This window comes from Hippopotamus amphibius, chromosome 4, assembly GCF_030028045.1.
Source record: "Hippopotamus amphibius kiboko isolate mHipAmp2 chromosome 4, mHipAmp2.hap2, whole genome shotgun sequence".
Taxonomy (NCBI): Eukaryota; Metazoa; Chordata; class Mammalia; order Artiodactyla; family Hippopotamidae; genus Hippopotamus; species Hippopotamus amphibius.
The window spans coordinates 151,338,825-151,479,750 of NC_080189.1; the positions used below are offsets into that span (position 1 = coordinate 151,338,825).

Here is a 140,926-nt window from a genome sequence, read left to right on the forward strand (position 1 = left end):
AAAAGGTATGAAGTGATATTTCATGGGGTTTTTTTTGATTTGCATTTCCATGATGGCTAATGACGTTGAGTATCTTTTCACGTGCTTATTGGTCATTTGTATATCTTCTTAGGAGAAATGTCTATTTAGATCCTTTGCCCATTTTACAGTGGGGGTTATTTGCCTTTTCATTACAGTTGTAGGAGTTCTTTACATATTGTAGATACAGTCTCTTATCAGATATGACGGCAAAATCATTCTCCCATCCTTTGCATTTTTTCACTTTCTTAATGTCCTTTGAGGCATAACAGTTTTATACTTTGATGATGTCCAACGTATCTGTTTTGTTGCTGTTATGGCTTGTGACTCACACTTTGAGAAATGTTGCTAAAATATAGCTTGAAACTCTGGAAGCTTTGAGACCTGGAAGTTTGGCGGTGCTTTATAGGTTGCCTTTGACAGGGATTTCCTCCAAATTTGGGATTTCATTCCCCACCCAGCCAGCCAGGCCTTGCTCCTTCCCTGGGCTGGAAGCGGAGCCCCAGGGGACCTTCATTGTCTTTGCCTCCCCTCCCTCTCCTGAGGTCTACCACAATAGAGCAGCTGAGATGACAGTTTGGAAATGTCCTTTATTGTGAAAACTCAATGGCCTTTGTCTCTGGGATTTGAAATTTTGATGCAAACGTTGGCAGCCAAGCATTAGGAAGGAGGAGGGGAAGGGCTGGGAGAAGAAACCCTGCCATTGATTTCCACAGTGAGTCGCTTCAGCTCTGTGCTGTCTTGGTTTTCTCACCCATAACATGGGGGAAAATACATCCATCTCCCCATCTCAGCGGGGGTACTTTGAAGATGAGTTAGAATACGTTGAGATCTTGGATTAAAGGCATTACTGAGGCACAAGGTGTTACTATAATAATCAATGACTTAATAGCAGAGAGGGTGAGGGCACTAAAGCAAAGGGTGGAAGGAAGAGTGTCTCTGTGCTGTGGAGTGGCTTCAGTCTAGAGCTCCTGAGCCCAGACGCAGAGTTTTATGCTTAAAGCAAGATTGTGTAATTTTTCACGAACTGTTTGGGTTATTTCATCTGAGTTCAGCATTGCTCTACTGAGTACGTCCTATATGACTTCTGCCACAAGGAAAGAGTACACTCTTTCTAGGAAATATGATACACATTAAAACAATTAGAAACAGAGCAAGACAGCTTGGTTAGCTGTGAACTCAATAACAAGTGTCCAAAAGCAAGCAGAAATGGTGAAGAGCAGCGTTCCCCTATTATGAATCTGAGGTCTACCACACAGTAGCTGTGTGACTTTGCCTCAGTTTCTTCTTCTGTGACTGCAGTTGTTTGTATAAAGGACTTGGAATAATGGCCAGCACACAGTAAGCCCTCTAATGTTGGACCTGTCTGGGATCTTGTCAGGCCTGGCTTTTGCTGGTTATGTAATCTTGGCCAAGTGGCTAGATCCCTCTGATCCTCAGTTATCCCATCTGTAAAATGGAGATAAGGATACTTACTAGTGAAACAAAGCAAGACACTGTGGGGCCCTCCCAGGTACAAATCCTTTCTGTGTTCCTCATTTCTTGTTTGCAGGAAATAGGCTTCATTCAGCCTCCTGGTTCTTCCTTGAGTTATAAAGGGCAGATTCAAACAGCTGCTAATCCAGGCAGGGAAGGAGTGCAGAAACACGGGAGGAACAGTCAAGAAATAATAGTGCAGCGATGGGGCAGGGTCCGGGGTCCAACTCAAGGAACACACATAACAATATCTTTGAGTTCTTCTGCAGGAACTAAGGCCTACATCCAGGTGGAGGATGGTAACTCCAGGCTAAGCACAAGATTCCTAGAGCACTGAGCTGTTACCTCCTTACCAACCAATCAGAAGAAAGTCTGCTCACGGTGGAAGGTAAGTACTCTGACCCCCTCCCAAAATGATTCTCCCTTTAAAAACTTTCCTGGGTGAGCAGAATGTCCAGAGTTGGCTTTTGGCCAGGAGTCTGCGATCTCCCCAGGTTGCTGGCCTCCTGAATAAAGCAACATTGCCTTTCCAACCAACACTTGTCTCTGCAGTATTGGGGCTCCAGCGGCAAGCAGATGAACCTGATTTCCATAACAGTAGCTCACAAGGTGGCCTGTGAGGATGGAGGGAGACAATGTAAACAGCATAGCAGGAGCCCTGCAAATGGCAAGCATTCACTAAATGAATTATTACCGTCAGTAACTCATAACCTGCGCTGGCTGAGGAGTGAGGGGTGCTGCTCACCCATGGCTTCAAGTCAGAGGCCTTCTTTGGAAGCTGTAATTTGAGATGGGCAGGAAGGGGCTGATATGATTCAGGTGATCAGAGGAGAAAGCTGGATCAAAGAAAGGCAGAAGCCTGAGGCTGAATTGCGCTCTGGATGGCAGGAGGGGACTGGGGCTTCTCACTTTTTCCCTCCAGCCCTGAGCCTGGCAGACTGTATCTGCAAGAGCCGCGGACCCCTCCCCTCCCCCGCCCGCGCCCTTCCGCAATCTCTTTCACCTTCCCAGGCGGCGCGGGCTGGGCTCTGCCCAACTGGAGCAGGCTCTCCCTCCCCGAGGAATGTGCGACCCTCCCTCTCTGAGGAATGTGCGTCTGGCTTCCCGGGCCCATGAGGCCCGGCGCCTACCTCTTTGCCCCCGCCCTGGGTAGCCAGGGGCCCCGCTGTCTTCACTCCACCTTCGGCTGGGATCCAGTTTCAAAGTCACCTGAAAGTCATTTCCTTCCGCGCACTCCCCTTCCCTCCCTGTAAATCACCTGGGGCTTGCATTTGCCTGGAGTAGCTTATTTTTCTTTTCTTTTTGGCTTGTTTTGTTTTTTAACGTGAATATTAGTCGTTTACGAGACACACTTATCTCTACTGGATGTCAAAGATACCCAGTGTTTCTGATGTCAGTGTCCCATTCCTCCTCCCGTCCTGGGCTTCTCTTCTCCTGTCTTGTGCTGGGACAGCATCTTTTTTTCCCCGGCACCTTTACTGATGAACTATTTCGGGTTTTAAAGTGTTCACACCTAACAGTATCTTGGTGGACTCCTTCCAAGTTATCCGCTTCTTGACCTCTTTCTTGTCAGTTTCTCGGAGGTTTGGATTTACATCTGTAAAGGGTCCCGGGAACCGAGTTTCGGTGAGGAATTCAAGACGTGCCTTTCTGACTCGGAAAAGCCGAGGTGACCTGCTCTGGTTGGACCAGGACTCCCAAGTCCGATCCCAACTAAGGACTCACTTGGGAGTCCCCTTTCCTGTCCGTACAGTGGGGGCTGTTTTGGCCGTCCGGTGACCTCTTAGGAGGCGGTGATATCAGGTCTGTGACACCGGGGTGACCCGCCTCGCCCTCCCCCCCACGTGCGTCTTTGTGTCTTAGCGCATTCGGGTTGCTCACGGGCGGCTGGCCTTCGGCCGGGAGGACACCGCCGGGGCCGCGCGCTCGCCCCCACTTGCGGTGTTAATCATTAGCGGCGCGCGAGCTCCGCCGCCACCGCCGGAGCCTTTACCCCGGGTTCCCGCTTGCAGCGCCGCGAAGCTTCCTGCGTCCCCAGCCGAGCCGCCAATCGCGGGATTCCAGCCGCGGGCGCGAGTCTCCACCCCCTGGAAAAATTCCTGGCCCGCCCTCCCTGCCTCCCCCGCCCCCTCCCGCGGTTGCTCCCGCTCGGCTCGGCCCCGACTTCCTGCCGGGCGCTGGGAAGGCGCGCGCGGGCCGGGGTCCCCGGGGGCCGTGCTCGCAGCTGGCCGCGCCCCGGCCGCCAAGGGGCTGGCGGTGGGCGGGAGCGGCCGGCAGCCTCGGCCCCTTCCCGCAGCGACTTTCAAACTCGCGCCCGCGTTGCGGCGGCACCTGGGTGGCTTCGCGCGCCTTGCGTCCCGGACCCGGCGGGGCGGCCACTGCTCGGTGAGTGTCCCTCGGTTCTCCCCGCGCCCTCTGCCAGCGCAGCGGGCCGTGCGGCAGTGCCCTGAGTGGTTTTGAAGTCGGGCACCCGCTCCACCCCCCCCGCCCCGTGGAGTGAGGACTCCGGGCGGCAGAGGGGGACCCGGGGCCGCGTGGGCTCCTCCAGGGCGACCCTCTAGGCCGAGGGCTGGAGCGCGGGAGGTTCTGGCAAGGAGACATATTCTGTCCTTTAGCCCCACCCTGGAAACGTAAGGAGCGAATGCGCCCGGTGACTCCAAGGGGCTCAGTTTGAAACCCGGGAAGCCCGCGAGGCTGCGCCCACCGGCGCCCACTGCGCGCTCGGTTGCCCGAGGGCTGGTCCTTGCCTCGGACTGTGGGTCCGGGCGGGGTGGACTCTTCTGGGGGAGGAATCGAGCCTCGGGTCCCGGGAGCCTAGAGGCGCCAGCAGCCTGTTCCGGGTTGGTGTCACACGGTACTCGCTCTGGGAATCTCAGTTCGTGTCCTGGAGGGATTAGAGTGGGTGCCAGAAATGGGGTGTCGGGAGCCAAAAGCACAGAAGCCACTGCCTGCCTCTGTCCACCTCGCCCTCGCCCACTCCCGAAATCGGTTTGGTTGATGTTCTTCTCCCTATTGGCAGCCCTTTAGTTTGGAAAGTTAGGAGAAGGCGTGCAAACTTGAACATTTCAGTACGTTTTTAGGTAGCTACTTTTACTCTTTGGAGCTGCTTTTGAAAACAAAAGGAAGAACGGAGTGGGAAATGTAATGGTGAGAGGCTGGAGGGGTGTGGCCTGGGGTGGGGCGGTGTTATAGTGGCCACTGTAAGAGTTTCACCCTCGAAGTCACTGGCCTGTCTTCTGTTCTCGGGCTCCCAGGAGGCGATCCGGACTGCATCACCCCACGGGGAACCCTGGACTGGGGGTTCCCAGAGTCTCCTCAGCCCTGCCTCTGCACGCAGCCTGGTCACACCGACCTTGCTCAAGAAATAATAAGCAGGGACAGTAATGACAGCCCCGAGGGCTCCCCACTGGGCACACTGCCGGCCTCCCTTAAGGAAAGTGCCTTTCTAGCCTCTTCTTTGCTGGACTGGGAATGGAATCCTGAGTGATGTAGCGGGGAGTGACTTCCCCCTAACCGTTTCCAGCAGAAAACCTAGGGAGGGAGAACTCATACATGGTGTACCCCTTCCCTCTGTTACTCACTCTCTTCCCTGTCGTCCTGGGATGCCTCATCTCATCTCCTGCTGTTAATACTCCTCTGCCTCTGCTGCCCCCCACTCCCTTCCCAGAAGGCTGGGCAACCCCTTAGATCCCTGAATATCTCGCTCTGGGGATGGGACAGGGAGTGGCTGTGGGGTAAACCAAGTCCTAGAAGCAGAGGAAGTGGTTTTGCTTAAGAGCTGCCTTGGGCTTTTCTACTGCCTTTTATTAGAAGTGGCACATCAGAGAGTGGGAAGGGCACGGGCGTGGGAGCCCAGCACAGGATTTTGCCTGAGTTTTAGTCCTGGCTCTACTGTATGGCATCAAAGGTTGCTGGAGTCATTTGGGCTGGAAGGCACCTCAGATGTGCCTGTGCCACTTACACATGAAGGCAGCAGAGCCTAGAGTTGTGAGGGGATTGGAGCCCGGCTCCTGGTGGCCAAACTGGGACCAAAACGCAGATTTCCTCATGGTCGGATCCATGCTTTTCCCAACATGACCTGAGCAAGTCACATATGTTTTTCTGACTCAGTTTCCACATGAGTAGAGTGGGGGACTTGCCTGCTTTTCCTCACAGAGGCTGTGGTAGGATCAAAGGGAGCCAGGTACATGGAAAGTGCTACATAAACTCCTACGCAAAATAAAGGGCTCACTGTGGCTAGGAGGGGCCCTCCAGAGCTTTACAGTCTACTGGGTACGTCCCATGTGTGCCACAAGGAGACGGTAGATACCAGGAGCCAACGGTGGACATTTATACCCCTGGCCTGTAATATCTCAGCTCCAGGGTAAACATATGCCTTACCCAATCCGCAGCTATCCCAGGGTCACGGTGTTTACCCTGGAGGTGGCCAAAGGCCATGGCCTGAGGGATGACTGGGGCAGGAGGGAAAAAGGAACCGTGTTCCAGATGTATGGCTTGCCCCTTCACCTCCACTCTCCTCTCAGAACCTTGTGAGGGCTCTGGTTCCAAGCCTGGGGGTTGCTGCAAGCCCAGGCTGAGCACTGACTCTGGAGGGTTAATCGGGAAGCCATGTAGCTGTTCCCTGTTGTGTTGATGGTTGAGGGGACCCTGGGCATTGGGAGAGTGCTGCCTTTGCAGCTGCACTGAGGGCTGTCTTCAGCGCCGCATATACCCCCCTCCCCATCCCAGGCTGCCCCTCTGGCCCAGGCTGCTGCTCAGCCCTGCCTTTCTGGCCAGCTGCATGTGCATAGGCCTTTGTTTTCGGGTTGCAAGCCCGCCCTCCCCAGCAGAAATCCTCAGGACGGGGCCCTGGCAGCTGGAAATCACTACTGCCAGCAGGAAGGCTTTACTGGAGTCTACAGGGGATCCAGCAAACCTTCATTTCCTCTCGTAGGTCCCATCTGGAGCCCCCGGCTTGCCCCTGGCCAGATTCTCTCAGCATCTTTTCTTGTCTTTCTTTCCTTGAGTGGATCATCCTCTTTTTCTTCCTACACTCCCACTTCTATTTTAAAGGATTTATTCATTCATTCAATGGTTTTTTGGCATCTACTGTATATGAATGCTGGACGCAGGGGACACAGCAGTGAACAAAATATATGACAGTCTTTGACCTCATGGAGGTGACATCTAGTCGGGAAAGCTGTCAATAAGCAAGATAGATAGTGGAAAGCAAGTTAATGATAAGCAGAGCAATGTGATAGGGAAGGCGGATGTGAATTGTCATGGAGGGGGTGAGATGGTGTTTTAGATGGGGTGGCCTGGAGGCATCCTGAGGAAGGGCTATTTGATAATGCCTGAAGGAGGAGTTTCCCTTCCTCTCTGGTTTCCTTTTCTTGAAACCCAGTTCAAGCAACTCACTGCGGGGCTTGACAGCTTACTAGCCCTGAGGTGCTAAACTCCTTTGAGCCTGTGTTTCTCACCTGTAAGGTGGAGTTAGTCATCATACCTACCACATATGGTTTTGTGAGACTGAACAATGAGCTAAGGTGTGTTAAAGGCTTAGCAGAGCCTGCAGAGGTCATCAATAAGTGATAGTCTTTTACTTTGTTATTTCTCCAACCAAATTTTGCAGGGGTAGCCCAAGATATTTAATGCCATTGCTACATGAAAAGCTTTCCGTTTCAAGTATTAGGCAAGTGGGGAATTAGAGGCAGCTGAAAATAGAAATCCTAGTTAGTGCAAACTTGTAGTTGGTGAGACTTTTCTATTCTGTCCTAGATTCCACGGGGTTGAGGATGTGGGCCTCCCAGGTGTATATGCTGCTTCCCCTGCTGACAGGGTGAACTGGGGGCAGCCCTGACCCTCCCTTGCTCTGGAATTCCCCTTGCTTCCAACAAGCCCTGATGAATCACACCTTCATCCCTGGCCTCTCTACTCTGCCTCACAGCTGGCAAGGCTATCTGCCCAGCCCCCAGCGTCCTGTAGATATAGCTTTTTTTTTGGCACACGGGCTTAGTTGCTCCGCGGCATGTGGGATCTTCCTGGAGCTGGGATCGAACCTGTGACCTCTGCATTGGCAGGCGGATTCTTAACCACTGCGCCACCTAGGAAGCCCCAACGTCCTGTAGATAAATTACGCTCAGAGAGGGGATGGTGAAAATGAGGGAGGGGCAGGGGAAAGCCGGGGGGATGGTGGGGGGAGCTGTTTTGGGAGAGCCTGCAGAGGTGCAAGGGGATTCTGATGGAGGCTCAGAGGCAGCCCCAGAAAAAGTTTCGAAAAGTGTCCACCATGGACCAGAATTTTGAATAACAGAATGAAAACACTGAGCGCTCAGAGTCTAGCTGGACTCTGCTGAGCTCTGCACTGCTTCCACCCAGCCAATCTGAGGCATCTCTTCCCCTCTCAGCTGGAACCAGGACCTCAAAGGGAGGGGCCTGATCTCAAAGCCTGCTGTCAAAAGCTGCGGTAAGTGGTTTCCTGGGGGCCGGCCCTGGCTCAGGAAGCAGGGATGGGCGGTGGAGGGCGGGGCCCGGGGAGGTGGTCATCTGCCTGACCGCTCCCTCTGAGAGCCGTGTTGCACGCGCGGGACAGCCCAGCAGGCCCTGTGGTGAGGAGCTTTCCGGGCGCGTCAGTTGGTGCCTGGAGGCCGGGTAAAGCTAGATACAGTATGGCTTCAGAGGAAGTGGTTGGGAGGGCCCTAAACTGCCACATGCATTTTTATGATGTTGGGTGACCTCAAGTCAGAGCAGAATGAAAACTGGGCAGGGTCAACTAACTTGTGATCAGAAGGAAGTACATCCAGAGACGCTGGCAGCTCCTCTGGGTATTGGCTGTCTGGGATAAAGGCTGGCCTTGTTAACAGGGTCTCTGCTCTGTTTTTTTTTTTTTTTTTTATTAATTTATTTATTTTGGTTGTACCGGGTCTTAGTTGCAGCAGGCAGACTCCTTGGTTGCGGCTCGCCAGCTCCTTAGCTGTGTCATGCGAACTCTTAGTTGCAAAATGCATGTGGGATCTAGTTCCCTGACCAGGGATGGAACCTGGACCCCCTGCATTGGGAGCACAGAGTCTTATCCACTGATCCACCAGGGAAGTCCCACTGCTCTATTGTTATTTTGATTAGCAGCTCTCTGAAGGCAGGGACTCAGCTTGAGCCACCTTTGTTCCCACATAGCATGGAGAACAGTGTAAAGTGGAATCAATAGGGTGTGATGAGCTTGTGCTGGGGTCCCATCCTGAGGGCAGTCTGGGCTCACTGATCTCATCTGCTCCAGTTTTTGTTCCGTGGAGTTAGAGGAAGAAGGCAGTGGTGGGGGTCAAGTCTAGCCCTGGGGGGGCTGTTGCCATCTGGGAATGCCAGCCAAGGGAGAATGAGGCTTTTTACAGTTCTCTTTAGGGAGAGAGCCTTTAGGGAGAGAGACTTTAGGGAGGGAGCCCTCCTGGCTTAAGCTCAAGGAATGAATTTTTAAGGACTCTCAAACTCTTTCATGCTGAGCGGACTCTGGGGCCGACCACAGGACCTGAGTGCGGTTCTAATGGGCACAGTGGTAACTGCGCAGGTAGCCTTTTGGGAAATAGAGTTTGAGGGGACTTGGAGATGCTCTGAGTGTTGCTGGAGTTTGCCTGAGAATGGAGGGAGGGATGCTACAGGAGTGAAGTCTATTTTCACTATGGTAACGGGATCTCAGGAGGAAAGGTGGGTTCTACAGGTCCTGGAAGCTCTTAAAAAGTCATATCCTTTACTTCCCAGGCCACAAGACTGTGTGTGCATGTGTTTGCATGTGTACCCATGTGTGCATATAAATCAGAGGTTCTTGACCAATAGGTGGCAAGTGTTTAGTGAAAGGAAAAGAGAACCAGTATTCCTGTGGCCTCTATCCTGTGTATCGCTCCATCCTCAGGGCTTGCTGCATAGTAGGATTCCAATAAATATTTGTTGAATAAGTAAAACCCTACTGTGTGATGAAACTTTAGGAATTAGGGAAATTTTCATGCTCTTCACAAATGTTCTAATCGTGTCTGAAACTGTCTAGGACAGAGTATAAGGCTGTGAGAAGTTGAACCTGTGGGCAGCTGCTCTGGCACAGGTGCAGGCAGCTCTGTTCCTCCAGCCTGGACAAGTGAAAGGGTGCCTGGGGTCACTGGGACCCATCCTCCTGGGCCTGCTGAGAGTTTGCCCCCATGCATGTTGGGTCCATGGGATGTGCTTATAGTCTTGAATATAGTTCATCCCATAATATGTCCTGTAATATCCTATAATATCCCATAACACCTCTCTATTCAGGACATATTATGCAGCAAGCATGTTTTCCCACACCAGCTCCCTCAGACCCTGTTTGACTTTTATATAGGAGTTGTGTCATCCTATTTCCAAGCCCACAACTGAAAGGAAGCCGCAAAGGAAAGAATGTAAAGAGATCGGTGTAGGGAGGAAAAATGACCACAGTGCAGCGGAGAATTGACAGTAAGAGTGGACAGAGATGAAGACTATGGAAAGCAAGCATGAGCATAAGAGCTGGGGGTCATTTATTTAGGGGGAATGGCTCGGCACACCTTGGGCCTTGGGGGGATCATCATTTTGATAATTGATGCTTTGCTGGTAATTGTGACCCTGAGTCATCAAGAAAAGGTTGAATAATGTTCCCTTGTCTGTTTAGGAAGGCAGGGAAGGAAGTGTGTAACGTGTTTTTAGATGTCCCAGTCAGATTGACTAAACTTTTTAAAAGTGTTGACTCTTAGGTAATATCACTAGTCCTCTCAACATTAGGTGGTGGTACCCTCAACTACAGACAAGGAAACTGAGTCCACCCACACAAGGTAGGTAACTTTTCTGGGATCTCTCAGCTAAGGCTTAGCAGGGATGAAGTTTAAACTTCGAAATGACTGTGGAGCACTTGCTCTGAGCTCTACCCCAGACTGTTTGGAAACGGCATGCTCTTGAAAACGTGGCTTTTGGACAGCTCTCTCTGCAGGGGCTCCGGCTAGTGGAGCTTTTACTGTGTTACTGTGGAGCCAGGATGGGCCCAGAGCAGACTGCCAGTTATCCCAAAGGGCGCCCGCCTCAGTGGAAACAGGAATGCCCTTACTACATTTACATTCTAAGCACCTACCTGGGTGCCACACAACACTTTCTGAGGCCAGAAAATGATAGGGAGGAGCTGCGATTTCAAAAACCCCAGGCCTCTTTCCATCAGGAGCTTTTGTTCCTTTGTTTTGGTTCTGGATGCTGCTGAAAGATGCTGTGCTGTGCAGTCTCCAGGCTGGTTGTTCCAGTCCGTCTCCAAGGTGGCGGGCCCGCCCCTGCGTAGGAACCCCTGCCCCCCTGTTCCCTCCATCCAGATCTGGCCAATGGTAATTTTATTCTATTTACTTCTCTCATTTATTGTAGAGAGGGAATGCAACTGAAACTTTCTCTTCCCTCCCTCCCCAGAAGTAACATTCTCCTGAATATGGTGTTTATCAGTTCTGTGAATGTTTTCATACTTTTTACTATTGTCTGTAAGTAATTTATAGTGGTGTGTTGTTTTAATTTCAACACGTGTAACGTCATGTTGAATGAACGTCATTGTCTAGATTTATCCATGTTGAAATATTTAAATCTAGTTTATGTGTTGAACTGTTTTTGTTTCTATTGTATATTACAGTTCCCTTATGGACAGACATTTAGGTTGATTCCATTTTCTCACCACTATAAGTAATACTGTGTTTATCATCCATGTGCCATTCTTCTCTGCCATGTATGTCAGGGGTGGGATTACTGGGTTATACGTCGTGCTTTTCAACATATGACCAAATAATGTCCCCGAGTGATTTGTAACCAGTATATATTCTTACCAGAAACATGAGAGCCCCTATTTCAGTAACACTGGGATTGTCTCTTGTGATCTAGTAGATGTAAAATGGTATCTCAAAATTATTTTATAAATTGGTTTTTTAAATTAGTGCTTTTGATTAAAGACAGGGACGAGCGCTTTTCATGTTTATTGGCTAGCCATGTTTACTATTCTGTGAGGCTTTGCCCTTTATGTTAAAAAAATAATTTTTAACCAGGTAATGCATCCACATGATTCAAACCATGAAAGGTAATATGGTGACAAGTCTCAACCTCTGTCCCCTTGCTCCCAGCTCCCCACTCTGTGACAAGTTAGACGTCCTTGGCACTTTTTCAGAGTTTTCATTGCCATTGTCTCTGTTGTTGATTTTTAGGAGTTTTAAAAAAAATACATATACACACACACACATATTTACATATGTTAAATGATAAATAATCTTTTGTAGGTTGTATTCATTGCACGTAGCTCTGGATTGTCTTAACCTTATCACTGTCATTTTTCATAGGGAAGTTTTAATTTTAATGTTGTCGGATTTGCCAGTCTTTTGTTCATACTTTCTGTGTCTTGTTCAAGAAATCTTTTCCCACTCTGATTTTACAGAAACACATTAGGTCTATTTTCTTTTTAAGTTTTGCTTCCACACTTACACTGTAGATTCACCTGGAATGTGTTTTCTTCATATGACAATAGTTCTCAACTCTGGCTACTTATTAAAGCCTCATGGGGAGCTTGTAAGAAAAGTACTATTGTCTGCGCCTCATTTCAGATCAGACCAATAAAATTAAAATATCTCAGGGTGGGGCCCAGGTATGGTGTTGAAATGGCCCAGGTGAGTTTTATGTCCAGCCAAGTTTGAGAACCACCCAACCTTGTAAGATGGAACTGATTTTATTTTTTCCAGAGGAATAGCCTATTTTTCCAGTACTAATTATTGGACAGTCTATACTTTTCCTGCTGACTTGTTACTTTTAAGATTTGATTGATTGATAATTTTGAGATATATTTCACATATCTTAAAATTCACTCACGTACAGTGGTTTTTTAGTATATATTCACAGTGTGCAACCATCCCCACTATCTAATTTTGTTTTTTTGTTTGGTTTGGTTTTTGTTTGTTTGTTTTGGGCCCCACTGCTTGGCTTGTGGGATCCTAGTTCCCTGGCCAGGGATCGAACCTGGGCCCTTGGCAGTGAGAACTTGGAGTTCTAACCACTCAGGGAATTCCCTTCACTATTTAATCTTTTTTTTTTTTTTTTTCTTTTTTCCTTCAGATCTTTATTGGAGTATAATTGCTTTACACTGTTGTGCCAGTTTCTGCTGTACAACAAAGTGAATCAATTTATTTACACATATATCCCCATATCCCCTCCCTCTTGAGCCTCCCTCCCACCCTCCCTATCCCACCCCTCTAAGTCATCACAAAGCACCACAGTTGATCTCCCTGTTATGAGCAAATTCCCACTAGCTATCTATTTTACATTTGGTAGTGTATATATGTCAATGCTGTTCTCTCACGTTGTCCCAGCCCCACCCCCTCAAGTCCGTTCTCTACATCTGCGTCTTTATTCTTGCCCTGCCACTGGGTTCATCAGTACCATCTTTTTAGATTCCATATATATTCATTAACATATGATATTTGTTTTTCTCTTTCTGGCTTACTTCACTCTGTATGACAGACTCTAGGTCCATCCACCTCACTACAAATAACTCAGTTTCATTCCTTTTTATGGCTGAGTAATATTCCATTGTATATATGTGCCACATCTTCTTTATCCATTCATCTCTTGATGGGCATTTAGGTTGCTTCCCTAAAAGAAGCCCTGTACCTTTAGCGATCATTTCCCACTTCCCCCATGCCCTGGCCCCAGGCAATCACTAATCTACTTTTATCTCTCTAGATTTGCCTATTCTAGACATTTTACATAAATGAGTTCGTACAATATATAGCTCTGTTGACTAGCCTTTTTCATTTAATGTAATGTTTTCAAGAGTCATCCTTGTTGTGGCATGTTATCTATTCTTCATTCTTTTTTATTGCCAAATAATATTCCATTGTATGGGTATAGTACCTTTTGTCTACCCATTCATCAGCTGATGGACATTTGAGCTGTTTCCACTTTTTGGTAATATAAATAAGGCTGCTGTGAACAGTTGTGTACAACTTTCTGTACTCAGCATATAGATCTCCTAGTTTCTGTATGACCTACTGTGAGATGATTGTTTACAAGTGAACTTTTTGAGGAATTGCTAAACTGTTTTCCAAATAGGCTACACTATTTTACATTCTTAACAGCAATGTACAAGGGTTCTAATTTCTCCTCATCCTCACCAATACTTGTTATTGAACATGGTTTTGATTTTAGCCATCCTAGAGTGAGTATGAAGTAGATTTAATTGTGGTCTTGATTTGCATTTCCCCAATGAATAATGACATTGAGCATTTTTTCTTGTGCTTATTGGCTATTTGCGTATCTTTTTGGGAGAAATATCTATTCAACTTTTTGCCCATTTTAAAATTGGGTTATTTGTTTTTTTTTATTGTTGAGTTGTAAGTGTTCTTTATACAATCTGGATACAAGTCTGTTATCAGATTTACAAATACTTTCTCCCATTCTGTGATTTGTCTTTTTACTTTCTCTCTTTTAAAATTTTTAATTTAAAAAATTTTTTTAAATCAAGGTGTAATTGATATGTCATCATTAGTTTCAGGTGTACAACTTAATGGTTCAGTATTTGTATACATTGTGAAATGATCTAGTCTACTTTCTTTTCATTTTCTTGGTACTGCCCTTTGAAACACAGATTTTAAATTTTGATGAAGTCCAATTTAATCTATTTTTGTTGTTGTTGCTTGTGCATTTGCTGTTGTATCTAAGAAACCATTGCTTGTCCAAGTTCACAAAAATTTATCCCTATATTTTCTTCTAAGAGTTTTATAGCTTTAGCTCTTACATTTAGGTCTATGACCCATTTTGACTTAATTTTTATATATGGTATGAACTAGATGTCCAAATTCATTCTTTTGCATGTGAATATATATGTAGTCCTAGCACCATTTGTTGAAAAGACTATTCTTTTCCTATTGAATGGTTTTGATACTCTTAATGAAAATCAGGTGACTATAAATGTGAGGTTTTATTTTTGTACTCTCAATTCTATTGCATTAATCTATTTGTCTGTCTTTATGCCAGTACAGTATAGTCTGGGTAACTATAGCTCTGTAGTCAGTTTTAAAATTGGGAACTGTGAGTCTTCCAACTTTGTTCTTTTTCAAGATCATTTTAGCTGTTCTGGCTGCCTTGCTTTTCCATACAAATTGTAGAATTAGCTTGTCAGTTTCTACAAAAATGCCAGCTAGAATTTTAAAAGAGATCAGATTGAGTCTGTAGATCAGTTTAGTGAGTACTGCTAACTTAAAGAATGTTAAAGTGTTCTGATTCATGAATATGGTATGTCCTTCCATTTATTCCGGTCTTTAGTTTCTTTCAGTAGTGTTTTGTAGTTTCCAGAATACAAGTCTTATACTACTTTTGTTAAATATATTCCAAAGTTTTTAATGCCTTTTGCTACTATTATAAATGCAATTGTTTTGTTTCTTAATTGCATTTTTCTGGGGGGAAGGGGGCTGCGCTATGCAGTTTGCAGGATCCTAGTCCCAAACCAGGGATTGAACCTGCTCCCTGGTTGGGGAACTAGGGTCAGTGAAAGCGAGGGGTCCCAACCACTGGACTGCCAGGGAATTCCCCTTAATTGCATCTTTGGATTGTGTGCTACTAGTATATAGGAGTAGAATTGATTTTTGTGCATTGATCTTGTATTCTGCTATCTTACTGGACTATTTCATTAGTTCTAATCTTTTTGTTAGTGGATGCCTAGGATTTTTCTATATATACAATCATGTCGCTTATGAATAGAGATAGTTTTACTTCTTTTTCAATCTGAATGTCTTTTATTTCTTTTTCTTGCCTAATTTTCCTGGCTACAGTGTTGAATACAGTACAGTCAGTACAGTGTTCATGAGGAGACATTCTTGTCTTATTCCTAGTGTTAGGGGGAAAGCATTCCTTCTTTCTCCATTAAGATGAAGTACCTGTGGGTTCTTTTGTAGGTATTCTTTATAAGACTGGGGGTGTTCCCTTCTATTCCTAGTTTGTGTGGTGTTTTTATTATGGAAGGGTGTCAGATTTTGTCAAAGGTTTTTTCTGGGCCCATTGAGGTGATCAGATGATAAATTCACATGGTCACTCCTTTTTATATGTTGCTGTTAGTATTTTGTTGAGGATTTTTATAGCCATATTTATAAGGGATGTTGGACTGTAGCTTATTTTTCTTGTGTTATCGTGTTTGGTCTTGATATCAGGCCTCATAGAATGAGTTGGGAAGTGTCCCTTCCTCCTCTGCTTTTTGGAGGAGTTTGGGAAGAATTGCTATTAATTCTTTAAATGTTTGGTAAATTTGCCAGTGAAACCATTTAGTCCTGGGCTTTTCTTTATTGGAAGTTTAAAAATTATTAATTCAATCTCTTTACTTGTTAACAGGTCTCTTCAGATTTTGTTTCTTCCTGAGTCAGTCACTGGTTTATGTCATTCTAAGAATTTGTCTAGGACTTTCATCTAAGTTATCTCGTTCATTGGCATATAGTTGTTCATGGTATTTCCTTATAATCCTTTAAGATGTTCCTTTTTGTCTTTGATGTTCTGCATTTATACTTTGTATGATGTGTCTAAATGTGGACTTCTTTTAAATTTAACTTAGCTGTGCTTTCAATATGAGGACAAATGTGTATGTTCAGTTCTGGAAAATTCATATACATTCTATCTTTGAAAACTGCTTCTCTCCTATTCTTTCCTTTTTCTTCCTGTGGAACTCTATGGACCTCTGTCTCTCTCTCTCTTTTTTTTTTTTTTATAAATTTATTTATTTATTTATTTTATTGGCTGTGTTGGGTCTTTTTTGCTGTGCGCGAGCTTTCCCTAGTTGCGGTGAGCTGGGGCGACCCTTCGTTGTGGTGCGCGGACTCCTCATTGCCGTGGCTTCTCCTGTTGTGGAGCACGGACTCTAGGCACATGGGCCTCAGCATCTGCAGCACATGGGCTCAATAGTTGTGGCTCACGGGCTCTAGAGCACAGGCTCAATAGTTGTGGCACACAGGCCCGGTTGCTCTGCGGCACGTGGGATCCTCCTGGAGCAGGGATCGAACCCGTGTCCCCTGCATTGGCAGGTGGACTCCCGACCACTGTGCCACCTAGGAAGCCCTGGACCTCTGTCTCTTAATGTTTAAATTTTCTATCTTACTGTTTGCATCTACTTCAGAATAATTTCCTCAGTTTTTTTTTCCCATTCCACTAATTCTTTCTTTAGCTGTATTTAATTTTCTGTTTAACACATCTATTGGATTTGAAATGTCAATATTGTATACAATTCACCCTTGAAAAATCTGGGTTTGAACTGTGTGGGTCCACTTATATGTGGATTTTTTTCCAGTAAATATGTACTACAGTACTACACAATCTGCAGCTTGTTCAATCTGCCGATGAGGAACCGTGGATACAGAGGGCTGATGGTAAAGTTATATGTGGATTTTCTACTGCATGGGGGTCAGTGCCCCTAAGCCCCATGTTGGTCAAAGGTCAACTGTATTTTGTTTACATTCAGTAATTTTTCAGTCTTTTTTCAGATTTTTCTTTTATTTCTAGCTTTTGCAGTACCAATTTTTTCCATCTTCTGACTCTTGTCATGGTTTGTTTTATTGTGTGGTTTGTAATTTTTATACTGAGCTCCTCTTCATTGGTTGCAGAATGGGATGCTTAAAAGTAAGGTATTTTGGAAGTCTGCACTTACTGTGATGATGAGGTTTTAGGACATATCAAATGTGTGGGTGGGTGGGTGGCTGAGGTGGGGTAGAGGAAAAGATTGGCAGAGGAACTTTGCATGTCTGGCTGCTTCCTGTCATATAGGTCTCTGCCTAAGTGTCACCTTTTCAGAGCCTTCCGAGGCCTCCCTAACTAACAGCCTCCACGCCCCAGTCATACTGTCTTTTTTTTTTTTGCATATATTTAAAGTGTACAATTTGATTTTTTTCTTTTTTTAAGAGCTTTTATTGAAATACAATTGACATACAATAAATGCATATATTTAAAATGTACAATTAGATTTTTTTTCTTATTCATACTCTCTTTTCTCTGTTTTATCTTTTTCATAACACATCACTATTCAGAAACATTAGTTATTTGTCTACCTCTTGTGACCTTCCATATTGGAATGTAAGCTCCATGATGGTAAGAATTTGTCTTTTATTTTTGGCTGCGCCACGTGGCAGGTGGGATCCTAGTTCCCTGACCAGCGATCGAACTGTGTCCCCTGCATTGGACTCTTAACTACTGGACTGCCAGGGAAGTCCCCAGTAAGCATTTGTCTTATTCACTGCTATGTCCCTAGCACCTGGCATGTGGTTTATACTGTAAATAAATATGAGTGAGTTCGAGTAGTCCTGATTTTAGATGGAAGTCATCTGAGCCCTGATGCTGCAACTTTCAGCTGGGCTGAGTCTGACCAGGCAGCAGAGAAGAGGTGAACAGTGTGCCTCTCCATCCCCAAATCTTTTTCTGGGCCTCCACTGAAGATGTCTTTTCCCCCCATTATAAGAACCTAGAAAATACCATCCATCCTGTGTGCTTCAGCCTTCTGGCATGAGTCCCACAGCTGCCAAAATCAGTAGTAGGGATCTGAGTGTCAGAAGCCCTGGGGGAAGAAAATGCACAAAACCCTGGGAAGATCTGGTCCTTACCTTTAGGAGCCTGTGATTGAGTTAAGAAGACAGCACACACAGAAAATAGGTTAGGACACTTGCCCACTCACTGAGTCAGCTGTGCAGATGAGCGCTCCTGCTATGAGCTTGTGGTAGAGGAGGCAACCAGTGTGCTGGCCCCTGGATCACATGCTGTCACATAAGTGGTTTCTGGAGGCACCTATGGGCAAGTTATGAATTCCCAGGTGACTCCATTTTGGCCTCCTCCTGAGGTCGTCCCACACTGTAGGAACGTGTACTGAGCATAGCGTTACTTGTAAAAGGGCACAAAGTGCCTGCGGGCATTCCCACGAGGTGGGCTAGGGATGGCACCTTTCCATCCGTCTTTGGCTGTATCTCTTGGCCCCACTGATGTTGGGGTTGGGGAATGGTGACGAACATTGCCAGCATTTGCCAGAATTCTGGCAAACCCTGGCTTTCCCACTTACCTCGCTGCCGGGCTTTTGGTGAGTGAGTAAACAGCTCTGCCTCATATGGTTATGGTAAGGAGACTTCATAGAGAATGTGTTTATTAGCACAATGCCTGCTACACCCTCATAAAACGCTAGTTGATGTTATTCCATTCCGGCATCTTGGGAGCCATTTGTGCCTCAGTTTCCTGATTTGTAAAACAGGGAAATAATCCCCAATCCCTGCCTGCCACCCCTCCCCGCTGGCTGTCGTAAGGGTTAAATCCTCAGCCTTTGAGGGCCTGGGTGGGGGAGGAGCCACATAAATGGGTTATTGTTGTGCGGCTGAATGATCTGGCTTTGTTCAAGTGTCTTCAGTATTTGACTTCCTGCAGTTAGTGTCCCCTGACTTTAATTCTGGAGATCTTTGCATGTCCTCAGCGGCCGGTGGCACTCACCTGCCGGCCGTGACCTGAGTCTTCACCCAGCGGGGGACCTGCTGAGTTGGGGTGGGAAGCTCCATTTCCTCTGTTAGGGGCCCCCCAGGAATCAGGAATGAAAGAAATGCAGAAAATATGACCCACACGCGCTACTGATTCTGAATAGGACGTTTATGGAAGAGGTTTTGCAGGAGGCGGCGGGCGCTTTAATTCCCCAGGCTGTTGGTGGCAGCTCTCTGCTCGCCCCGAGCCTGTTAACTGCTCGGCTGCCGGGCCTTAGGGAGAATGCGGCTCCCTGGCCCCACGCGGCCCTCTTGGTGCTCGGATGGGAGCCCTTTTGAGGAAAGCGGTAGGTACCCAGCTGGGCCAGGCCAGGGGGTGCGAGTGGGGCACGACCAGGAAAGTCTCCCGTGAAACCTGGCCGGCCACAGGCTTTGAGGCGAAAGATAAACTTCTCCCTTGGAGCTTCAGACACGGAAGACAGGTGTAGGACAGTTGGTCCTTTTTAAATCCTGCCCTAGCTTCTTCCATCGTGGCCAGATGAGAACGAGATAGTCCTGTGTTCCTCTTAGTGGTGACTGCAAGTAGTTCTGTGAGGGGCTTTGGAGGGTCTTCTGATCTCTGAACACTCAGTTGCATGATTAGAGAAGGCGGCTGTTCCTAGAGGGACCTGGCGCACACTGGGAAAAGCAGAGTTAACCTTCCAGTTCTTCCTGAAGGTTCCTTTTCCCAGAATTCACAGCGGGTGGCTATTTTGGATAAAATCAAGGGGTGGCAGGTCTGGCAGGTGAAAGGCAGTTCTCCCCCACCTTGTCTCGTCCCTGGTGGACGCCACCAGGCCAGGGACGTGCCTACCACTTGCAGCGCTCTGGGCTGCAGGAGCAGGGAGGTCACGGGGCAGATGGGGCAACCCCGAATCAAGGCCTTCCTTTTCCAGAAGCAGGACTCTGCTGTCTGGGCCAAGCCACTCCATGCCATGTGTACCTGCTCGTCCCAGAATCTGGGGTTTGGTGACAGCACCCCCCCCCCCCCCATCCCCCCCAGTCTGAAGTCTGGTCTGTGTAACCTCTCAGCTGAGGGAGAAAGCTGCTCTCCTCCCACCTGGGAACTGGTTAGATGAGTTTCTCGGGCCTCCCTGGTTGAGGCCCCTTCGTAGGGAAGGCAGGGGGTGGGGACAGGTGCTGCGGGTGGAGAGGGGCCCTCCTGGGCTCTGTGGGGTAGGGATCCCTGGGGGACAGGGTAGTGCAGGAGCCTCTGCTCTCCAAACGGCTGGTTGCCTTTGAGAGTTGACCTTGTTGTGTGAGTCTATAAGCTCTGCCTCGGAAAACCCACTTTCCTAACTTGTCTGGGTCAGGTGCCAGGCCCATGGTCAGCGTCTGGGGCAAAGAGGGGGTGTCGGTTGGAGCTCTTCTTTTGCTGTTGTGCCCGAGGACCGGGGTGCCTGCCTGGCGGCAGCAGTTCCTAAAGGGGGCTGCGCACGTTTGCATGCTTTTCTGGGTCTGGGCGCTCTTGCTTGGAATTGGAGACCAAGGTGTGTTTGGGGGAGGCTCCCTGATTCTAATTTGCTTGGGGAGGGGAAGTGAGAGCTTGGGGAAGGGAAAAACCCTCAGGTGGTGAGATGTACACTGACTGCTCCCCCAGGCCAGCTGGGAGCTGCTTTCCTGGAATCCCAGTGGGAGAGTCCCTTCCGGCTAAGCCCTGGTATCTCAGTTTCTAGACGTGGCATTCTCCCCCTGCTTTTAGGAGCATGTCATGTATGTGTGGGTTCATATCTCCACATGTATCGAGGGCCTCGTTTCTTCCCCCTTCACAGGGGTTGGGATAGGTGTCATTCTTCTTTCTAGCATATGCTCAGGCCTCTCTCTCTCTCCTCCTTGAAGCTTTCTGTAAACAAGTCACCTTCTTAAGCCTCTGGATTCTTCATGAACACTTTGGCTGTATAGACCCCTGAGGCCATAGCCCCACCTGGCGGCTTGTACCTCTTTAGGGTACTTCCTCACACCTTGTCTCCCGGAGTCTCGAGTCTCGGTGGTGGTTCTTCTAGGCCTGGCCCTGGTGGCCCGCCCCCATGGAGCTGTCGCCGGTTCCTTCAGTCTGTCCTCGGCCTGCCTTCCAGCCTGGCCCCTTGCTGCCAGACGCCCCAGGTCCTCGTGTGGTCCGGGCACTTTTGGGACTCCATGTCCCGTGCTGACACCCTTGCACCAGATGCCCTCAGAGCTCTTCTTCACCTGGCAGAAGCTTACTCATCATTCGAGACTCAGCTAGAATGTCACCTCCCTTAAAGCTGCCCGGGTCCCCCAGGGGGCACTTGCTACTCAGTTTTCTGTCACAGAGTTCATGTGTACTTCCGTACCAGCACGTGAGGCACTGCTTTGTGGATAATCTGTTGATATGACTATTTTAAAAAATTATTATTATTACCATTATTATTACTTTTTTTTGGCGCACCGCATGGGTTGTGGGATCTGGTTCCCCAACCAGGGATCAAACCTGCACCCCCTGCAGTGAGTTGTAACCACTGGACCACCCGGGAAGTCCCTGCTTCTTTTTGTTATTGATGCGCTTGTCTCATTTCTCCTGATAGAACCTCAACTCTTTGGGAGCGGGCTCCATGGGTGATTCATCTTTGTGTCACCCACAAGGCTGCCACAGTGTCATTGTGCAAAGTGGCTGCTTGAATATACTTGTCTGGTGAATTCTGAAGCTTATGACTTGGGAAGGGCCAGTAGTGTTAATCCTGAAATGAGCGGGTAGACCCTGCGGTACAGATGGCTCACTGCCCTGCTCCCTGTCGTCCAGCGAGTTAGGAGCAGAGCTAGCACTGGTTTTGAGCTGTGCTGGCTGGAGTCCCGGGCTGTTCATACACATCCACCTCCTTTCCTCTCTGTGACTTAGGAAATGGGCAAACACCAGGGCTTTTCCCAGTACCTTGCATCTTTGTCTTACATCCCAGCTCTCCCATAGGTCCACCCTGGAGTTGGACTGTGTTTTTCTTTAAAACCCAAAGACCAGCGTCAAGGATGTTTTCTACCGATCACTTCCCTGTGCTTTTGCTACCTCACGTCACCTTCAATTCTGTTCCTGCTCAGGCCTGTTGTCCCCCATGGCTCTGTTCCTCTCCATCTCCTAGCTGAGCACACCTCTCCCTGTGGAACCCTGAGGAATGTGCCCTGCCTGCTCCAGCAGAGGACTCTGACTCATTCATACTTTGTCTTCTGGTTTGGCCTTCCATGGGGCATAGATATCAGACTGTTTTTCCTTTCCAGCCGAAGTGCTTTATATTTGCCCTTATGAGATCATGGTCCGAATCTATGATGGGATGGTAGACGATGGATGATTGGCGGGGTGAGAGTGGGGAGGGGAGGGGAGGGTTAGGTCATGCTGGTTCACCCAGTTTAAACCATATCTTTAATACTGTTTTGAGATGTGGGTCAACTTTTCTAGGCACACATCAGAAAAATCTCTTGTTGCGGTGATTGTGGAATAAATAGTAATTCATCCACCCTCCTCATTGCTACCATTTATGGGGGGTTTACTGTGTGTCAGTTGTACAAATTGCTCTACTTGTATCATCTCAATCTTGGAGACCAGTGAAGCTGGTAGTATTGCTGTGCTCATTTTACAGGTGAGGAACTTGAAAACTTGGTCAGGTCAAGTAACCTGTCCAAATCCACACACAGTCAGTAAATGGAGGAGCTGGGCTTCAAACCACATCTGCCTGACTCCAAAGCCTGTGGATCCGTTTAGTGCATTTAACCTGTGCTCTGTGGACTCCCACGTGCTCACGTACTCGCTTATTCTCTCCTTCTCTTCTGATGACTTGGATCTAGTGCACCCCTCTGTTCGCACTTGCTTCCAGCTGAGATTCTCCAGCACCTTTGAACCTGATGCAATAGTAAATGCTGCAACTCTTGAAGGTGTGGTTCAAGCCTAGAGGCCTCAAAACAAGCAGCCTCTGTGGTGGGTGTAGGGGAGCAACTAGAGGGCTAATTTTTAGGGCCGGGTCCCTGAATTTTGTTGATAAGAAAGGGTGGTCCTGTGAGCCTTTTTGACCTGGACACGAGAGGGGTGGGCTTCTGAGAACACTGGTGGTGTCTTTGGTTTCTAGCATGGTCTTTAGCTCCTTCATCTTCTGGGGACATTGTGTGTGGTTTTCCTGCTTAGTGACAAGTTGTGCTGGGAGCAAGTTGACCTGCCCTGGCTGCGAGGGATAGCAATTTCTAATCAACAGTAATGGCTCTCCTTTACCTTCAGCATGTGTTTCTGTGAAACCTCCTGGTGGACTGCTTTTCCTCGGATATTTGGAGGGCCATTTTATTGGAGTCGCTTCTCTAAACTCCAGAGTGGTCCCTTGGCCGCTTTCCCCTTCTCCCAGTTCTTGGGGCTGGTCGCTTCATATGTGGCATGGCAGGGCGGCTTCTACCCCCGCTCCAGCCCCTCGTCTGGGGCCTTGAGCACGGGGCTGCGGGGGTGAATGAGCAGTCACCGCTCCTGCCTGCCTCTTGGTGGATCGGAGACTTGCTGGCAGTGACTAACGTGGAAACTCATCAGACTAAGAGGAACTGGCTCAGGTCTTGACTTTGACCACTTTTTATCTTTCGCCTGACTGTGGGAGTGGTGACATGCTCTAGGCAAAATCCTGCAGGAATTGATTGAGCACCGAGTGTGTGCATTGCCTTCTGGGGGGTGAAAGAAGGGTATGGGAAAGAAGGCCCAGCCCACTGGGTTTGCACGTAAGAACCCCCAAGGACCAGTCCTTTATGTGATACTCAGGCTCATGAGAGTTCAAAGAAGTGCATGCGTGTCAGTGTCCCATAGCTGCTGGAGCAGACTCTGCACATGTAGTGGCTTAAAATAAGCACACATGTAGTATCTTAGAGTTCTGGAGGTCAGATGTCAGTCTGGGCCTGCAGGGCTATGTTCCTTCTGGAGGCTCCAGGGGAAAACTTGTTTTCTTGTCCCTTCCAGCTCCCTGAGGCTGCCTAGATCCTTTGACTTGTGGTCCCTTTCCTCCATCTACAAAAAGCCAGCAGCCTAGCATCTACCCATCTCTCACTCTCTGTCCCTTGGCTCTTGCTGTCACATCAACTTCTGATTCCTGCTACCTCCCTCTCAGAAGGACCCTTGGGATTCCATCAGACCTACCCATATAATCTAGGAGAATCTTTCCCATCTCCAGATCCTTAACTTGATCACATCCGCAAACTCCCATTTGCCATATGAGGTAACAGGCATCAGCTCCTTATATCCAGGGATTAGCATGTGGATATGCTTGGGGGAGAAGCACTGTTCAGTCTGCAGCAGTGCGTGTGTTGGATGGGTTGGTGATGGTTGGGAAGGCCTTTCTGAGGGAGACGATGTGACCACATGTGTGTAGGGAGACAATGTCTGGGATACCTGCCAGGCTTGAGAAGCAATACGAGCAGATGTTGAGCTTGTGGGTGGTGGGGACAGTGAGGTGTGGGCGAGTGGTCCTCCCACTGAAACGAGATGCCAGGGGCTTTCCTTCCCTTCCAAGGCCAGGCCGAGGGAGTTTTCTGGACTTCAGTCTGTATGCCCAGACGCCCTCCCAGAATTCAGGTGGGAGGGCTCCGTTGGCAACCAGAGTCTTTCCTTCCTGGCAGCTGACTCAGCCACACTTGGTGGCCCCCTGCTCTTCCTGGGTGGGGGGAAAAGGGATTTATGAGGGGAAGTGAATTTGAGCCAGCTGGCCTGGGTTCAGGTGGCCCAGAAACCCTGGTCACACTGTTCGCACAGCCTCTGTGACAGTCACGTCGCCCACAGTGAACACAGTCCCCAGGGAGCCTCCCCGTTCCTCTCTTAGGGTGCTTAGGCCCCTGAGTCTCTGGGGGGGGGGGACAGGAGGGTAAGAGGGAGAGGGGCAGAGAGCCAGACCCTCTCGGGGATCCTCGCGGTCCTCAGGAGAGCCTCGAGGGTGTAGGCAGAGGAGGGAGCTTACCTGGCTCTGCCCACCCTCTGCTGGCCCCGGGCAGCCGGAGGAACAGGCCCATGAGAGCCCTGCCTCTGTGGGGACTGCACTGGGCCGCGGTGTGGCCGGGGTGGTGCTGAGCTGGAGCGGGGGAGTTGTGCGTGCGCGCGCGCAGAACACAGCTGGGCTCAGAATCTCAGGGCGAGATCTCCGTGGACGTTCACATTGCTCCCGCCCTGTTTGTCTGGAAAAGCTGTAGCTTGTTCTCTGTTACTTCCTTCTGGGACCCTCTCTGAGCAGATTCTGACAGTGCAGTTGGGCGGTTGTTCTGGGAAGGTCAGAGGCCCGCGGCGGCCCCAGTTTGGAGAGCCTTGGGAATATCTAGCAGGTGTTGGCAGGTGGGAGATGAGCGAAGGTCGGGAAGGAGGGCCGCGCGTGTGCAGCCCCCGAGGAGGGAGGGGCTTGGCCCGCGTGCGGGTACCCGCTGCGTCCTCCCCTCCCCTCCCCGGGGCCGCTGGACTTTGGAGCAGTTGCCTTTGGGGGAGCCCCCTTGCTGGGTTCCCGCCCACCTCCAGAGCAGGTGTGGCACGTTGGCCTTCCGCCTCTCGGGTGTGGGGCGAAGGGTGGTAGGTGAAAGGATTACATCAGCCACCTCCGCGCCCAGACCCAGCCTCCCAGAACCAAAATGTTTTCTGGGGCGTCTCCAGGGCGCCGGCCCGCACAGCCTCCTCCCCATCTCCTGCCGTCTCAGTCCGCTGGCCCCTGAGGGGTGGCCGGAAGGGAATGTTGCTGAGTCCTGGGGAGTCCCCAGGACCAGAGAAGCAGAGGTCCTCCAGAAGGTTCCAGGTGAGTGCCCCCCTGGGACCGTTCTTTCTGGGTCCTACTGCCCTCGTGACAAGAGGCCTGAAGATAGAACGTGGGGGCTCTGGTGGGGTTTGGAGGGTCGTTTTTTGTTCTGTTGGAGGCAGGAGGCCAGGTCAGATCGGGGGCACCGTGCTGAGGCCTTGCGGGGAGGAGAAGGATGTGGGACTTGGCCCCGGTCAGCTGTGCTGAGAATCCAAGGGGCCTGCTGCAGCCTGCCTGCCTCCCTGCCTGGGGATGTTCACGGAAGGTCCCCCGGAGGTGGGGCCAATAACCTGGAGGAGTGTGGGTGGAGTAAGGGTGTGGATTATACTTAAATTTAGAAAAGATTAAAAAAAAGAAAAGAAAAACGGATCTCCCGTCCTCTCCTGTCTGAGCAGTGTATTGGGCCCATCAGAGAGGTCTTACGGACCCCTATCAAAGAGGGCTTCCCAGGTGTGGGAGATACAGAGTTTTCTAGAAGGCTGACTCACTGACTGATGACTGACTGGATTGATTCGTGTTGAAAGATGGAAGAGGTCACTGTGGAGGGAAACTTAGGGAACTGGAGATGAGTGTGAGAGAATGGGGTGGACGTGGGCATCTGGCTTGGGGTTTGGCTGCTATTACCTTCTCTAAGCGCCCACTTTCCCCTGCAGACAGTGTCTTCCAAGATGTGTTTGAAGACCTGAGTTCTCATCTTGACTTTGGGATGAATCTTACCGCATGGGGTGATGCTCCGTGGAGAGAAAGGAAAGACTGCCTCCGCCCAGGAGCACGTGGGCAGGTGCTTCCGCTGTCTCTGTGGGAGCCTAACCTACACACACAGTAATGGTTGGATCGGCTTTTAGGACCACTGTGCACTCACATTGGGTGTGATGGCTCTTTTCCCTCTCTATCCAATGGTGTCTGCTAACAGTCCCACTTGGACTCTGCCTTGTCTGCTCTCACTGCCCCATTCGCTCTTCATCCCTCCCTTTCTGGGTCTCTGTGTTCTTTTCCAGCGAGTCCTCCTGCCCAGGAGAGAGAGCCTTGTGATCCCAAGTCTCCTGGTCACTGCAGGGTTTCTCTTATCATCCAAGGAGTTCAGTCTGATCCTGGTGCCCTCGTGCTTCTTTCCTTCTCCATGACCTGCAATCCTTTGACCTGGAATCTGTATTTTTCTATGTTATTCCAAGAAAAGGGTAAAAGGGCAAAGGTCACATAGTAGGAGGTCTAGAAATAGCTTTAAGGAATTGTAATTCTCAATTGTTTTTACCTCCATTGGCCTTTGTGGGATAAGTGAAATGTCATGTTAAAAGCCCTGACCTTTAAGTCTTAATATGTCCCCCATGGCTTATGCTGAGGGAAAGCCTTGGCATCCAGGGCTGTGACTAATTCTTTGCTGCGGTTCTAGCTGGTGTGAAATCCATCAGGGAGGCAGCCAGCAGCGGGCAGGGGCAGGAGAGCATGCACACTGAAGCCTGAATGCCTGAGTTCAAATCCAGGCTCTAGCACATGCCAGTTCTGTGGTCTCAGTTTCTGCATCTGTAAGTTGGGGATAATAATAGTACTGACCTCATAGAGTTGTTATGAGATAAAAGGGTCTTGTTATGTCTATAGCACTTGGGACATTTTTAGCTTTTAGCCATTATGTTTTCTTTTAACCCCAGGAGAATTTGGGCATGGGCACTGCTTTGGAAACATGAGCTTGGTTTGCAGGCAGATGGTTGTGTGCAACCAGAGAAAATTTCTCCAAGTAGAAAAGATGCTTTAGTTCCTGTGCTTTTGAAGTGTGCTTACGTTGCCATGCTGTGGCAATGGGGTCCCTAAAGAGTGACCCTCGGAAGGTACCCTTTGGAGATAAATCTTCCTGAGAGTGTGTGGGGTGGGGGTGAGAGGCTGTGACTAATTCTTCAGTTTAAGGCCGTGACCTGGCCAGCTGTGAAATCCATTAGGGACTTGGGCCTTTTCCGTTTAGCACCCCCATAGGGGCTGACTGACCCCAGGTTTGATCTGGGAAAGGTCTTAGGCCGTAAGTCCCTACCCAGTTGTTCCAGCTGGGTTTGAGAGGCCTGGGGGGATTGGGGGGGGGGGCGGTGGAGAAGGGGTGGAGGGGTGAGGTGCGCCTGACAGTGCATGTGCTTTGAAGGATACCAGAGTCCCACAGGGCTGGGGTTAAGGGCTGGGGTGGAGTTTGGGTCCTTGTCTCTCTTTGTGATGAAATGACACGCCACCGGTGGGTAGAAATGACTAGCTGGTTAATCTTAAAGGCTCTTTTGAGGAGATAGGAAAAAGCAGCAGTGCTGTATTTCCCAAGGGGCTCTCCTCTGAGATGCTCAGTTTCACCAAGGTGATCCTGTTAATGAATCCTTTCATTGCACGTGGAGGGAAGGAGAACGTGGGACGGGCCCCAGCACTGCCACTGTGTCCTCATCTCGCATAGAGCACCTCAGAGGTGACCCCGTGCCCCAGCTGAGAGATGCAGTGAGAAATTGCTGCACTTGAGAGGGTCCTCGTTGGGCTAGTGTGCGTGGCAAACAGGTCTTGCCGCTCCTGACCTTAGCTCAGTAGTAGTATCGGTTTGTCCACCATCGTTATCCATTTGCAAGATCACCTTTTAAGGCCCCTGCCCTTAGGTCACTTACAGCCTAGGGCAGGGGGTCTCACACAGTGAGTGCTACAGTAGGGGTAACCCTGGGGTGCTGTAAGAGTACATAGAAGGGGACCCCAGGTTTGGTTTCTGCGGATGTATCTGGGGGGTGGGGTGGCTTCTAACTGAGACCCAAGGGTTGTTGTAAGTGACACGGGTTAGGGGGCCATATGGCATGGGGTGAATGGGGAGGAAGTAATGGCCAGGCAGAACATTTGCAAAAGCCAGAGCCCAGGGTGCTGGCACAGGTAGGGACACTGGTTCTGGGTTGGGTCAAAGGCACAGAAAACCAGGGGGCAACTTCGAGGTTGCCAGAGTGATGGCACCTTTTAGACCCTTCTCCTCATAGCTCTAGCCTGTGGTCTGGTAGCCTCTGAGCCTTAGAACTAGGGGTGGAAGGCTTTGGGGCAGGAGAGGTGAGAAGGATGCTCTAGAACACATTTCCTGTGGAAAGAGCAATCAAATGAACATTCTGGAAAGCTCTTCTCTGGGGTGGGGCTGGAGTGTCCTTGACCTTCCCAAAGGCCACAGCCACCACCCCACCTCCGCAGACTTGCTGCTGCAGGCTGGCCTACCTGTGAGCCACACCATCTGCTTAGGGAATAAAGTCCACCTGAGGCTCTGTGTGCCTCACCTGGGAGCAATTTCCTGCTTGCTGTGCTGCCCTGGGCTAACTGTGCTTAGGGAGACTCACCCGTGGCTCAGCCCTGGGGAATTTCCTGTTCCCCTGGAGCTGGGGTGAGTCAGGGGCCTGTACCTGGGGCTGGGGCTGGGGACAGGGGGTGATGTGGGCTCAGCCTTCGTATTGTCTTCTCTGCCTTCTCCGTCAGTATCCAGAAGGTTTCAGGTTCATGATGAGGCCACTGGTGCCCCAGAGATTTTGGAGTCCTGGGGAGAATCTTACCCTGTGGCATGTAGATTGTTAAGAGCCAGATCCTTGACAGGTGGACACTTGGGAAGTGCTTTCTGACGACTGCCATTATCATCTCTGTTTTGATGGTTTATGGAGCCGTTGCTCTGTGCTGGCCACCGGACTTAGAGCTGTACATCCAGCAGGTCACTGCATCCTTGGGGGCACAGCCCTGGGGTAGGTGGTGAGGAGCTGAGACTCTGGGAGGCTCAGTACTTTGCTGGAGCAGAGGGGCTGGGCTTCAGATTCCATCAGAAGGCACCCCTGACTCCTGCTCTGGCAGAGATGCGCTCTCTGCGTTTCTGGGGCCTCAGGTTTCTGAGCCCTTTATTGTTTCTGGAGGTGGTCCACCTTTCCTCCACGCTGGGAAGGATGGAGGTGGAGCTATTGGAGTCAGGCAGGAATGTCACTTGGGCATCCTTGTAGATGCTCATACAGTCTGAAGGAAGGGACCTCCTTGAGATTCAGAGTTGCTGCTTTTACAATTGTGGTAAAATACACATAACATAAAATTCACATTTTTAAGTGTTTAGTGACATTAAGTCCATTCACATTATTGTGCACCCATCGCCACCATCCAGCGGTAGAACTTTGTTATCTTGCCAAACTGAAACTCTGTATCCATTAAACAGTAACTCCCCATTCCCTCCTCCCCCAGCCCCTGGCAGCCACCCTTTTACTTTCTGTTTCTAGGAGGATTCTAGAGGTTTGACCCTTTGTCTGTCCCACCCAGAACCTCCCTGGAGCGCCCCTGCCAGGCAGCGATGCCAGGATGCCCGTCTCTGCCTCCCTCCACCAAAAGGGCAGCCAGGAGCGGCCCGTGAGCCTGACCTCCACCACCTCGTCATCGGGCTCCTCCTGTGACAGCCGCGGGGCCATGGAGGAGCCCAGCGGCTCCGAGGCTTCGGCCGAGAACGGGGCGGGCTCCCCTCGCGGCCGGCATCTCCCCAACAGCAGCAACAACTCCAGCGGCTGGCGGAGCGTGAGGGGGTCACTGTCCCCCTTCAACAGCCGGGCGTCGGGGGCGCCTGTGCACAAGCTCAGCTACTTGGGCCGTGTGGTGAGGGAAATTGTGGAGACGGAGCGCACGTACGTGCAAGACCTGCGCAGCATTGTGGAGGTGAGGTCGCCACGGGCCCCCCCGCGGGGCTTTGGAGCTGAGGGGGGGAGGGGACGCCCCTGTCCTCTGGGGCTGGGGCTGGCCTTTGGTTTGGGGGGCCCAGCTCTCCCGCATAAACCTGCTGCTACCCATGGGAGGAAAGTTCTCCCTGACGTGCTTGTCTCCAGGGTCTGCTTCCCGGGGTGTAGTGGAGAGGCCACGGGCTGCCCACGCTGCCTTGCCTCTTGGAGTCCGATCAGCAGCTTGGGCCGGCAGCACTTCCTGCAGATGCTCTGGGCGCAGGCAGCCTTGATAGGGCGCATGGACAGCTGTGCTTAGCGGAGGCTGAACCCCAGTGAAGAAACTGGCTGTGGACCCCGCCCTGCCTACAACCCAGATTCCTGCCCTGGTGTTTCCTGCCTGTGGGGTCTCGGGCAGCTGCATAAACCGGGCCCACACCCCCCAGCCTCAGGTTCCTCACCCTAAACTGAAGATGCAGGGCCTTGCAGGGCTATGTAAGTGTAAGTGTTTCACCCTGGGAGGCGCACAGGAGGAGGTGGCCGTGTGGCTGCTGTTGACGGAGCTCTCTGCCCTTTGGAGGGAGGTGTATTCCTTGCCTAAGCCTGCCTAACAGACAGCCACAAACTGGGTGGCTTAAGATGCCTAAGTTTATCCTGTCCTGCTTTGTGAGACCAGATGTCAGAAATCAAGATGCTTGGCGGGGTTGGTCCCTTTTGGAAGCTCTGAGGGAGAAGTGCGTTCCAAGGCTCTCTCCTCACTCCTGGAGGTTGCTGGCAACCCTTGGTGTTTCTTGGCCTGTAGATGTATCACCCCAATTCCGCCTCCATCTTCACATGGACTTCTCTGTGTCTTGCCGCGTCCTGCCGTCTTAAAAGGACACCAGTCACTGAATTTAGGGCCCACCCTAAATCCAGTACGGTATCATCTCGAGATCCTTAGTCGTTACATCTGCAGAGACTCTATTTCCAAATAAGGTCACATTCTGAGGTTCCGAGTGGATATTAATTTTGAGGGGGAACTATCCAGCCCGGTACAGCAGGTGATGTCTGTGAAATCGTGTTGTCACGGTAAAATGCAGGGCGGAAATGAGGTGTGGCTGAGGGAGGAGAGGGGGATGTGATGGGACAGGATCGTGCCTGAGGGACTGGGCCCTGACGCCTCTCCCCACGCAGGACTACCTCTTGAAGATCATTGACACGCAGGGGCTGCTGAACCCGGAGCAAGTCAGCGCCCTCTTTGGGAACATAGAAAGCATCTATGCACTGAACAGGTATGGAGCGGGCCTGACGCACACTGCGTTCTGGTCTCTTGGGCTGTGACACTTGGGCTAGCGTCCGATCTCTGAAGGTAGGGAAGGGTGGTCCTTCCCTGTACAGCGGTACAGTTAGCTCCCTGTAGGAGAGGAGGCCTGTGGGACTGTGTGCCCTGGGGCTGCGGTGCTTCCCGTCAGGCAGGGGAGCTCGTTTGAGGCCGTGTTCGTGTTGGGTCCAGCCTGAGCCAGCGCCCCTCAGGGGACTGCTGAGCTCTTGCACGTGGTGCTTTTCCCCCTGCCCCTCTCATCTTGGTCCCTCGCTGCAGTTCTCTTCATTTCTTCTCCACTGGCCACTGGTTCTGTGGAAGTCGGGGCTCCCTGGCGGTGATCTGACCCGTTGGGGGAACACACCAGCCAGGCGAGGCGTGATGAGGGAGGCCGAGCAAGGCCTGCCAGGGGGCTGCTTCAGGGCAAAGGGGCTCCATGAAGATCACACATGAGTGGCTGCCGGGGCCCCCAGACTCCCCAGGGAGAGGGCACTGGTTGGGAGGAGCAGGGCTTGTGGGGACAGCGTTGGTAGGGCAGGAGGAACCTTATCCCAGGCCTCTGAAGGTGGGCAGAGGGACCTCCTGCTGGGCAAGCTGGAGAGCAGATGGAAGTAAGACTTCGGCTGGCGGGTGGGGGGGTTGGGCAAAGCAGAGCACAGGAGGGGAAGGCAGGGGGAGCACTGTTTCTAGGGTTTCCTGTGGTGCCCCCATCTAAGAGCAAGCAGGGGTGGGACTCACCTCTCTCTCCCCTTTCCTGCATCCTTCTGAACTGGGAGCCTTGGTCTGTTTGCGAGTTCCCCTTCTCTCCTTCTCCCTTTAATGTCTGCTTTTGTGTGTTTGACTCCTTCTGCCTGCAGAGGAGCTGTGTCCCCTCCCAAGGTGGGTACTGGTGTTCCTTCTCCCTCTCCTGCTTGTGGAGCGCATGGCTCTTTTTTGCCCCCCACCTTTGCAGTGGTGCTGGATACTTTCTGTGGTTGCCACCCTGGGCAGGACTCGCTGACACCAAGGCTGGAGTGTGTCTGGGCACCAGGAGGTTGGGGAGGGGGATGTGTTGTTAACTGTGGAGGCTGTGAGTGGTCTGGGGTCCGATGACCACTCTCCCTTCATACAGCCAGCTGCTCAGAGACCTGGACAGCTGCAATAGTGACCCCGTGGCTGTGGCCAGCTGCTTTGTGGAAAGGGTAAGAAGGGCTGGGTCCTTGTCCCCATCCTGCCTCGCTGGGGGCCTCTCTCCGGGGGAGTGCTAGATGTCCTGCCTCGAATAGGAAGGGCATCTGGGGTGGAGCCAGGGGCTGGGAGGATGGCATGTCCGAGACAGATTGGTACAGAGACGGATCTGCAGATGCCTGGGGAAAGAGTGTGCTCTGGGGGCCGGGGCATGTCTTTGATACACCCGGGTTTACAGTCAAATGGGAGTCTCTCTGAAATCACTATTTTCGGTCTTTCTTTAGAGCCAAGAGTTTGATATCTACACCCAGTATTGCAACAACTACCCTAAGTGAGTAATTAGAGTGGAGAGGGGAGGCAGAGCCATTTGGCAAGTCCAGAGCCCCCCACCTCCCCATCCAGGCCTTCCCCTGGTGACGGCCCCTCCCCCCACTCCCAGCTCAGTGGCCGCCCTGACCGAGTGCATGCAGGACAAGCAGCAGGCCAAGTTCTTCCGGGACCGGCAGGAGCTGCTGCAGCACTCGCTGCCCTTGGGCTCCTACCTCCTGAAGCCGGTCCAGCGCATCCTCAAGTATCACCTGCTACTCCAGGTAACCCAAGGGTCCTCCCGAGCACGTGGGGGCCTGAGGGAGGGACAGGGCCCTTGAGCCTGGGCTGCCTAAGCCCGTCTCCCACACAGGAAATCGCTAAACATTTTGATGAGGAAGAGGATGGCTTTGAGGTGGTGGAGGATGCCATTGACACCATGACCTGCGTGGCCTGGTACATCAACGACATGAAGAGGAGGCATGAGCACGCAGTCCGGCTCCAGGTGCTCTGGGGCTGCTAGCTGGAGGGACGGGCAAGGGTGGCGGTAGGGCTTGGAAGAGGGAATGCGAGCTGAGGGGTGGTGTCCACGAGGATGGGCTCCTCTGGGGGGAGCCCTTGGTGCAGCATGTCTCCACAGAACCCAGGCGGTGGCTCTTGGGGCCTGTGTGGTCCCCAGCGGGATCTCGAGCAGCCTGCCCCCGGGGGTCGGGGCTTCTCTGCTGCAGGAGATTCAGTCTCTACTCATCAACTGGAAGGGGCCAGACTTGACCACCTACGGGGAGCTCGTCCTGGAGGGCACGTTCCGCGTGCACCGTGTGCGCAGCGAGAAGACCTTCTTCCTCTTTGACAAAGCACTGCTCATCACCAAGAAGCGGGGAGATCACTTTGTCTACAAGGGTCACATCCCGGTAACCAGGCCACCGCCATCTCCCCTGCCCCACTCCCGCCTTCCCAACGGGCCAGGCGCCACGCCGTGCCATCTTCACCGGGCCCCGGGTTGGTGTGGACGCAGCTCCACCCTTGAGGATGACTCTCCCTGCCTCCCTAGATGGTCTTGAGGAGCTGAAGCCCCAGGTCAGCCCCCCGCCCTGTGCCTGACTGCCCTCTCCCTCTGCCGCAGTGCTCCTCCCTCATGCTGATTGAAAGCACCAGAGAATCCCTGTGCTTCACCGTCACCCACTACAAGCACAGCAAGCAGCAGTACAACCTCCAGGTGAGGGGCGGGCTGGGGACAGAACCTGCCCCCTCGCTCAGCTGGGTGCGCCTCAGAGTCTCCCTCCAGGACGTAGAGGCCGTTGGGGGCACCTCTCAGGCTTGTGCTGGGGAGTCACGGTAACCTCACGGGGCCCCCAGCGCAGGCCGCCTTTCTGCCTCTGCCCCCTTCGGCAGAAGCGCAGTGCCTGCCGGGCGGCTGCCGGCCCGTTATGGTGACTCCCGCTCCCTCTCCCTCGGGTCCTCCCAGGCCAAAACAGTGGAGGAGAAACGGAGCTGGACTCACCACATCAAGAGGCTCATCCTGGAGAACCACCACACCACCATCCCCCAGAAGGTGCCTTCCCGGGGCTGCTGGTGGGGCACGGGGAGAGGGTGTCCCTCAGGGCCAACTCCGGGGTACCCTGGGGCCTCACCTTTTGGACGCTGGCCCCACTGCACAGCTGAGCGGATGCCGCAGTCCTCAGTGCAGCAAGCGGGGGAAGCGGCTCGCAGCGAAGTAGCAACGAGGTGGGTTTCCTTCCCTTCCAGGCCAAAGAAGCCATCTTGGAAATGGATTCCTATTGTGAGTGTACCCTCTCTGCCTGCTTTGTCCCAAAGGGCGCACGCCTCTAGGCCAGAGTGTATCCTGGGGAGCTTTGCCTGACACTCACGTTCCGGAGAGCAGGGAGGATGGGGGGGTCTGCTGCAAGACGAGGGCTCGAGGCTGCCGGTGGGTGGGACTCTCTGTGCCTCAGGGTCCTAGATGGAAGAGGATGGAAGAGGAGGGAGCTCTGGAGCCTCGTGGCCTCCGGAGCTGGGCTGGGCAGCAAAGCTGTGGTCGGGAACAGGCAGGGTCCACGCCAGGGCTGATGGTATCCCAAAGGCCTGGTTGTCTCTCTTGGGTGCAGATCCCAATCGGTACCGCCACAGCCCAGAGCGCCTGAAGAAGGCCTCCCAGGATGAAGTGTCCACCCATGTGCACCAGGGGCGCCGGCAGTCGGGTAAGGCAGGGGCCGTGTGGGCAGAGAGGCTTCTTTTCAGGACCCTTGACCAGGCGGAGAACCTTCTGCAGCAGCATTTGGGGCCGGGTCTCCCCGCTCTGGAAATCCCAGGAAGGGGCAGGAGGGAGGGTCGATGGGTGTGTCTGTAGCATCCTGCCTTCCACCAGGCGCCTCTGGGCCCTTCCTGCCCACCCAGGGCTGGACAGCCCTCCTTTTCCAAGGCCCCCTTTCTTAGCTCCTCTGCGATCAAAACCTCCCTCCTTTGCCACTCGGAATACTGGGAGTCAGCCAGGGTACCGCTCGGACGTCACGGCTGGTCCCCAGCCTGGTTCTGCACAGAGCAGAGGCAGGACGTGCGGAAAATGAGTTAGACTTCAAGTGGCACCAAATCCAGACAGGAAATATTTATTTTGGGTCTCAGGGAAAAGTTCTGCTTTCCTGGGTTTTCTTCCACAACTGGGCTTGCTGCTGTGTACTTGGAGGTATTGGAATGAATCGTCTATTGAAAAGAGAAAACCTTGCTTTTATTCTCGGCTCTTGTAGTGATGAATGTGTGTGTTTTCTACGTTGGTTTTTACCCTGCTCTTCAGTCCGAGGCCCAGGGGTGGATTTGGCTTCAGCCAGGCACTTGTCAAACTTACACATGAGGTGGGCGTTGGGGTGAGAACCATCTCAGAGACCCCTAGAGAGAAAGCTTCGGGAGTGATGGGAGCTGTGTCCTGACGGGCATCCCCACAGTGTGTTGGGTTTGATTGGTATGACTCACGAGTCTTCTGAACAGCTGTGTGGATTGACGTCTGGGCTTTGGTCTTCTGGGGGATGGAGCCGCGCAGTCTCTGGAAAGCTTTTTTGTTTTTCTTTGGTTTGGGGTTGCTCCTGATGGATCTCGAACCCCAGGCAAACTTGTCATGGCTGCAAACGTTCTGTGGTGCTGTGTGTTAAAAGCCCCTAATTGTCTTTGGGATCTTAGTTCCTGGACCAGGGATCCAACCCTGGCCCTTGGCAGTGAAAGCACGGAGTCCTAACCACTGGACCGCCAGGGAATTCCCCCCTTTCCTTTCTTCTCGTCTAAGTCTCTTGTCCCTCTAACAGTCCCTCTTAGCTTGCCATAGCTTTGAATTGGAAGCTTCTTACATGTGGAGGCAGTCCGGCAGGGACGGTGGTGATGGTGGTCACAGGAATACTACCTGTCATAACATCACCATCCAAACTGCAGCCAGCAGGGCACTCGGGAAATGAGCCGTTTCAGAGCTGAAGTTTCCACAAGGCTGAGATTTAGCCTGTAAACACTAAAAGAGTTGGGTTTTGTTTGTTTTCATGTTTTAGTTTTAACCATTATGAAACAGACATTTTTCTAAAACACACTTCATGCGCTGGAGCCTGTTAAAATAGAGGAGGCTGACACAGTTGAACTCTTCCCTTTCTGGAGTTGGTGTAGCCGCATCTCTGTGGCGGGTGAACGGCTCCATTCTCCGGGGCCGCTGGGGGAGGTGGGGCTGTGGGTTTCCATGGAGACAGCTGGCACTGAGGTGTCGTGCCCGACTTCACACCGAAGAGTTCCTTCTTGCCAGTCTTAGCATGCTTTTCCGTAGTCGCCTTCCTTCTTCCCTCTTCTGTTAGACATTAATCGATTGTGCGAGACGTGTGTGCAAAAGCAGGCCAGGAAGTCGATGAGAGGGAGGATTCAGGCCAGTGGAAGCGCTGTAGTGCCTGCTCTCAGCCATCTACTCTGGCTGCCCCCGGGCCTTTTCTGCTTCCTACTTCCAGAGAGCTGGGACAGGCAGATAAGTACACTATATGGATAAGTAAGGTGCTATTGTCATCACTTGTCACCTATTAAATATTCTTGATTAGAAGTTTTATAATGAAAGAGTAGAGCATTTTGTATCTCTCACTTTAAAAACAATTGGATGTCTACTTACCTCAATGCAGATAGAGTGTAGGTGTGTGCAGGCCCAGGGATGCACATTTAGAAAAGAGGTTCTGCAGTACGCGCTCCTGTCCAGGAACAGCTGAGAGGCCTCAGTAGACTTTCCTCCTGGCTTCAAGTTTATTTATTTTTTATTTTTTTGGCTTCAAGTTTATAGTGGGCCTCCCACTTAATGCCAGTTGGTCAAGGGCAATATGGGTTAAGGGCAAGGCTCCGTAGAGAGGTTCCTTGAGACATGTCCTCTTATCCTTGCCTTCCTGTCTCAGGTCTGTCCCCAGAAAGGCTGGGGTACAAGGTGCTGACAGCATCAGCCTAACGGATGTGTTTTGTATTCTGTCCTCAGAGCCTGGTCAGCCCCTGTACAGCCGGGCAACACTCCCGAGCAGGCAGCGAGGCTTCGTGGTGCCAGGCCTTAAGGGCCGTAGAAAGTCGGGTGCGACCTCTGCTTTCCAGCCGGGGTGCTGTGAAGGGGCTTGGCTTTGGGTGTAGCTAAGGCGCTGATGTGCTCTGTGCAGGGAGGGTGGGGCTTTAGGTGGAGCCAGGGCCCTCGAGAGACTGATCATTCCGAAGGGGGCAGCATGGCGTTATGGCCCCCGAAGCGGGGGCCCTGAGCTGGTGTGCTGATGCAGGGATGGGGGCAGTGCTGCTTCTGGGCTGTCGGTCACAGCAGAATTCCCAGGCCCGGGGCACGGGGTGGGGGTGGCCCGAGCCCTGTCTCCTTGTGGGCTGGGCGTGAGGGCAGCCTCCGCCAGGCCCTCGGGCCATGGGGCCTCGTTGGAGTGGACTTCGAGCTGGTGATGGGCCGGTGGCGCTGTGAGCATGGGACCGGGGCCAGGCAGGGCTGTTTCGGGCCCGCACTGACTCTGCCCACTCGCTTTCCTCCTCAGAGCCATCCAGACATCTGCTCAGGCAACTCAGCGACAAAGGTGAGTGAGTGAGGGGCGGACGGCCGTCCCCTTTAAGGTGAGCTCTAGGGCGAGGACCTGAGGGTGAAGCAGGCGACCGGCAGGGTGGGGGCGTCGCGGACAGCCCAGAGGGGATTCCATCTCTGCTCTTCCCTGAAAGTGGGCCTCACGCCGTGCTGTGTGGGCTGCCCTCCACACCTTGCACCCTGTCTGCCTGTCCTTGGGTGACAGCAGGAGCGAGGGACCGTGCTGTTCTGCACCCCCGGCTCCTGTGCTGTCAGCCATTCCGTGGAAAGCCTGGGAGACCTGGTGAGGGTTCTGGGAACAGGAGCCCCCGATGAGGCCTTCCCCGGAGGCTCTGGGCCTGAGGCCTCTGTAGGGGGCTCTTTCTCCTGCTTACTGATCTCCTCTCCCCCTGGCCCCTGTGCTGGGACCCGGCGGTGGCGGAGCAGCCGGAGCAGCCGGAATGCAGGTAAGACCAGGGGCGGAGGGCTGTCAGGACAGGTTGGGGGACTGCCCGGGTCTGCCCCCAGCATCTTCACGCACTCGACAAACACCTGTCGAGCACCTGCTGTGCACCAGGCTCTGTCACGAGGGTCACGGAGATGAATAAGCCGTGGCCCTTGCCCTGGGGAGCCTTCTGAACCCTTTTCCCGGAGTGGCACCCTGGTGGTGGCCGGCCCAGCCCGAAGCCTCTCACGTTGCCTGCTCCCTGGGCCAGGCAGGCCCCAGTCCCGCTTGCCACCTTGAGAGCCCCCTGCTGCACACGGGAGCCCAGCGGAGACCAGGGGTTGGGTGTCTAGATGCGGCTTTCTCTGTGGAGCCTCCGCAGCCCCAGCTGCTGCAGGAGGAGGGGCGGTGGCCCAGAGACCTGTCACGAGGGGGCCTTGTGCTGTGAACAGCATGCAGGTAGTGTTGGCACGCTCCTGGACTTTGGACAGCCCCCCTGCGCTCGGGGCCGGCAGTCGGAGGCTGAAGGGGCTGCCCAGGAGGAGCAGGAGGAGGAGGAGGAGGAGGTGGTGGAGGAGGAGGAGGAGGAGCAGGCCTTTCAGGTCTCCCTGGAGGACCTGGCAGGGCTTGAAGGCAGCGAGAAGGGGGCCAGGCCAGAGCCCCCAGGCTCGGAGGAGGAGGAGGAGGAGGAGGAGAGCCTGGCAGTGGCGGAGCAGGTAGCCGACTTTGCCAGCTCCCTGCTGGCCGCCCTCCACTGCTGGCACTATCGGGCCAACGCTTTACTTTTCTCCCGGGGCGCTATGGTGAGGTGTCTCTTTGATCTCCCCTCCTCCTTGCATGCTCCCTGGCACGTGCATGCCCATCCGAGAGTCCCCTCGCCTGCCCTTCTCACCCCTCCTTCCCTGTTCCTTCATTCCTGCCATCCGCACTTCTTAACCCCTCGCTCACTGTCACGCCCTGGTGAGCCCCTGGCACTCGTTGTTCCAGTCCCGGGTGCTAAGCAGCATGCGACTCACTGGGCATGACTAATGGGGCGGGTGGGGGGAGGGGGAGAGGCCAGCACACGGGGCCGCATGCCCGGCAGGACCTGGCAGCTCCGGCTGACTCTGGAACGGCTCAGGTCCGAGGCCGGATCTCCACGCAGCCCAGCCCCCTTGGGGCTCAAGCGGTGCTGCCAGGGTTGGGATGCAGAGGGACCAGCTTCCTGTTGTCCCGGGAGCTGACGACTGCCCTCTGCTTGCTGCAGGGGAAGGGGCACAGGGAGTCTGAAGACCCCAAGAGCTGCAGGAGGCCCAGCAGCCGATCTCCAACCGCTGCCGAGACGTGCCTGAGCTTTGAGTCCGTGTCTTCCCTGCCGGAGGTGAGCGGTCAGCAAGTGGAGGGGGCATAGTGCAGCGGCACCTGAGCCCAGGTTCCAGCTCTGCCGGCAGGGCTTTGGGGCATGGGCTCTCCTGTTGGGCCCTTGGAGACAGAGAATCCCACTCCCCAGGACTCTCATGCCCTCAGGAAGCCTGTCTGGCCTGTGGGCCCATGGCTTGGAGACAGACAGCCTCTTACTCTGAATTAGAAAAAAGTGCTGGTCAGGGGGCACAGTTATTGGAAGTGACCAGGTTTTAGGTCCCCTTGTCCAGGCCTCCTTGCACGGAGCATAAGGTCCTGCCCTGCCAGCGTGCCAGACATTTAAATCATGCCTGTCCCACCTGGCGAAGGAGTAAGGTATTGATATCTATTGGACATTTCCTATATGTTTTGTTTCTTCCTTCTATTTCCTGAACCATCTGTACCGGGGAGAATGAGACTCCAAGAGGTTAGGTGACGTGCCTGACATTGCACAGCTTCTCAGGGGCAGAGCTCGGATCAGACTCTTGGGTCTGTGACCCTGAAGCCTGCACTCTTTTCCCCTCCACCCCCATGCTCTCTGTGGGTTATGTGGAATGGAGTCCCTTGCTTTCGCAGAGTTACAAGGAAAAGTTCATGAGGCTTAGACCCCAGGGTGGGCCTCACAGCCAGGACAAGACTGAGAAGCCTGGGTGACATTGGAAAAGAGTTGAGTGGTGCTGTCCAGTGAAAATAGAATGTGAGCTTCATGTGTAATTTTAAATATTCTAATAGTCACGTTAACGAGTTATTTAACCCAGTATATCCAAACTATTGTCATTTCAACGTGCAGTCAGTATTAAAAATCTATTAATGAGGTATCTTGCACTTTTTCGGTATGAAGTTTTTGCAGTGTGGACTAGCCACCTTTCAGATGCCCAGGAGCCGTGCGTGGCTGGCGGCCGCGGTGTTGGACAGCACGGGCCTAGCTCCTGCGTCTGGCCCTGCAGATCCTTGACTAGAATGATTTGGAATCAGGTCTGATGCCTCGGACTATAGAGTGTTATCTTGTGTTCTCCCTAAAGACCGCTCTGGAAAGCCACCTGTGCTGGCCGGTTTCATGATTCAAATGACCTTCACAGTGGGCAAGAGGGAGTTGCCAACTTTGCTTCCCTCCTTGCCATCTGCTGGGCACGTGCAGAGTTGTGTCCGGTGGGGAGGCTGGCTGGTGGGAGCCACACGCCCATCTTTACCCTCTGACAAGCCCCAGGTGGGGGTCCTCTAGGGCGTGAGGGCGCTGCCTCCCGTCAGGCGGGGGAGCCCTGGTGCCGTGGCCCTGACCTCAGGTTGTGTGTTCCACCTTGTCCCTGCACCTCCCAGGCAGGCTGCCACTGAGAGGTGCCACCACTCTCCTCCATCTGCGTTTCCTAGAATCCTCCTTGGGTTTGAGGATGTGGGCCCAGCACCCCAGCTGCAGGGTGACTGAGGGACATCCTCCCCCTGAGGCCCCGCGGCCCCGCTCGAGTCGCGCTCCTCCTGATTGCCCGCAGTCCTAAACCACAGCCCCTCTCACTAGGCTTTGAGCAGGCCGTGCTGTCCCCACGTCCCCCGGATCGCAGGAAGGAGGTTTTTGGCTCATATGAGCTCTTTGTGCTGCCCCAGGTTGAGCCAGACACTGAGTCTGGGACAGAGCAGGAGGTGTTTGCTGCCATGGAAGGTCCCAGCACCGAGGAGACGCCCTCAGACACAGAGGCTCCGGAAGTCCTGGAAATGCAGCTTGACACCCACCAGCTGCTGCTGGGACCGGACCCCCCGGGTGACGTGGTGGACTTCATGGTGGTCGAGAGCACCGAGGACCCAAAGGCCCTGAGCAGTGAGGAGGAGGAGGAGGAGATGGGGGCCGCCCACGAGCCCGAGAGCCTCCTGCCTCCCTCCGTGCTGGACCAGGCCAGCGTCATCGCCGAGCGGTTCGTCAGCAGCTTCTCCCGGCGGAGCAGCCTGGCGCTGGAGGACGGCAAGTCCAGTGGCTTTGGGAGCCCGCGGCTGACCAGCCGGAGCAGCAGTGTGGTCAGCCTAGAGGACGGCGAGAAGGGCCCGGCCTCGCACGGCAGCACCACAGACTCCCTGGGCGCTCAGCTCCCTCCAGAAGTGGACATCCGTGTGACAGTGGCCGCAGAGAGTGAACCTTCTGTCAACGGGACGGAGCCCCCAAGCCCAGGCTGCCCAGCGGAGCCAGACAGGTCTTCCTGCACGAAGGAATCAAAGCTTTCTTCCCGAGACCGGCTGTTGTTGGAAAAAATCAAGAGCTACTACGAAAATGCAGAGCACCACGACGCAGGCTTTAGTGTCCGGCGCCGGGAGAGCCTCTCCTTCATCCCCAAGGGGCTGGTGAGAAACTCAGTCTCCAGAATCAACAGCCTTCCCAGGCCAGACCCGGGGCCAGCGGCTCCGCTGGGGCATAAGAGACAGGTGGGCTCGCGGGCAGCCTCGTGGGCCCTCTTGGACCACCCAAGACCAGCGGACCAGCCAAGACCAGGCCAGGCTGGAGCTGGGGACCCAGCTCCTATCACAGATGCTGAGTTCCGCCCGTCTTCGGAAATTGTGAAGCTCTGGGAGGAGATGGAGTCTCCCAAGGGGAGCCCTCAGAAGGGGCCAGGCCAAGGCCAGGCCAATGGCTTTGACCTGCATGAGCCCCTCTTCATCCTGGAGGAGCACGAGCTGGGGGCCATCACCGAGGAGTCGGCTGCTGCCTCGCCAGAGAGCGCCTCCCCCACCGAGCCGACCAGCCCGGCCCACCTGGCCCGGGAGCTGAAGGAGCTGGTGAAGGAGCTGAATAGCGGCGCTCAGGGGGAGCTGGTGACCCCCCTGCACCCCCGCATCCTGCAGCTCTCCCACGTGATGGACAGCCACATGAGCGAGCACGTCAAGAGCAAGGTCTACCATCTGGCTCGCCAGTACAGCCTCCGGATCAAGAGCAAGTCGGTGACAGCCAGGCTGCCACTGCAGTGGGAGAAGGTGGCTCCCACCGTCCCCCACCTGCAGGAGGAGACTGGCGTGCCGTCGGGTGGCAGAGGTACGGCAGGGGTGGGGAGGGGGCCCCTTCCTGCAAGCCTGGGGTGGAAGCCTCTTTTAGGAGCCAGTTGGATTCTGGGAAAGTGACCCCTAAACTCAGAACGTCTACCACGAAGAGGGCTGCGGGAAGCCCCAGAGCTGGTCTAACGCCCAAGGCCAGCCTCCTCCTGTGGAGCAGAGGGCATGTGGCCACGAGCCTCTCTTTGCCAGGAGAGTGGAAGCTCTTGTCTCTTCCTTTGATTCCTGACCCCCTGTCCCCCACCTTTTCTTCATTCTTCCCATTTCCCTTTGATAAGGGGGCTGTGGATGGTGAATGCGATTCTCTCCCATCACACCCAAAACCCCAGCAACCAGCCTTGCCTGGGAGGGGAGTGGAAGCCAGTTCAGAGCCCTCATGTCCTCTCACTCCTCCTGCGCAGGGATTCAGGCAGCTCGCTGTCTCCTCACAGGTAAGAGGAAGCCGGTGCTCTCTCTCTTCAACCATGAGCAGTCCCCGGTCCAGGAGCACAGCCCGCCCAAGCCCAACTCTGCCAGGGAGACATCGCCACGGCGTTTCTCCTTCAGCCCCTCAGCCACCAGCCCGAGGACCACCTCACCTGGGGCCTGGCATGTCCCCCGAAGCCCCCTCAGCCCCTTCGACACTGAGACCTTCAACTGGCCCGATGTCCGAGAGCTCTGCTCCAAATACGCCTCCCAGAACCAGGCGCCCCAGGCCAAGGGCAGCCGGCCCTGCAACCTGCCCGTCAACCGGAGCCGCTCTCTGCCAGAGAACATGATGGAGCCGCCGCCGCCGCCGCCGCCGTCGGGCAGGGTGGGCCGCTGCTGCAGCCTGAACGCCAGGAGGGCCCCAGCGGGCCCGGAGGCCGCCCAGCCCCAGTCTGGCGGGGGGTCGCCCCCAAGTGTGCCCGTCAGAGGGGAGGCCCTGTACATCACCGCAGACCTCACACTAGAGGACAACCGGCGGATGGTTGTCATGGAGAAGGGGCCCCTGCTGGGTCCCGACGCGGGACTGGAGGCGGCCAGCGGGCAGGGACCGAGCTCAGCGGCAGCCCAGGCAGGGCAAGGCCAGGAGTTCCAGGAGCGTGCAGAGTATCGGCCTAAGGAAGAGGGTCCCAGGGACCCGGCGGACCCAAGCCAGCAGGGCAGAGTCAGGAGCCTGAGGCAGAAATTCCAGGCCTTGAACTCTGAGTCGTGAGGGAGGGAGCAGCCGTGCTGGGGGACGGGGAGGAGCCGTGGCGTCCTCGCCCGCAGCCTGGGCTCTCCCTGCTCCCCCGAGCCCCACCCGGGGCCCTCAGAAAGGCCGCCCCTGGGAGATGGCCCTGGGGCACCTGGAAGGGTCTTCACCTGCCCTGAACGCGCCGGTGACTTGCCACAGGCCCAGACGAGCCCCCTTGCCCTCTGAGGCCGGTGCGGCCACTTGCCTTGTATGTAGTTCCTCTCTAGTACGAAGCCAGCTATTTAAGCTCCTCTCTTCCCAGGGAGAGCGAGCCCTGCTCAGGCTCCCAGCGCTGCCTGGCCACGGCCAGACCAGGCGCCCACCCAGGGGACGCACGGGAAGGTGGCCTGGGGAGGCCTTGCCCCTTAACCGTGCCTTTTCATAGGACCCCGGCAGGAACGAGCCCATAATTTATTGCTTCCCATCCTGTGGTATGTTCGTGTGCTCACGCGCGTGTGTGAGTGTGTCCTGTTGTTGATTCCCCTCCTGGGGAGAATGTCGTGGACTCTGTTCAGGTACTTTTGTAGGTTGTCTTGCTGGCCCTGTGGTTGTCGCTAATGTACACAAGTGTCATTATTTGCCAATGGTGTAATAACCACTGCTGACCCACCGACCTGTGTGTGGCCTCCTTACTGGGGTCTGGCTGGGTTGCGGGGAGTCGGGTGTGCCCAGGGCTGTCTCAGGGGAGGCGGGACGTGGGCCCGTGGCCTCTGCACGCACTCATCTGCAGCCGTGCTCACGAAGCCCACGTCCCCAGGTGCTGGCGGGGGAGGCTGGGGCAGCAGGATGTGTGGCGGCGGACTTGTTCTGCTGCTTTCGCTCCCACGGGCTTCTGTCTGCCCTCAGCCTGGCGTCCTGTCTGGGGCATAGTCAGAGGGCGCCATGCCAGCCTTTCGCTCCTCCCCCAGTGCCAGAGTCGGGCTGCAAGGGGCGGGGTAGGGGTGGAACATTTTTCTAACAGGCAGCTATTTCCACGTCTGGTGCCTTTTATTCTTTCCTCCCTTCCTAGTTCCGAGGAGACACCCTAGGGGGCAGTGATTCTCGACCTGGCGCCTAGAAGCACCTTGCGTGGCTGGCAATATTGGGTGAGGGCACAGGTGCATTTTTTTTCTGGGATGGAGCCTCATTCTTCATCTTGTTCTCAAAAGTGTCCGATTCGAAAGGGGTTGTGGGATGCTTCCCTATTTCTAACCGGCTTTTCTGCCCCTTCTTGGTGGACCAGCCTTGTTTTGCCCTGTTTCTTCTGGCTGGGGCCTGGGAGGAGTGGGTCTGCGGGGCCGGGTGGTAGAGCTGTCTTGCAGGTCTTCTGACCTAGGAGGACGGACTCAGCCTGAATCTAATGAGGTCAAGGGACTATCAGAGGCAAGTGGAGGCCTTTCCAGGGCAGAAGCCGAGCAGGGCTGGCCCATGTTCTACCAGCTGCCCGGAATGGTCTGTGGCCACTTGCATGGTGGCTGAGGAGAGAACTGGCTGCCACCAGGCAAGTGTGTGATTCTGACAAGTGGCCACACACGGGAGTGAGAGTCAGGAGACCCTGCCCTGCGTTTTAACTGGCCGGGTCACCTAAACTCTTGCTTTTCCCTCCTCTATAAGCTGAAGGAGATGGATGAGTTGTTGATTCTCAGACTCTCTGCAAGGGGTGAGGCCTGGGGAGTCGTAGCAAACACCTCCCCCAGGTGATCCTCACACAGCCCACTAGGTTATACCTGGGAACCCTGGATCAGCTCTGGTTCTTACTGGCTGCCCGCCGGACTCATCAGGGGAGGGAACTTTTTGAAAAATGCCAATGGCTGGGCTTCATCCACCCAGACCAATTGAAACTGTCCCTCTGGAGGTGAACCCCGGGCGTGTGGGTTCTGACATTTAGATCTCTGTCCTGAGCTCCAGGGGGAAAGGCCTGCAGCAGGCCCCCCACAGGGCAGAATGCATGAATAGGCGAACCTTTCTCACGGTCTCACGTGAAGCACAGAACTTGGGTGCTGGCAGAGCTGTTCCCATAAGACTCCAGGGACAAGCCAGAGCCTGGCTTGTCCTGTCGTACCTCTGTCTCCACGGTGGTCCTGTGTTCACAGATGCTGCCTTGCTCACTCAACCAGTGCTCTGTGGTCCAGTTCAAAGGGTAATAAGCCAGTCACATAAGAAAGGGAATATGGAGCGTTATTGATTTATTAGAAAAACTAGTAAATGGGTGTTCTCTGGTTGGTGGAAGCACGTTTGAGCAGGTGGAGGACAAGGCCCAGCCGGCCCCAGGGCCGGCCCCAGCTTGCATGGTCTGTGCCCGACAGGGCTGCAGGCCTCTGCAGCCGCCTCCTCCCTTGCATCCTCCCTGAGCTTGCTTGTCCAAGGGGCCGAGCCACGGGGTCCACTGGATCTCTGCCCCCTCCCACTGAAGGGAGGCGGGAGATCCAGGGCCAACCTTGGGGACTCTCTTTGCCCTCCGATAGGCAGGAAAGAGGAGTGGGGTGGAGGGGAAGCCGAGCCTCCCCCAGACCTCCTGTGTGGGTGCTGGTGGGGGAGGAAGCCCGAGGACCCTCCTTACCTCCCTCGGCCATAGTCAGTTGAGGCCAGGGGACAAAGGGGAAGGAGAGCGGGAAGGAGGACCACCTGACCATGCCCAGAAGGAGCTTCCTCTAAACTGCCCTGGGGAGGAAGCCTGGTATGCTGGTGTGGACTGGAGCTGTTTGGGGATACTGTTAAAGAAAAGACTGCAAAGTAGAAAATGTAAGGAGGGAAAAAAGAAACCTTGCCAGGGCACCAGGAGCCCCCATGGGGCACAGAGTCCCAAAGCTGGGTGTCTGCAGTTTCAGTCCCGTCAGCTGAGGGTCTTGGGGCCTGTGAGATGTGGGGGAGGGGTGCGTGGGGAGCTGGCAGTGGATGGTGGGTCACATGCAGCCGGCCGCTGCCCTTGCCCAGTCCGGGGACCCAGGGGTGGTGAAATCCTGGCTTTTCCTTGAGGCCCTTTCATTCTTGGGACTTTGAAGCTGCTTGCTGAAATTCCTCATTTCAGGTGCTGCTTTGGCACATGTGGAGGGGAGAGGGTGGCCCCTAGTCTCTTGGCTCCCTAAAGACTGGCCCATGGGGACAACTGAGGGAGATTCTTGCCACCATCTGCACTTCAGCAAGGAACACGCTGTCTGCCCTGGAGCAGGACATGACCTCAGATGCACCAGGGGCCTTCTTTATGGCCAGGTAGGTGTCATCACCTCACTGCCTCCTGCCTTGGCTTCCCTAGGTGTAGAAAGAGGCTGGTGAGTGGTATAGATTAGGTTCCCTGTGGGTGCACAGAGGACCGTAGGGTTAGGTGCACAGAGGCCAGATGAAGACCCTGGCTCCAGAAGTGGGACCATATGTCAGGCTCCATCCGAGAACTCCCTCCTGTGGTTCTTGTCTGCTGAAACTGCCTTCCCTTGACGTGGTATTGATCTTGAGCACTCAGGGCTCCTGGGAAGGCCTCATAACTCCAGAGGCCCATGCCTGTGGTTTCTCCCTGAGCCTCGCCCACTTCTGGGGGATCATCTCAGTGTGTTTAAGGCTCCTTCCCATGGGGAAGGTGATGGAAACAGCCACTGCAGGCCCCAGGGACCTTTCTGGTCTGCCCAGGGGAAACACCTGCTGCCCGCAACTTAACCCCTCTTTTGGACCTAACCCCAGTTAAGATGCTGGGCTGGAACTGTATTGCTTTCAGAGTGGCAGAGAAAATCCCTGTGGAACTAGTGGTCTCTTCCCTCCAGAAGCCTGACCGTAGCAGCTTGGGGAAGGCTATCTGTGGAGATAGAAGTTACAGGGCCCCTTTTGGCTGTGCTCAGGATTGTAGGCTGGATACCCATGTGGCCCCCTGACGCGAGGCCAGGACCTTCAGGAGGAGCTAAGCAAGGGTACCTGCCACACCTTAATGGCTGTGGCCCCAGCATTTGTGCCAGCCATTCAGGGTTGTTCCATGGGTCGTAATACCCAGGTGTGACCACATCTGCCACCCCAAGGTGACAGGTGATGAACTTTGCTGTCGGTCCAGCCAGCCCCCTTAGATGGGGCCAGCTGCAGACAGGACACATAGGGTATTTGGCTTTGGGATGCTCTGCTCCAGGCACTGGGGAGTCCATCTTGTATCTGGGTACCTGCACTGTCTCCCTCAGGGGTCCTGGGTCTGAGTGGGATAGTGCTGGTTTGGCAGCTACTGGGGGTGCGGGGGGACCCCAGAGTGGAGGGGCAGCACCTCAGGCAGTGTGGAGACCTACCTGACTCCTTCCGGCCTGAGCCCTAAACTCTTAACTGTAGTCTTAAAAGAGGGCCGGCCTGAGCGCTTCCTGGTCCTCCTTAGCGCTGCCTGGGGTGGCAGCAAGGGGTGCTGGAGGCAGTGGGAGCCCCTTTGCCCTTGGGACCCATCGACCTAGGAGGGTGCCCCCCTCTTTTTGTGGGAGGAGGAGCGAGGAGGGGACGCGGTGGCCCCTGAGGGGAGAGTCCCTGTTCTGAGGAGGCCGTCGTGTCCTCTGAGACCCCAGCAGCCCCTAGCCCAGAGCCACCAGAAGTCTCCTTCCTCATGCCCTGAGGGGCAGGCTGGGCATTTGCAGTGTCCTCGTCCCTCTCCCTTTCCCTGGCTGCCACCGAGCGGGAGGTGACCCCAAGAAAGACCTGTTTTGGGCGTGGGCAGCGTCTGAGGAACCCCATCAGCCTCCTCCAGCTTGTGGGGGAGTGGGGCGGGAGGGGATGGGGAGAGGAGGGCGTGGGCCTCGAAAACCGTTTCCTGCCCCCAGACCCGGAGGCCTCAGGGCCGCTGGAGCTGGGAGCCCCGTCCCTGGCGCTCGCGGCGCGCGGGGCGCCGGGGCTGCGGGCGGAGGGCGCGGAGGCGGGCGTGGGCCGGGCGGGCGAAGGCAGCTATTGCAGGGCAGCGGGGCCCGGGGCCCGGCCGGCGACTCGGAGCAGGCAGGCGGCAGGCAGCGGCGGCCGGGCCGTGGGCAGGACGAAGACCCAGCCGAGGCGGGAGGCGCTCGGCCCCGCATGTCCCCACGCGCTGGCTTCTTCACCCGCGGGGTGCCCGAGAGGCTACTTCTTTTTGGGGAAGAAACTGAATCTCTTCTCCTTGTCTTTCTTGCCGAGGCTGGCGTCGGGGCCGGTGATGGAGGGAAGGGGCAGGCTCTGTGCCTTGACGCGGATGCTCTGGGACTCGTTGATGGCGCTGCTCACCCCTTGCAGCCAGGACAGCATCTCCTCCTGCAGGGTGGGAGGGTCAGGGCCCCGCAAAGGATGGGGTGCCTCTAGGACAACAGCTTCTGAGGGAGCCTTGAGGTCAAGTGGCATGGGTCCCTTCCACCTGCCCCTTTGTTGGTGGGGGTCTGGGCTGGGCAGCCCTGCACTTACCTCATCCTTGCCGTGGAAGAGCCACTCACTGCCGTTGCTCAGCCTAGGAGGACAAAGGGTTTCCTGCGTGCCACCTCTGGATCTGGTCCCCCCAGCCCCCTGAGCTTTCCCATGACCAGAACCCTGTCAGGCAGCTCGGCACCTTCTGAGAGAGGTAAAAAATCAGGACCACCAGCCTCCCTGATTTGAAAAATCCCTGAGGGGCAACTCAGGCCAGAAGCTGGTCCCACACAGTGGGCCCCTGTCTAGCCACTTATACCAAATCAAGCACCAGGGACACAGTGGTTAGGAATCCGCCTGCCGATGCAGGGGACACAGGTTCGATCCCTGGGCCAGGAGGATTCCACATGCCCAGGAGCAACTAAGCCCGTGTGCCACAATTACTGACCCTGTGCCTCTAGAGCCCACGAGCCACAACTACTGTGCATGCGTGCCACAACTACTGAAGCTGGCACACCTAGAGCCCATGCTCCACAACAAGAGAAGCCACCACAATGAGAAGCCAGGGCCCCACAATGAATAGCAGCCCCCTCTCACTGCAACTAGAGAAAGCTCACGGACAGCAACGAAGTCCCCCCTTAAAAAAAATTAAATTAAAAAAAAAGAAATACCCAAAACAAAGGGTAAGTAAAAAAAAAAAAATCATAAAAAGTAAATTATTTTTTTTTAAAAAGGCACCAGGGAAGGGGCAGTGGACAGGCGGGGCCTCACCTCAGCTTGAAGACGTGCTTCTTCTTCTTGTAGTTGGCAGCGATCTCACAGATGGCGTGTCTCAGAGCCAGAGGCTCCTCCCCATGGTAGGGCACCCCCAGGGCCAGGTTCTTGGCATCCTTGTAGAAAGTCAGCTCACTGTTCCTGAGCACACAGTACAGGTTGTTCCAGGACCTGTGAAGGTACAGATCGGCAGGTCACCTGCAGTCCTGATAGAGCATCTCTATAATCACTTCCTATATAGCTTTACCATTTTTCTTAATTACACCAATTTTACCCTGATCAATAGGAACACATTTTACGGTTAAAACAATTGCAAATACAAATCATGTGCATGTAATTCCACTACCAGAAGTTAACTGTTGTTAACATTTTATGTATTTCCTTCTAGTCTTTTTACTATTTACATAATAGCTAAAATTGGATTATATTACATATTCAATTTTATGTCCTACTTTTAAGTTTAACACTATATCATGAGTATTTCCCCATCCTCAAATATTTGAATCCTCAAGTATTTCTTGAAAATAATTTTGAATAGCTATATGGTATCCTATCATATATAAATAATCCCTTTATTGGTGGACCTTTTAATACTGGAAATTTTATCCACAATTTAAATAGCAATATGATAAACATCCTTATGCTTTCATCTTTGCCTGTAACTCTGATCTTACCTTGAGATATATTTCTAGAAGTAGAATCATTGAGTCTAAGACCAACAGTGTAAACAACTTTTCAAAGCCTTTCACCACAGCCACCAGCATATTTGAGTCTCACTATAGAACTATACCGTGACCAGAGCAGGGTTTTGTTTTGGTGGTAGTGATATTTTGTTTTGTTGATGATATATGCCTGGTATACTGTACTAGCACTCTTTAAAGAAATGTATTTGTGCAAATCAAGGCTCATCTCAACTGGAATGTTTGGTGAGAACAGCAAGCTCGTGAGCTCATGTGTGGGCTCACCTGAGCTCCTTCCCTGACAAATGGGGAACATGCTGCCCTTTCACAGTAACGAGTGCTGAGAAACATTAAGCTTTTCTTCCTCCTCTTCCTCCCTTCCGCCTCCCTCTCTTTTGAGGACAGAAAGGTGGAAAACTAGCAGGGCATGCAGGGAGGAAGGACTGGAAGGTCAGAGAGAGATCCTGACCCGTACACAGCTGACTGCAGAGCCATTGCACGAAGCCCAGATCTCTGACTCCAGCTCAGGGATCTTTCCTCTGGCCCTCACCACCTTCTCTGAGCTCGTAGCCCAAGTAAGGCCATTGCTAAGGAGGAGCTGTTCTTGGAGTAAATGGACTAGTGATTGAACCTCTCTGAGACTGTTTCCCCGTCTGAAAAGGAAAAGCTCAATATCACAGGGTGGTTGTAAGGCTATTATCAGTCCTAACATAATGCCTGGCACATAGTAGGTACTTTATAAATGCTAGTTTCCCCTTTCCTGCAGACTCTCCATATAACCAATAAACGTCTTCTGGGTGGTTGGGCCCCCCAAATTCATTTTTGGAATTTGAAATAGCTTCAGCATGTCCCCCAGGCCAGGCTCTCTCTGTATGCTGCCAGTTGGCCCTGGAAATGTGGCTGGCTTCAACCTTTTTTTTTTTTTTTTTTAAAGAAATTTTATTGAGATATAATTGACATACAATAAAATGCATAAAGTGTACAATTTGAAATTTATTTTCTTATTAGTAATGTATATATGGCAATCCCAATCTCCCAGTTCATCCCACCCCACCCCCCCCTCCTTCCCCCCTTGGTGTCCACATGTTTGTTCTCTACATCTGTGTCTCTATTTCTGTCTTGCAAACCGGTTGATCTGTACTATTTTTCTATATTCCACACATATGTATGAATATACAATATTTGTTTTTCTGTTTCTCACTTACTTCACTCTGTTTGACAGTCTCTAGGTCCATCCATGTCTCTGCAAATATCCCAACTTTGTTCCTTTTTGTGGCTGAGTAATATTCCATTGTACCACATCTTTATCCATTAATCTGTTGATGGACATTTAGGTTGCTTCTATGACCTGGCTATTATAAATAGTGCTGCAATGAACATTGGGGTGCATGTGTCATTTTGAATTATGGTTTTCTCTGGGTATATGCCCAGCAGTGGGATTGCTGGGTCATATGGTAACTCTATTTTTAGTTTTTCAAGGAACCTCCATACTGTTCTCCATAGTGGCTGTATCAATTTACATTCCCAACAGTGCAAGAGGGTTCCCTTTTCTCCACACCCTCTCCAGCATTTATTGTTTGAAGATTTTCTGATGATGCCCATTCTAACCAGTGTGAGGTGATACCTCATCGTAGTTTTGATTTGCATTTCTCTAATAATTAGTGGTGTTGAGCAGCTTTTCATGTGCCTCTTGGCCATCTGTAGGTCTTCTTTGGAGAAATGCCTATTTAGGTCTTCTGCCCATTTTTGGATTGGATTGTTTGTTTTGTGGATATTGAGCTGCATGAACTGTTTACATATTTTGTCAATTAATCCTTTGTTGATTCATTTGCAAATATTTTCTCCCACTCTGAGAGTTGTCTTTTCATCTTGTTTATAGTTTCCTTTGTTGTGCAAAAGCTTTTAAGTTTCATAAGGTCCCACTTATTTTTGTTATTTCCATTACTCTAGGAGGTGGGTCAAAAAAGATCTTGCTATGATTTATGACAAAGAGTGTTCTTCTTATGTTTTCCTCTAGGAGTTTTATAGTGTCTGGCCTTACATTTAGGTCTTTAATCCATTCTGAGTATTTTTTTGTGTAGGGTGTTATGGAGTGTTCTAATTTCATTCTTTTCCATGTAGCTGTCCAGTTTTCCCAGCACCACTTATTGAAGAGGCTGTCTTTTCTCCATTGTATAACCTTGCCTCCTTTGTCATAGATTAGCTGACCATAGTCTCTGGGCTTTCTATCCTGTTCCATTGATCTATATTTCTGTTTTTGTGCCAGTACCATATTGTCTTGAGTACTGTAGCTTTGTAGTATAGTCTGAAGTCAGGGAGTCTAATTCCTCCAGCTCCATTTTTTTCCCTCAAGATTGCTTTGGCTATTCAGGGTCTTTTGTGTCACCATACAAATTTTAGGGTTTTTTGTTCTAGTTCTGTAAAAAATGCCATTGGTAATTTGATAGGGATTTCACTGAATCTGTAGATTGCTTTGAGCAGTATAGTCATTTCCACAATGTTGATTCTTCCAATCCAAGAACATGGTATATCTCTCCATATGTTTGTGTCGTCTTTGATTTCTTTCATCAGTATCTTATAGTTTTCTGAGTACAGGTCTTTTACCTCCTTGGTTAGGTTTATTCCTATGCATTTTATTCTTTGGTTGCAGTGGTGAATGGGATTGTTTCCTAAATTTCTCTTTCTGATCTTTCATTGTTAGTGTATAGAAATGCAAGAGATTTCTGTGTGTTAATTTTGTATTCTGCAACTTTACCAAATTCATTGATTAGCTCAGGTAGTGGCTTCAACCTCTTGATGCTACCCTGTTTCTCTAGGACCCTGGACTGCTACCTGAAGGCAGAGGCCTCCAGAGCCTTTGAGTTGAGGCATCCCTGGGTAGTCCACACCCAAAGACATGACAGCCTCAGGGTCAGGAAAGCACACAGCTTCTGAATGATTTCCTCGGGGTCATATAGTTGCTAGGAGAGACCTCCAGAAGACATTTAGTCAACTCTTTCTCCTCTCCTATTTTATAGCTGGGGAAACTGGGGCCCAGATTGGGTAAAAAAGTGGGACTTGGTCAAAGATGTGTTGTTAGTGCTAAGACCTACCTGGTACCCTGCTCTGGGATAATAATAACGCCTAGTGTTCACCAAGTTCCTGCTCTGCGCCAGGCATGGCATCTGCACTGAAGAGGCAGGTTGCCCCCATCATCTTCAATTTATAAGTGAGAGGCTAAGTAACTTGCATAAGGTCACAGGATTTGAACTCAAGACTACAGCTGAAGACAGGCTTTTCCCATCATGCCAAGTAGCCACCGGGCTGGCCCAGAGGGTGCCCAGGAGCTCTCAGACTAGAAGCAGAGGGCACCCTCGCCCATGTTGCTCTGTTGAAGTCCCTGGGAGCTGCCCACCCCTCCTACCCCACGGCCCCTCCCCCACACACCTGTTGGATGCCTTCTTGTTGGGCCCCTCCAGGTCGTGCTTGCGGCCCAGGTAGCCCTCCATCTGCACGCTGTGCCCGTGGTCCCGCTGGGCTGGCAGCATCGTAGGCTCTTCACCCTCGCTCATGGGCGTGTCCAGGACCTTAAAGAGGGGCTCTGTGGTGGGCCTCTCATCTGCGCTGGATTTCTCCTCCTGCCCGTCCTCGTGCGGCCCTGACGGCGGCGGCGGCTGCAGGTCCTGGGGCCACTGCCTCTCTTCCCCCTGCTCAGGGGCATATGGGAGAAGCACACCTTGCTGGGGGTTCCGACCCAGAGGTGGCTGCTCTCGGCAGAGCTGGGAAGTCAGCAGGCTCCACCTGAGTCCGGTTCTCGTTCCTGTGCCCTTCCGGGCCCACCCCGGCTCTCCCTCAGCCTGCTGCGGGTTTCCACCTGGCCTGCTTCCCTAGACTCTGCCCACGTCTCTGGCTCCATTCCCACTCTCCCTCTCTCCAATCTAACATGGCAACAGAAGGTTCTTCGAGTGAGCGGAGGGGGCTGGTCCCGGGGGTTTCTGATGCTGCTTGCAGCCCAGCTCCAGGCACCACCCCCGCTGTCAGCCAGATACTCCAACTCCGACTGACTTATACGTGGGCTCTGGCAAAACTTCAAATGAAGAAAGAGTTCTGCTGCTAAGACAGGATAAAAAAACATTTGTCCTAGGATGTTTTATGGGAACTCTTCTGTTACCTTCTCCTGTGTCTAAAACCCCAAAGCTACGTCTCCCCAGGCCCTAAGTCTCCCCCACCACCTGCTAAAGGGAGACCCAGACCCTCACGGCTCATGGTGCAGGACCGTGACCTGCCCCCTGGGTCCTGCCCCTGTCATTTGGTGGGGGGATTTGTTGAAGTAGGGCAGGAGTTCCTAACCCTGGCTGCCTTTTACAACCACCTTGGGAGCTTTAACAAAATATGCCAGGACCCATCCTCAAGATGCTGTTAACTGGCCCAGAGTGGGGTCAGCACACTGGAATTTCTTAATAAGCTTCTCATACCCTCTAATGTGCTGCAGGGGTGGCGAATCACCACCTAAGGAGTCACCGCCCCAGGGAAAGTCTGTGGCTTTTACCTCCCTGCTTTTCCACCTCCTCGTGGAGGGCAGGATCCTCCCAGCCCCTGCCCAAGGCAGGTGAGGGGCCACATGCTGTATGTCAGGTGCCCATGAGAAGGGGAAGAAGACCTCTTATTCCCCAGCTGGGTACCTCATTTTGCAGAGGCCTTGCTGATCTGCCCGTGTGCTGCTGCAGCAGGAGAGAGGGCAGGACAGGTTGGGGCTTCCAGGTGCAGCTCAAGAATGCCGGCTGGGGCAAGAATGGGTGGGTCTCCTATGTGCCCAGCACCAAGGAAGGCACCCCTAGCTTGAGACATCTGGTCAGAACCCTGTCTCAAAGGCCTGACTGCTGGAGACCTTACAGCACCAGGTGGGGTGGGTCCTGTAGGTCCCCAAGCAGGTGGTGTCTGCACACCTGAATGACCAAGGGCATCGACAGCCCAGGAAGACCACAGCCGCCCCAGGCAGTAAAGAGACACTGCCCTCTTTCCTACTTCCTGTCCCAACTGAAGATGGAGGCCAGGAGAGTGTTGGGCTGGAGCCAGGAAAGAGCAGACCCTGTGCTCCCCACTGTGGGTCCTTCAGATCTTGGGTAAGCCCAAAATAGAGAAATGGAGAATGAGAGAATATGGGCACCATATCGGACCTTGGATTAAAGCTTCAAACTGAAAGAGACTGGTTGGACTTTTTTAACCGCTAAAAGTGACCAAGGTCTGCCCTGAGCTGGCACTAAGGAACAGGAAGCGGAGGCTCAACGGAGATGTTTGACGGCAGTGGTTGGAAGAAAGGTAAAGCTGGTCATGTTTGTATCACATCAGATTAGGACTGTTCAATAAACAGTTATGTTGGGATTCCCTAAGATCTCATTTAAAGAAACGATAATATGGCTGGAAAAGTTTGAAAACCACTACGCTAACTTAACACCTTCAATCTATGAGAAAACCTATGCTCAGAGAGGTTAAGTGACTTACCCAAGGCCATACAGCTAATAGATAAGAGGCAGTTAAGAGCATGCACTCCAGAACTGGACAGGCCTGAGTGTTTATCACATCTTTAGTGCTCTCACCTGTCTTAGAGCCCCTTGAGAGTTGAGGCTGGGCCACACCCATCTTTATGCATCTTGCAGTATTTACATCTTTGAGTGTCGGCAATGAGCCAGAATTGGCCACAAGGATCTGGAGGCCCTAAAGCCCTGCCTGCATTATCCTCCAGCAGGGAGGTAGGGCAGGAGTGGCAGGGTTGGGTCTGGGAGCCTGGGTGGGGTCTTTCTGTGGACCCAATTAGGCCAACCCTCTGACTTGGGCATAAAGATTGGGGAGGTAGTAAAGCCTTTCATCCTCTCTCTCTCCAGCTGGCTGTGCTGCTCCTCCTGGTGATGGGCCAGGCCCTCCTGCGCCTCCCTGGGGCTCAGGGAAGATGCTGTGGCAGGTGCTGGCTGGAAAGCCCACTAGACCCTCACAGCCATGTTTGCCCCTCTCGCCCAGACTCTCCCCTCCTTGGACTGATTTTAGTAGAGGCCTGTGTGCCCACATTTTCTTCCTATACTTTCATTTCCATGCTCTTTCCTTTCCAGAACTCTCCTCTGAAAATAAAGGTGGATTTTCCCAGGACTGCCTCTCAATCTCACATTTCTTCTGTTTCCTCCTAATGCCAGGGAATGCCTGACCCACTTTCCCTAGCAGGGACAGCCAGAGGCCATGGCCAGTGTGATCAAAAGTTAAATGGCCAGTGCATGGGTTGGCTTTGGAAAATGGGGGTTTTCCAATGTGTGCAAAGAGTTCTGCTGTTCTCTTGACTGTTCATGTGGAGACAATTTAAAACACACCCTCTACCCTGAAGGCCAAGGCCTGAGGAGAAGGAACCAAGAATGAGGGTGGGAGGTGGAAGGTCTGGTGGCAGCTGCTCCTCCCAGGCCTGGGGCTGGCAGGGCTTCTCTCCCTCCTGGGCTGGGGGAGGGGAACGCATGGTTTGGGCAAAAGGGCCCTCCTTTTATAGGCCCCAGGGGTAAACATGCTTCAGTGCCATCTTCTAAGAGAGCTGGGGTGGGGGCAGTTCTCCTGCTGCCCCAGGCACCATACCACGCTCTGACATAGACTCTGCCTTGCCCGACAGGCAGAGGGATCTGTGGAGAGCAGAGCACCAGGATGGGATGCGGCTGTAGGAACAGGCAGGTTCTGCCAAAAGGCCCTGGATAGCTGAGATGCCCTAAGACTCCCTTCTATCCTCCGTGATATAGGGCAGAAATCCTGCTGCTTTAGCCCTTGGGTCATCAGGAAGATGCAGAGATTACACCTACACTGCTGAGGTGTAACCTGGCCTAGAGCCATCATCCAGAGGAGCTGGAGGACACTCTCAATGAAAGAGGATCCAGCTACTTGGAAGAAATTCAGGTTGGGGCAGCTGGAGAGCTTGGACCATAAGTGGGAGTGACAGGAGGGAGAATGGCCCAGGGACTGGGTCTGGAATAAGCACGGAGCTTCTGTTCTCTGGTTTGGGGGTCTGGGGGACAGCTGGGTGGGTGTGGCGCACCTGAGGTAGGTGTGCACCCTGGCTGCTGGGATCACGACGTCAGAGGAGGGTAGGGGGTGGGCAACATTGGCTGCGGGGGGGAACATCAGGGGAGGGAAGGGCACAGACAGGAGAGCCTTTTAGGACCTCACAGGACTGTAGTGAAACAGGGAGAGGCCTGAGCCCCTGATGGGCAGGGGATGGCCACCTCAGAGTCTTTGCAGAGCTTGACCTTTTAGGGTCCTGCCTTGTTAGGAAACTGACTTGGGTGGGGGGAAGCAGGCAGATGTCTCCTCCCCAAAGGAGGTGCAAGAAGATGAAGGGAAGCGGGGCAGGATGAGTACATTTCTTACCTGGACTAAAGGTGTTGAAGGTGTATATCCAGCCCAAGCCAGCAGGTGGCGCAGGGGGACAGCACACAAACAACTAACCAGCTCCAGGGAGAAAAATAACCTGGGTGGGGTGTGACCACAGCGTCTTTGGGAGGTTGTAGAAGATGCTCAGTGAGCCCAGGTACACCAATAAACAAAGAAACACAAGTGAGCTTCTCTCTGAAGGAAATGCTGAAAAGTGAGAACCAGGGCAGGAGGATGCACCCCAGAGACTGACTTTAGCCATACAATGGTCTTACCTGCCTACCTCACTGCAAGGACTGAGCCTAGAGTGTATATGTAGGGGGTCCCCAGGGAGGGGCACTCCAGGAAGATTGGTTTGGGAGGATGTTGGCAATGGATGTCAGAATTCCTATGGAGGCTGTTTCTCTTAAGAGATGAAGCACTGCTGTGAAGGATGGAGAAAAAAATGAAGGGAAAAATGAAGACAATCACCTACTAGGTGTTCTACCTACATTCTCCTTTTCTGTCCTCACACTATTTCTACGATGCAGGTATCACTACCCCTGTTTTACAGATGAGGGAAACTGAGGGTCAGGGAGAATGAGTAACTTGCCCACAGTGAGGGGAAGGTTGCGGATGAAAATCTGTCCGGTCCCAAACCCTGTGCTCTTCTTACTAAACCCTGCTGCAAGAGAAGAGGGTGGTACTATTGCTCCGGAGAAAAGAGCCTGTCCGACGGGGTTCATGGTCTAAAGGGGATGAGTCTGGCTTACATAAGACACGTGGCTGATTGGCGGAGGCAGCGTGGTTGTGTCACAGCCGCCCTGGGAAGGGCCAGGAGATGGTCTTGAGGTTAAACAAGACCTACTGTTGAATGCCTTAGGCAACCAGATAGCCCTGTGAGATGGTGGCGTGGGGGAAGCTGGCCACTTCTGCAGCCAAGAACTTTTTCCCTCCTCTGGTGTCTGAGGTCTGGGCTCTCGTCCTCTGGGTGAGAAGGTTGTCAGCAGACAGGTTGGGAAGGCTGTTCAGAAGACAGTTGTTTGCAAGAGAAGGGAAAGAGATGGTCTGCTGAGTTGAGAGCAGCCAAAGAGATGAAGAGATGGGAACTCAGGGTGAGCAGAGACAAATGCCTAAAGGGAGCACGGAGAAGCTGTCGCTGAGAAAGAGTGTGGGAGGAGCAGAGGCTGGAGAAGTGAGGGTCCCCCAGCTTGGTGGCAGGGATGGCGAGGAGCTCTCATGACCAATGGGATGGCAGCAGGGGGGCTCAGCACTGTGCCCCAGGGGCCAGCTGTCTGTCTACGACGACCACTGGGAACCAGGGAAGACAACGGGACGGGACACAGAGCAGAAGGCCACCAGGTCAAGGGAGGGGAAAGGAGAGGGGGGTGTGCAGGGTCGCCTCGGACAGGGAGGGGAGTCCGGATCCACGGCCATCCCGGGGGGAGAGAACGAGGCTTCCTCAGGAGCCGTCTTCGCCATTCCCACCACCAGCGTGGGCTCTTCGAGTCCCTGCCCTGGAGGAGCTGGCAGCTGCTTGATGCCTTAGTGACTCTGAGCCAGCCACTCGGAGAGACTAAAAAGGGAAGACCCTGACTCCCCCATCCAGATCTGACACCCCATGGTCACGCTGGCAGCTTCAAACCCCACTTCTGAGATGCCTTCAATGTTAACTCAGTTCCTATCATGGGTCTATCAGTATCTGGGATGCTCTGAAACACAGATTGGAAGATGAACTCAGGAGTTGCCTTTGAGCAGAGGGGCCAGGAAGATCACATCCGACCACAGCACAGAGCGCTGGGCACACGCAGCAGCAGACAGATGTCCAGAAAGAGCCTAGAGCCAGTTCCTCCGGGGAGCCTGGAGCACCAGGGCGCAGCGCCAGACTGTAGGCAGACACAGCCCTGCCATGCTGATTCAGGCATCCTGGGGAGACAGACACACCCAGGTTCATGGGAAAACTGACGTTCTTTCCAGGCTGGGTCTGCTCATTACGAACAAACACACCATTTGCCTTCACTGAAAAATGCCTGAACCAGCAGCTCGGTTCAGCCTCACAGGGGGAGGGGAGAGAGGCTGGGGAAAGCTTGCTCAGGCAAGAAGAAACACAGCTGCTGCCTCCACACCCACATCCCTTCCCTCCAAGGACGTCAGAGCCCGGCCTCTGGCCGCTGATTAAAGCTCTAAGCTGCCTGCCGGGGAGGCTGCTGCTGGGCGGGGGCGTGGGAGGAGTTGCGAAGGGGGTGACAGCCGCTGGAGCCAGCCAGGCACTGGCGGAAAGGTGACCTGCTGCAACCCAGTGCCCGCTCAGCCCTGAGGCACCAGCCCTCACCTCCGCAAGTGGTGGTTGACTTCCCTGAAACCACATCTACCCCTAAGCCTCTGAAAGGGAGAGGCGAGGGACCTGGGAGTCTGGGCTCCTCCTGTTCATCCCTAACGAGATGCCCAGTTCTCTCTCAGGGGAGCCAGCTGCAGGCAGTCTTGGAAGGTCACGGGAAGAGTGACGTCTGTGAGCTGCCTTGAGTAAGAGCGTTTTCCCTGACAGCCTGATGGAGGTCTCATCACGAGAGGCACCCAGGCAGTTGCTTTCCAGAGGAGCCTCTCCCCGGAATCCCTGTGCCACACAGGAATGCAGCCTTGAGGCTTGAAGGTAGTAGATGGGGCACGACTGCTCCAAACAGTCAATCCCAAAGGCAGACTCCTTCTTGTTGTCACAGCCCCTGGGAGCAGCAAGCCCTCTCAGGGGTATCACTCTCATGGTCACAGCAGCCCCACTGGGAGAGTTCCTAGAGCAGGCCCTGCTTCCCACCCGGGGCCAGGAAACAGGCACAGTGCACAGACGAGGTTCCAGAGCGGTCGGCTGGGGGCCCTGAAGCCTGGGTCGGCTCGGATCCTCTGCAATACCATTTCCTCCCCATGAAATCAACCTCAGCGTCTCAACAAGCAGCATCGCACCACAAATGCCACACTGAGGATTCTAAGGCTCCCAGAATCTAGACGATGAGGACTCTTAGCAGGACCCTCAAGCCCTCCCCAGAGCCACACCCAGGATGAAGGGGAGACACGTGAAGGGGAGGGAGTGGCAGGGGAAGGGGAAGGCTCAGCCTGGTGCCAGGCCGCCCTCTGGTACCCCGGGACCCCCTTCAGGGCACTGGGCTTGGCAGGAGCAGAGGTCCGACCCTGCCTTCCTCTCTTCCCCAAACAGACACAAAGGAAACACCCTAGCCCTTTGCCACCTCCTCCCCATCTCCAGCCTCACACTCGCTGGCAGCGGACCACCAAACCAGGTGTCTCAGAGCTGAGAACAAGATGAAAGCGGAGGAACCCATCTCTCTCAACCCTCCCTTTATTTAGGTATGTTTTCCACATACAGGAATGTTCTGGACTTTCTGTAATCCCGCAGAGAGAGCTTTGTAAGGGCAAGGAGACCCAGGAGGATTAGGGGGTTTGTCTAAAATCGTGCATGAAGTTTCTATAAGTAAGGACTAGAACCCAATGTCTTGACTTGCACTCTGGGAATTCTGCCACTTGTGAAACCTTGTTCCTTCTGCTTGGCCTCACGCACTCTTACACACTTACCTGTATAGTGGATTTTTTTTTTCCTGTTTTTCTTTTTATTAGGACATGCTCTAATGTAGACAGGTGAGAGGTGACGGAGCCAAGGGATGTGCTCAAGGAAAAGCTGTGTGGAATGGTACCCCAGTCCCTGCATGTGTGTACGTGTGTACGTGCACACACCTGGGAAGGGGAGGACCAGGCAGGGCTGGCAGGGTGGCCACCGTGTGCTGTGCAGCGGTCCAGACGGGGGTTCAGGTGCCTGGTCCACTCCCGTCCACTCCCCCAAGCAGGAAGCCGGCATGCACTAGTGATGGGTTTCATGTGAAGCCACAGCGCACAGATCTATCCTATAGGACACTGACACCAGACCACACACAGCACGGATCTATCCTACAGGGCACCGACACCAGACCACACACGGGACAGCAGGAGAGCCACCGGACCCAGGCCAACCCCAGCGAGAAGGCTCAGCGGACAGCCAGCCTTCCTGGGAGAGGCCTGTGGTTCCTAGAAAGGTTTTGAAACGTGCATGGGACCCATTCTCTCTTTTCATATCAGAGGCCAATGGGGTATCCCACCCTCCCTTGGAGTTCCGTGGAACCTCATGAGAACTCAGCAGAGGGCTTGTAAAGGAGAAGCAGCAGGAAATCTGTTTCCATGAGGCCTCGGGCCTGGTGTTCATTTGATTCGCCATCGGGTTTCTTCCGGGTAACGGGCACAGGCCAGTTTCCCCATCTGGTGGGGTGGCTGGCTCTCTGGGAAGGGTCTCAGATGTGGCTCTCTCCCTCCTTCCAGAGAGATACTCAGGTCCAAGCAGGTTTTATTCCCCCAAATCCAGCGACATTCAGGTGTTGAATGCAGGCAGCTCTGATGCACAAGGAATTACACGGCACAGGTGCACACGACACAAATGATGGACGGACTGCTCAGGCGGCCACAAAGGAACCCGCAGACCCAGGACACCACCACACGCAGACACACAGGGACGCACAGCCGAAGCGCAGGTGGCAGGGACAGTCCCAGCCCCGGTGTCCACAATCTGTGCCAGCCCCCAGAGTTCTCTCCTTCCAGTGGGGGCTGTCTCTGAGCAAAGGGGGGCAGGGCCAAGTCCACCAGAGACCCCCCCACACGCGACGATGGGATCTTCAGAGGGAACTCCTGGGAGAGACCCTCCAGCGGGAGCCCAGGAATGCCCTCTGCTGGACATGAAGGGCTGGTGCAGCTCAGAAAGGGAGGCCTCTGGCCTGGCTGGAGGCGGCAGAGGGAGCTCAGAGTGTGTGCGTGTGTGCGCGTGCGCGTGTGTGTGTGTGTGTGTGTGTGTGTGTGTGTGTGTGTGTGTCTGCCTCAGAAGTGTGGGAAGGGCTGAAATCTAGATCTGACGGGGCTCTGCACAGGAAATGCTCCGTGTTATGCATTTTTCTGGGGATGCTTGTGTACCAGAGATTTCCACCAAGAGCTCCTACAGGTTCAGATAAGCTCACCTGGGCACCTGGAGACAGGGGGCACATGCAGTGGTAAAGCCATGCCAGGCACATGCTGGGTTCTTGCTTTCTTCCCAGTCAGCTGCTCCCAGGACATTTCCCCAAAACCTGGATCGCAGCCTCCCAGACTCCCTACAGAGACCTGCTGGGCCCTTTCAGCTAAAGGACCTATTCCTGGCAAGGTCCTGAAGCCATCTGTCCAGACCTCTGGCAGCCGGAGTGTTTGGATCCCTCCCCCCCCTCCCTCACGCATCCTCCTTTCCTACAAGTGGGAGGCCTGTGACCCAGAAGCCCTGGGGCTCTCCCTCACTCCTGCAGGGCTCGCTCAAGTCTGTTCTTGCCTCAGAACCAGCTCTATCTCTACCTCACTGACCCAGGAAGGTGCAAAGGGGGCGGGGGCACTGCTCAGGAGGAAGGAGTCTGCTGGAGGGTGGGTGTGCCCACTTCACTGCCCTAAAAGCCATGGCTGCGGCAGGAAGACCAAACGGTCCATTTGTGAGCGTGAGTGTGTGTGTGTGTGTGTGTGTGTGTGTGTGTGTAGACGGTACTGAGTTAAGGATAGTATTAGAGGGAAAATGGGTAAAAGAACAGTGTATAAAAAAAAGAAAAGGATCACCTCTGCCTATATACACTGTCCCCCCCTGATGTAGATGCTGATGTGTTTATATAATAAAATTTATTAAACCAGGTAAAACCAAACTAAGAGAGTCATATCAGTGGGCTGGCATGTCCGTTTCTCCTTGGTTGAAGGGAGGAGGGGAATTATTCTAGGAATTGAGAAAAGCTAAGTAAAAAAGGAAGGCCGATGGAAGGAGTCTGGGGGTGAGGGCAGCGTGTGCCCATCCTGGCCTCCTGTTCCGGCTGAGCCTACTCGGGGTGGGGGGGCTCTGGCAGCAACGACTCCCAGGAGCTAGACAAGTGGGACAGGGAACTGACCGGCGATGTTCTCTCGGTGGCTGCTCGGTGGGGACCTCGGGGAGCCTCCCCTGCCGTCTCGCCTTCCTCCTCTCGAGGCCTACGGAAGACACCGTCCTGCTTCAGAAACAAGCACCTCTCGGAGGCCAGAGCCTACCTCCAAGCCCTGGTTTCCCACCTCCTCCCCAGAGAACACAAGCCACGTCTGCAGCCTGGCAGACGCTCCGCAGAGAGCTGCTCGTCTGCCTCCACCTGAAAAGCTAAGACAGGTGCTTCAGAAACAGCATGGTTCCACGCAGCACAGTCCCCGGGACACGCGTTCCGTCGGTTCCCAGAGCGGGAGGGCGATGGTGCAGCAGCCGCGGCCCTCCACCCATTTTCTTCCCGCACGCGGCCTTCAGGCCACCCAGGATTTAGGGGAAATGAAAGCTCTTCTCTGTCTTTAAGCTCCAGCCACTCTGGATTTCTCTGGATGGTCAAAGCATCCTGGGGCCTGTTTCTGATCAGAAGCACCCTCTTCCTCCCTCCCCTCCCACCTCTCAGCAAGTGCTCCAGCCAAGTCCTCCCTGCACTCACCCAGTCTCATCCTTGGTTCTCTCCGGGGTCTGGCGTTCTTTGAGCTCAAGCTAGAGGAAGAAAAGGCCGGGGGGGGTCAGAGCAGCCGCAGAGGGGAGCCTGCTCTCAGACAACCTTCCTCGAAAGAGGCTCCCTGTACCCGACACACCTTGTGTTTGTTCCTTTTGGAATTCTCCCCTTTGTCTTTTGTGTTCAAAAGTCAGTACTTTCTCCCACTCCTATGTCCTCCCCACTCTCCCTCTTTGCTCAGCCTTTTACACGGTCTGCAGGTCCCCCAATAACAGCCTAAGAGTTCTTGACTTAAGGAACCCCCCAAGGCATGGCTGCCCACTGCCCCAAGCCTCCCGGCTCACCGTGGTGGGCTTCTCCAGGGCAGCAAAGCGGTCTTCCCACACGGCTGTGGATTTCTCAAAAGCCTCATGCCTCTTGATGAGCTTCTCCACACTGTCCACTGTGTGCCCAAAGTCCCGGCTGGCCAGGTAGGGCTCCTGGGCGATCAGCCACGCTTCAGCCACCGAGGCGTCTCGAGAGAACTGGCACACTTCCAGCCCTGCCACGGACAACCAGGCCCGGGGGTCTGTGAGCACCCAGCAGGCTGCTCCTGCCGGCACCCTGGGGCCGCTCACAGATACACGCGGAGCTGGTGGGCGGGCCGAGGCCCACACAGGTGTCCCTGAACCGCCTGGACACCCTGCTGCCCGAGGCTACTCCATCCCTGTGCTGGGTCCTTACCTCATCTCCACTGATAGTAATATTTTAAAAACACAGTAATCAGAACAAACTCTATTTTGGAAACAAAATGGTTTCGACGTCGCCCTTTGAGAACAGTCGTCTGCCCTGAATGCTCCCTTCCCAGCCCGACTGTCTCACTCACACAGTCGTGCACAAGCGGCTGTGGGAGAGTCTACATCTTCGTGGCCCGTGGCTCCTACCCGAGTGGTGGGATTTCCCCACCACTCCTGTTTCCAGCTGCGGAGAACAGAGCTCTTTCTGTGCCCCGCATGCCTCAGATCAAACACCTGGGATGCCCTAGAGCCTCACCCTGACCCCTGGAGAGGCCGCAGCTCTACGGGGACACCAGCCTGGCAGGAGGCGGGGGGCAGGTGGGGCAGAGGGCAGACAGGGGTCAGATGCTGGCAGGTCAGAGATGGGCTTCAGCGGCGGGGAAAATCCACCGCGTTGTGACATCACCCCTCCCTGCACCCCCCGGCCCCCAGGTTCCCCGGCTCCCAGGCTGCACTCACACATGTGGAGCCGCTCCTCGTGGGCCTTCCACTTCTCCTCCATCTCCTTCCTCCTGGACACTACCTGCTGCAGTTTCTCCCTGATCTGCAGGGAGGAAGGGAAGATGGCTCAGGCTTTGGTAACACTTCCCCTGTCTAAGGTGGTGTGCGGAGGGGCCCTGCAAAGCCTGTAGGGCTTGGTCACACAGACCTGGCTTCAAGTCTTGGCCCTGCCACTTGCCTGCTGTGTGGCCTTGGGTAAGTTACTTAACTTCTCTGAAGTGAACACGTGCCTCACTCAGGAAGCGGGTGCCGCCAACCCCAAAGCACACACACACGTGCGAGGGTTAGGTGGGTGGGTGATGAACCCACTCTCTCTATGAAGCAGCCAGTTCCCTGAATGGGTCTGATGGAGCTGTAATCCCCGGGCCTGCACACAGCCCCAGTCCTCCCCGGGGTGAAGGAAAGATGAACCTCCTCGGAGAAACCACGGCCCACAGGTTCCCTCCCAGGAAACTGTCTGGCCCAGCAGGAGTGGAGGCGAGAACAGGAGAGGGCCCGTCTCTGTCCCGCTGTCCCCCCCACCTCGTCGGAGGCTTCGTGCTGCCGCTGCAGCAGGGACTCGCCGAGCTCCAGGCAGGCAGTGAAGTTCTTGCTCCGGGTTTCCATCTCCGCCAAGATGCCCTCGTGATACTTCATGAGCAGTTCCACCGAGGAGACATCCCTGGGGTGTGGGGGGCAGGGCAGGGGTGGGAGTTTGGTGCAAAAGCAAACTCTGGGTGACTCTGGCCCATCTGACATCAAGTCCCAATCAGAGGGGGGCCCCTACCTGCCTGGGAGTCAGACCCCACTCTCTCCTCTCTCTCCGGACAACCGGGAAGTCCTCTGCCAGCTGCCCAGCCCCAGCAGGGACACTGATGCCCTAGTGTCCTCCCTTGGTCAGTGGTCAGGACACGGATGGGGGTGCAGTGACCACAAAAAAAAATCCCAGGAATGTTAAATTTGGCAATAAAAAAGGAACGAGGTACTGATACACGCCACACGGAAGAACCTTGGAAAGCTTGTGCTAAGTGAGAGAAGCCAGTCACAAAGGACCCCATGTTATAGGATTTCACTCGTATGAAAAGTCTACGAGAGGCAAATTTAGAGACAGAAAGCAGACCAGTGGTTGCCAGGAGCTGGGAAGAGAGAGGAGTGGGGGTGATCACTGCTGAGGGTACAGGGTTTCCTTCTGGGGTGATGAAAATATGCTAAACCTACGTCATGGTGACGGTTGCACAGCTGTGACTATGCAAGACACACACTGAATGGTTCACTTTATATGGCTGAATGGTATGGTAGGTGAACTATAGCTCAGTGATGAAGTTAAATATAAAGCTTGGCCACCAGGCCAGGCACCCTAAGGGCAGAGGGACAGAGATGGGCACTAAGTGTGTAGAGAGCTCTGATCCTGGCCGACTGCCCCCACTTCTCACGGGCAATGAGCTCCTTTCCTGAGTCTTAGGGAAATGGCCCCCCTATGCCCGTGTTGGGGGAAGAGTGACCACTCTGGACCCTCCCAGCTTTGGATAACAAACTGCTTATTTTCACTGACAACCATGGCCACTGCCCCCACTGGAGAATCCGAATGACAGGTGTCTTTCTTGCCACTCTCAGGATTCCCTTTACTCTGGAATAGTCAGTCCTCCCAGTAGCACTTGACACATTCAGATTCTGCCTGCACCCAGCCTCAGGAGCCCCTTGGGGATTCTTGTGCACCATAGTCCAGGACGTCCATGCAGGGTAGACCCTCAGAGCAGCGCCCTGGTCTGCCAGCCTCTGGGACGAAGTGGCCCAGGAGTGGGGCTGCCTTGAGGACACTGCCCTCACCTGGGCTTCTCCTGGGCCTCGATCTGCCGGATGATGCTCTCCATCCAGGAGAGGAGGTCTCGGACCATGCTGAAGAAGCGGAATTTGTCCGCCGTGTCCACCAGCTGGGTGCGGCGCCCGGCACAGGCATCGAGCAGCGCCTGCCACGCGGCAGACACCTCCTGCTCCTTGTTCTGGATGATGTCTGCCTTCTCCCCAGCGTATGCTGTTTGCAGGCGGGTGGCCACGTCCTGGAACTGCTGCACCTGTTGGGGCAAAACTGGACATTGTTCCCCAGGCGGACATGTCTCAGGCCTGGGATGCACGAGGCATCTTCCTCCTCCTGGTCTCCATCCCAAGGACAGTGCTGGAGGCAGGCTCTTCAGCTCCCATCCACTGGGTGCTGGAGAGAAGGCTCCTTGCTTTGGCACCTCTGTTGACCAAAGCATCCCTTGGACTCTAATGAGGATTTGGGAGTGAGAGAGGCTCTGTGCCCTTTGCTGTATGATTGTGAGAGTAATTATGTACCAGACACTGCTCTAAATACTTCTTATTACTTTCTTCATCTTTACAACAAACCCATCATACAGGTACCATTATTATCCCTGTTTTTGAGATGAGGAAACGGAGGCACACGGCAGCTAAGTGACTGGCTGGAGGCCACTCACGCTCGGGGAGGGCACGGCTGGGATTGGAGGCGTGCTCTCGACGCCCCGTTCCTAACCATTCTGCGTGGTGCCAGCCCCCGTCTGAGGCCAGCCTCCGGGCAGTGACGCCTCATTCCTGACACCTCGGTGGGGCTATGCCTGCCTCAGGGACTCTGGCACCTCCAAAGCACCTCCAGCTGGAGGACAAGCGTTTAGGCGGTCCCCCTTCGTGGTGAGCCAGGGGCCCAACCTACGTTGGGGTTCTTTCCCGAAACCCCGCTGGGTTGGTGCAGGGTTGCACAGCCAGCCCAGCGCTCTCTGCTCCACCGGAAGCCGGGGGAGCCCCCACCGCTGAGCCCTTGCCCTCACCCTTTCCATCACGCTAAACTCTGCAGGACCCTATGGCCCTGTGGAGGTGCACCGCGTGATGGAGGGAGGGAGTCTAAGCTGATCTTGGGCCCCCCTCCACTCCCACGTGGAAAGGCGGAACAGCCCAGTGGCTAAGGGTGCAGAGTCTACAGCTAGACTGCTGGGATCTGAATCCTGGCTCCACTGCTTTGCTGTATGTTTCTGGGCAACTTAGTTACTCTTGCCTTGCTTTCCTCATCTAGAAAAGGCAGATAACATTATTCCCTTCCTCAGCGAGTCGTTGAGGATTCAGTTGCCTCATATATTGCTTAGAGCAGTACCTGGTGCTAGAAAAGTGCCACATGTATGTTCACTAATGATACTATAACGCTTTGACAACCAAAGAAATTGCATTTTAAGGTATCTTTGCACTGGGTTTTGGAAAAGTTTCAGTTTAAAGAACTAGCTCTGAAGCTAAAGAACGTCTGAAAGCCTCTGCTTCCTGTCTGGAGCTGTTGTTCCCTAAGGAGGTGCCTGTTCCAGAGGTTTCCCTTCCAGAAGCCAGGAGAGGACCTGACACTGCGGAGCCCCAGGGAAGGCAGTCATGGGGAAGGCACGGAGGGACAGCCAGGGACAAGAGGTACCTGCACGCCCAGCAGGTGGAGCTCCCGCTCGAAGGCCGTGTGCACGCGGTGGAAGGACTCGGCGGTGCTGGCGTCCAGCCCCACATCCTCGGGCAGTTCGCGGTGCTTCTCGTCGATGAGGCTCAGGATCTCAGTCCCGGTGTAGAAGTAGCGGTGTAGGTCATAGGAGGCGGCCAGCAGCTGCATGCGCGTGTCGATGAGCTCCAGCAGGTCCGCCCACATCTCGTTCAGCCCGTCCTTCCACTCGGCGATGGTGGCCGCTTCTGCGTGGCCCGCGTCGATGAGCCGCTCAATGATGGCATTCACGGTGTCCACCCGCTCCTGCCCAATCGCCCCGGTCTCCCGGGCAAAGTCCCGGAACTTGTCCCGGAGCAGCTGGACGGGGATAGGCAGAAACGCGGTTATCAGTTATCAGGGCTCAGGCGTGTGGTGCTGTCATCACGCTGGCTGCCGACTCCCCCAGCAGCACTTGCCACCACCTGAAGCCGGGCTCCCACACCTTCCCCAGGGTGCCTGAGCTCACACTGGGGGAGCCCACATCTCTGCGACACTTTGCACCTGGCAGGTCTGTGTGTGTGTGTCTGGAATGACAGCTCCTAGGTCTACTGCATTAGAGGCAGACAAGCAAGTGGTGGCCCTGGGTACTCACAGTCACGTGGTCAAAGTCTTGCCCCATTTCTGGGGAGGAGGCCACCAGCTCCTTCTCTGAGATCCACTGCTCCAAGTCATCCACCTCCCTCCTCAGCTGGAACAGGTGGTACATGTTCTCCAACTTCCGTCTGCGCTCCTCCGCCATGTCCTTCAACCCCGCATACTGCTTGTCCACCTGCCCCTGAAGTCTGATGATCTGTTCGCTAGAATTCAGAACAAGAAAGCCCTCAGAGACGGCGACAGAGAACCCAGGGCAGCCAGCTCAGAGGAGCCCGCCTGCTCCTGCCCAGCCCCGAGGCACAGACGGGTAGAGGAGCACGGCTTTGGAGAAATGACTTTTGACGGGGAAGAGTTGGGGAGAGAAGGAACCATCCCTTAGACCATGATGCTTCAGGGGGTGATGAAATGTGTCCCCCTAGAGGGGGTGCCTCCCGCCCCTGCCCTTGACTCTGGGAAGCTCAGACAGTGAAAACGGAGAACTCCTCCGCTATCCTTCCAAGGAGGCTGAGGGGCGGGCTGCCTGAGCCCAGCTCCACCAGCAGCAGACCCTGCTCAGCTCTTCAGGGAGGGATGTGCAGTCCCAGTAGCTAAATCCTTGGGGCTCCTTGGGAGACACTGAGGTGGCTGCTTTGGGTGCCCTAAAGGCGACTGAGGACAGGGCCAAGACTGGGGGCAGCCTGAGGTGTCTGGCCCAGTGGGGCCCACACAACTGAACGGGTTAGACGGGTATACAGTGATTTTGCTGAGACACTGTGAGATCCTGAGGTAGCTTCTGGACCACAAAAAGGAAAAGTAAAGTTAGACTATGCTCAAAGATGCGGAAGACGAACTCTTCAAAAGACTGGAGCTCTCCGTGCACCAAGGGGGTAGTTTTGCTATTCTATTTTCTAACCTCTTTGCAAACCAGCCCTCGGTCAGCCCTGTTTGAAGTTACACCAAACCACAACATAAAAGGGAACTGGGCCAATCAGCAGTCCAGAAGGCAGTTTTCTCAAACCCATAGTTTTTGGGAAAACTGTTCCTGTTTTCCTCCTTGGACCTGAAGGGATCCTGGTTGATGGGGCCTTTGGCCTGATGCCCTGGATCCGGCCAAGTCACCCCAGGAGGCACACGCACCCCTCGGGGTGGCCTGCAGACAGCAGGCTCTGGGCCCGGCCGGCCAGCTGCTTGATGTTCTTCCCGTAATCCTCCACTGTGCGCTGCTGTCGCAAGTGCCTCTTCAGCATCACGATGGCACTCTCTTCATCCTAGAAGGCGGCGGGCGGTCAGGGCACGGGCTCACCTGGCCCAGGTTACAGCCTAGCTCCCGGAGGTGCCCGAGATGGGGGAGGGACAGGCTCACGGGACACCCACAGGAGAACTGCGCGCGGTCCCCCCGCTATACCTGTTGCCTAGCAATGTCCACACTCTACCTTCCATGCGATGCCCTCCATTCTTATCTGACATCCACCCTTCCAGGCCCACATCCAGCCTCTGTCCCCATGAAAACTTCCCGTGTCACCCCAGCCTTTAGACCCCCTCACCTCACCCCTCCGCCCCACCCCGCCAGCAGCTCATCAGCACAGAATCCATGGCACAAAAAAGGTGAAGAACCCTTGGGTTAGAGCAAACCTAACTGGCAAACAGGGCCCCTGGCTGCAGTACGTGCGCCGTATGTTCTTGAGAGGAAGGAGGGCACCTCGTATACCCTGCTCCTGCCCTCACTCACCTGGCCTTACAGCTTCCCCACTGGTTGCCCACCTCCTCCAGCTCTTCCCCTTGGTCGGTCTTGGCACCCAGCCCGGCACCCTGCCCGAGCTGACCTGGGGGGTCTCGTCGGAGAAGACGTAGAACTCCTGCTCGCTGATCCAGGCCTCGGCCTCGCCGGCGTCCAGGTAGTACTGCTGCGCCTCACTGGCGTCCCGCAGGCGCTGCAGCCGCCCAGCCGCCGCCTCCCGCAGCGTGTCCCACGAGCCCTGCAGGTGCCCCAGGCGCCCCTCGATGTCCTGGCAGTCGATCTCGGCCGCAGCCACCAGCTGCTGCCCTCTGTGCAGCACGTCCTCCACCCGCGGCGTGTGGCCCACAATCTCGTTCTGCAGCGTCTGCGGCCAGAGGGGAAGGGCTCAGGGTCTGGTCTTCCCACCATGCAGGGCAGCCCAGGGTCGCACCCTGGCACCTCTCGCCCCAAACCACTCACCACTGTGCCCTGACTTCATTCATTCGACACATAGTTATTGAGTTATTTCTGATGTATCAGGCCCTGTTCCGGGTTCTAGGGACAATATGGGAACATGAGAAACAAAAACCCCTGCCCTCAGAAAGCTTACACTCTAGAAGAGGAAACGGTAAGCGTGTAAATAAATGAATGACTGTAGATAACAGGTGCTACGCGGAGCAGACACCGAGGAGGTGAGGACTGTCTTCCGAGGCGTGGTGGTGGCCACTGTACTTGGGGAAGTCAGGAAGGGTTCTCTATGCAGATAGCATCTGAGTGAGACAAGGATGATGAGAAGAAGGCAGCCGCACACAGACCTTGGGGGTGAGTGTTGCCAGCAGGAGGGAAGAGTGAGTGCTAAGTAAGTCCCGTGGTGGAAGCAAGCCCGGACGGTCCAAAGGGCCAGGCAAGCTAGAATACTGTGAAGGAGGGAAAGTGATGAGAGGAGGTTCAGGGGGAGGCGGGGGCCAGACCAGGCAGGACGGCGGTTCTTAACTCTGGTTGCGTACGGAATCATCGGGGAAAACAGACTCAGCCAGGGCCCCGTCCCCAGAGATCCCTGTTAACGGGTCTGAGGCGGGACCCGGGATTCCCACGTCTAAAAGCTTCCCCCAGGTGATTCTAATGAACAGCCAGAGTGGAGAACCCCTCGTGTGGCACCTCGCAGGTTCTGCTCTAGTCGCAGGGACAGCCATTAGAGCAGTGGTTCTCAAAGTGGGGTTCCAGGCCGGCAGCACCAGCATCACCTAGGACCTCGGCAGAAAAGCAAATTATCAGGCTCTGTTCCCAGAGTCTGATGCAGTGGATCTAGGGTGGAGCCTAGTCAGCTGTGTTTTAACAAGCCCTCGGGGTGAGTCCGACGCACACGGACCACTGCAGTAGGAGAAATGATAAAATGGGATTTCGGCTTTAGCGAGGCTAGCCTAAAAGAGTCTTCACTGAGGCAGGCACGGTCTCCCAAGAGATTATCCTTCCCTTCTTGTCAAGGGGAACCCCACCCATATTTGTCTTGCCCTTCTGAAATAGCAACCTTCAGCCAGGGGAGCTGAAAATCATTTGGCAAGAACCCTTACTGAAGCTCAGTGCTGAGCACTGGGAGGCCGAGAGCTGGCTCATCGTATAGTTGAGGCAACGGCGGTCCTGAGCACACTGTCTTCTACCAGTCATCCCCTCCTCTAACTGGAGGTTGTCGTGTGAGCGGAACCCCCACCTCCACCACCTTCTAGCTCAGGTCCCTACATGTTGCTACTAGGGCCTCTGTGACTTGATCATGCCAACTGGAAGCAAAGGGCTCGAGGGAGCGTTCAAGAAACCTCTTTGAATATAATTCACTCAGGCCCTTGCAGAGTTGCTGGGTTCTGTGAGCAGATGTTGGCTGCTGCTATTTGGGAGGAAGAACGTACTGTCTGCCATGACCTTCCCTCCTCAAGGAGCTGCAGTACCGACGGGCACTTCGGGACACACTGCTCTTCCTGGGGATAAGTTCCCAGATTCTCCTTGCTCGAGGCTGCCCCCACTTCCTGAGCCAGAGAACAGCCCAGGCAGGAAGGACTCTCTGCCCAAGAGCAGGGGTACGGCCAGCCCCTGGCTAGACCATGACCCCATGCCACTGGCCTTCCTGGAGGACGCAGGCTTGCCCCCGCAGCCCTGACACAGCGGAAGTGCATCTGCTTGCTTCCAGGATTCTGACCAGGGCCGCAGAAGTTCCCCATCAGGCCTAAGAAAACAGAACAGCCAGTGGATGTTTGCTCCAGTGGCTCAGAGTCCAAGTTTACAGCTTCTTCATGGGGTTGGAGCCCCACCAGTATCCTCATGTGTCCAGAGAACACAGGGGCCTACTTACCCTGAGGACACTCAATAGGCCAAGCTTAGTCCTGGAGGAGGGACAAGGCAGTGATGGGAGACACACCAAGAGCTAGAAGCCTCTTCTCAGGGAGGCCACAGAATACAGACGCTGTAAAGCACAGGAAAGCCCAGGCCAGGGCCTCCGGGTCCCGCACTCACCTGTGCCCTGGGGTCTGAATGGCCCCAAATTCCAGGGCACCTGGACCTCCCTCTCCCCATTCACCTCCGCCCCACTCTGTGGTCCTCCCAGAACACTCTCTGCTATCACCAAAGCTGCTCCTTCTGCTATGAGAATACAAACACAGACTGGGGACCCTGGAGCTGTCAACAAGAACAATAATCTGTAGTCTGCTGCTGAGGGCCTTGTGCAGGTCAGAGCAGGGTCTTCCTCCCTGGGGCGGGGCAGGGGCAGGTGGGACTCACGAGGTGGCAGGACTCACCTGGTTCTTCTTCGTGAACAGCTGCACAGTTTGCAGGTTAGTGCCATAGTCAGTCGACTGAGCCAGAGGCAGCCTCTCCTCCACCCAGAGCTACAGAGACCGGAAGGCGGGGACAGCTGGTGACAATCACGGCCACCCTTTCCCCATCACTCACGGTGGGCCAGACAGAGCTCTGTCTCTCTGGTTCTTCCCGACACCCCGTTAGGTTTTTGTAAAATGGGGGCATTTTGATATTTTGAACTGAGGTTCCAAATAAATTGCTCCTGGTCACTTGGGGGGGAAGGCAATGTAGCTGGATCTCAAACCCAAGTCTGTCTGGCCCCAAAGTCCATGAGCAAGCTACCACTCAGAAGGCACTGGCTTACTCTTATGTTTCGTGTAATCATCACAACCACCCTGTGAGACCAGGTGGTGAGATGACCCGATGTCTGTTGCTAAGAGCTGCCCTGGGCAGCGGCCAGCTCTCCCGACGCCAGCTGCCGGCTCAGCCGCCAGGTGAGGGGGCAGCTGCGGCCCACTCACCGTCTCATCCTCTAAGTCCCGGCTGATCTGCAGCTTGGCTCTGGATGATTCCAGCTGCTTCCTCCTCCTCCCTAAGGGCTCCAGAAGGTCCAGGAACCGCTTCTCGATGCTCACGTCTTCATCCCCCGCCTCCTCTTCCAGCGAGGGCATCTGGGCAAACAGCTCCTCCAGCTCCTCCTTCCGCACATTCACTTGGTCCTCCACGCGCTGGGACAGCAGGGGACAGGGTCGGCACCGCCCCTCGTCCACTCCATCATCCACATCCCACCCACACTCAAAGGCCTGGCTTGAGCTCAGCCTCCCCCAGGAAGTCTCCTTGGATTGCCCCCACCTCATTTTTCGCCCCTCTGAGCACCTGTCCTATACTTCTCACGCACGCTTTTCTTTCCCCGTCCAGATCCCTCCCCGTCGTGCCCACTGCAAAAGGGCAGGAGCTGGGCTATGAACCAGGAGACATGATAAAAGCCAGTCCAGCTAAGGGGATAGGAGGGCACTCCCTTTCGGGTTGCAGATTTGTTTCCAAGGCCCCCTCTGTTCCAACACCCCCAGTCTACAACCCGCTCACTTGCCTTCAGCTTAGCCAGCATCCTGTTGACGCTGGTCAGGTCCTTGCCCAGGTCGTCTGACCGCAGCTGGTCCTCCATGGCCTTGATCCACTTATTGAGGTCAGCATGGGTCTGCGAGCGCAGGTCGGAGCTCCTGGCGGCTGAGAGGTGCTGGGCCGTCTCCTGTGTGGTGGCCTGAAGCTCATCCCAGAGCCGGTGCAAGGCTTCCAGCTTCTGGGATACCTGGGCCACAAACTGGGGCTTCTCCTCCATCAGCTGCATTCCTTCCTGTGTGGGGAAGGAGGAGGGTCCACCCTCTGACCTTGGAAAGTGACCCCGGAGCCTTGCTTCAGATGGTTGCAAAGGGCTCACGGAGGGGAGGTCCGTGAGACAAAGGATCTGCCTAGAACTCGGGTGAGGCTCGGCTGAAAGACTCTGCACCCCCAGAGTTATTTGCAGTAGAAGGTGGGACAGGGAGAGCACGTTTGGGGCATATACTACAGGGAGACTGTGGTATAGGAGTTGCAGACAAGAACCAGCTAGTACTAAAAAAAAATTTTTAATTAGAAAAAAAAAGATTCAAGATCTATCCAGGTACAACCACCATGGAAACCTCCCTGTGAGTTCCACCTTTTTTTTTTTTTTTTGGCCACGCTGCACAGCTTGCAGGATCTTAGTTCCTCCACTAAGACTGCACCCGGGCCCTCAGCAGAGAAAGCACAGAGTCCTAACCCCTGGACAGCCGGGGCAGTCCCTTCACCCTCTCTTAATTGTCTTCCCAGAAGCCGTGCACTGACCTTCGGCGATATCTTTTAGCTGCTGAGTTTGTCTTCTCTGGTTTTCACCTACATAAATGTATCTTTTTCAGAAAGTTACAGTCTGAGATGATTTGGGTCTAGGAATATACACTTGCTAATAATAGTCAGTATTTATGGAGTGCCTAATAATTGCCAAGTAATAGTCTAAGTGCTTTCATGCTCACAACTGCCTCAGATAGGTAATGCTATTATCCTCATTTTACAGATGAAGAAACTGAGGCACAGGGAGGCTGAGGAGGCGGACAGCCTGGCTTGGAGCTCCCTTAACCACCGTGCGCACAGCCTCGCGTGGTCCCTGGGCCTGCTTTTCCCGGACAGCCACAACAGGGAGGGGCCGAGACCTAACTCCAGCCATGTTTTGACTCGGGCCCCTGGGCAAGCTTGTTACAGAGGGGAGCCTTGGTGTGAGGGACCATTTCCTGGTGGCTCTGTCCATCCAAACCGTGAGGGTCAGTCGTCCCTGGCCCACTCTGCTTATCTCACATACTCCCCTGCCCTGGGGCAGGACAGCGCAGGGCCCTGGCGAGGATGACGGCAGGCACACAGAGAGGACTGCTGTGCTGGCGCTGGAGGCCGAGGCTCTAACTCTGTGTCCTCCGTGTCCTGGACTGTCCCCAGACTCAGGTGACACAGAGGAGGCACCCGTTCTGACCAGGCTTAACAAGACGGGATGTATCAGGACCTCTGAAGGTTTAACTGCTATTTGGAGAAGTTTCTCATGCCCAGGTTCCACACTGTCCAGCGAGCTGCGGGCCAGTGTCCACGCCCCGCGTGAAGCCCTGCTCAGGGAAGCATCCCGAGCAGGGAGCCCGACCGCTCGCTCTACTCACCGCATCGATGTTCTCTAGCCACCCCTGGTGGGACGCCAGCTCTGCCATGAACGCCTGGTGCTTCAGCCATTTGTTGTGAAGGTTTCGAGCTTCATCATAGGAGACATCCTGAGATGTCAGCAGCCTGTTATTGAGCCAGAGAGTGAGCTGTGGGCAGAAAGAGTGGGTTCAGTGGTCCCCAAGTGTCCTTCTTTGGCCAGGGGCTCAGGGCAGGACCTGCTGCTCACCTCTGGCTGTGAAAGAAGGCCAAGGGGAGGAAGTACGAACACAGCAGAGTACTCCCCTTCAACCCTGGATCCCTAACTCAGCACAGGAAGCTTAACTTGCACTGTCTCAGGGCTAAAATACAGGCACTGTTGTATCTTCCCCCCTGGAGTCTGTGTGGTATCACACCAGGTATACCTACACGTCCCTCCACATTTCCAGGACCGAGGACAGGGCCTGGCCTACTGCCGGAACTCAACAAGTGTTTGCTGAATGGATGGATAAATCTACCCTTTGGCAGTACAGAGAGAAATTATTAATAAACACGGAGAAAATGTTCTCTGAGGAAGAAGCCAAGGGCAGATCCTATAATTAACAATGAAGGAGAAACTGTGATGAGCCTCTGATGTTTCCAACCACCAGAGCAAGCCTGGTTTGCATCAAGGGCAGAGGCGGGTGAAGATAAAGTCATCTGGATTGAGAGGAAAGGGGTGTGAGGATGGAAGCAAGAAAGAAGTCGGGGAAAGCCCTATTCCACATGGAAGTCCTGTTCAAGGAAGGACCCAGCAGTGCAGGCTCAAGACCTTCCTGTACAGCTCACCCCAGGCTGAGCGAGGACCCTCTGAGTCAGCAGTTCTCCAACCAGAAGGCTTGGTGAGAATGCCGCTCTCTCTCACCACCTAGGTTCTGATTCATCTGGGCCCAAGTGCGGCCCAGGAGTCTGTATTCAACCAGAGCCAAGACTGGCTCCATAATTTTCAGGGCCTGATACGAAATGGAAATGTTCAGAATTATCAAGCATTTCAAGATGGCAACGGCACAGCATTAAACCAAATGTGGGGCCCTTGTAGGCACGGGGCCCCCTATGAAAACACAGGTCACATGACATTCAGGCCGACCCTGACCAGGGCCCTGGGTGACTAATGCAGATAGTCCTCAGGCCACTTTTTTGAGAAACCTTGCCCTGGACTTGACAAATTAGAAGATACCTTTACAGATTTGAAAGAAAAAAACAATTGTGGAACCAAAGCTCCTAGAGGATGTGGACTTAAGCTGTCAAGTGCCCAGAGCTCCCCACTCGTGGACTCCGGACTCCTGAGTTAGAAAAGACTCTCCACCTCCAGGGCACTCTGCTTCTGGAAGGAATCTCCTGCAAATGGCCAGCCTGGCTGCAGCCTCACCTCCTGGCAGTTCTGCAGGAAGTTCTGGAGCTCCAGGTTGTCTCTCAGAAGGACTGAGGCCTCCTGGGCCTTCTCGTCATTCTTCTTGTGCCTGGAAGGGAAGCCGGAACCACAGTCACAACGGTGCTGAGCACAGCACCGTCACCCTCCCCGGCTCCGGCCCCGTGACCCCAGGGGTGGAGGGTACCTGTCCTCAATCAGCTGCACCTTCTCCTTGATCTTGTCTGAGTAGAGGTTTCCCTCAGCTACCAGCTTGTTTCCAGAGTCCACAGGACTCAAAACCTTATCCCGGTTGTTCTCCATAGACACCAAAAATTCCTCAAACTTCCGGATCCCGGCCTCTGCAGCTTCTAGGGAGTCTGGGGGCTCCAAGTGAGCCAGAGTATATTCCTGTTGAAGCAAGTGCCCAGACAAGGCATGAAACAAGCTGAGGAGGCGGGGAGGGCACCTGCCAGGCAGGAACCATGAGCAGCCACGCAGGTAACAGCATGAACGGCACCCCCTGGAGTTGTGCAAGGAAGATGCTCCCTGGGTCTTGTTCCCCACCCCCACTCAGGGGCACCTGATGAACAGGGGGCCTAAAGCCACAGGGAAGGGTAACCACCCAGGGAAAAATCCACTTCTCTAGCCTCTAACAGGCCCGAGAAGAAGACACAGTTTGGGACACGGGGTGGAAAAGGCACGATACGGAACAAAGAGGACTCTCCCCCGGACTGACGGCTAGAGAGAGTCCAAGAAAAGCATCATTTGGTCCCTGAGCCAAAATGTGGTCCCTAGCACTTTGCAGACTCACAGCTTACGAATTCCCTGTTGCCCCGAAACGCCCCCTTGGTCCCCCGACCCTGAATGCTGCTTCCCTACCTGGTTGCTGAGGATGGCTTCAGCCTGCTTGACATCTTTCTGGAACTCCTGGAAGCCGAGGCACTGGGTGAGGACGTGGCCGCGGCTCTCCCACATCCGGTGCAGGGCGTCCCAGCCCTTATCCAGGCCGTCTAGCCGCTGGCCCAGGAGCAGGTACTCCGGGTCCGTCTGGTCACGGATCACCTTCTCCCCGGACGCCTTGACCTGTTGGTAGCTCGCCTGGTGCCTGTCAATGTCGTCCTCAATGGCCGCGTGCTGCTGCAGGAGCTGCTCGGCCTCCGGGAGGGACTCGGGCATGTCCTTGGAGGCCACATCTTTCTGGGCTGTGGACAGCCAGGTCTGGAAGGCATCCAGGTCCTGCAGGAAGGCCTGCAGCTGGCTGGCTTCCCCCAGTGAGGCCTCCTGACTCTTCAGGGCTTGCTGCAGGGCCTGCCACTGCTCCTCCATGTATGCCTGCCGCTGGCCAATGTCCTCCTTCTGCTCAGGGTGTGACTCCATCAGCTGCTGTGACTCCCGCTCCAGGGAACCCACGCGGGCCTGGATGGCGGCCACGTCACGCTCCAGCCCCGACAACTTGCGCTGGATGGCGATGATGCCGGACAGGTCCCGGCCCAGTTCCTTCGTGGACTCTACAACCTTTGTCTTGTCCATGATCCACTTGCTGGTCTCCTCGCAGTCCACGCAGTAGTTGTGCACCCGGAGGGCAGAGTCCACTGCCTCCCGACGTTCCAACACCATGGTCTGGAATTCCTGCCACCTGCCGAGGGAGACGGGGGACACAGAGACATCCTCTTGCTTAACTCTTCCCACAGGGTGTCCCTTCCAGATTTCCCACCAGCGCCTCTCCTGATAGACCCTGCACGCTGAAAAAAGTCATCTGTCCAACAAACTGTGATGGGTAAAATCTGTTTATCCAATTTGACCCAAGACAACACAACTGCCAACCAGAGCTCTCCATCAGCAGGAGGTGAGCTGTGATGTTATTCCAACCATCAGTAAAGGAACATGATTCTCTGTATGTAAGCTCTACGTGTAGTTGAATTTCAGTAAACACACAATTCCCCCAGATTTTTAAAAATACAAGCATACCTCATTATACTGTGCTTTGCTCCACTGTGCTTCACAGATATTACAGGGGTTTTTCTTTGTTTTTATTTTTGTTTTTTACAAATTGAAGGTCGGTAGCAACCCTTTGTTGAAAAGTCTGTCGGAGGCATTTTTCCAACAACATTTGCTCACTTCATGTCTCTGTACCACATTTTGGTAATTACTGCAATATTTGAAACCTTTTCATGACTATATTTGTATGGTGATTTGTGGGCAGGGATCTTTGATGTTACTATTGCAAAAAGGCTGACTCATTTAAGGCTCAGGTGATGGGTAGCATTTCTTTAGTGATAAAGTATTTTTATTTTTATTTATTTATTTATTTATTTATTTTTTATTTTTTGGCACACGGGCTTTAGTTGCTCCGTGGCATGTGGGATCTTCCTGGAGCTAGGATCGAACCCGTGACCTCTGCATTGGCAGGCAGATTCTTAACCACTGTGCCACCGAGGAAGCCCCAAGTATTTTTAAATTAAGGTATGAACATTGTTTTTCTAGGCATAATGCTGTAGCACACTTAATAGACTACAGTATACAGTAAACAACTTTTATGTGCACTGGGAACCCCCCAAATCTGTGTGACTCACTTTATTTTGATATTCGCTTTAGTGGGGTGGTCTGCAACTGAACCCACAATATCTCCGAGGTACGCCTGTATTGGAAATAATCAGAACCCCTCCGTCATCAACCTCAAGAATGCTTTAGGACATACGGTCCCAGCTGCTCCAGAGGAACCACACAAATGCCTAAGACCAAGTCCCAAGTGCCCAGGGCCTAAGAAAAGCCACCATGGCTCTAAAAGGAAAGAGTCCTAGTGAAGAGAAGGAAAAGGAAGAGGAAAAGGAAGAGGAAGGGGCAAGGAGAAGCTGGGATTATAATGAAAACATCACCTTAACCTTCATGTGCAGTCTGGAATGAAACTGGGGAGAGTGCAAAGGCCGGGCAGATGTCCTGGGGCTGGGCTGCGGCCCACAGTAAGCCTCTTCTGAACAGCTGCCCATTAGCCTGGGCCCAGACCACCAGGGACACCTGCTGCGGACCCGGGTTTACTCAGCCTGCGTCACTGTAATCGAGAAGCCCACGAGAGTATGCTGAACCCGCACTGGCTAATTGAGCCCCCCGCTCTTGAATACCCACGTCGTATAGTCATGATGTTAGCCTCTGGGAGGATACAGTCATAGCCAGATGTTGCTCCACAGAGTGTACGACTTAGAAATTAAGACAAACTCACCAAAAAATGACAGTATAAAGTACTACGTCCATAGCGCAAACCAGGCAGAGAGGGCTAAGGGAGCTGCGAGGAGCGAGAGGGGTGATAACAGCAGCCTCATGGCGGTCACCTCAGCTCTATTTCAATGAACAAACCTCCAATGCCTCCACAGGAGTGATCTATTTAAGGATGGGACCCTGAGTATCCCACTCATCTTTGTAGTCCCAGGGGGATGGAAGTGGCGGGATGAGGCAGATGGACTGGGTAGAGCGCATTGCGGGCATTCCCAGGGTGACCACAGCCTCTCGTCTGGGGGCGGGAGACAGGTCTGCAAACACAAGTGGGAGATGTGCTGGGAAGGACTGGGAATTCCAAGAGAAAGAGGAGAAAGAGCCCAGAGGAATGATCGGGAATTCCAGGAAAGGGAGGAAGGAGAGCCCAGACGTGACGTCCCTGAGCTCTGGGGAGTTCTGTGCCTGGTCCACAGATGCTGCGGAGGCTGGACGTCAAGGGCGTGGAGCTGAAGAGTTCCTCCAAGGTGGGCTGAAACCAGTGTGAAAGGACAGCGAGGTGCTCCAGGGCTGTGAGGCCTCCTGGTTCCATCCAGCAGCCACAGGAGAGGGTCTGGTGATGTCTCTGGGCAAGAGGCGCCCTGGTGATTTTCCAGGCTTTTCCTGGTATGCCCTCACTGCAGCCACCAGGCAGAGGCCACACAGGGGACAGGGTGAGATTTCGGTCTAGTCTGCCTCCCAAACCCACCTTCCCCTCCATGGCACTATCTCCAAAAGGGAGGATGTTGACAGAGCTGCTCTAGGCAGCACAGACCAGGCCGTGTCAGGAGCCCAGGTTTGCTCCTGGGCCCAAGATTATTAAGAAAATGGTCAACTAGAGTGCGTACAGTGGGAGGTAATCACACATTCGGTAAGTGCTTGAATGACTCATATGTGCTGAGCCTGGCAGAAGATACTTCAGTTTTGTCCCCACTTATTCACTGAGCATTTATCACTCAACTATCACGTGCCTGTGTCAGGCACTGTTCTTGGCTTGGCGGATATAGCAGTGAACAAAGCAAAGGGCTCTCATTTGAACGGGCAGAGGCAAATAAGTATCTCCTCCATCAGGTGGTGACAAGTACAATGGAGAAAAGAAAGCAAGATGACGGGATTGAGGCAGAGGAGCTGGATGGGAAGGAGGTAGTGATACTGTGAATGGGGTGGTCAGGGTGGGCTGCTCCAAGAAGCTGGCATGCGAGCTGAGAGCTGAGTAACGTAAGGGAATAAGCAGCTGGACATCCGGGAACAGGATATTCCAAACGGAGGGAACCTCGGACAATAAAATGCTTGGTGCTCAGAGCACAGTGGACAATACAGAGTCTACAGTCTAGTAGAAAAGTTCTTCAGGATGAAAGTACTTGTAATACAAGGTAGAATGTGAAGCTCTAAACCAGTCAAGGGAGGGAAAGATACTTTTTCATCCTGGAAACTGGGAAGGAGAGGAACCTGGACTGGTTTAAAAATGAGCATGATTTAGACGATGTATTGATAGTTGGAGAAGGACACTCTGTGGAGAGAGCAGCAGCGACATGGAGACAAGATTGCAGGCGGAAGTGAAGAATGATAGTTGTCTTTAAAAACATTTGAAGAGCTGGCACGTGGAAGAAGAATCAGAACAAGTCTTCCCTAACCCCACCTCCCAGATTGCCTCAGGCACAAGTGTGGGGAAAGGGACGGGGTAGTGGGCAGGCAGTGCACACCTGCCACTGTGCGTGCAGGACCCAGGGCAACAAACGGGACACAGGCATGTGCTCTGTCCTCAGAGACCCTCAAGGAACTCATGGCAATTACACCCTGTACTGAAAGCTGCCCCTCTCCAAGGCTCCTTAGGGCCTGTTTTTTGTTCTGGCCACGAAGCGTGCTCAAAGCTTCCTGCTAATTCTCCTCTTCATTCAAGCCAGTCTCATTACCAATGCTACACTTTGGCGCAAGAAGGAGCTTTCTTTTATGGACAGTACTTAAGAGCTCTCAGAAAGCAATTTTCCCTGCCTCAGAACGTCCGGGGAAATGCAGCATGAGTACCATATGGCCTGATTCTAACTGTGGACGCACTCAGGACGTCCCCTCCATCACTCGGCACACGGCCGCCCCAGGCACAGCATCCGCAGCTCTGTGAACATGTCTCTCTTCCTCCCTAGGCTGGTCACCACCCAGGTCCCTCTTCCTTGTTGCCACAGCTCCAGTGTCAGGAGGAGACTGTGGCAGATCGAGGCAGGAGCTCTGAGGGTACGAACCTGGCAGTGCACCACAGGCATCCTGACTTCTGGGCCACATCCCCAGGGCTGTGTCAGGTGCTGAGAAAAGAAGCCCCCAGCCCCGAGCCCTCCCCACACCCCACCTGGTGTTCAGGTGGTCCTGGTACTTCTTCACTTCCCCACTGCGTGGGTGGCTACTCTCTACCAGGTTGTTGGCAGCAAGGTTCACGCCATCAATCTGAGCCATCAAGGTCTTCATCTCCTGGTCCAGGATGTCAAACCTGATGTAGACAGAGAAAATGACGATTGCTCAGCCAGCAGTGGCTAATCTCCAGAACGTGTAGCTCTTACTTTCTCCTTCCGGCTTCTAAACACACTGACCAGGTAAGAGGGGAGAAAGGAGAAAGGTGTGCTGACACACTCTATTTTCTGGTTCATGGGTCCAGTTTCATGGTTTAGCATTTCCTGGATCAGGCTAGGGGAGAGCTCATTACTTACATAAGTTACTGGCTCAACAGAGAGGTGTATGGGAAAATGAGGCGTGGGAGGTGTTCACCACCACAGAGACCACCTGCCATGCCTCCACTGTCCCAGCTGCTGCTCATGGACCCCAATTCCACTGCCTTGACACCTTGACCTGAAGGACACCTCCCCAGCCAGGTGCTCCGTCCCTGAGTAGGAGAAGGCAGAGCTGCCGAGGGGAGGGGCACTGTGTGGTTATGAAAGCTGACCCTTCTGAGATAAGAGCCCAGGTCCCTCCAGCAAAAGCGTGGGACCCCCTTGGCATGATCAAGGAGTGACCTCTTTTCCTCAGCTCCTTGGATTCTGTACTCAGGATGCTGGGATGCCACACAGACTGGGGGCATGCCTTCCCACGCTGGAGCATGGATGGAATCTGGAAATGAGAGTGTCCTTGCAGACTGGTAGTTTACAAACTGGTCTCTGTGGCCCCTTGGGGTTCTGTGGTTTAGGAACTGCCACAGAAAGCCAGAGCTCGTGGGGTCCAGCCTCTCGCCTCTCCCTTCACCACATCCGCTCCTTTCCACTGTTATATGTCAGGGGTTCCACATACCATTCATTTGAACAAAGCCTGCTATAGCTGAAAAGTCATTGAACACCTAGACTAGAAAGAGCCCCTTTGTTTTATTTTGAGGAAGGCCCAGGGGGTGAAGTGCCCAAAGCCACAGAGCCAGATTAGAACTTGTGACTCTCAGTGCCTGGCCTCTGTGATAAAGGGCATCCTGCAGCCTCTCAAAGCAACCCTTGCTGAGCTGGGGGCTGTTCCGGCACTAGGAGTACAGACTGTGTAGGGGAAAGTGAGAGAGGAGGGCTGGCCCTGACCTGTGCTGCACGACCTCCAGGTCCTCCAGTGTGTCTGGGATGTCCATCTGGGCCAGCCACTTCTCCTTCTCGCCCATCCACAGCTCACAGGCATCCGTTTCCCCAAACACCGTGTACAGGTCCAGGGCCTCCTGCAGCCTCTGCTGGCGCACATCCGCTTGGGCCACCACCAGCTGGTAGAGATCCCTGAGGGCCTGCAGCCGGTTGGTCACATCTGGGGAATCCCGAAACTCTTGGGGGAAGCCCTGGGCCTGCTGCTCCAGATGCTCCATGACCCTGTGGGTCTCCTCCAGCTCCTCCAGGAAGTCTTTGTGCTTTTTCCCCAGGGCCCGTGTGGCCCCTTCATCCTGCCCCACATCTTCTCCTGAGAGCAGCCGGTGGGCATCTTGTAGCCAGGCCTTCAGGTCGTCCGCATCACCCTGGAACTGGAAGAAGTTCTCAGCATCCTGGAGGTTCTTCTTGCGAAAGGCAGCCAGCTCCTTCAGCTGGTTCCACTGGGCAGACACCTCCTTGATCCGGGCCTCGATCTGCGGGTGCCCAAACTGCTTGCGTGTGACCATGCCCTCAGCCTCCTGGAAGATCTGGTCCAGGTGGGCGTCCAGCCCACGCAACTCATCCTCAAAGGCCTTGTGCTTGCGCTGCAGGATGAGCACGCTGGTCAGGTCCTTGCCGTAGTCCAAGGAGGAGTAAATCTGCTCCTTCTCCTTGATCCAGCTCTCGGCCTCGTCCATCTCCCAGAAGAACTTCCAGAGCCGCTTGGACTGTTTCAGCTGGGCCTTGCGCCCAGCGGCTGTGTTGCTCAGCTCCTCAAAGCACTGCTCCAGGTGGCTGACACGGTCCTGGATGACCTGGGGGTCACAAGGCTGGTACCCTGGGAGGAATGGGAGAAGGGAGGACAAAAAGGGTAAGGGCTTCATCTCTGGGCAAGCTTCCGATCAGGTGCCTGGCTAGGACCTCGCCCTCTCGAATCTGCCATCTCACTGGGGCCTTGGGATTGGATGCAGGGAGTCCCGTCACTCAGGGGACAGGATTTTAATTAGTTCTTTATAATTAGTTCCCACTAAAACTTCAGGAATAAGAGAGGTTAAAAGTTGGGTCAACTCTCAGTAGAAGTGCACAATGTGAAATTATTTCTTAAAAGACCCGGGCACAAATTTCAAGATGATTCTTCAAAGCGGCAGATAAACCTAAATTGTCTGTGCTGTAACTTGAACTAGCAGAGAGAATGAAAGACAGAGGACGCCTCCTTGGTGCTTATAAACCTTTCTGGTTGTAGATGACCAAAGCAGTTGCCTGCTCTCTGGGGACTTTTGCTATCTCTCAAACTTCTTTCTTGCTCCATTAGTTGATGAAAGAGGCAGAATTCTACAGCTAGATTTATCCAAGCGGGGGTGCTGGAGTGCTGAGCCAGAGGCTTCAACAGAAAAACACCTGTGGCCTCACCTGGCCCCTCCGTGAACTGAAGGGTGGCTGTGGTGATGGCCTTCACTTTGTCCCCTTGGATGGCAATGTCAGCCTCCATCAACTTGTGTTTCTGTAGCAAGTCCTCGACCTCCAACAAGTGCTTCCCAAACTCGGCAGACAAGAGGTGAGCCTGGCAAAGAGGACAGACAGGGTAGAGGGAGCGAGGAGAGGTGAAGAGACCCACACGCTGGGAGAAGACCCCTCCAAAGGGAGCGTCCATGGCACTGGGACCAGGATGAGTCAGACGCAGCTGGAAAACAGCTGCTGCTCAGCGAGACAGATGCTACAGAGCAGGAGTTCCCACTGCGGGTGCCCTTTAGAATCATTCAGGGAGCACCTTTCAGGAGCGCGAGCCCTCCGCCCAGTCTCCTGCATGTGCCCCTGGCCTGGGGCCCAGGCAGGTGTATTTGTATAAAACGCCATGGTCAGTCTGCTGGGCCTCCTCAGCCGACAGCCACTGCCGCAGAGGGAGAGGAGACTCAGACGTCTTGGTGGCCCCGTGCCGGGAGGCCTGACTCCAGCCAGAGTCAAATCGTGATGACTCAGAGCCTGATTCCCAGGCTCCTGCTGGATGCCTGTCTCTTCTAGGCCCTGCAGGTTGGCACCCGTGCTACTGTGAACCCCCGATTTCTTGATCGCTGGCAATACAGCGGACCTGGGCTGGAGCCGTGTGAGCTGTGCTGCCTCCGCTTCTGCCCTCTGACTCAGGGACGCGGGGCCGGGAGGCGCCTGGGGAGGCACCCCCCAACTGCGGGGCGGGCACGGCAGCCCCAGGTGGACGCAGGGGCGGTGGGCGGGGGTGCCCGGGCCCACCTTGATCTCGTCCATCCAGTCGATGCTGTGCAGCATGTCCTGGAAGAGCGTCTGCAGGGCCAGCGTCTTCTCGAGCCGCTGGCGCCGGGCCTGCAGCAGCTCCTGCAGGTAGCTCCACAGGCGCAGGATGTTGTCCTTGCGGGCCGCGATGCGCTTCTGGTCGTGGTAATTCTCCCGCTCCAGCTCCTGGGCCAGGTCCTCCAGGGCCCTCACCCGCTCCTCGTAGGCGGCCGTGTCCGTCTCAATGGCCTCGTGCTTCTTCTTGGCGGCCTCCACAGCTGCCAGGTCGTACCCGAAGTTATCCTGTCCCCCAGGGAAGAGAACAGGCAGCTCAGTCAGGCTCTCCTCGGCTGGTCCCCAAATGCGGAGAAAGAGCGGGTCCCCACGGGACAATGGCTGGACGGGAAAGCCCTTTCCCAAGGAGTTACTGCTGCCATCTTTTTCAGCCTATCTTATCAGAGCCAAGTTCCAAAGACCACATGCCTCACGAGAACCTTTACAGGAAGCTCATGATTTCACTCACTGTGCCATCCCTGGGGCTACCACTGGGTGACTATTACTAACGGAGCTCTTTCACTGCCTGCTGGCACTCCCCACCCTGCCTTGAGCAGACCTACCCGGTTCTAGGCAGGAAGGGGCTTCTTACTTGGAAACCACGCAGCGGTACACAGATGGTTTACCCCCATGCTATCTGGGGTGTATGCACACTCTCCGGTTCTCTCGGAATGCTTGCCTTCCCCCTTCTGGATGGAATTTAATTTGATTCCAAGCTCCAAGTGGGAAGGAACAGGTGCTCTCATGGAGAGTCGGTCCTGGGGTCAATTTTCAGCTAGGGAAATGTGACACAGTCCCAGAAGCCAGAGCCCACGGGGCATGTCTGACACACACAAGGTGCACTGCTTTCATCACATCCCCGGAGGACCACTGACATATCGACTTGAACTCTGGCTCTAGGTGATGCCACTGGCTCACGTGAGACAACGTTTGGGCCCATTTTTGGATTGCGTGGCTCTTTCCTAAAAATGAGACTTTGTCACTCTGGGAGAATTCTTTTCCAGATGTGTCTTGATCCACACAATCACAGGCAGCAGGGCTGCAAGGCCTGTGAGAGGCTTATTCCGCTGCTGCCACCGCCGAGAGGCCAGTGTGGACTCCAGCCCCGCTGACGGCTGGGGGCTCTGGAGAGCTCCCTCTCTCCTGCCCCCAGCGTGGCCCCCGTTACCTGGGCCACAAGGCGCTGGTTTTCATTGAGCCACGTCTCTCTCATGGCGGCCTTTCGGTCAAAGCGCCGGGCCAGCTGCTCCAGCTTCTCCTGCCGGATGAGCTCCTCCCTGAGAGCCAGCTCCCGCCGGTACTCGGCCTCCTCCAGGCTCTCCCAGGCCTGTGAGAAGGGCAGAGGAGAGCTCTTGGGATTTGGGGGTGCTAGCTGTTTCATCAACACTGAGTGATTTTAGAAATCTAGACAGAGCCCAGATGAAAGCTCAGCGACAGCCTTTCGGCTTTCCTGTCTGAGCCGACCAAAGATTCGGGGAGCACTGGTCATGACCTCCCAGTTCCATCTTCCCCTAAACCTGCCTCAGACTCGTGGTCTAGTAGATGTTATTTGCCTCCGTGGGTGCTCAGTAAATTCCTATTGGCTAAATGGCCACCTCCACTCCCCTGGAACTTGCAGGTGGTGGTAGGCCTCCAAACCTCTGAAATGTCGTAAGGCATTTCCCTTCTATTATAAGGGGTTCATATTCTCAAAAAAAAAAAAACACACACCTCGAGGTTCTGTAGAGAATAGGCTATACAACTGGCTCTAAAAAATGGACCCTGGGTGTGTGAACAAGAGGCTGAACCGGTGGACAGTGGATAGAGTCTGACCTCTCAGGGCTAGGCTCAGATAGCACCCTCCACAGCCAGGTGTGTCATTAATAAGCCACAGAAAGCAACTTGATGTAACCCTGTCCCGGGACCACCCTCTGCACCCTTATTGGGAGGCGCTTGATGGACCCACTGGCAATACAAATGGGAAACGCCGCTGTACCCGGTTGATGTCGGACACCAGTTTTCCATCATGGGGCGTGTACACTTTCTGATTGTTGGCTCTCATCCGGGACTGGATGGTAAAAAGTAGGACTTCCAGATTCCCCTTCTCCTGAAATCTGTCGAGAAAACAGAGGTAGGGAGACAAGTGTGCAGATTCCCATAGCCAGGTTTGTTTGTTTGTTTGTTTGTTTGTTTGAATTTTCTGGCCGGCCACGTGGCATGTGGGTTCTTAGTTCCCTGACCAGGGATCAAACCCGCATCTCCTATGTTGGAGGTGCGGCGTCTCATCCACCGGACCGCCAGGGAAGTTCCAGCCAGTTGTCCTTTTTTAAGTGAGCGTGGAACCCTGGCATCTTAGAGCTGCGATAGCAAAGCACATTTCTCTTAAGAAAGTAAAGAGGAGCTACATAGGTTTACTTACCTGTTAAAACATCTATCAATCCATCATCCTCACCAACTGAGATCTAATAGGGATTGAGTCTTTGCCACATAAACCTGAGAAAACACAACCACTGCAGCTGTTTGTCATTTGCTTCCACGGGGGAAGGGCTAACTAGAGGGTTCTGGTCATTCCTGGAGGTATCAAGTTTTATCAGTTGATACAAACAAACTCTTCCCTGTTCTGAAAACACTGAAGGCTTCTGACTAGCTCTTTACTCAGTTTTTTACTGAATCAATTAAACCTTTGAGGCTGCATTATCCACGTAAGAACATGCTGCACCGAGAGTAGCTTTCACCTGAGTACTAAGGAGGCAGCTCTCCTGACAACTGTCCAAAAGTCCAGATGCTTCTGAGCAGGGAGGAAAGGCTGGGCTCCAGGAGGACGTTAGATGTAGGAGATGAGAACTGGCAGCAGGACGGATGTCTGGAACCCACGGTCCAGGCTCCAGGTAACTGGGTACTTTCCCATTTCTGCACGTAGCCAAGCATTTGGCTTCTTCTTCCACCTCCTCCACGCAGCAAAGATCAGCTGGTAAGCGAGGTCCCCACCTTGAGGCCAGCCTAAAACATCTGCCTGCTCACAGGCACTTCAGGAGGGCTGTGGCCTTGAGCACTGTCTACGCAGCCAGGAGATACCACCCCTGTGCGCAGGGCCTGGTGGACTCATGGGGCATGTTATCTGCATTGGATTTAGGGCTTTAAAAGTGGGTTAGTGTCAGGCCAGAAATCAGATACTTGTTTGTAGCACATTCTAGACTCCGTGTCTCACCTTTCCCTGTTTGCGAGTCATGAATGAAGGAGTGGAGGAGGAACAAGGCAGAGGGTAGCACTGATGAGCTGGAAATCTGTGTCTGGGGAGCTGGACAAGCTAAGGGCGGGTGAGCAGGAACACCGTGTGTGTGTGTGTGTGTGTGTGTGCGTGCACGCGTGTGTGCACAGCTGTGTTTGTGTGTGCATATGTGCACGCATGCCCTGCACACACTGGAGTGGAGCAAAGGTCCCGAGAGGCAGGCTAAGTGCTCTGCTGATGGAAGAGCAGTGACAGACGGGAGAGAAAGAAGGATGTGCTTGATGATCAACAAGGCCTCACACGGAGAGTTCTGGGGCTGAGAATGCAGAGGTCATTACTAGAGAACAAACCCGCAGCTCAGTGTGCAGAAGAGAGAGGAACTTTCCAGCACATATTCTTTGAAGAGACTCCGAAGCCTGAGATTTCACTCCTGTTCCCCGTCAGGGATCTGGGAAAGGACTTTCTTTGGCTATGAGTCAGAGGTGACTCAATGCCCATTGCCTGCAGGCTGACAGCTTGGGAGCAAGAAGACAAGACGGGATGAAGTAGGTGACAGATGGGCAGCTCTCTAACCTCCAGAACACGCCTCCTGGACTCCTCCTCCAGGCCCTCCAACCTCTTGGAGGTGGTTTCTCGGCCACTGATGCCCGCCCTCCCCAGTGCCCAGGCCCTTCCTTACTTGGGCGGCTTCTCCACGGTGCGGTAGGTGCTGAAGGCCTGCAGCTGCTGCTGGACACCAGTCAGGGAGTTGGCAAACTTGCGGCTGTTCAGGACAACGATGGTCTGCTCGATCCAGGTAAGCAGGTCCGAGGCCAGCCCGCTGTACTTTTTAATCATCTCCTCGGTCTCAATGGCATGGTCGATCACCTAGAGAACCACCTTATGACTCCTCCTCGTCCGAAGGGTGAGGATGCCAACGAGGATGGCAGTGGGGACTACAATCAAGGTGGTCCTCCTCCTCGCGAGCCCGTGCGTGTTTATGTTGGGTTTGTTCCCTGAGTCCAAGACCACTGCTGAGCACAGGGCAGGACTGGAAGTGGGCCAGCAATGTTAGCAGGGGCCCGGCCGTGCTCGGGATCGGAAGCAGCTCCCCGCTCCCTAACGCTGCAAAAGACTGGAAAGCTCGCTGTGCCAGAGAGGCCAAGGTCCTGTTTATTTAAAGGCGGGTATTAGGGATTGAGAGCTTCCTGGCACTGTCTTCGTGAAATACCAGTGCACGAAGATGAATGAGAAATGGTCCCTACCCTGGAGGAGCAAAGAACCCAGCAGGGGAAAGGAGTCTACGTGAGGGACTGCACAGTGGGGTGGCTCCCTGGTAGGCTGTGGGAGCCTAAGAGGCCCGGAAGCACAATAAACCAACACGTAAAAGCCCATTTTGTTCCTGTGGGAATGTCCATGAGATATGGGTCGCAGGTGCAAGGTCGGCTCAGAGCTACGGGCTAGGACCTCATTAAGGACAGACCATCAACCTGCACTGGGATTCAACTTGGGAGCCATTGACTTGGCAATGCTTGGCTTCAGAGGAAGTTGGTGGGGCATGATCTGCACTCTCCCTCACAGCTGGGGTCCAGACACGATGCTCTCAGGGTAGAAAGGGAGCATCTCAGTCAAGGCCTGCACGTGGCAAGCGGGGAAATGGTGACACTCTGGTTACGCAGCAGCTCGGTACCTTGCCGACGCGCTTGCCCTCCACTGCCAGCACCTTCATCTTGGAGAAGTAGTGGTAAAACGCCACCACGTAGGTAATGATGGATTTCTCATCAGGGTTTTCTGTGAAGACATCTGCAAAGGGAAAGGGTGGGCTCTCAGGACCAACTGGAAGCTAGAAATGTCAGGCTCAAGGGGTTCATCTCCCTGTGTCTCCAGCACAAAGTTCAACTACAGACACCAAGTGACGGGTGAGGGTGGAAGAGGAACGGGGCTGTGCTTTTAGTGAGAGGATGAAATCCATGTTAGGACCACAAAGTATGAAAGAAGGGAGAGGGTGGAAAGACGGCAGTGGGTCTCCAATCAGGCAGGGGAGGTGTCGGGAACCAGCCTGGGTCTGAAGAGCAGGCCGGAGCAGAGCCCTGACCTGGCCACCAGCCCTCACTGTGCCCATGGCTCCGTCAGCACTGCCCGCACGCCTCCAGGCGCCCCGCCGGTCTGGTGGGCGTCGGCTCACCTTCGGGGTCGAGGAGCGGGATGATGCCCAGCTGTCGCTCGGCCACGTCAAACGCGTGCTCCAGGTTGTGCCGGGCATTGGAGTCCTTCAGCTTATCAAAGTCGATCAGGTCAGGCCTGGGGATGAAGCCAGGCTGTTAGAGGGCAGGGGGCATGGCATCTCCCGCCAACAATGCAAAGACCCTGGGCAGATGCAGGGAGGTGGCTGAGCTGGAGAAGTGAGAAGGGGAGATGGGACGGAGGAGGGAGCTGTGAGCACCAGTGATGGGGGAGGGGGATTGAAGGGAGGCAGGACGCTGAGGGTGAGAGGAGAAGGCGTGGCGGGTGTCAACATTCCAGGGAAGCTTAAACAGTAACCTAGGGCTCCCCTGGTGGCACAGTGGTTAAGAATCCACCTGTCAATGCAGGGGACATGGGTTCAAGCCCCGGTCCAGAAAGAGCACACATGGCGCGGAGCAGCTAAGCCTGCGAGCCACAACTACTGAAGCCCGTGAACCCTAGAGCCCATGTGCCACAACTACTGAGCCCACGTGCTACAACTACTGAAGCTTGCATGCCTAGAGCCCGTACTCCACAAGGGAAACCATCACAGTGAGAAGCCCACGCTCTGCAACGAAGAGTAGCCCCCGCTTGCAACAACTAGAGAAAGCCCACATTCGGCAACAAAGACCCAACACAGCCAAAAAGACCCAAAATGATCCCCCAAAACAGTAACCTACACATTAAGTGCAAAGTGAGCAAATCCCCCCAAGGTTCCCTGGCTCCCACAGGCCACTCTCCCCTCTTACCGGTGCTTGTGGATTAGGGCGTTAAAGGCCAGGCCATCCTTCCAGCTGGAGGTGAAGTTGGTGACATTGACGTGGGGGTAGCTGCATCCAAGAGAAACATTAAGACCTCAGAAACAGATTCTTTTGAGGTCCCTACAAGTGTGTGAACCGAGGGCCAACACCTCAGGAGAAGAGTGGACCTGACTCTTCTCGAGCCGCTTCAATAAGAGGGCAATCGTTAAATCACACAAAGAGGCTCCCCCATCAGGTGGGCCCGAGACTCTCACCCCCAACAGACCCCACAGTCTGACCCAGGCAACCTTGGGATAGAATCCTATATTCTGGGCCTCTATGAATCAGTTCAGGATAGACTTTGCATCGGTTATGCCCAAGTGGCTACAGTTCTGAGTGATGGTGTCTATGTCCCTTGGGGACAGCGCTGCTTGGGGGGTGCAGGGGGTGGTGAGGACGTGGTAGTGGCTGGTTCCCAGGGCATACCCTGCCGTCTTCATCTGACACCACAACAGCAACGCGTCCTTGGCCGAGCGCGTCTCACGACCTTCCTGAGTCTGGACAACGATGTCCTGAATCTGTGGGCGCAGGAACAAGAGAGGGAAGACTTAGATTTGCATCTGGCCCAGAGCCTCTGTTCTCTCTAGCAGGCCCCCTCCCTCTTTCCTCCTCTGTAACCGTCCATCTGTCGCCAGCCCTGCAGCCGCAACACAGCCTGAGGCCCCAGGTCCTGGAGGACAGCTCCCCTGCCTTAGTCAGCCTCCCCACATCAGAGGAGACACTGCCAGCTCGAAACTCTAAGGGGAGGCTGAGAATAAACAGCACGGCACTCTCATTCCTCCTCGGGAAGTACAATGCCATGTAGACTGTGGAACAGCATGAATGTTGGAGGGTATTGTGTTTTGATGAGCAGCTTCTCTTGCCTTTTCCTGCTCCCCAATTCTGCTGCTATTACTGTCTCATCGTACGCACCCCCAGAGAGTGAGACCGGACACCTGAGACCACGTGGGTGAGATCTTCAGGCCAGGAGCTGTGTGCTATATTCCTTCTTCCCGCCTTTGCCTCCTGCAACTAGGGTCTTTCTGTCCCCAAACCAGCCAACGGGAGGCCCTGCTTTCCTCCCCTTGTGCTTTCTAAATTTCCTTACAAATAACGGACCTTGAATTTCAGGGTGGGAAGAGAAAAGCTTCTGACTAAAAAGCATAAAAGCGGATCTTCTGCACTGTCTTGGCAATTTCTGAACCAAACTATTTTAAAAACCAAAGAGTTATAAATGTGGGGGGAAGGGGACAAAAGTAGGTCCCAGCCAGATCTCAGCCCAGCTACTGATTTCCATCTTCTCTCTCAAAAGACTACGCTACTGACTGAACAGCTTGCCCTGAGCTTCAGCCACTCGGTGATGCACAGGAAGGCTCTTCCTTCCCACAAGCATTGTCCCATGGGAGGTGCTCCTGGCCTCCCAGAACATGCACAAACACTCGCACTTATTCATCATTTCATAAGGTTCCCAAGCCCTGTCTGGCCCAGGGAGGCCCCGTCCACCCCCTCTGCGCCCCTGGAGACCCACTTGGAAACGCAGGATGATGGTCCAGATGAGGCCCAGAACCAGGCGGTGGTTGCCGTCCACGATGTCATGGGAGCCCATGTTCTCCAGGTGCACACGCTGCTCCTTCAGGAACTGTAGGGCCTTGTCCACATTCTCCAGGCAGTGGATACGCATCTTTCCCTTCGTGGGCCTTGGCTGAGGGATAGCATTGCCCCCGTGGGCATGGAAGAACCTCATGGTCACGCCTGCACCAGCTCCTGTCATCAGCATCCACCCTCCACGCCAAACTCCAACTCCCATGCTCACTGCCTGAGACTCCCAATCTTTCAGCAAAGTTCGGAGGTTCCCGCTCTTGAGCACCCAGAGCTCTGCAGGTGGGCTGCATCAGTACTGTTCTCAGGTCTAAACAAAGCCTTCTGACTGGGTGATAAGTGGCATTCAAATACAGTAACACAAAAGGTAGTTAACTGAGCACTTACTATGTGCCAGGCACAGTTCTAGGAAGGATTTACTGCCGGTTGGTGATAAGAATGGCTTTTAGTTTGGTGACTGATAAGGGGTCCATTGTGCCATCTGACCTGCTCCCTTCTCACCCCCCAAATGGCCCCAGCCAAAGCTCAAGGGGACCACCGTTGATGAGTAACTGCGTCATCTGAAGGGTTCTTAGTGGTAACTCTCTCTAGCGGGGTAAGAGGCATTCTTTCACTTCAGCCTCGAGTTGAAAAGGCAACAGATGAATGTGGTACCTTTCATTCAAGCTCTGGGGTCGCAGACTACTACATCAGGTCCAGGTATTATTTTACACATGGGGGAAATGAGGCAAAGAAGGTCCTGCCTGATAGGCCCAAGGTCACAGTGGAAATAACGGAGCAAAACATGAGCCTTGATCTGGTTCTCCTGCAGAGGCAACATTACTGCCAGGTGGGTTACGACTGAAAGGGCCTGTAATCAATTTCCACTTGTTAGAGTGATGGATACACAGGAAAATATCTTCCACACTTTCCTCCTGGTTGCAAGAAGGATGCAGATTTTCCCAGCTGGATAATGGGATCTGTCTTAGCCTGTGCAAGGAGGCTGAGGGCGGGCCTGCTGCAGGCCAGGCACAGATAACCAGATTCCAAGAGGAGAAGGTCAAGAGCTCTGCGTGGCATCTGGGAGGAGCATGAAGGGGTGGGAGCAGCCAGAAGGAGGCACGAAATTCCGAAATGCTTCAGCAAAATTAACAAAAGTTTTGATAATATACTGGATGGAAAGCCATTGCATTAGTGCTGGGACATAGTTAGATGAATACGTTCCGAGAACCCAGCCAGCCACACGGACACCTCATGTCATTAGTATTGAAACCTCCCCAAAGAACAGGAGAACCCTTGGAAGGCCGTGAGAACTGGAGAGGGCCCTGGACCATGTCTTTCCTGAAGAGGGGACGCAGCCCCAGCCACAGGGCCCAGGGAAAGGGGCCTTACCAGCATCTCTCCAGAGAGCACTTCCAGCAGCTTGATAAGCATCCTCCCATCCCGCAGGTCCTTGTAGAGGTCGGTGATGCGGCAGGACACACGTGCCAGGTGCGAGTTCACCCATTTTGTGAAGGTTTTCTTCTGAACAACTTCCCGCTCGTCTGGGTGGGGAGAAGAAACTTGGGTGAGGTGCCGAGGTTGGCAGGGTCCATTTGCAATGTGACATGGGGCTGAAGGATTTTTCACCTTACCCCCAGAGCTGCCCCATCCCTGGCAGAGGAGGTTGGTGTATCTATTCCATCCCCTTCCAAGGAGCACTTGTGACCAGAGCATAGCCTTTAGGTGACACAGGTCCACGTGCCATGACTGGGGCAATGAAGAGTAACTTCCACCACCATGGTACCAAAGCATCCTTAATCTAGTCATTTGCTTCCCTGTGTGCCCGTCAGAATGCTCTGTACCACTGGGCCAGTGAGCTCAGATTTCAATGCCAGGTTCCCCTGTCCACCCATCCAACAAATATCCCCTCTGCCTAGAATGCTCTCTCCTGGTGCCTCCACCCCACCCCACCCTCTTCACCTAACTCCTGGTCATCCTTTAGGAGTCAGTGGAAACAGTGCTTCTCCGGGAAGCTTTTGTGACCCCTTGCCTAGGTTCGGTCGCCCCTTGGGAACCCCGACCCCTGCATCTGCATTTCTCATTCCTCTCTCCTTGTACTTGGATTAGTTGAAATCTCTTTCCTGCAGGCTCCTTGAGCCCAGCACAATCTGTCTGTCTTGTTCACCTCTATAACCCCAAGGCCTGCAACCTGGCACACAGTAGGTCTCCAGAGCTGTACTGTAGCTGACTGTGCAGAGGTTTATTCAGCTCCTACGCCAGGCCTGCTGCTACTTTTATAAAAGTAAAACAAACTGCCTGCCCTCAAGGAGCGGCTGGTAGGTAGAGGAGAAGGGTGAGGATGGAAACAGCGAGATCCTGTGGAATGCGCTATCCACGTGCGGTGAAGGGTAGCGGGGGCTTGGGCGGGGGGCTGTGCGTGGCACTCAGCTCTCCCTCCTGCCCCAGAATGGCAGGTAGGATTTCCCATCTTCAGACCTGGGAAGCCGACATGCCACCCCCAGCCTGAAGCAGCCTCGGCCCAAACCAAGCCTCCGGCCCAGGCTGCACCCGTTCGGGTGGACTACCTTTTAGCACCTGTGTTAAGATAAATACAGTGTACTGTGACATAAATCCTGGTAGCTGTCTGGTGGGGGCTGGGAAGCTTGATCAAGATGCCGGAGAGAGGACAGAGCCTGGGATAGCAGAAAGAATGGGGACAGGGTGAAAGAGAGAGAGAGAAGATGGGCAGAAAAGATAGAAACAGGGAGAGCCCTTTGCTTTAGTGAACCGTCTGTGGCAACCTGCTTCTGGGCGCTCTGGTTGAGGATTCCAGGCGGGAGCTGACCCGGCGGTATGGCTGGGCGTAGGGCCGCAGAGGGTCCCGGGGGAGAGTGTCCAGGCTGGTCACAGCCAGGGCAGACTCCGAGCAGTCCAGCCAGGAGGGAGTGTCAGTGCTGTGGGGAGCAGGCGAAATGTCTGCTCAGCTGAGCCCACACCATGGAAAGGCTGGCTTCTTAAATTATTAAATGTCTGACGTAACAACAACAAAAAGAGGAGCCCAGCCAGCAGGGCCTCAAGGGTGTAATTCCGGCGGCTCCTGAGGCTCACAGCATCCAATTCCTTCCTACTTCATGGCTATTTTGGTGTTAGGAACGCAGACCCTTTATTTGCTTATTCATTCATTCAGCAGTTGTTCACTGTACAGCCATTAGGGGCCAGGCTCTGGGTGGGAGGGGGCATTCAAGGACAGGAAAGAGCCCCTGTCCCTGATGCAGACAAACTCTATTATAAATATGCGTGCTGGAGTCACGTGTAAAGAATTCTATGGAAGCCATCTAAATAAGACTTCCAAGAAGATGAAAAATACTACTACTGACTACACAAATCCATAATAAATATTATAAAATTAAAACAGCACTTATTCATTCTGGGCCTCTGGGCAAAAAAGCCCCCTTTATCTATTGGACCACTTCCCTGATTTCAAGGACTGCTTCAGCAAAATGTAGCTGAAGTTTTGATGATATATTGGACAGAGAGCAATTGCATTTATGCTGGAGCATGTTTAGATTCAGCAGAGCCAGCCTCAGCCCCACGATGCTTTCCCTGGAGACCCGATCTGTTCTGTAAGAGGCTAACCCTTCCCATCTGTGGAGCTTTGCGCAAGGGGCTGGAATTTTTTTGCCCCTTTAGAGGTAAGTGTTTCAAAAAGTCAAAGTCCTTTCTTCCCTTCTCCTTTTGTCTTTAAGAATCTAAAGAGTTCCTTCCGTGGGTGCTGAGACCCATTTATTTGTGCTCAGCAGCGTGTAAGGAAGAGCTTCTAGCTGGGACATGGAACTGAATTCTAGGCTGCTGGGCCTGCACTCATGCTGTGCAGATGCAAATCACCCTCAGATCTCTCTAGTTTTCAACACACTAATAATGCTTCCTGGACCCCAACATGCTGGAGGCGGGTTTAGAGCTCAGGTGGGCGGCCTCCTGGCTGCCTTTTACTTGAAGGCTGGGGTGCACTTACCCAGGGTCCCCAGCACCCTGAAACAGTCTGCAGTGCTGAGACAGGGGAAGGATTCCCAGAGGCTCATGATGGTCATAAGGAGAGGAAGGCCCAGGGGTGGGGATTAATTTCCATCAGCTCGTGGCACTGCCTGCTCCTCATCAGCGCGTCCAGTGCATCCACTCCCGGAAGGCACTCAGGAGAGGCGGGGGGTGAGGGGATGGAGCCAGAGCCAGCTGAGCTGGGAACCCTGGGGGTGCAGACAGGCTGGGGAGGCAGCCGAGCATTGGGCCTGCTGTTTCCAGCGGACCCGGAGCCATCCTGAAGACAACTGCCATGGAAAAGAGGCCTCAGCAAGGCCCTGCCATGGGCCAGACCTTATTTCCGGAGCCCTAACCCTGCCAGTGCAGGGAAGGGGGCAAGTCCACTAGCACCGCCTGACTCAAAGCCACCGGAACCTCAGAAAATACTCACGTCTCTGCAACCATCCAGCTCAGGGCCTCTCTATTGGCTGTCTGTTCCTCTCTCCTTTCCTTCCTAGGCTGTGGCCATCCTCCTGCTTCCCTACAAAACTCCCCTTCCTCTCTGACCAGCTAGCTAGGATTACTGGCTACTGTCTGGGTATTGTGATTGAGTGCTCTTTTTTTTTTTTTTTTTAAATAAATTTATTTATTTATTTATTTATTGGCTGTGTTAGGTCTTCGTTGCTGTGCGAGTGCTTTCTCTAGTTGCGGTGAGCGGGGGCTACTCTTCACTGCGGTGTGCGGGCTTCTCATTGCGGTGGCTTCTCTTATTGTGGAGCATGGGCTCTAGGCACATGAGCTTCAGTAGTTGTGGCGTGGGGGCTCAATAGTTGTGGCTCATGGGCTCTAGAGCACAGGCTCAGTAGTTGTGGTTCATAGGCTTAGCTGCTTCACAGCACGTGGAATCTTCCTGGACCAGGGTTCGAACCCATGTCCCCTGCATTGGCAGGCAGATTCTTAACGATTGCACCACCAGGGAAGTCCCCCTTTCTTTTATATGTCCCTTCAAAGGTTTAGTGTGAGGTCAAATACACCCAACAAAACTCAAGTATTTACCCACTAATGAGTTCACACATGGGAAGTGTTTAAAACAGTACCTGGCACACAGCGCTTGCGGTAAATTTAACCTCTCTGTTATCATTGCTGCTGCTATCGTCACTGCCTGCAGGGCCCAGATGCTGCAGGGAGTACGAGGGAGGCTCACTCTCCCCAAGGGCCTGGCATCTCGTTGAGGAAATGAGACACAGACCCACAAATAGTTTTGCAACCACACAAGAGATAAAGGGCAGTTCGTTTAATAATACAAAAGCTGTCACAAGATAATATTGGATTAGTTATCAGATACATGGCACATACATTAAATGGTCAGGGGTCAAAGAGGAGAGAGGTCATTTCTATTTGGAGCGCTCAAGGCGGGGCTCATGAAGAAAACCACTTTGCACAGGCAGAGGAGGAAGGAGAGGAGCCACAAGATGGAATGCATAAAAGGATGGCGTTTGTTCAGGGGTTGCTGACTAGCTACAGGTTAGAAGAAAACATGGGAAAATAGGTTTTAAATCGGATGTGGAAAGCCTTGAAGGAAAAGCTAAGAAGTTTAGATTTAATCCTAGAGGCGACAGGAACCACTGAAGGGGTGGCAGGATCATTCCCTGAAACAGGAATTTGGAAAATCCCCAATGATAATAAAAAGACAAAACATTTCAGCTTATATTTAAAAACAATTGTGCAAAATCTACATAACTCTATAAAGTCTCCCAAGGCACACCAAAGAGTTGAACAAATGGAAAAATCACACCCAATTCTTGAACAGGAAAGCTCAATATCATAAAGATATCAATGTACCCTAAATTTGTGTATTTAATATTATTAAAAAATATTTGTGTTATATAATTCAAATTTGGAGGGAAACTAGACAAATGATTAGAAAATTTGTCACAAAAATAAACAAAAATAGCTAGGAAAGTTTCAGAAAAGAAGAGTAATAGAGGGTAGCCAACCTTCTCAGGTGTTTTTTTTCTAACAAATATTAAAGTACAGTATAAAGCTATAATAATGAAACTGTGTGGTGCTAGCATATGAATATATAGACACATCAGTGGAACAGAAATGGTCCCAAGTATACATAGACATCTAATATCTGATAAAGGTGGAACTTCAAACATGAAGGGGAAAGATGGATTATTGGGTACAGGGTGTTGACAAAGTTAGATGATCATCCAGGAAAAATTAAGTTAAATTCACATCTCATACTCCAGGATAAATTTCACTGGGGTCAAAAATTGAAATGTACAAAACAAAACCATAAAAATACCAAAATCAATCACGATAGAATGTTTTTTATAATGTCAGTGTAGGGAAGGGCCTTCCAACTTTAAAACAAAATCCAAAAGCCATAAAATAAAAGACTGAAAGTTCAACTGCATTAAAAAATTTTTGTGTGAGATAAAATACCATAAGCAAGGTCAAACAAACGAGCAAACGTATTTGTAACATACTGCAAAGGGCTAACTTACCTAGTATGTAAAGAACATCTACAAGTTAATGAAGAAAAAGACCAACAATCCAATAGCAAAATGGACTAAGAATGTGAACAAAGAGTTAACAGAAAAAAAATTATAAGTCTCTTAAATGCATAAAAAGTTGTCCAAGCTATTCTAATAGAAGTACAAATTAAAAGGATACACACACACACACACACAAACCTAATACACAGTCCTTAATTTGTCTCAACAAACTAATCATAAAGGACATCTTCGAGACAACTGGGGAAATTTGAATATGAAGTGGGTATGAGATTGTATTAGGAATTGTTAATTTTATTAGGTGTAATAACAGAAATATAGCTAGGTGTGAAATGCTCTTGTTATTCAGATATTCATACTAAAGTATTATGATAAAATAAAGTATGATAGTAAAATGTCATGATAATCTCCAGTTTACTTTAAAAATACTTCTGTCCCCAAATGGACCAGCAAATATGGCCAAACATTAACAGTTAAATCTAGGTGATGATTCATTATACTTTTATCTCTACTTTCTTGCATGTTTGAAAATTTTCATACTAAAAGTCCAAAAGTAAAATGAAAGTACATCAAGACAGTATGTTTCACTTATCAGATGCACAAAGATCCAAAAGTGTGATAAAATACCATATTGGCAAGGATGTGGGGGAAAAAACATCCATATGTTTCTGGAGAGGGTATAAAAGGCAATTTGGCAAGACGGATCAGAATTACAACTGTACACACTTTTGGACCCAGTAATTCCACTTCTAGGAATTTATCCTTCAGATAGACATACATTTACAAAGTGATCTACATCCAAGTTTATTCATTGTATTTTTGGAAATAGCAGAAGACTCTTGTAAGTGCAAGAATAAAGCACACAAGACTGAGTCTAAAGGTGATCAAAGTTGAACACTAACATGCTGGTTAACTAGATCTGGGTACGTTAATACAAAGGAAGACTACACAGCCATGAAAATTACAATCGGCATGTTTACAGACACAAAAATATTAGAGTATATTGTTCAGTGAAAAACATTCTAAGATTATAGGTAATGTTAACATTTATACACCAACATACACAGTCATGTATCCATAGGCATTACAATATCTATATGGGGTATTAACAACGTCTCTAGTTTTCTCTTTTTTATCTGCTTTTCTAATCTTTCATACACTAAGTATATTCTTGTGTAATAAAAATGTTTAAAGATACAAAAGTAACCACCCTATTTTTAAAAAATAAAATCAAATCGGGTCTTTATATTATACGAAAAGAAAAGTTATCATAGATGAATTTAAATTAAACACTTTTTTTTTGAAGAATGCTGGTTTTGATCTGGGGCTTGAAGATGACGACGCTTTTAGAATGGCAAGGAGGGAAGGAGGGGTCTGGTGGAAACTGGCAAATGAGTGCGTGTGCGTGTGCGTGGGTGTGTGTGTGTACACAGGTGCGTGTTTTGGGGGTGAGGGTAAGATGCAGTCACCATTAGTACCAGAGCAAAGAAGGCAAAGGAGAGTCCAGGGAATATGAACTCTATACTCTAGAAAAAGAAGAGCCAGATAAAGTGACACCTCACTAAAAATCTGTTGGCGGATAAAGGTTCCAACTGCCCTGCACAAATGGGATTGGACAGGGGAGAGGCTGGAGCCCGGAAACCAGCTCTGAGGCGGCTGCAGAAGTCTGTTTGAGGTGCTGTGGCCTCACTGACATGTGAACTATGTTAGTGAAATGACCAGAGCCAAACTGGACAACATCACAGAACAAGGGTCAGCTGGCCCTGGCAGGTGACCACGCTCGGAGGCTGTAGGACAGAAGTAAAAATGAGTTCTGGGCTTTGATCAAAGAGGCTCAAAAGGCTGGTGGTGAAAGGAAAAATAGGAAGAAGTGTCTCAGGTGGGATGCAGAGGAGGAGACAGTGCGCATTGACGGACGTTCAAGAAGCCCAAGTGCTGCAGCCTCCACAGCACAGGCTGATTTTAATACCTGGGATTCCAGTCTTGCCCTGGCACTTCCCGCCGTGAGACCTCCCTCATCTAGAAAGGGAGGTAATAGCTATACCTCACCTACTTCAGAGTGGTTGAAGGGCCAGTGAGATCATCTGGATAAAAAGCACCTAGAACACTAAGCAGCTGTGCAAACACCAAGCACTGTTGTGCACACAGGTGGTGGCTGCATGGAGGGATGACGCTCGCTGAGAACACGAGGCCACAGAAGTCAAGATGGTCCAAGACTCAGCCTCAGCCTAGCTTTTAATGAACAGAGAGAATTTCTGGAGAACCCACTGATTTACTGAAAAGGATCAATTGCCTTCCCCCAAGCCAGGAGCCAAAGCTCCACAGTGCAGGGTAAAGGAGTGTGGTCAGCGCTGCCTCAAGGGAGCTTCTTCCCAGGCTACGAGCTGGAAAGGTCTCCTGCATCATCTGGTTCAAACCCCTTGTTACAGGTGAGGAAGCTGGGGCCGAGAGGAGCAGGAAAGTAAGTTGGCCAAGGTCATCTCACTGGGGAAAGTCCGTGATGGCAGCGGGAGGACAGAAGAATGATGTTGTGGGGATGGACCACTTTCTCCTCCCTGTGGCCACCACGCTGACCCTCACTGCCACCTTCTCTTTCTCGGACTTTCGTGTAGCCTCTCTACAACCTGTTCTCCCCATGGAGGCCAGAGTGATCTTTCAGAGCTAAATGTAACCATGTCACATGAAAAGCACTTTGATGGGCTGGTAGCAGTGCCATCCGTCTAGCCCTTAACTGAAGCCCACAGCCCTCCTCCTGAAAGCCTACAGCTCTCCCTGCTAAAGGCTCCCAAGCTTTGATGCTTCAACTCTGCCATTCCTTTGCAAACAGTCCCCTCATTAAACTCTTCAGCCATCGCTTTCGAGTTTCCTGCTGCATCCTGCCAGGACCTTAAAGATACCCATGGCCTTTAAGGCCCCTGTGATGTGGCCCCAGCCTGCCCCTCCTGTCTCTACCCACCAGTCCTACACTCTCACTCAGACAAGGGCCTTGGGTGAGTTATAAGCTGCGGGTTATGTTATAAATACACAGCTCCCAGTTAATAGCCTTTATCATAATTTGTCATGACACACAGTCTATACGTACAAAGCCACATGTGTGATTATTTGATGTATTTCTCCCTCACGAGACTGTAGGACGAGATGCCCCGGTTGATCCAGTTTCCAGAGCCTGAAGGCCAAAGGGTTTGGAGGCAAAATGCTCCCAGAGACTCAGCTGCTACCAGCCTCCCTGTCATTTTTTCTCAGTGACACGATAAAAAGGGAAAATGAACAATTGCTACAGATGCTCTGAAAACGACACTCTTGGCACCTCTTCAGCCAAGCAGCACACGGGAGGGCAGGGGGAGGCCCACAGGGGGAGAGGGGAGGCGGTGCCGGCTGCTCCCAGGAGCCAAAAGCATAGTCAAGGCCTGGTGTCAGAACCTGCCCTTGGGAACGAAGCCGACAGCCCACAAGGAATGTCCCAAAGATGGAGGAGGCTATTAACACGGCTCACTCAGACTGCACCGCGTGAGGAGGGAACAGAGTCTCATTATCCACCTCGGGGTATTAATATTTGATAAAGCATCTTCCTGATGATAGATAGCAGTCACCCAGAGCAGGGGAACAGCCGTGGTTATGCAAAGCATCCTCAAGGAGGAAGAACAGCTTTTAGCGCGAGGGGACGATGGGAGAAAGCGTCATGTCCTGGGCAGCAGAGACTGCCCTGAGCATGCAGTGCAGGCGGCACGCTGGCCTCCCTTGTAGGCTGGCCGGCACAGGTAATGGCAGTTTTCTCTGCACAGTGGCCTGTCTCGGGGCGGGAAGGAGAACTCACAATGGCTGACCTCCAAGAGAAAGCTGCTGAGTCAATTATTTTTTTTCTTTTGACAGTATATTAAAATGATTGCTGATGATTTAAGATATTTCCGTGAATAGAACATTTCCCCAATATATACTCTCTAAATAGAACTCCATTCTACGTTTTGAAATCGGAGAAGAAAACATTTTAGAAACCTCTCGTTAATGACACCACCTTTGTTCGCACAGGTAGCTTAAGGGAGACATTTGGGCCATGCACACCTGATGCCTTGGTCTCCAGCAGCTGCTTTTGAAACTGTCAACTTAACTGGCTGCCAAGAAGCTGCTGGCCCTCCCCGCACAGCTGTGGTGGAAGCCTGCTCTCTGAAAGACATCATTCACCCTCCGGATACCAAGCCCATTCTCACACAACTGGGACACCTGGGCTCAGCGGCATCCTGGTGCAGGTGGGGAAAGGGGCAGGTGGGAGGAGACAAAGCATCACTTTTTGCCACCAAAGTCAGGAAGGAGTCCCTACCACCCTTTCTAGGGCGTTTCCGGGGGGTCAAGGCCGGTGGGCAGGGAGCAGCAGGGTCTGAGGACCACTGTCCTAGGCTCTGATGGAATACCTTCTGGTCACAGAACTTAACCTTGGGGCCTGGGCACAGTGGGTCTGGAAGACGTCCAAGGTTGAAAGTGGCAGCAACCATGTGCTTCAGAGCACAGGGACACAGCCTGCCGTGCACCCGCTGCCCTGTCGCGCTCTCTGAATTGTCCTCAACCAACCTCATCGCGGGCCTCACCTCATTTCTAGTAAGAAGGCTACAAAGAGAACGCAGAAAGGAAGCATGTCTCTAGTTTGAAACATCACTTGGATTCCAATTTAAAGGCAAAAGCAGAGTGTGCACTTCATCTTAAAAGGGAGGCTCTGTGTAGTCTGTCCCTTAGTAATTGTTCAATGAGCCAAAGAAGGGGAGGAAGGACATGTAGGGTCCTCCCCTCCTGACAGCCTCCTCAGGAGGCCCCAGACTGCTCTCTGCACTGCAGCCTTCCAGATGCCTCTGCACGGAGGAGCTGGAAATCACGCAGCAGGCGGCACTTGGGATGTGGGCATGCTGAGCTGTGTGCATGCGTCAGGCAGTCAGGGGATGTGGGAAGGAGGCTGACGCACAGGTTTCTCTTTTCAGGGCATCTTTCTGTTGCCTTCCTCCCCCGCTGCCCAGTGGGACCACATCTGCCCAAAGGCAGCATCCTCACCCGAATCACAGGGGTCCACAACCAGGTACAAGGGTGTGTGCAGGCAGAGGCCTCCTCTGGGATGAGGGGAGAGGGCACAGAGGGCGGACATTCTGATCAGACATTCCCTGCAGCCTGTAGTGCTTCATCCCTCATCCAGACCCGCAAACGTTTACCTAATGGTGCCCAGGATGCAGGACAGGAAATGGGGTGAGTGACAATGAGGGTGGCTGGAGGAGACACTGGGAACCTTTTTACTGAAACACGAAAGCTGGAACCTGTCTGGAGCGATAGGAACTTGGGCTTTCCAGCTGCTCCCCTTCCTCTAATCTTTCAAAGCAAGTTCAAAAAGTAGGAGGGTGCCAGAGGCAGTCATCAAAGCAGAGAATGGCCTGCTGTTCAGGAAGAAGCCTCAGGACTTACCCACCACTGAACCTCAGGAAGCACTGCCAGCCTTAGAGGCTGACACTGAGAGCAACATCTGTCCAGGGACCTACCAGGCAAATATTCCTGCTGGGCCCCCAACCCTCACCTTGGCATTGCCAAGGTCAAATCCATCCCCATCCAGGAGCCTCCTGCAGTGTTTTCTTACACCCCGCCCCCGCCCCCCCCCTTTAGTCAGGCTGATCCACAGTTTCAAATCCAGAGTAATTCATTCTAGAGAGAAGTCAGGTATTTGTATACCAACATGGCAGTTTCCAGGCAGAAGAACCAGATGACTTATTTATTTCAACTCTGCGAGGAAGAGCTGGGAATGGTTTGAAAGGCAGAATAGGGAGTGTTTCCTTTGGAGCTGAGAAGAAGATGACTTAAGAGGCAGAATAGATGGAGTCCGGTTAACCAAATGCAAGTGTTCTAACCATGGGTCTAACCGGGTAGAGCGGCCACACCAGCAAGAGCATCTAACAAGGCCTCATCGTCTTTTGGTTTCTTGGGCCTTCCTGTCACCTAGCTAATGGCAGAGACACACCTGGGATCCGGGCTGGCTGCCTAAGGAGAAAGATCTGCACAGCAGGGGGCTTCATCCCCATGGCCATTGGGTCCCTGGGGACCAAGCCAAGTGCTCCAAGTGCAAACATTAGCCTAATTTCACTGGTCCCTGGATCTTTTTTTCCAACCCAAGCCTTCCAAGATGAAGGAGGATGGGGGTTAAGAGGGAAGAAACTGGCCCTAGAACAGGCCAAGGTAACTGGGATATTGACTGAGCTAATGATCTTGAATGTCTGAAACTGGGAGACCAGAAGGGACAGAAAGATACTATTCCTGGGAGTTCCCTGGTGGTCCGGTGGTTAGGACTTGGTGCTTTCACTGACGAGGGCCTGCATCCAATCCCTGTTCAGAGAACTAAGATCCCACAAGTTGCTCAGCCAAAGAAGAAAGAAAGAAGGAAGGAAGGAAGGGAGGAAGGAAGGAAGAAAGGAAGATACTATTCCTAAGAAGATTGCCTAACTTTCACCTAGTATTTTATTAATAAAAAACTTTCATAAACCTTATCTTACTTGATCTTCACAACAACCTTGGGAAAATACTACTGTTTTCATTTTGTAAAACAGGAGGTTAATTGAACTGTCCTCCATGGCAGTAGCATTAGTGGTGGAACCAGGACCCGAATCTGGTTTTGTGACATTTTCCTCTTTGTCCTAGGACCTTCAATTTCAGGTGGAAAAGGCCAAGCCAACATCTCCAACCCTTCCACGTACACCTATATGCAGGTCACCACCATCTTATAAGAAATACAGGGCTGTGTGCCTTCCTTGCCGTAGTACCCCTAGAAGCGGGGAGTGGCCTCGGAGCAGGCTGAAATGGGGGGAGCAAAGGCAGCTTCTGCTCCCTAAGCGTCTTTGGAAAGGCTGACCCCAGCCTAGACCGCTAAGGCAGCCCCAAAGACGGCGCTGAAGAGAAAAACGTCACGAAGTTAAAACCAGTGGAGAGACAGGTGTGGGAGACGATGCTCCCCTCCTCTGCTCTGCCTGCCCGCCAGGATGGCCCTTCCAGCCACTCTACTTTGGATCTTCTCAAAGCTTTAGCTTCTCCCACAGGTCACTCAGAGTGGACTCTCAGGAGAGGAAAGTCAGTAATCTGGTTAAGGTCTTCTTTGTTTTAAAAAGTCCTAAATGGACCCCAAACTTGCGTGCTTACTTGTTAGCCAGATATTCTACATGGCTAAGATCCAGGCACACGACTCTACGCTCTGTGGTTCTGCTCCTCCTGGGGGGCTTTCAGATGCTCTGATAGATGAGATGCACACTCGTAGTGAGGACCAGGTAAGGCTGATGGAGGCCCTTTCCTGATCAACCTGCTCAACCCACTTCCCTTCCATCAGTTTCCCAGGCTGCGCATTGATCAGACCAGGCCACCATATATATCGGGCAACTGGACCAACTCTTAGCCCATCGGCCTGTCAGAACCACACACAACCTTCACTCCCCAGCCCGAGGGCCACCTCCTCCACGGACAAGTCCCTAATTCTCCCTGCATCTCCCTCTTTGTGCTCTCACTGCTATTTAATTATGTCTTTCCCACAGCTCTCTAATTCTACTCGTGCTAATTAATTATGAACAGTGTTCATTTCCCTAATAGATCATAAACTCCTCAGAGACAGATACTATGTTGAATTCATCTCTGTTCCCCTCCTCTCCACGTTCATGTCTGGGGAGGGGTTTAGCTTTACACATAGAACGAATACGACTGATAATTGTTAAAACAGAATTTACCTCGGTTTCTTAAAAAACAGGTTATCTGTGAAACATAAAAGACAGTCAAACTCCAAGCTGTTCTTTGGCAAACTTTACGGAATATGGTACCCTTCTCCCTCCAGCTGTATCCCAGGATCCCTGCAGCCAGACCCAGCCAGCACAAGACACAAAGGTCACCAGACAGGCAAATTCCAAGTTTGGTTACTTAAAGAAGTTAAAATTACATAAGCAAAAGCAAGGGGTTGGTGCTGTCGTACATCCCCAAGGAAAACCAAGGAAGGATTCTGCAGGGCAAGGGATGGTGAGGAGGAGATGAGGAAGAGGAAAGGGAGTTTCCTGCAAAGAGTAAGGACCAAAAGGGTGATGGCTGAGACCTGAAAAGACTCCCCACCACGACAAGGGAATGAGATACCTCATCCTTTTTACAGACACTTTTACAGGCCCAGACATGCCTGAGGTGAAAGGTCATCATGGTCTTAGAGGGGCCCTGCTCATGCCTCAAGGTCAGTTGGAGACCAGGCACCTGGAACCACCAGGAACCTCAGAGAGGACCATGAGCGAGGAGCGGTGGGGGAATCACCCCAGAGAGTGCCTATGGGAAAGGTGGTGCCCTTCAAACAAGGCGAAGATGGAGCAGTCCGTGACGGGGGAACAAGCCCGATCTGGGCAATCACTGGTGCAGCAGATGAAGGAAGCCACCCCTTTCCCCGTACAGACCCACACACGACCCCACGTAACCCCAGCTTCCTTTGTAGGGTCAGAACACAGCTACCCTGCCTTGAGCAGGGCTCCAGGGAGGCAATGGTCACAGGGGTTGGAGGGCGGGAAAAGTCCCAAGAATCAGACCTCAGCCAGGAGGGGGACAAGAAGCCATTTCTACTAGAGAGAAAACATTCCCTCTCTCTCTCTCTCTCTCACACACACACAAATCTATCATGAATCTGCTAAGTAAAAATCTAATTCCAGTTTAAGGATAAGAGGTTTAGTTCAGAAAATCCTCCTTTCTGAGGCTGTGTGGGGAAGATGTTATCTGTTCTCAGTTTCCTATCAAATCACCCTTTCCTTTTGGGGCCACAGAGAAGAGGACAATTCCTCTACCCAGGACCAGGCAGGAGATCGAGGTACAGAATGAGGCCCACACACATTTGCCTGGCCGCCGGCCCACCCCTCACACACTCCTTCGCCCAGACGTTCTCTCACGTCTGACTGTGGCCATAGGTCACTCAGGACAGAGGCAGAGGCCAGGGCCCACTTGGCATCCCCTCCCGCCTGGGAGGAAGTGGGGGGCGTGTGCGAGGAGAGGCTGCCCGATCTGTGCCCCCTCCCGAGGGGCCCTGGCCTCCGAGCCCCACAGCCATGTCTCCATCCCCGCCCTGCCAGGGCTCACGCCCGCGCACACAGAGGATTCAGCACAGGTGGGGAGGGCAGGGACCCTCAGGACCAGGAGAGCCGCTCCCCAACCCCCACGCCCCGAAGAGTACCTGCCAAGGCCTTGATCCGGGACCTCTCAAAGAGCCTGGCTGAGCTGTTGTCATTGTCCAGCTCATCGTCCGGGGCATCCCAGCGGGCATTGATGCGGCTGTACGGCGGCTGGTTGCCCACGTTTTCAAACTCCGTGGCCGATGTCATGTCAGCAGGCTCTCAGCAGCTGCGCCGGCCTCAGTCTTCATGGAAGAGGCCCTGGGGGCGGACAGCAACATCGTCAGAGGGTTAGCGCCCACCCCCTTGGACTTTGTCTCGGGGGAAACTTATCTGGAGCATCCAACAGGAGTAGATCCTTGTGGGAGCAGCACGCAGCGCCCCCCCCGCCTGCCCAAGCTTCCTACGCAGGGTCTCTGGGTCGTTGGATATAAAACATTACAGCAGCAACAGCAGCGACGGGGCCAGTGGCGGCAGGGACGGAGAGCTGCGCGCGGCAAGGGTCAGGACGGCCAGCAGGTGGAGACGTCGGTCGAGGCGAGCCCGCTGCCTCCAACCCCGCGGCCACCAAGGGGAGTGGCTCTCCTGGGAGCTGGAGGCTGGCAGGGAGGAGCTGGGAAGAGCAGCCCCACCCTGGGGCCTGGGGCCGGGACCCAACCTGGCGGGGTCAGGGCAGGAGAGGGGAGAAGCTGGGAGCCGGCTGCGTCCGACTCAAACATGAATCAGTGGGAAGAGAGACGAGCACGAGCTTCAAGATGCCACCGATGCCACCAGCCCTGGAAGCGGCACTGGGGAAAGTTAACTCCTCCCAGAGGCTGCCCAAGAGCCCTCCGCGTTCTTTCCCTGCAGCGAGCATTCAGAAAGCTGGGCTCTTGGTTCTGCCTTCTCTGAAGTGCGCCCGGGTGCTTGGACAAGTTCTCCTGTTGCAACCCAGGACGGGCATGATGGTGGGGCGGGGTGGTGAGGCGATCCCACTGACAACAGAGCCACGTGCGCTCATCTGCGCCGGGAACACGGGCATCAGGAGCGCTGCGTCCTCACTCGCCTGTCAGGTATCACGTTCACTCATTCATTCATGATTAATTCAAATATGCTCCAAGTCCCATCGAGGTGGCAGGCACTGTGCCGGGCAGTGATGAGTAAGACAGGAAGGGCCCTGTTCTTGTGGAGCTTATCCTCTGGCAGCGAGAGAGATGGTTAAAGAAGCAATTACAATCAGGCGTGATGTTGTGCCGCAACTGGGAAAGGACGAGGGAGCCCGAGGGACTCCTGCTAGAGGCTGGGTGTCAGGGGAAGGAGCGTTTAAGCTGATTCCTAGAGGAAGCATGGAGGCATCCTGTAAAGGGACACATGGAAAGGAACGAGTCCAAACAAAGGGAATAAAGAGCAGGTGCAAAGTTCGGAAGGTAGGAAAGGGCGTGGCAAAATTTAGGAACCTTACGATGTAACTGGAGGTGAGGGCAAGGTCAGGGAGAAAAGCGGGATGGGAGAAGCCAGGCTGGGTCCTGAATGTCCTGGGCCTTTGGAACAAGACTGCCTTCCCTTCGGTCTTAACTTCCTCATCTGTACCTGCCCTTCAGTCATCTCCCCAGGGATCTCTCCAAGATCCAGTCTATAGCAGAGAACAGGGAGCCCAGAGCCTTCCTATCCAAGAGAACGAAAGGGGTGGGGGTGGGGAGGCTGTGAGGCAGACAGATGACAAGTGTCCACAACTAGTGAGCTGTGAGCGTGTGCACACACCATGCACACACACACATCACACACTCAGTCCAACACCCACCCACCCAAGTAGGCACACGCTTGAGGAAGAAATGAAGCAAGCTCACCAATCCAGGCGTAACTGCAGCGCCAGAGCCCTTATTTTCCAGACAGAATCACTTCAGGCTCTTTCTCCCCCATCTGATTAGTCCATCCCACCCAGGAGCTGGAATCATCCACCCTAGCTGCACAAGGGAGGAAACCAAGGCCTCCTAGGATAAGGCCTCCCCAAGGTCATCTCGGGAATTACTGCGGCGCCTGGGAAGAGAACACTTTTTTCCCCGTGGAGCGGGCAGGCAGATTCTAGGGAAGCCGGTCGGGAAAGAACATGGCACACGGGGACAGAGGGCATTCCTCAGCTTCCAGGGCTTGGCCAAGGCGTTTGCTACTCGGGGGGAGGGTGGGTAAAGGTGGGGGAGCCGGCCATCACCCCGCGAGGTATGCCCCGTGACTCCAGGCCTGGGACCCAGCACCCCCTCGTCCCTTCTGACAGCCTGCAGTCTTCCACAGACAGGCGTGCCGCTTCCAGGGCTGAGAGGTCCCACTCAGCTGGCCGGACAGAGGTGGCTGGGAGGGACCCCCCCCCCCAGCCTTTCCCCGCTTCCCATAAGGGAGACCACCACCAGCTTGGAGCTGTGAGCGGGAGAGGGACGCACAGGCTGAGCGTCGGCCCCTGGGCGGGGCCGAGCTGCCGGGGCAGCAGGCGAGGTGAGATCAGATCCCGCGTGCAGGAGGTAACCGGACCCTGGCTCTCCTCCTCGTCTCGGGCTATTTTTAAGAGTGGCTGAGAGAGGCCCAGGCCGCGGGGCCCGGGGAGTGAGATTACCTTTGCTGCGGCTCCGTAAATAAGTCTGCCCCAGAAAGATGAGCCTGAGCGGGCAGACCCGCAGGCCCGGCGTTCAAGACAAGATTGATGGCCCCGGGTGCAGAAGAGCAGCCGCTCGACAGCAACTCATCCTGCTTAAAAACGCCGTGCCTCCTGCGACCGCCGCTCAGGAGGCAGCAGCCAGGAAGCAGCTCTGCCGGGAACGTGCAAAAAAAACACATGTGCGTGTCTAAATACACAACTCGAGGTGTTTTTTCCTTTTTTTGAGAAGGGTCAGGTCCCTGAAGACAAACACGAAGGAAAGAGATTCAGAAACTAAAGAGAGGCCCTCTTCCTCCTGCCCCCACCGAGCCGTGCCCACCCCAGCGGCCTGCCCAGATGGCATCCCATCAGGGCCAAGGGGGTGCGGGCGGGCCAGTGTGCTCCGTGGCAAGGGAAGAATCAGGTGTTAGAGGCAGAAGAGAAGAAAATAAGAAATCAGGAAAGCTACCGATGGTTATTCCAGGAAAACAAAACAAAACAAAACAAAGCATGCCTAAAATCAAATTCAACCCAAGGTCACCCATAACTGTTACTAGGGCCCTTCAAAGGCTTGGCAATAAAGACACCACCAGGACTGAAAAGAAGAGCATATGCTGGGAACACATGCTGGGGACCCCTAACCAAATGCGGGGTCATGGAAGTGACATTTAAGTTGATATCAGAGGGGAACTTGGAGCGGAGGCGACTCAGTCCTCAGGATGTGTCATCCCTGCAGCCACACTAGCCCTCCGTGAGGATGGCAGAGAGCAATTACAAGGCTAACAATGGGCCCCAAACTGCACCTCGCTTCCTTGCCAGCAAACCCAGGGAAAAAGGTATCAGAAGTAGTTCCATGTTCATTTGCTCCCCAGTTCACCCTGAAGCCCTCTAGGAGCCCTTCTCGTAATCCACCAGACCCTCGTCAGACTGCAGGTGGGTCTCCTCTTGTCTGTGGGACTCTGTGCCCAGGAGAGCCTGCCTTCCCTGTCCATCCGCCTGCCTGTCCGGCAGCTGGGCAGGCCCATCTCCAAAAGCACAAGCCTCACCCGGTGAGCTTCTGCCACCCCCGACCCCAGGCGACAGTTTGAGTGGGATGGGTCCCTAGAAGCCCTGCCCACAGCTCAGTGCTGGAAAGCCCACGTGATGGCACAGCGCGCTCCCCTGCAGGAGGAGCGCCTGCCTGGGAGACGGGTTTCACAACAGCGCTGATGCAACCCACAGCTCCGCCCTTCACTCGTGTGCCCAGGGACCGTCCGCTTCTGAGAGCAAGTGTTAGGCCTCGGAATTTCAACCCCACGTGCTATGCCCAGTTAATCCCCAGGGCGGGTAAGATCCCAGGAAGTGGCTGCCATGGCCCCTCCTTTGCCCGCCTGCAGGGTGCTGCCGGAGCCCTAGTTAGACCTCACTTCAGCCCTTCGCACAGCGCTGAGCAGAAGAGGATGTGTGTTCTTTTCTTTCCCTCCCAGCCCTATCCCCTCTTTCCTAGACCACACAAATGTGAGCAGCAACAAAGTTCAGGAGTGAGAAATGGGGGAAATACAGGCTGATGCTCTGTCTCCTTAGCAGGGTCACTTAGCAGGCAATAGCTTAAATACAGTCTTCCTTAAACAGAGAATTTAGATCCCCTCTATCTTTATTTTGTTTTAGCTGTAAGGTTTGACCCCCCCACTTGCTTCCTATTTTGTTCTGCCCCTTTTATGCTACCCCTAACCTGCTTTTATATGTTGGGTCATTGTTGCTGCACACAGGCTTTCTCTAGTTGTGGCGAGTGGTGGCTACTCTTTGTGGGGCTGCATGGGCTTCTCATTGCGGTGGCTTCTCTTGCTGTGGAGCACAGGCTCTAGGCGCACAGGCTTCAGTAGTTACGGCTCGCCGGCTCTAGTGCTCAGGCTCAGTAGTCGTGGTGCAGGGGCTTAGTTGCTCTGCGGCATGTGGGATCCTCCCGGCCCAGGGATCGAACCCATGTCCCCTGCATTGGCAGGCGGATTCTTAACCACTGCGCCACCAAGGAAGTCCCACCCTACCCTGCTTTAAATATGTTTTGGTACTATGGCAACCCAGGTCAGAAGATTAAATCCTAAAGTTTCCCTGGAACTTTTCTGCCAATGCTTTTACCAAAACAGAACATCCTTCTACTCCCTTTGATCGTAATCTCATCGTGTAGTCATAGACCCCTTAAAGAAGAGTTAAATACATAAACACTCACTAAAACAGCACAAGAACCAGTGAGCCGCCCAGTGCAGAGTACTCTAAATCTATCTCCAGTTCCAACTTCCTCCCCATCCCCCAGCTCCAGTCTGGCACCTCCATCTGTCTAGCAGACGTCTTCACTTAGAAATTACGGCTCAGTCTCAGTATGGCTAAGACTGAGCACACAGCTCCCAGCACAGCAGAGCAGGGGAGTTTCAGGACCATGGGGTGACAGTGAGGCCAGGTACGCATACCACCTGTGGGTGACCTTTCCAGCAGATGGACATCACCAGCAGTGCCTGGGCCAAGCTGCTGCCCCTTCCCAGAGCACACTCTGCTTTCCCACGTTGTACAGTTCCCGTTCCGACCCAGCCTGGCTTCCAGTCCATCATTAGCAGGGTGTGGTTCGGGGGTTCTTAAAGTCTCAAGATTCCTATCCGTGGTTGCCACCATCAAGGATCCCCATACATTTGCAACATCCTGGTCATTCTAGTCCACTGCTATTTGGTCATTTTAATCCTTCTGCTCCAGTTTCTGTCACCAGGCAGGGACTTTGGGACCACATGTCACAACTTGTCCACCCTCATCATGGAAAAATCTCCTACTAAGAACTGGCTTCAGTCATGCTGCAGCTGCTTGGATAGGGGAGAAGGGGTGGGATCATGGTCCCAGCAGTTCTCACAGGGATTTGACTGCGGAACAGGTGCTGCTTAACTCTCACATAGGGGCTGGCCCATCAGCCCTCTGTCTTACCACCACCTCTCAGCACCTCACATTCAACACACAGGCAAAGGTCCACTGGGGATAATTAAAGGAGAGGAGAGAGATGCTATTCTTAACATACGTAGTTTTCAAAGATTATCTTCTTGTGGGATTCCTGGGCTCCATATTCACACTTACAGGAAGCTATTACAACCCAGTCCTACTTCTTATCTCTCCCAACTCACTTCTTTCAAGATAGCCACTGGCCTCCTCCCCAAAATAAGTAGTAATTATATGGTAGTCGAATTGAAAAGCTGAATGCCCAATTTCTGTCCTTCCATGAAGACTTTTCTAGAATACCCGCAGTTACCGCTCTTCTCTGATGAATACTGCACAGGGAGGTCGTGTGGTGTCAACATTTGAAGTGGTAAAGAATAGACTGAAATACCTATAGACTGAGAGAAAATATTTGCAAATGATGTGACCAACAAGGGCTTAATTTTCAAATATACAAACAGCTCCTACAACTCAACAACAGAAAAGCAAACAACCCAATCAAAAAAATGGTAAAAGACCTAAAAAGACATTTCGCCAAAGAAGACATACAGATGGCCAGCAGGCACGTGAAGAGCTGCTCAACATCACTAATTATTAGGAAAATGCAAATCAAAACGATGAGGTACCACCTCACACCAGTCAGAACGGCCACCATTAAAAAATCTGCAAATAATGAATGCTGGAGAGGGTGTGGAGAAAAGGGAACCCTCCTACACTATTGGTGGGAATGTAAATTTCCACAGTGGAAAGTAGTATGGAGATTCCTCAAAACACTAAAAATAGAGTTGCCATATGATCCAGCAATTCCACTCCTGGGCATATATCCAGACAGAACTATAACTCAAAAAGACACATGCACTCCTATGTTCATAGCAGTACTATTCACAATAGCCAAGACATGGAAACTATCTAAATGTCCATTGACAGATGAATGGATAAAGAAGATGTGGTACATATATACAATGGAATACTACTCAGCTATCAAAAAAGAATGAAATAATGCCATTTGCAGCAACATGGATGAACCTAGAGATTATCATACTGTGACGTAAGTCAGAAAGAGACAAATACCATATGATATCACTTATACGTGAAATCTAAAATATGACATGAATGAACTTATCTACAAAACAGAAACAGTCTCACAGACATAGAGAACAGACTTGTGGTTGCCAAGGGGGAGCAAGGTGGAGAATGGATGGATTGGGAGTTTGGGACTATCGATGTGAGCTATTATATACAGGATGGATAAACAATAACGTCCTACTGTACAGCACAGGGAACTATATTCAATACCCTATGATAAGCCATAATGGAAAAGAATATGAAAAAGAATGTATATATGTATAATGGAATCACTTTGTTGTACAGCAGAAATTAAACAACATTGTAAATCAACTCTACTTCAACAAAATAAAATTTTAAAAAATAGGTTGAAGTAATTGATTTGAAATAATAGTTGAGACACTTCTCATAAAACAATTGATTCAAAAGATAATAAAAAATAAAACCATTAGATAACAGATTGATGGAGAATTATACAATGGGATTAAGTTTCCAACACCTGAATTCACTGATGAGTTTTAGCATCACTAAGAATAGGATGAGATACTGTGTGTCTTCAGATATGATGCAATATGAAAGGTATCATGGCCTATGACATTCTTGCCAAAAAAGATGAACTTCAATCTGATCAAGTCTGTAGAGTTAATTTCCCATTTACAGAATTAAAGGAGACCAAGAGAGGAAAAGAGACAGACCCAGAAGGTGGTCATTTTGCAGACAACTGACTCTTTCAACAAGTTAATGGCATTAAAACAGACTGAAAAAGAGGCAGAGGGTAGGAAATGCTGTAGATGAAAAGAGACTCAGGCGTATAATAGCCAATGTAACATGTACTTTGTTTGGAACTTGAATCAAACAACACCAAAACACATTTTTTCAGACAACCAGGGATATTTGAATTATAGACTCAATAGTGGATGATGACCAGGAATCATGGTCAATTATGTTAGGTGTGATCATGGCATTGAGGTTATGTTACCATGGCCCTAGTGCTCAGCATGGTCTGGCTTCTTCCTCCCACTAGAAGCTCATCCCCTCCACATGCCCTACATGCAACCTACAAGTCTTCTCCTTTCAGTCCTTCTTAGCCATCATCCACACCCCCCAACCCCTCCCCCAGCACCCCCCTCCACTCTTCTGCACACCCCACCCTCAGCCTGGAACACTTCCTGGAGCATCTTTGCATACCTGGCTCCGCCTCCTTCCTCAGGTCTCCTCTTGGGTATCACTCCCTGTGGAAGCCCTCCCCAAGCACCCCATCTAAGCTAAGTCCTTTGTCATCCTCAGTCTGGGCACTTTGCTTGACCCCTTCATAGCCCTCATCATAATTGTAATTACTCACGCATCCGTTGGCTTCCTTTTGTTTCTGCCTCTCCCAACCTAGACTATAGGTTCCTTGTGGGCAGCAGCCAAGCCTGTCTTATTCATTATTGTATTCCAGTGCCTAGCACTGTGCTTGGGACAGAGGTGCTCAGTAAATATTCTCTTCCTCCTAGCGACCTAAGCTCAAACTCTGGAGCCTCTATCCCACCTTATTTCTTGATCCATGCCGTACTCATTCACAAAGCCCACTCGTGCATTGAGTACTTATTCAATACTGATTCATCACCACGGCCAGTCATTGAGCCTCTGTAAAGTGTCCTCCATCCATCACTCCTTTACATTCTAAAGCTTCCACCTCACTCCAGGTCCTTACCGTTTCCTGCCTGGACTTGGGTAATGGGTCAACTTTGTCTGTGCTCAGCCTCTTCAATCTATCCTGCCTATCCCTCCTCATAACGACTTGTGTCTACTCCGTAGCTTTCAGCAACTCTCTAAGGCACAGTTTAATCCAGGGTCTTACACCATTCGGTGCTGAGTTCACACTCTCTCTTATGCCAACTCTGCTCCAACCAAGAGGGTCCACACGTCCTGCACCCCCACCTTTGTGTCGTGTGCCTTTACAACTTCATTTGTGCCACATCCCATATCCTGAAATTTAGGCACCTGTCCTTGCAATTTAAAACAAATACAACTTTCAAACATTTAGGAACACAATGTAACATTCTTCTAGAATCTCAAGGAGGTCACCTTTCCCCTCCTATTCAACTCCATGGATCCTCCACTGCTTCGATGGCCACCAAGTGGAGGGGACAGTGAAGGTGGGCTCAGGAAAAGCTTCCAATGATCTGTGCACTGACTCCCCTCCCCAGTCCTACTCCTCCCTCCAGCCTCATTTTTATTGGTGGGTGAGGCCAGGTCCTCACTATCCTTCCTTCTGGCCATCCTCCCAATCCTGGGAGAAAGATGAATCTTTAGCTTTTTCTCCCTTCTGTCTTCATTTTAACATGTTCAAGTCTTTCTCATCTTAAATAAAACTCTTCCTTTCCATCCTTTCTTTCCTCCCTTTCAAAGTCAAATTTTTTGACAAAGTTGCCAAGAATAAGAACAGGTGATTTACAGAAGAGGAAATCCAAAAGGCTAAGACCCTAAAAAGAGATGCTCAAGTTCATTAGCTCACCAAGAAATGATGATTAAAATAAGGAGACACGAGAGGCAAACATTATCAAGCTGGATAACATGAGGTGTAGATGGTGACGTGCAGAACAGGTACCCTGTGTATCACTGGTGTCAGTGTGGACTGGCCCAGCCATTCCGGAAGGCAGTCTGCAGTTCTCAGGTGGGTTACGTATCTACAACCCTGCTCCTGGGCACACAGGTCAAAAGGGGGACACATGCAAGGAAGTTCACTGCAGCATTGTCTGTGGTGGTGGGAAGGGGAAGATAGCCTGTGTGTCCCCCACTTGGGGATGGAGAGTAAAATGTGGTGAATGTACATGGAGGACACATGGCAGCACTGGAGGATGTTAAAAACATTGGTGGATAAAATAAATAAGAAACAGAATAAGATCTATAACACCACTGACATAATTTCAAAACACATGCATATAAAACAATATACATATTATAAGAACATATACAAACAAAAGGAAAACTTAAACACGTGAAAATGGTTGCCCCTAGGTGGAGTTAGGGAAATGGAAAAGGGAAGTGGAGATGAAACAAAACCAACCAACCAGCAGAGGTGCCCTGCCTAGAAAATGACAATGAACTGAGAAGTCTGATGAGACCTCTGCTCCTCAAAGTAAAAACAGATACAGTGAATTTATCTATATTCATGAGAACTTCCTCATCCCATCCCCAACTCATTCCTTAATGCACTGAAAGCTGGCTTCCCCCATTAGTTCATGAAGCTATTCTTGCACTATTCTTGAAGCTATTCACGGACACCTCCTTTCCTTGTTCCTTAAAACAAGAGATGCTTTTCAGGTCTTATCTTGACTTCTCAGCAGCCTTAAGCTCTGTTGGCCATTCAAAAATTTCCTGAAATCACTTCCTTTGTCTTCCAGGACATGCTCCTTGTTCTCCCATAACTCTGGCCCTTCCTCCTTGGCCTGCTCTGTGGGATACTCTTCCTCTATCTTTTGCCTACCATCCTGACCCATCCTCTACACTGTGGCCAGAAAGATCATCTCAGAATATAAGCATGACACATATATATAATGGAATATTACTCAGCCATTAAAAAGAATGAAATAATGCCATTTACAGCAACAGGGATGGACCTAGAGATTGTCATACTAAGTGAAGTAAGTGAGACAGAGAAGGATAAATATCATATGATATTGCTTATATCTGGAATCTAAAAAAGTGATACAAATTAACTTATTTACAAAATAGAAACAGACTCACAGATGCAGAAAACACACTTATGGTTACCAAAGGGAAAAGGTGGGGAGGGATAAATTGGGAGTTTGGGATTGACATACACACACTATTATATTTAAAACAGACAACCAACAAGGACCTACTGTATAGCACAGGGAACTCTGCTCAGTATTCTGTAATAACCTACATGGGAAAAGAATTTGAAAAAGAATAGATATATGTATGTATGTATAACTGAATCACTTTGCTGTACACCTAAAACTAACACAATGTAAATCAACTATAGTCCAAAATTAAAAATTAAAAAAAATTTTTTTTACAGAATATAAATATGATATTTATATTATCACTTCCATACTTTAACAGCTCCTCTATCCCAGAAGTTTAAAACCCATAATAAATCACAGTCAAAGCTCTTCGAGATCTATCCCCTACCTGAACACTACTCTATCCAATCCTCCCTACTTCTGCAACCCACTTTCCAGCCAAAACAAACTCTATTCAGGTCCCCAGCTCTCTCTGGACATGCTCTTTGCGCATGCTGTCCCCTAAGCCTGGAACACGTTCCCGGTTTTTCAGAATACTTTTTTTTTTTAACAAACAAACAAACAAACAAACAAATAAATAAATAAATTTATTTATTTATTGGCTGCGTTGGTTCTTCGTTGCTGCACATGGGCTTTCTCTAGATGGGGCAAGCAGGGGTTACTCTTTGTTGCAGAGCGCGGGCTTCTCTTGTTGAGGAGCACGGGCTCTAGGCACTTGGGCTTCAGTAGTTGCGGCACATGGGCTCAACAGTTGTGGCTCATGGGCTCTAGAACACAGGCTCAGTGGCGCATGGGCTTAGTTACTCTGCAGCATGTGGGATCTTCCCAGAGCAGGGATCGAACCCATGTCCCCTGCATTAGCGGGCGGATTCTTAACCACCTAGGAAGTCCCCAGAATACTTTCTTATCCTTCAGAACTCACCTTAGCCTTCACTTCCGTCAAGAAAGCTCCCCTCCACCCCCATCCCCTGCAGCAGTGGGAGGTGGGAGCACTTCTTCCAGGCGCCCATCACACTCAGTGCTCATTGTCATCAAAGCACTTAGTCATACTGTGGGACAACAATCTATTTTTCTGTCTTTCCCAATAGACCATAAGCTGCTTGAACCCAGGGACATCTTTATTCATTCTTTTTTTAAAAAATTAATTAATTTATTTTTAGGCTGTGTTGGGTCTTTGTTGCTGTGTGCAAGCTTTCTCTAGTTGCAGCGAGTGGGGGCTACTCTTCTTTTGCAGTGCGTGGGCTTCTCATTGCGGTGGCTTCTCTTGTTGTGGAGCAGGGGCTCTAGGCATGCAGGCTTCAATAGTTGTGGCATGTGGGCTCAGCAGTTGTGGCTCACAGGCTCTAGAGAGCAGGCTCAGTGGTTGTGGTGCATGGGCTTTGTTGCTTCACGGCACGTGGCATCTTCCCAGACTAGGGCTCGGATTAACCCGTGTCCCCTGCATTGGCAGGCAGATTCTTAACCACTGTGTCACCAGGGAAGTCCCTCCTTATTCATTCTTTTTGTCCCAATTGCCCAGCATGATGCCACGTACATGAAATGGGGCTAGAAAATACTGAACAAATGGGTGAGAACTGAGAGATGCAGAGAACCACTCCTGAAGAGGCTAAGAGCAGCTCCTGCAGAGGATACACTATTTGAAGGCCAATTTGGAGGTCAAGGTGGTGAAGGGGCTGGAAACATGGCACATAGCAGGGGTGCTGGGGACGCAGGCTGGCATCGATACCCTGACAGCGTCACTGTTGCCCCTGCTGCCTCGACCTCACATTCCTGCCGTCTCTTCCTCTTCTGCTGGACTGTGGTGGCAGAAGGAACAGACAGTGGCAACAGAGCCTGACTCCTACCATCCAACCTTGAAAACTTTCAGAGCCGCTCTGACTCAACCCACGCCTCATTCTCCTCACCCAAAATATTGATGAAAGCGGCCGCTTCTCACCCAGAGCTCTTCTAGGCAGGGAAGCCCCACCCCACTTGGCTGAGAAGTCTTTTACATATTCTTTCTTGTGTCACAGAAATGTCAGTCATAGAATGGTTTCTATCCATACATTTCTGCTACGTGAACAAAGAGAGCTATTTTAAAAGTTGCACCTATAAATAATATATGTGATGGGTGCCAATTTGGTATTTGTTCATGTTAGAGCTTTAAAAATAATTCAATCAAAATTAATCTTTTAAAAGTTGCCCAGGCTCAGAAGGACTCCTGAGGGAATGGGTGCTGGCTGGAGAAGTCTCCCATCCCTGGCCAGGGCATGAGCCCGACACAGTGGGGCCGTCCTCTAGAGACATATAGGAAGTTGCCTTCAAGGCTGCAGTCTCACAGCAAAGGCACGCACAGCCTCTTGGGGCCTGGCAGAGCCGGCTCCCCCTGTGCACGCACACCCTCCCAGCCTGCAGAGAGCGCACCCCTCAGCCACTGGAATCCACTCAGCCTCCTCTCCTGGGCTCTGCTGATGGGAAGGTACCAGCTGCTGCCTCACGCAGTCACTCCACAGCCCACGGTCCTCAGGAAAAAGACTTGGCTCTTTATTGGACTGTGCAGCAACGCCCATGGCTAGGAAGGGAACCTGGAATTTACTAAGACCGTTACATATCTTGCCCACTTAACACACACCCACACTCACAAACTATTAGATATTATTACTGTTATCACTGCTATTAGTATTATTGCCCCCGTTCTATCAAAACAGCAGGCCTGGGTTGAAATCCTAACTCCTGTACTTAGTAGTCATGTGCTCTTCTATAAGTCACTCAACCACTCTGTGCCTCAGTTTCCCCATCTGTAAAGTGAGGGAAAGACCCTGTGCTTCCATGGCACAGGATTGGACCTACCGACGTCCGAATTCTCCTCTTTCTACATGGCGTGGAGGCATCTACCAGCTGCCCCTATGGTTAGGTGTGGCTGTGACTGAATGAGCACAGGTGACAGCACTTCAAGGTCTCAGCCATAAAAATCCTCCCATAACTCCCCATTCTTTCCCCTAAACTCCTCGGACCTAAAGGGCCAAGATGAGAGGAACCTGATTTCCTGGATGACTGTGGGGAACAAAGTCTCCCCCTCAATTTATACCCTTTTACTCATCTATGATGTGAGCTAGAAATAAAATTTTATGTTACAGTTCTTTATTAGAGCAGTTAGGATACCGAAATCAATATACCCACCACTTACCACATAAAGCTGTTGTACAGATTATAGGAAGTTATATGAAAATTATGTATAAAACACAGAGTATCCTATAACCCCAAGTATAGTTATTTACAAAAACATGCCGTATCTCTCAGTGTCAAGTCTGTGGGTCTGCTCAGTACACACACTCTCACAGCAGAAAGGAAAGGACACAGTAGGAGTCTGCTGTCATTACCCCGCTGCCCCTTCTGCAACTGTCTTTCCCTTTCACCCCTGCCCCAAGCATCCAAGCTCACCCAACCTCCCTTGATGCCAGGTTCCTCCACTGACTTGAATGACCCAAGTGGAGCTCCTCCTTCAGACTTACTTCCATCCCTATTTCGAGACAAAATTGACTTTGACAATCTAAGTACCTATCATAGTCAACTTCTCAAAGGGAAGGATGCCATTTTCACCTTAGAGGTCTTTGCACATGGTAGGGACTCAATTACACATGTTAATTGGATGAAACAGATGTATTTACCTTCCCAAGGGGCAGAGGAGCTCTCCCAGGGAGCACATCTTAATAAGCACTTTACAGAAATAGATTACCTTATTCAAAGGATGGATATGAAAGACACAATGCAGGAGCCAAACCAGACAAACAGGTGAAAAATGGTTGGTCAGACAGGCTACTCAGCACATTCAAATTGTGAGAGGGAGGCAACTGTGTACTGTATCTACAGGGAAAGCCAACTTTGCCTAGAGAGCCCTTGAAAAGTATAGCCTTAACTCAATGTACAGTCTGTGCTAGGAGGTAGACCCTGGGTGGAAGAAGGAACTGTCCAAAGTTAAAGAACATGGCGAGAAGGATGCAGGATGAGGCCCTGCTTCCTGCCTTCTAGAGTTATACTCAGACCTCTTAGCCTCACTGCTGGCCTGACCATAACCAAGGACTTTGATGAATTTTCCAACACTATTCTAGCATCCTGTATCTGACTACAGAATCAAGACAAGCATTCACAAGTAGGCTGGCACTGTTTATTCATTAATTCAACTATTTTTTTATTGAATAAAGCACCCCCCAAGAACTCATGAAATAGGTATAAACAGAACAAAATATGTGCAAGATCAACAGGCTGAAAACTACAAAACACTGATGAAAGAATTTGAAGGTCTAATAAATGGAGAGATATACCATGCCCATGGATTGGAAGTTCAGCATTATTAAGATGTCAATTTTCCTGAAACTGATCTACAAATTCAGTGCAATGCCAATCAAAATACCCACAGGTTTTTTTTTCCTTAGAAATCAACAAGTTGATTTCAAATTTTCTAATGAAACACAGAGAAAATAGAATAGCAAAACCATTTTGTAAAAAGAACAGAACTGGAGGATTCATACTACCTGATTTCAAGACTTATCATAAAGCTACAGCCATCAAGACGCATAGTATGGCAAAAGGATACACATACAGATCAATGGACTAAAGTCTAGATATCTCTGACATATATATAGTCAAATGATTATTGCCAAAGGTGCAAAAACAATGTAATGGAGAAAGGGTAGCCTTTTTCAACAAATGGTGCTGAACAACTGGACATCAAATGAAAAATAAAGTGAACCTCTACCTATACCTTACACCACATACAGAAATTAAGCCAAAATAGATTATAGACCTAAATGTAAAACCTGAAACTTCTAGAAAAGAACCAGGAGAAAATCTTTGTAATGTTGGGTTAAGCAAAATATTTTAGATACAACACCAAAAGTATGATCCATAGAAGACTGAGAATTATAAAAGAAAAAATTGATTAATTTGACCACCAAAAATAAAAATGTCTATTCTTTGAAAGATATTGTTAAGAGAATGAAAATGCAGGTTTCAGACTGGGAGAAAATACTTGTAAAACACATGTCTGATAAAGGACTTGTATCTAGAATATATAAAGAACTCTCAAAACTCATTAATTAAAAAAAAAGGAAAAAACTCATTAATTTAAAAAAAAGCCTAAATTAAAAATGAGCAAAAGTTTTATACAGACGTTTCATCAAAAGATATATGGATGGCAAATAAGCCCATGACGATGCTCAATTTCATTCATCGTTAGGGAAATGCAAATTAAAACTACAATAAGATATCTCTGCGTACCTATCGGAATGGCTTTTAAAAAACTGACAAGTGTTGGGACTTCCTAGGTGGCGCAGTAGTTAAGAATCTGCCTGCCAATGCAGGGGACAAGGGTTCGATCCCTGCTCCAGGAAATCCCACATGCTGAGGAGGAACTAAGCCTGTGTGCCACAACTATTGAGCCCATGTGCCACAACTACTGAAGCCCACACACCTAGAGCCCATGCCCCGCAACAAGAGAAGCCACAGCAATGAGGAGCCCGCGCACCACAATGAAGAGTAGCCCCTGCTTGCTGCTACTAGACAAAGCCCATGTGCAGCAGTAAAGGTGCAACACAGCCAATAAATAAATAAATAAAATAAATTTATTAAAAAAAACAACTGACGTGCTGGTCAGGATGCAGAGAAACCAGAACACTCAAGCATTGCTGGTGGGAATGCAAAACAGCACAGCCACTTTGGAAGAGAATTTGGCAGTTTCTTACAAAATTAAACATACATTTACCATATGACCCAGGAATCCTATTCCTGGGTATTTTTACCCTAGAGAAATAAAAACTCAGCTTCACACAAAAACCTCCATGCAAATATTTATAGCAGCTTTACTCAAAATGACCCCAAATTAGAAACAACCTAAATGTTTATTAACTGGTGAATGGATAAACCAACTGTGGTACCTCCACACAATGAAATACTACGCAGTGATTAAAAAAAAGAATTGTTAAACAAGACACAACATGAATGAATCACAAATGCATTACGCTAAGCGAAAGAAGCTGGACTCAAAAGGCTGCATACTGTATGACTCAATTTATATGAAGTTCTGAAAAAGGCAAGGAGAGAAACAAATCCATGGTTGACAACGGTTAGGGCTGAAGAAAGGGGCATGAGGGAATTTTGGAGGGTGACCGTGGCGGCGGTTATACCACTGTGTGTATGTGTCAACACTTATATAAATGTACATCGAAAAGTGTAAATTTTACTGTATGTAAATTACACCTCAATAAATTTAAAAACAAAATGCTGAAACTAAAAAATAAGCAAATAAAAAGACTAAAAACAAGTACCTACTCAGTACCTACTATGTGCAGGTGTATTGTGATGAACTGCTCTGACAATAGTGAGGTAGAATAATTATTACAATTTATTTCAAAATAATGAGAGGGTTTTCTCCAGCAAGGTACTATAACAGAGGATGTAAATACGGCAGAGGCAAGGATTCCGCCCTCAGGTTGCCTAAGACGTGGATATAAATAATGATACAACAAGATAGAATTACATAAGTGTGAAGAGAGAGACATAAATAAAATGCCACAGGATTTCAGACACAGGAGAGAATACTGACTGCTGGAGAAATCAGAGAAGGCTTCATGCAAGAGATGCCATTTGAGTTGGGTGCTATTGACAGGAAGTGGTGATTTTATTGTCCAGGTAAACAATGTTTATCAGAAAGTTTTCTCACACAATTTGTCTTCAATCCTCCTAACAACCTGGGAGACAGGATGGGAGTGGCGGAGATACTATTAATCTCAGTTTCAGTTAAACAAAATAAGACTTAGGATCAAGCTCCTCGCCCAACACCTGGGTGGCAAAGCCAAGGCTTAAACTCAGGTCTTTTGAGAGTTCGGTTGACTCTCTGCTCCCAGATGGTACACCCATCCAGAAGAAAAGTTCTTCCTTCTCTTAAGATTGAGAATGACTGCTAATGGTGCATTTCTACCTTAGGATCTCTCCAAGGGAATGAGTTACTTCTAGCCAATCTGGTCACTGAGAATACCCTACAAGCCTTACATGCTTATTTGAGTCTTTCCTGCATATAGAATCAGAGCCAGCAGAGGGGAGATTTTCTGTGGCATTTGTTTAAACTCAAGGTTTAAACGTCTCAAAGTATCCTTTATAAATACTAAAAAAGAAAAAGCCTTGAAAGTTGCAAGGATAACATGGACTGCCTCGAATGCATAGTCATATACATAACCTTGAAGTTATTTAAGATGCAATCCCAGACCTCATAGGGCAAAGTACTCTTGGAGGGGATCAGCTCCCCCGAAGGACTCTGAAGCTATTCCAAGAAGCTTCCTTGTGACCTGAAGGAGGACACCTGTCCATACGCCTCATCTGGCTGAGCCTCGTATCTATCATTCCTTCACGCATGCGGGAGTCAGCGGGCACACACTGAGAGCCTTGCTCTGGAGCTTGTCTACATGCCAACCACTAGGCTGGTGATCACCTTTCTCTGGGGAAGAAACAGTACCAGGGAGATGTATATGACTTCTACATTTTGCATCTATCTCAATCCTTTTTGCTCATTGCTAACTTAAAAAAATAATAAGACAGTGCCATTATGAGCAGAAGTTTATTTAACCAAATACTTCCTGAATGGATACTATATATGTGCTCATAATGAGATAGTCCCTGTCCTGAAGGAACTTACAGTCAGGCAGGTTATTTAAACATTCTTCATTGGCACAACTGGAGAAACTCCTTTCACTTTTCCGTGTTCCAGTTTTCTCACCTGAATACCAGAGAGTAAATTTCTCCAGATATTGAGCAGTTATCATCAAATATTTACTGAGAACTTACCTTGCACCATACACCTTACAAACACCATCACATCAAATCCTCAGAACAACCCTGTGAGGCAGCCACTCTTTTTTTTAATTGAAGCATAGTTGGTGAAAATATTATATAAGTTACAAGTGTACAATATAGTAATTCACAATTTTTAAAGGTTATACTCCATTTATAGTTATTATAAAGTACTGACTATATCCTGTGCTATCCAATATATCCTTGCAGCTTGTTTTATACCTAATAGTTTGTACCTCTTACTCCCCTACCCCTACATTGCCTCTCCCCCCTCCCCCCTCCCCACTGGTAAGCTCTATTTCCCTCTCTTTTTTATTATATTCACTAGTTTGTTATATTTTTTAGAGTCCACATATAAGTGATATCATAACAATATATTTCTTTCTCTGCCGATTTATTTCACTTAGCATAAAACCCTCCAAGTCCATCCATGTTGTTGCAAAATTTCATTCTTTTTTATGGCCAAGTAGTATTCTATTGTGTATATATACACATCTTCTCTATTCACTCTTCTGTTGATGGACACTTAGGTTGCCTCCATACTTTGGCAATTGTAAATAATGCTTCTACAAGCATTGGGGTGCATATATCTTTTCAAATTAGTGTTTTTGTTCCATTTGGATATATACCCAGGAGTGGAATTGCTGGGTCATATGATAGTTCTATTTTTAGTTTTTTGAGAAACCTTCATATGGTTTCCACAGTGGCTGCATAAATTTACATTCCCACCAACAGCGGGTTCCCTTGTCTCTACATCCTCATCAACATTTGTTATTTGTGTTTCTTGATGATGGCCATTCTGACAGGTGTGAGGTGATACCTCACTATGGTTTTGATTTGCATTTCCCTGATGATTAGTGATGTTGAGAATCTTTTCATGTGCCTGTTGGCTATCTGCCTGTCCTCTTTGGAAAAATGTCTATTCAGATCTTTTGCACACTTCTAATCGAGCTGTTTGGGTTTTTTCGATGTTGAGTTGTATGAGCTATTTGTATATGTTGGATATTAATCCCTTACTAGTCATATCATTTGCAAATATTTTCTCCCATTCAGTAGGCTGCCTTTCCATTTTCTCTATGGTTTCTTTTGCTGTGCAAAAGATTTTAAGTTAACTGAGGTCCCATTTGTTTATAACTCATCATCCCCATTTTATAAGTGAGGAAACTGAGGCTTAGATAGTTCACTGATTTGCCCCTTTCCATTGGCCAGTAAGTGATGGAGCCAAGATTCAAACCCAGGCAGCCAGGCTCAGAGTCCCGGCCCTTAACCGCTGTGATCACAGCCCTGCCTGACCTGAGCCCTCTGCAGGGAGGAATGAGAGATCAAAGGAGCAGGGTGCCTATAAACAGTTTTTAAATCATCTGGGACAGATTCCTCCACATCCAGCTCAACACCAGGCAACAAGAACATCAAGAAAGGCAACAGGAAAGAAAGATGATCTATGTTGGGAGGCCAAGAGGCCCTTTAAGGTCACAGTTAATCCAACCCTGAGATTTCAGAACATAAATACACCGGGTCTCTAGCAGGCATCGGACCCATATTTCCTCTGAGGATCTCCAAGCACTTTCCCCCCCTAAATCGTCACAGACACAGAGAGGATAGGAAAGCAAGGTGGGGTAACTTTCCCAGGACAAACAAGTGGCAGCATCGGAAGGGAAACGTCTGTGTTTAAACCCCCAGCTCTTCACTGAAGCCGCACTCTATTTTTAGGGTCCCTCTTTAACACAACACACATCTATCTATTTTCAGAAGAAGGGAAACCCCAATGGTGGAACCAGAAGAGGGCTTTTGCAGGTTGTCCAAGGTGCCGCAGTTTGATAACACTCTGCCTATCTGTTAAAGAGTGCAGCAAATATTATCACCTGAAAGCACCCGAGGCCAGGGTACCCCTGGTTCTGAGCACTGGAAATGGGCTACCCAGAAGTGGACAGCAACTGGACAGCACGTCAGCTCCTCATCCCGTAATCAGGCTGAGCTGCTTGCAAAGGAACTGCTACCACATTCCTCTCTTAAAGAGGCCTGCCTCCAAATAGCTTGGCTGGGGCCAGGGCAGCAAGAGGTGCCAAGTGCCTGCCGTTCCCAGGGAGGCGTGCGTGCGTGTGTGGCCAGGGTGGTGGACACATAAGCCAGGGCAGGTCATCTGAACAGTGTGGAGAAATGAGTGATCATTGCTAAAATAGTCTGCAAGCAACTCCAAAAGCTTGCCATGCCTCGACATTCTCAAGTACATGGTAGCAATACTCGACCATTCAGCAAGAGCTTGAGCCAGCTTCCAGAAAGAACCAGAAGGTAGCACACAGGGGCTTTAGTGCCAGAGATAGCAGACTAAGGTGACTTTGACCTGTGGAAGTGAACCAGGCAGTGCTGCGCAGTGGTTAGGAGCATCTGGAGTTAGACAGCCCTGGGAGGACTCCAGACTTAGCCACTCACTAGCTGTGTGGCCTTAGGCCCTTTCTTTAAACTCTTCAAGTCTCCGTTTTCCTCATCTATGTATAAAGTGGAGTTAATAGTCATCACCTCATAGCACTGCTGTTTGCATCAAATGAGATGATGTATTTAAGAATCCTTAACAGAATGCCTGGCACGGAGTGCAGCCTTGAACATGTGCGGTGCTGTAAAACACTGCACCAGGTCTGTGGCTGCTCCCACAACTCAGAAGAATGTTGCCCCTCTTTGTACCTCAGTTTCTCCAGTAATAAAACAGCAACCATTCTGCCCCCCTCCTCTGCTTGTGGCACTTAAAAGCTGGGGATGTAAAGAAGCCAAGGGTTTCTTTAATCATCAGAAATATTACCCAGTGTTTATATGGTATCTACTCAGGGACTGGCCATCTCGCCCTTTTTGGTTATCTGTGCGGATCCTTTAAATATTGGATGACAGATTTCTGATGACAACAAGCAGGCTATACTTTTGCACTTCGAGGTTTTTATGGTGCCGGGAGCAGACATGAGGAAATAACCATCCTCTGTGATGTCAGAGACTCGTATACAGAAGAGATGCTCAGGGGAAGGATGCAGAGCAGCCGTGCTGCTGCCACTCAAGATTTGTCATGTGACATCCCCTCTTTTTCGCCAACGAAGGGAGAAAGATGTCTTTTTTCCATTGGGGGAAAATAAAATCAGTGTTTGAATATTTGCCACAGTTCTTCACAACAAACACAGCAGTAACTTCCTTACTTTCTCATTTCTACGTGGTCACGGCCCCATCACAATGCCCTTATTCCATCACAATCCCTACTTCTCATGCTAGAAAAAAGGGATGGGAGTGACATTCTGTTGAGAGTTAGTATAGGCTTCTGGCTTGCTCAAGCTGCCTTCTATGGATAAAGGCCATCAGCTGTCAAACCAACCCAAGGAGCTGGGCTCTGAGAGAAGAAGGGGTCAGCATGGAGGAGAACACTGCCTGCCTCACCTCCGCAGCTTTCCCAGCCCAGATCGGTTGGCAGGCTTGGAGAACATCGACATTCACCTTCTTCTCTCAGCATTAGCTCCTGCACCTTGACCTGAACAATTCCACCACCACCACCAGCAGCTAGCCTCCCATCCCAGAACGACCTAGATAAGACCATTATTAATTTGGTGTATTTCTTTTTAGCCAACCTTATATGTTTTATTAGATTGCTTTTAATTATAAAAGTGCTGTATGTCAGGTCTTTAGAAAATCCAACAAAATAGCCTGCAGTGGAGATCCAACAATAGCAGTCTCCCCATCCTCAACATGGCGCCCCCAAACTGAGTAGACTGTCCTTACGGGAATGTGTGCAGCTGTGCCTGCCAAGAGTTGCTTAGCAGGAGTCCCTGTGTAAAAATGATGGGCTAGAAAACCCAACCTTCCTTTATTTTTACAGTTACCCTTACTACCAGTGAACAAATGCCCTGTTGAGAACTGTCCACAGCTATTCCCATGCAAACCCTTTCCCTGCATTTCAGGTAGCCAGACCTCTGGCTACTCATGTGAAGGGTTCAGGTCCCAATACACAATAGGAATGTATATCTCCAACAACAAACATCTGTAGAATACGATCACAGCACAGCAACAATAATAACAAAAACAGGAGCAAGCATATTCAGCGAGGACTCTAGTACACAGGACACATATGCTAAATGCCTGGTACACATAGGAGCGTATTGACAATGAAGTTAACTGTGAGTGCTTTTCACTTTCTCCATGTTTTAAAGGAAGAAGGGAAAGCTTGCAGAAGTTTAGGAACTTCCCCAGGTCACACTACAGTGAGAAGTAAGGGGTGAAGTGCACCCTACACCTGATCTGACAGCTTGAAGATGATGCAAGGGCACCCGGTAAACACCTCCTACGTGTGTAAGTCAGATTTACCATCCTCCTCCCTGACGCGGCCTCCCATTTCTACCCAAAATATACAAACATTACCAAAATATATTCAAACACATTCCAGGGATCCCACCTGCTCTAAGACTTCCCTTTGGGGTTTAGAAACCTGTCCGGCTCCTGTTCCCTTTGTGACTGCAGCATGCCGTTTTAGAGATGGCGGGCACGCTGCTGTTCCTAAAGGCCTGAGCATTTCAGGTCATTAACCTAACCAGAAATGAGACCCAGAAGTCCAGAGTCCTTGAGCTCTTGTTCTCTGTACATATAATACTCCCTCGCTCAAGAGAGAGACAGAGGGATGGACAGACATGCAGAAACACTGCAAAATGAAAGATCTAGAGTCACCCATAACCAAACCAGCCCAGGGCTGCCTATATAAAATGAAGTCCTCAAAGCCCCGACCCATTATCTGGGCTTGGCAGAACTGGGCCAGTCCCCTGACTTATCTCTCTTTGTGCCTACACAGTTTGCTACACCCACTGCATGTGGACATCCTTATCAGAAAATATCCACATAACAAGTGTTTGCCTTTGAACAGAAGCAGCAGTTTAGCCCGCCAAATATCAGTAACTCTGTATACCCACTGGTACATATATTGCGAACACCTACATAAAGTTCATGAATACAGAACACATACTGACTGCAGGGCACAAGCGGCCGTGTGTCTTTGGAAACTGCCAACCCATCACAAAATAGCTGCCGCTCTCTTCTTCCCCATCAACTAGGAAATCAGGAGAACAAAACTTGCAGTCTCTGAATAATTCATTCATTCCACAAATATTTTCTGAGCACTGTGCTGTGCTCTCAATGTTTTACCAAACTATAGGATTTTAGAGACGAGAAGAAGGTTGTCCTCTAGTCCTTTCATGACACTAGTATCAGGAGGCAGCAGGATCATCCAGCGTCAGACTTGCCAAGAGGTGACGGCCTTTGACAATATGAAATTCTCACTTTTCAGGGGTCAGGGGGTCCCATGTGTGTCTCCAACATTGGGAAACAATGACTCAGTGACCCCCTCATCTACTCCCTTCATTTCCAAGTCAAATTATTTTTGACTCTTTTTAAAGTTTATTGTTTTGGTTTTTAATGTGTGCTTGCTATTTGTTAAGTATATTTCGTGGTCAGGCATTTAGGGCCAATATTGATTTTTTAAAAAAATACTGGCTACATTTTATGCATAAAGTTGGTAGATCATAGAGTGGAGATAAAATGTTTACTGGCTGCTTGGTTCTTAAAAGATGGAAAGCCACCACTGTAAAGCACTGTTGCAGCCACAGCCTAAAGCACCTAGTGAAATGCGAGATGCTTCGTTCCTGTATCACCTGCTGTGATCAGAATGAAAGCAGAGAACTGTTACTCCTGACTTGTGGTAAGTAATTTGATTATAATGCGTCAGGATGACTGGAATTCCCTTCTCCCTACACTAAGAAGCCTGATCTCAACAAAAGAACAAAAGCCTACACAGTAATTAAAAACCCTGCCCCAGAAGTGGAGTTGGGGGTGGACCTCATTCTTCTTAAAACCCTTCAAAGGGTCAGGAAACATCGGGGGTGAGAGAGAAAAGGGGGGATTGTAAAGACCCTTAAAACTGGTGTATGTATGACATGAGCTGTGTGTAAAATGACTGGTGGAGCCTCACGCTTTGCAGAACATGTTTGGCTACAGGGGTCTAGATGACGCCCAGCTGCAGACAGCGCATGCAGATACGGGGGGTGGGGTGGACAGGGAACTCATGCTCCTAGGGCTGCTGAATGCACAGCTTGTATTTGTAGCAAGATGAAAGCACAAGGCAGATAAAAGCACAAGGCAGATAAACGTGTGCACCTGTGTTGTGGCAGCTGATTAATTCAATTAATATGTATTGAGCACCTGCAGGGCTCATGGCTGCTTACTATGGGGAAAGACAGTATCTCCTCCCTTCAAGGAACTCATAATCTCCTTACAATAGGACAATGACAAGGAGGTGATATAACTGTTTACTCAGGTACTGTGTGAGCCACACACATGCACAGCTTGTTTAAACTGGGTCTATCTAAACAACTGTCAGAAAAGGCCTTTGTCTCACTGATCTTTCACAATCTTGAAGGCTGACAGCAAGAAAGAAGTCAACTCAACAATCAAATTCCAAGCTGCTCAAGTTTTGTTGATAAGGTGAAAGAGGACCTCAGGAGCTCTGGCCACAGCCCCAGGGCAGAGGAGCTGTGTGTATACATATCCACGTGAACGTGCGTGCGTGTGTGTGTGTGTGTGTGTGTGTGTGTGTGTATAGAAGCACTCGTCGAAAGCATGGATATCAAGATCCAGGGTGCAGCCAGCCCATTAAACTACCAGGAACCCATCATCCACCAGCAGCTCCCCATGCCCACATGTCTTAGCCATAAAAGCCACTTGTCTATGTGTAGAATCACCTCAAGGTGTGATTTCCCCAGTTTTCCACAAGCTTTGTAGCATCAACCCTAGCAACTTTTTGGATAGGCATTGAGCCCTCAGAGCCCCAGGAAACTGAAATAGAATTTCACTAGAAAACAATGATTCAAAAGGCCTGTTTAAACATATGGACACAAGGGGAGAAGGCAGGGGATGGGGGGTGGGGTGGGGAGTGGGATGAATTGGGAGATTGGGATTGCCATATATACATTACTAATAAGAAAAAAATATCAAATTGTACGCTTTAAATATATGCAGTTTATTGTATGTCAATTGTATCTCAATAAAAGTTCTTTTTAAAAAAAGGCCCGTTTAGAGAACTCAACTTGGTTCCTGGTCTTCTCCCAAAAAACAACAAAGACCCAAATTCTGGCCACATGAGAAGGTGTGGTCCATTCAGATGAAGGAGAATGGGCAGAACATATCTGCAGACAGCTCTCTTCCAAGTACAGACCAGAGCTCAGGCTAAGAGGACCCTCATGTGGGCATCTGGGAGACTTTTCCAAGCTGGGTCCAGTGGGCCCTGAGGGATGGGTGGATGAGAGGGAAAAGCCTATTCATCTAGCCTTCAGGTACCTTGACAGATCGGCCATGGCTCCTTCAAGCCACATTGGCCTTGAATCAGAACATCAACTCAGAAGGGTAAATCCTGGGCTGCGAGGAACCACTGGACTCCTAAGGTAAAACAACAAGCAGACTCAGAGCGTGAAGTAAGAGCATTTACTACCATGAGACATTGTACCAGGTCAGTGCTGGGAAACGCTGACCTGTATACTCCCTTCCTTTTCCAACCAGAGCCTAAATAAGCTGCTAGAAATTCACTGTGGAATTCAAGTATAACAGGGCATCCACCCTTTGCTGTTGTGTTGGCCGGCACAGACCAGCTGTTGAAAAGAAGCTGCCTTGCACTATTCACAATAGCCAAGACATGGAAACGACCTAAACGTCTGTTGACAGATGAGTGGATAAAGATGTGGTGTATATACACAATGGAATACTACTCAGCCATAAGAAAAGAAATAATGCCATTTGCAGCAACATGGATGGACCTAGAGATTATCATACTAAGTGAAGTAAGTCAGAGAAAGATACATATCATGTAATATCACTTACATATGGAATCTAAAATATGATACAAATGAACTTACCTACAAAACAGAAACAGACTCACTGACATAGAAAACAAACTTACGGTTTTATCAAAGGGGAAATGGGGTGGGGGAGGGATAAATTAGGAGTTTGGGACTAGCAAATACAAACTACCACATATAAAATAAACAACAAGGTTTTACTATACAACACAGGGAACTATATTCAATATCCTGCAATAAACCACAATGGAAAAGAATATGAAAAAGAATATATATGTATATGTATAATTGAATCACTTTGCTATACACCAGAAACTAACACAACATTGTAAATCAACTATACTTCAATTTTAAGAATATGGAAAAACAAAAGAAAAGAAGCTGCCTCTTTCCCTCAATGCTGCCCTGTCAGTGGGTACGGCAAAGGGAGGCGCTCCACGTCAACCCACACCTCCACTTCCTCTACAATTTCTGACCAGGTGACCACACACACCCTTCCCTGTAAAGTGCTGTCACCCCTCTCATCTGTGTCCTCATATTGATACCCATCAAGATAGCTAAGGCCACCCTTAAATATCCTCTGAGAATAGAGGTGTCCATGATGCTTTTTGATGATCTCTTCTGATGACTCACAACCATCACATTTACAAGTTTTGTTTTGCTTTCATTCTTTTACTGCCATTTAAATCTAGCTTTTAAAAAAATGATGGTTCCTTCTATTTTACCTTCAGCACAAATATAGAAATCTGATTACAGACACACACTTAAAATCAGTGTCATTCTGCTTACTTTCTAATATCATGATCCAAATCCCTTCTACCTTTTATTAGGATCCTTAAAAATCACATTCATTTTCTTTGCTCTCATTAATACCCGCTCCAATCCCCCTCATTTCTTTCTAACTAAGACCTCCCCAAGGAGCCTCAGCCCTGTGTGAAGAGCTGGCCGGATGTTCAGAAAGTATGACCTCATTTCTCCTCTCCTGTGGCTGACAACTTTTCAATATTGTTATTACATCACTTAGTCATTTTCAGTTCATGCTTTAGATAAGTAGTTAAGGCTACAGCCCAATAAGCCTCCTCTGATATTCAGTTTTCATCCACACTGTTAATAAGTTGATTCTTGGGCTTCCTAGGTGGTGCAGTGATTAAGAATCCACCTGCCAATGCAGGGGACATGGGTTCGATCCCTGCTCCAGGAAGATCCCACATGCTGCGGAACAACTAAGCCTGTGCGTCACAACTACTGAGCCTGTGTTTTAGAGCCCGTCAGCCACAACTATTGAGCCCATGTGCTGCAACTGCTGAAGCCCACGCGCCTAGGGCCTGTGCTCCGCAACAAGAGAAGCCACGGCAATGAGAAGCCCACGCACCACAACAAAGAGTAGCCCCCGCTCGCTGCAACTAGAGAAAGCCCACGCACAGCAATGAAGACCCAACACAGCCAATAAACAGATAAATAAATAAATAATAAATAAATAAATAAATAAATTTACATTAAAAAAAGTTGATTCTTGTGCATATTACAGTTACTGAATTATGAAACTGCAAGACATCTCCACAAACTAGCCAGTCCATCACCTCTCACCCACCCCACACAGAGTCCAACTGCTTTAACTTTATTTACTACTTTTCAACTTCTGATCCATTGGGGCAGCTTTCAGTTTACTTACAGCTTATGGAGGAATTCCAGCATTTTTGAAAATACATTTTGAAATTAGAAAAATGGAACAATAAACAAGGGCTAGTTGTTTAATAGCAGCATAACACTCTTGACTTACATCATCGTGTAAATATAAGTTCTGCTGCCAAAATAACACGCTCAATTATAGGACGCCACCCCAAACATGGCATAATGCTTCTAAATCTAAGAAATTCTGAATTCCAGGCTAATTCTAAACCCATGCTCTTAAGGGCTCCACCATACTTCTTCCCACATGACTTAGTCCTTTGGTTGTAGCTCATTTGAAAAAGAAAAAGAAAAAAAAAAGAAATTCTGAATCCAAATACATATCTCCTACCCACTTCAAAGAAGTTGGCCATGGACCTGAAGATTGACATGAAAAAAGAAACAACACAAGCCAAAGTTACCCCATCCATTGAGTGAGGGGTTAGGCAAAAGGTGGGTTAGCCCTGTTACTCTCTTCATTCTCAATAATCCTAAAAATCTACTCTGTAAGTGACAAATGAGTGTCACAGCAATATTTAAATTACCTTCATCCCTTGAAAAAAAGATAAGGATGATGGCAACAATATAACTGGAATTTTTGGTCCCATTTGATTACATCTTGGACACTTCAACCTAACTCAATCCAGACAAAGCAGTATTTGTGCATCTCCTCTCTAAGAACAGAACATTTTGCATTGTTGGCTACTGAATGGAATCTTCCTCATTTCATGTCCCTCTCCAGCTCCAGTGTCAGGGATTCCCATTGTAGTCATTAAGATGAGGGCCATTCCTCGTACGAAGTCACCCTCAGAGTAGAGTCAGACATTTGCTCTTTTCATTAACCAAACCCACCTTTGTTGCCCTTGTCATCAGGGACCCTGGAAGAGGGGCTTTGTGGTCAACAACCTCCTGCCCACCTTCAGCAATAACCAGAAACCCCTGAGTTCTAGATTTGACCCATGGTATATAGTTTGAAGACCCCTGGCATAGAGTGTTAACCCATCTCATGCCATGAGGACTCTACTACTCAAAGACCAAGTTTATTTAGCATAACCTGGGGTCTTTGGAGCACTCGCTCTACCAGTGGCAGAGGCTGAAGCTACAGTTACATTATACGCTAGACGAGGAGAAATTCAATGACAGCTCCAGCCTGTTTTTGCATAGCCCATGAACTAAGAGTAGATGGTACATTTTTAAAGGATTGTAAAACAAAAGTATGTGACAGAGACTTATGTGGCCCACAACGTAAAAAGTGTTTACAGAAAAAGTTTGCCCACTCCTGCCTTCTCACCTGTGAGGAGGGCAGGGCAAAGGATGTGCTGACAAGATAAAGGTCTCCCCAGACCCCTGCCACGAATACCTGTGGATAGTTTCTTTACAATTCCACCTTGGAAGTTTCCAGCAGGATTTTAGAACTAATTGATTCAACCTCAGTTTTATTTTTAAAACAGCGCACTTTTCCCTTAATTCCCCCCAATAATCAAGATAGACACATTGGCAACTCCTTCAGGATCCAGGCCCCTCATCCAGGGCCAGCTCACAAACCCAGCTGCTCTCACAGCCCAGACATGCACTGTTACTTGGGCTAAGGCACGCATATCCCCTCCCCTAAATGTAGGTTCCAATTCTGGGGGGAAACCCAAACAGGTAGAACACCAGCAATTCATATTTTCTTCTCATTCTTTTAGTTGCCTGTCTGTGTGAAAACTGTGAAGTAAATGAAGTTATTTTATGGGAACCTCAGCTTTCCCTATTCTCCATGACTCCTTTCCCAGCAACGCCATAATTCTCTCTCTCCCCCTTTCCTTTCCTCCTGTCAAACTCTGCTTTGAGGTACTAACAATATCACAGTTTAATGTGTTCCACCTCCATTCAACAGGGCGAC

The 140,926-nt window shown here is 51.6% G+C and overlaps 2 protein-coding genes across 13 annotated transcripts; one reads left to right on the top strand and one right to left on the bottom strand.

Moving 5' to 3' along the window:
- Positions 1 to 3,624: 3,624 nt before the first annotated feature.
- Positions 3,625 to 52,056, top strand: PLEKHG3 (pleckstrin homology and RhoGEF domain containing G3). 12 transcript variants are annotated; one of them, XM_057733725.1, is made up of 20 exons: positions 3,741 to 3,879; positions 7,881 to 7,939; positions 29,987 to 30,373; positions 31,546 to 31,643; positions 32,784 to 32,853; positions 33,124 to 33,170; positions 33,279 to 33,429; positions 33,519 to 33,650; positions 33,874 to 34,056; positions 34,269 to 34,361; positions 34,611 to 34,697; positions 34,892 to 34,925; positions 35,251 to 35,343; positions 37,617 to 37,706; positions 38,161 to 38,199; positions 38,631 to 38,650; positions 39,081 to 39,431; positions 39,875 to 39,988; positions 41,608 to 43,018; positions 43,437 to 52,055. In XM_057733725.1, exons 3-20 carry the CDS (start codon positions 30,026 to 30,028, stop codon positions 44,210 to 44,212), a joined length of 4,137 nt encoding a protein of 1,378 aa, XP_057589708.1. In that variant the 5' UTR covers positions 3,741 to 3,879; positions 7,881 to 7,939; positions 29,987 to 30,025; the 3' UTR covers positions 44,213 to 52,055. The 12 variants fall into 12 exon arrangements, with proteins under 12 accessions (XP_057589713.1, XP_057589708.1, XP_057589707.1 ...); XM_057733724.1 differs by lacking the exon at positions 7,881 to 7,939 and adding an exon at positions 26,371 to 26,498 and having other exon boundaries at positions 3,755 to 3,879; XM_057733718.1 differs by lacking the exons at positions 3,741 to 3,879; positions 7,881 to 7,939 and adding exons at positions 25,630 to 25,717; positions 26,371 to 26,498.
- Positions 49,274 to 111,532, bottom strand: SPTB (spectrin beta, erythrocytic). Its single transcript, XM_057733717.1, has 35 exons — positions 111,379 to 111,532; positions 97,063 to 97,214; positions 95,621 to 95,794; positions 94,540 to 94,631; positions 94,063 to 94,143; positions 93,276 to 93,391; positions 92,781 to 92,893; positions 91,791 to 91,978; positions 89,879 to 89,996; positions 89,072 to 89,230; positions 87,850 to 88,152; positions 87,016 to 87,166; positions 85,573 to 86,443; positions 84,375 to 84,512; positions 79,667 to 80,423; positions 78,993 to 79,195; positions 78,806 to 78,896; positions 77,421 to 77,567; positions 75,797 to 76,060; positions 75,228 to 75,434; positions 74,706 to 74,795; positions 72,029 to 72,307; positions 71,343 to 71,473; positions 70,225 to 70,429; positions 69,576 to 69,950; positions 67,958 to 68,202; positions 66,674 to 66,812; positions 66,110 to 66,194; positions 65,219 to 65,415; positions 64,866 to 64,915; positions 64,311 to 64,389; positions 54,409 to 54,668; positions 50,300 to 50,473; positions 49,589 to 49,631; positions 49,274 to 49,441 (listed from the first exon to the last, which is right to left on the bottom strand). The coding sequence occupies exons 1-35, from the start codon at positions 111,524 to 111,526 to the stop codon at positions 49,274 to 49,276; spliced, it is 6,993 nt and encodes a 2,330-aa protein (XP_057589700.1). The 5' UTR covers positions 111,527 to 111,532.
- Between the last annotated feature and the right edge of the window lie 29,394 nt (positions 111,533 to 140,926).

Excerpts from the sequence above, each read along its gene's own strand:
- PLEKHG3 (XM_057733724.1), top strand. The coding sequence starts at position 26,424 with ATGAATCTTACCGCATGGGGTGATGCTCCGTGGAGAGAAAGGAAAGAC. Across the intron at positions 30,374-31,545 it reads ACCTGCGCAGCATTGTGGAG|GACTACCTCTTGAAGATCAT; the intron begins GTGAGGTCGCCA and ends CTCCCCACGCAG. Across the intron at positions 38,651-39,080 it reads CCGGAGCAGCCGGAATGCAG|CATGCAGGTAGTGTTGGCAC; the intron begins GTAAGACCAGGG and ends TGCTGTGAACAG.
- SPTB (XM_057733717.1), bottom strand. The coding sequence starts at position 111,526 with ATGACATCGGCCACGGAGTTTGAAAACGTGGGCAACCAGCCGCCGTAC. Across the intron at positions 64,916-65,218 it reads CCCTGGAGAAGCCCACCACG|CTTGAGCTCAAAGAACGCCA; the intron begins GTGAGCCGGGAG and ends TTCTTCCTCTAG. Across the intron at positions 49,442-49,588 it reads TCTTCCACGGCAAGGATGAG|GAGGAGATGCTGTCCTGGCT; the intron begins GTAAGTGCAGGG and ends CCCACCCTGCAG.